The 144,179-nt window shown below is 44.7% G+C and overlaps 1 protein-coding gene across 1 annotated transcript; it reads left to right on the top strand.

Annotated features, from left to right (window-relative positions):
* The first annotated feature begins 117,282 nt into the window (after positions 1-117,282).
* Positions 117,283-118,730, top strand: LOC123440052 (transcription factor WRKY19-like). Its single transcript, XM_045116645.1, has 3 exons — positions 117,283-117,715; positions 117,799-117,924; positions 118,031-118,730. The coding sequence occupies exons 1-3, from the start codon at positions 117,405-117,407 to the stop codon at positions 118,518-118,520; spliced, it is 927 nt and encodes a 308-aa protein (XP_044972580.1). The 5' UTR covers positions 117,283-117,404; the 3' UTR covers positions 118,521-118,730.
* Positions 118,731-144,179: the final 25,449 nt, after the last annotated feature.

Genomic DNA, 144,179 nt, shown 5'->3' with positions numbered 1-144,179 from the left:
CTACTCTTTGAAGAATTTGCTGAAGACGTTCTCTGAAATTCCTCAACCCCAAATTCTTCACGCTAGTTAATCCTCATCTGTTTTCTGCGTGCCTGCTCACTGTGCAATCTGTTTTCACATTCCTCACTCTGAAAAACTACTGTTGTGAAACTTTGCACTTCTGATCCTTTACTGTTTCCGCTGTAAGTTAGTCATCAGTGAGGAATTTCCTCAAAAGGAATTTCCTCAGTGATGAAATTCTAAAAATCTCCTATTCACCCCCCCTCTAGTCGATATAACGCACTTTCAAACTCTTTCACCCTGAAGTTGATAAGACTAAAAGTTACCTTGTAGAACGTAAACCCTCTTGCTTCACTCTTGCTAATGATGGCGCCTTGTACTTCAAGGGTCGTATTTATGTACCAAGTAAGAGGGAAAACATGAGAATGACTTGAAGGGTGATGAAATAAGCTCATGATACACCACTGTCTATTCATCCGAGTAGTACCAAGATGTACCAAGACATCCGTCAAAGATTTCGGTGGCCAAACATCAAAGAACACATTGCACGCTATGTTGGAGAATGTGATATTTGCCGGTGAATCAAAGCAGAATATTGAAGGCCTCCTGAGACTCTGCAACCTATCTCTATTCCTGAATGGAAATGGGACCATGTTGCAAATAACTTTGTCACTGGTTTTCCCACGTCACAGAAAGGTAATGATGCTATTTTTTAACTTCACCGACTGTCCAAAGTTGTACATTTTCTGGTCGTCAAAGAAACAATCACTACTTGTCAGCTAGCAGATATTTATGTGTCCAAAATTGTTTCACTTCACGGTATTCCATTGGTAATAAGCTCGGACCATGGCAACTTGTTCACTTCAAAATTTTGGGAAGGTTTTCAGAAGGCTATGGGAACTCATTTGTCCTTCAGCACCGCATGTCACCCTCAATCCCACGGACAAGTTGAACGAGTCAACCCAATTCTCGAAGACATGGTTTGACCTTGTATCATTTCTTTCGGTAAGAAATGGGAGGAATCTCTCCCATATGCCGATTTCTCCTACAATAATAGCTATCAAGCTAGTGTGAAGATGGCCCCCTTTGAACTGTTATATGGACAAAGGTGTTGAACTCATATGAATAGGTCAGAAACTGGGGAATGATCACTCTTCGGTCTGGATATTATCCAACATGCCGAAGATCAAGTCCGCATTATTCATGAGAATCCGAAGGCTGCCCAGTCTCGTTAGAAAAGTCACTTTGACCGTCATCTTCAAGATATGGTCTATCAACCTGGGGAAAAGGCTTATCTTCGAGTCACACCAATGAGAGGTGCACACCGTTTTGGGATCAAGGGCAAGCTAGCTCCTCGCTATATTGGTCTGTTCATCGTTCTCGAAAGACATGGAAAAGTGGCTTATCAATTGGAACTACCGTCAAACATATCTCACGTTCACGATGTCTTCCATGTGTCTCAGTTTCGCTGCTACTTCAACGATCACATCCGAGCAGTGGACCATGGCATGCTTGAGGTGCAACAAGACCTCTCTTATAAAGATCATCCGATTCGCATTCTCGATTACACTAAATGTCAGACTCGTCGCAAGGTCAAGTTCAGTGGGCCAATCATTCTCAAGATGTAGCCACTTGGGAACGCGAGGATCATCTTCGTGATGAATACCCCGAGCTCTTTCCTTCTACCTCTTAATTCTCGGGACTATAATTTTTTTGTAGCAGGTGAGAGTTGTGACACCCTGGATTAAGTGCTACAGTAATCCTCATAATCAGGCTACAATAACAACATGATTAAGATAATCCATTTTGCTAATCCAAGTACGATCACTATTGGAATCAAACCCTAATTCAATTTCTTTTGCAATTCAAATTCAATTGAAAAGTGGAATTAAAAGTTTTGTAAACCTATAAATAAAAATCATGCTTGGGTTACAAATATTCCCTAGGCAATTATAAAATTATAACCAATATTTTGCAAAGTGTTTTGGTGCCTCAAAATTAAATAAAACAGAAATAAATAAAAAGAAAAGAATAAAAAAGGTAAAATAAAGTAAATGAAAGACCCCCTCGTGGGCCTCGTCCTAAGTGGCCGATCCAGCAAAACCAACCGATTGGCCCACCTGCACTCGGGGGGTATATAAACCCCCAAACCCTAAATCCCGCAACCACCTAATTTCCCCCTCACCCCGGGCCTAACCCCCACCCGACGGCTCCCTCTTTCTCCCCGCGCCCACCCGGATCCAAGCTGCTCCGACGCCTCACCGACCCCCGTCATCAATCGCCGGTGTCGCCCCGCCGCGCCTCCTCATCACCAATGCCTACTCGGCCTCCTCCCCACCATCGGCTCCCCCTCGCCCACCCCCCGAGCGCACTATCACTCCCCTCCATCGGAATGTGAGGAACCCCCTTCCCTTCCCCCTCGGTCTGGTGGCCATCGCACCATCCCCTTGCTCTGGTGAGCCCCTCCGGCCCCGTCCGACGAGCCACGACGCCCCACATTGCCTCGCCCGTGCCGCTGTTGCCGTTTTACCGGCATCGCTACTACCGCTCCATGCGCCATGCCCGCACCGCCCCTCCCCCCATGCGTTGCCCCGCAGCTGCCGCCCCCATGCCTCATGCGCACCTCGCCGGCCAACGTCGCCGGCCACTAGCCGAGTGGCCTACTACCCTCCCCCGTTGGCCACCGGGCTCGTGGCCTCGGCCATGGCCGCGCGTGCCCCGATGGGTTAGTGGAGGCTAACCACCCCACTAACCCCTCCTCCCTTAAGCCCCACTGACACTGGGTCGCAGCCCTTTGAACATTTGAAAAAACAAAGGAAAAAGAAAATGAATACAAATAATAATTATAAACATTATAATAATTAATTAATTAACCTATTAATTATTTAATTAATAAGTAATTAGTCAACTAAATTAACTGTTGATGAACGTGCCTAATTAATTTAACAATTAATTAAGGTAATTAATTAGATTAATTAAACCTAATTTGTTAATTAATTATGTTAATTATTTAGGAGTGAATGACATGTAGGACCCACTAGTGAGTTGTCTAGTCAACATGACTCTTGATTGGTGATGTCAACATGACATCATGCTGATGTCATTATTACTTTTCTTAATTAACTAAATCTTTTTAATTTTAGAATAATAATAAAACTTCGAAAATGAATACAAAATAATCTATAAACCGAAAGAAAATAATTTGTATATGAAAGTTGCTCACAAAAACAAGATGAACCCGGATACGGTGTCTCTTCGAGTGCCACATGCCCGTGGCATGGCAAACATTGGAATTTTTTATCGATTTCACCTCTTCGGTAGTAGCCACAAACCAAGGAGATATCGTTAGATATTTTCCCGCTCCGTCTGTGACGTGTAATACTATGTTAGCTCATGCTTAGCACTACATGTTGCCGTGTCATGCATTGTGATGCACCCGCTTGCTGTTATTTATTGTTTCTTCCTCCTCTTTTCTCTGGTAGATGCTGACGCTAACGCTGATGCACACGCTGCTGCTGGGTACGACTACCGTCCTGACGACCAGCCTTTTCCAGCAGAGCAACAAGGCAAGCAACCCCCCCACTTGATCATTCGTATATCGCCCATTCCTTCTCCCTCATGCTTGCATTAGTTTTGCTACTGTTGTAGATAGCTCATATTCTGATGCATAGCATGTTTTTGATACACTGTTATTATACTCTACTACACATTAAATACTTAGTGTAGGTGTCTCAGAGATCCCTATTGACCCCTTAGTCCCAGTTGCCCCGCTTTATCATCAAAGTCTCGATCAACTGATCAATGAGCCAAGACCTGTCACATCACTCACACCCCCTTGTTGTACGACGCTGCAGAGCTACTATCAAGTGCCGTGGGTGGCACCTCGTTATGTACTCCTCATGTTAGCACTGTAGTGTAGTTAACCGGCGGTGTCGTACAACTCTGATGGTGATTCCTCCTTCACCACTTCCGATAACGACTCTGTCGTACAACCCATCAAGGGTGGACCATCGAGGGTGATTCCTCCCTGGTTGCCTCGATGCTTACATCATTCATAATCCATCGAGGGTGATACCTCGGATCCCTCTGATGTTACACCCACATAGTTACTTGGCCTTACTACTGGGAACATGATGAGATGTGTTGGGGGTGGATTCCCGCGTAGATGTGACGAGGCGTGGTCGGGCATTCTTGGTCCTTGCCACACATCCTCGAGACGGGGCGACGGGTCCACATATCGTGGATTGTTCATCGTCGGTGTAGTGTTAATTAAAATGCTAGTGGGATTAGGGTATTTGATCTGAGTTGGTCGTTGACCTTTTCGCACTAACCTTCAACATGTTATGGGCACTAACCTTCAACATGAGAGAAGTTATGGGTACTCGACGTGATAATATCAGCCAAAGTTGTTCAGACGTCAGCACTGGAGTGGCGCGCGCCCAAGTGGTCCACGTAAGCATTGTTCTTGTATAAAAGGCACCAGGACTAACCTCGGCCGCCCACGCATCATGCATGAGTGCAAAGGGTGATGGGCCCATGACCACAATGCGCTTTGGATTTAGACCAGCGGGTTGGCCTCTTTGTCGAGCCTAGGTAGGGCTGCGACATGTTGATGTTCCAAGGATGGGCATGACCCAGGAAAGTGTGTCCAGCCAGAGTTTATCAAGCATGTTGGGTAATTTTGTGCACCCCTGCAAGGATTAAAATTAACTATTCGAATTGTCGTGTGCATGGTTAGAGGACGACTTGGAATTGTATCCCGATCTAATACAACTAGAACTGTGATTTAACTGGAATGTTTGGCTCCAAGATTGATTTCTCACACGGAGTCGAGGAAGAATCTCTCTATGTGACTTAATTAATTTTGCTGAAAAACTATGACTATATAATTGTGTTATTGCTCTACTCTCTTCTAATGATGCAAGACACTCAAGATACTAGTCTTTGATAGGACTAGTCCCTTCTCTCTATTCTCACATTGCTGCAGTCAGTTCAGATATAACCTCATTCCTTTTATACTTGTCGGGGGAATGATCCTGACAATAATACCAAGGGTACGAATGAGTGGCGGAGTCTAGCTCGGGCGTAGTGGATACACTCAGAAGTATGAGTTCGGGCCCCACTTGCGAGTGGTAATGACCCTACATCTCTAGCCTTGGTGGCTGATGTTTGCTTATAGAATATGTGATAGTACAGAATGTTGAACCCTTGGTGAGGAGCCTGGGGGTGGCTTATATAGAGTGCTCCACAATCGGATGAATCTCATTACAAGGGCGAGTAAATGCTAATAACTACGTGAGTTACTAGTAATGGCAGCCCTAACTTCGGCGTTACTAGTAACACGTGTTTTCACTGCACTTCATGTAATAGTTTAAGTCTGTAGCCATTGTAGTCCCTTCGTTGTCCACGCCTTGATGTAGCACGAGTGTAGAGGTACATCCAACTGGTACGATACGGTCCGAGTGAGCTCATGTGGCCGAGTGATGGTACATTTGTCCAAATGAAGACATGACCACTCTAGTAGCTTTTGGGATGCTGATGTCCATGTAGGGTCTCGGGAAGGCCTAGGGATGCAGGTCCGTAGGACTACCCCTAATGCACAACCCTGTCAGTAGCCCCCGAATCAGCTCAGGTTTGAATGGTCGAGTGGAAGGCCCTCGCTTGTGCCCTCGGTGTCTCAGGGACGCCGAGCTTGTTGCTCGGGGTTAAATCACTCGAGCTCTCAGTAAACCGCTCCAGATTCAAGAGTGAAAGATTCTGAGTGTTGGGTTATGTCAGAACGCTTCCATTCGGTAATAGTTGAGTACCTTTTAGAAAAGTGAATTGAACGACTCGGACGATCGCGAGTTCGGGGCTCCGATTGTCGAGTTGGCGAGGTAGCACGAGTCCCACTCACGCTACGGTGCGAGCGATCTGATTGCTTTCTTGCGTTGTCTGAATGCTTGTGGTCCCATGAGCAACAGGGTATTTGGCTCACCCCATTATGCGTCATGGATACGAAATCCATTCGTGTCATGAGGGGGAGCAGATTCTCCACGATATTTTGAATCAATGGAGCGCGTTGGGGAAGAGGAATCAGCGGTGACTTGGGTAGTGGAAGTAGTGTGCCACCTTGATTTCCACACCTGAGATGTCATTGTCGTGCTACAGGAACGCTTTCATTGGGATCCTATAGATCTTCCACGTGCAGGTGGAGCACTCGATGGGGCATCTTCTTGTAGCATATAAAAAGGGTGAGGTAGTGAGGGAAACAAATCCCGCCACCAGATCTGAGCTGCCCTCCTTCCTTCTCTTGAATCATGCGGTCACCACCTCTGTTGTTCCTCCAACGCACCCGTTCCGCCGTACAGCATGGTGAAAGGTGTGACTGCAAAAGCCGAGCGGGCCAAGAAGGGTTCGCGCGGTTCATCTTCGAGTGCTGGGACGCTCCCTCCAGGCTTGATCCAGGGCGACTGGATGCCATCCCGAATCTCCAAGGAACGCATGTTGGACTTGGAGAGCAAAGGCCTCGTGGTAACGGGCAGCTGACGGTTGCGGGACAAAGGCGAGGTGGAGTCTACGCCGAGGGGTGACCAGCGGATGCTCCTGGTCACCCATGTGGAAAAAGGTTTCTCCTTGCCCCCGCATCCGTTCTTCCGTGCTTTCCTCGACTTTTTCAGTGTTTAGCTTCACCATCTTCCCCCAATGCTATCTCGTACTTAGCTGCTTTCGTATCTCTATGCGACAATTTCCTCGGGTGCTATCCGCACTGGGGATCATTCAAGCAATTGTTCACGTGCCGAGTGATGACTGTGAAAAAATCTTCTCAGCCATGGGGAAAGAGGCATGTATTGCAACTCTGCGGGGGTTTAGGAATTCAGCTCAGGGGCAAGAGTAGGTTTCCTCAGATGTCCTTCCCTAATTCGGTGAAGGGTTGGCAAGACTCCTGGTTCTATTGCCAGGATGTCCCAATTAGTGAGGGTTAGTCGGGCCTTCCATCTTATTCGCTTGAGCGAGTTCAGTCGACTACCTCATTGACCGTGTTGAAGGAAGAAAGGACAGACGTAGATATCTTGGTGATTGCATTGGTTGCTTTGTTGTGGAAGAACATCAACAGGATGGAACTTCTGGAAGTATTTTTCCAGCGGAGGATCCAACCCATGTAGGCCTGGGTTCATCCCATGTGGATGTATAGATGTCCGGATGACCCAACCCATGTTCATCCGGAGGAGATCGGGACAGATCGGCTGGAGGAAAAGCTCAAGTCCATAACGCGTGTGCGAGACAATCCCACGGGCACCCGGTTGGTGACCCCTTCTCCGCAAAGTAGCCGCCGAATCAGGTAAAGCTTCATGCTACTGCGACAACAGACCTTCCCTGGCAACGGCGCCAGGAATCCTGCTGCTACGGGCTACGCCTATCGGGACTTCCTTGTCAAATATGCAAAGGATTTCCCTACGGCCTTGGAGCCTTGCGTTGGTGTTCCCTTGAAGAGGAAAGGGTGATGTAGCACAGCGGCGGTAAGTATTTCCCTCAGTTTGAGAACCAAGGTATTGAACCAGTGGGAGGATCGCGTCAAATCACAAGTACCTGCACAAACACAAAGAGCTTGCACCCAACACTATGAAGGGGTTGTGAATGCATTATAGATTGTTTGCAAAGTGAGAACTAAAAGCAAAAAGTAAACAAAGAAAATTAAAAGTGAAAGTGGAGACGGTAGTTGTGAATAGACCAGGGGGCCGTAGTGTTCACTAGTGGCTTCTCTCATGAAAGCAAGAGGACAGTGGGTGAACGAATTACTGTCGAGCAATTAATAGAACCGCGCAAAGTCATGACGTTATCTATGGCAATGATTATATCTATAGGCATCACGTCCAAAACAAGTAGACCGATACTTTCTGCATCTACTACTATTACTCCACATGTCGACCGCTATCCAGCATGCATCTAGTGTATTAAGTCCAAAAGAACAGAGAACACCTTAAGAAAGATGACATGATGTAGATGAACAATCTCAAATTTATGATGAAAGCCCATCTTGTTACCCTTGATGGCAACAACATGATGCGTGCCTTGCTGCCCCTTCTATCACTGGGAAAGGTCACCACACGGTCTGAACCCAAAACCAAGCACTTCTCCCATTGCAAGAATCATAGATCTAGTTGGCCAAACAAAACCCAAGACTCGGAGAGACTTACAAGGATATCAAATCATGCATATAAGAAATCAGCAAAGACTCAAATATAATTCATAGATAATCTGATCACAAATCCACAATTCATTGGATCTCGACAAACACACCGCCAAAGAGGATTACATCGAACAGATCTCCATGAAGATCATGGAGAACTTTGTATTGAAGATCCTAGAGAGAGAAGAAGCTATCTAGCTACTAACTACAGACCGGTAGGTCTGAAGTGGACAACTCACGAGTCATTGGAGAGGCGATGATGTTGATGTAGAAGCCCTCCAACTCCAAAGTCCCCTCCGACAGGGCACCGGGAAGGGTCTCCAGATGAGATCTCGCAGAAACGGAAGCTTGCGGCAGCGGAAAAGTGTTTTCGTGGATGCCCTGATTTTTTCTGGGATTTTAGGGAATTTATAGGCCAAAGAGCTAGGACAGGGGAGCGCCAGAGAGGCCACAAGCCTGGTTGTTGCGGGCCCCCCTGGCCGCGGCAACAGGGCTCGTGGGCTCCCTGTGGGCCCCCTGCCTTGGCCCTCAAGTCCCCTAGCCTTCTTCTGATCTGGAAAATTTTATTTCGAGGATTTTATTCTGTTTGGACTCCGTTCCAAAATCAGATCTGAAAAGAGTCAAAAACACAGAAAAAACAGGAACTCGCACTTGGCACTGAATTAATAAGTTAGTCCCAAAAAAGATATAAAAGGAATATAAAACATCCAAAGTTGACAAGATAACAGCATGAAACCATCAAAAATTATAGATACGTTTGAGACGTATCAAGCATCCCCATGCTTAACTCCTCCTCGTCCTTGAGTAGGGAAGTGATAAAGAATGAATTTTGATGCTTTCATGCTACCTAGCATAGATGTCCTTTGTAACTCCTCTTATGTGACGTGAATGTTCAAATCCATTAGATTCAAAACAATAGTTTTCTATTGACGTGGAGACAATAATACTTCAAGCAAACTAGCAAGGTAATCATGAACTTTCAAAATAACTAGGCCAAAAGAAAGTTATCCCTACAAAATCATATATCTGGCTATGCTCTATCATCCTTGCACAACGAATTTAAGTCATGCACAACCTCGGTATTGGCCAAGTAATTGTTTTCACACTTTTACTTTCTCAAACCTTTTCAACTCTCACACAATACATGAGCGTGAGCCATGGTTTTAGCACTATAAGTGGAATGGAGTGTGGTGGAGGTTGCAAGGTAAACAAGGAGAAGATGGTCACATTGACTAGGCATATCAACGAGCTATGGATATGCTCATCAATAGATATCAACGTGAATGAGTAGGGATTTCCATACAAATGATGCACTAGAGATAAGAGTGTGTGAAAGCTCTTAAAGAAAACTAGTGGGTGTGCATCCAACTAGCTTGCTCACGAAGACCTAAGGCAATTTTGAGGAAGCCTATCATTGGAATATACAAGCCAAGTTACATAATGAAAATTTCCCACTAGCTATATGGTGGTGCAAAACGAGAGACTCTCAATCATGAAGATCATGGTGCTTAATATGCACAAGTGTGGAAAGGTAGTACCATTGTCCCTTCTCTCTTTTTCTCTCATTTTTTGGTGGGCTCTTTGGCCTCTTTTTTATATATTATTATTATCATCTTTGTCCTCTTTTATTTCCTCACATGGGACAATGCTCCATCAATGATGATCATCACACTTACAACTCAAAACTTAGAGCAATCATGACTCTATATGGAATGACTTCGGTAGTGTACCGTGACAATGATCTAGCATGGCATAGACATCAATGGAAACATCATGCTAGCTATCTTATGATCATGCAATGTCAATGTAGAAATGGTGGCACATATCATGGTGGTAGTTGCATGGCAATATATCTTGGAATAGCTTTGAAAAATCCATAGTAGGTAGGTATGGTGGCTGTTTTGAGGGAGGCTAATGGTGGTTTTATGCACCGGCGAAAGTTGCACGGCACTAAAGAAGATAGTGATGGAGGAAGGTGAAAGTGCATCTAAACCATGGACTCAACATTAGTCATGAAGAACTCATATACTTGTTGCAAAAGTTTTAGTAGTAATCGAAACAAAGCATTCAACGCATACTCCTAGGGGAAGGGTTGGTAGGTATAAACCATCGCGCGATCCCGACCACCACACAAAGGATGACAATCAATAGACTAATCATGCTCAGACTTCATCACATAGCGGTCCACCATACGTGCATGCTACGGGAATCACTAACTTCAACACAAGTATTTCTAGATCCACGACATCTTACTAATATAACTTCAATATTACCATAACCACAACTCAAAACTAATTGAGATGAATCAAACTTCTCCAACTACTCAATGCACAGGAAGGTGGAAGTTTTCATATCCCTTTGGATAACTACCCATTTTGAGATTACTTTCATAGCATAAGCCAACTACCACGCCACGCGCCGCTGTGCTCTAAAAGATATAAGTGAAGCACATAGAGAAAAATCAACTAGCTCAAAAGATATAAGAGAAGCACATGTGAGCTGAATTGTCTAACCAAAGGATATAAGTGAAGCTCGACAAAATCATGGTGAGTGCATGTATCTCTCTCTAGGTGTGCAGAAAGGAAGATTGTGACTCAACAAAAATAAAAGACTCCTACGACACAAGACGCTCCAAGCAAAACACATAACATGTGGTGAATAAAAATATAGCCCCAAGTAACGTTACCGATGGATTGAAGACGAAAGAGGGGATGCCTTCCCGGGGCATTCCCAAGCTTAGGCTTTTACGGCATCCTTGAATCAACTTGGGGTGCCTTGGGCATCCCCAAGCTTGAGCTCTTGCCACTCTTTATCTCTTTGTCCATAAGAACTTAACCCAAAACTTGAAAACTTCACAACACGAAACTTAAACAGAAACTCATGCTAACATTAGTATAAGAAAGCAAACCACCACTTCCTTAGGTACTGTAGCAAACTTAAATTCTACTTATGTTGATGTTGGGTTACTGTATTTTCAAACTTCCATGGCTAATACCCCCCGATACTATCCATAGTTTCATCAAAATAAGCAACCAACTCAACAAAAACAGAATCTGTTAACAGCAGACCATTCTGTAGCAATCTGTATACTTCGTATACTTATAGTACTTCAAAAATTCTGAACACTTACGACAGTGTGGAGAATTTGCATAGCAATCAGAAGTAAAAAGAATCAACTCAAAAGCTCTTACAGAAAAAAATTGAAAATTCTTTTCGTGAGCAGAAAGTTTCTATCTTTTCCAGCATGACCAAACGATCATCCCCAAGACTAATCATAACGGTTTTGCTTGGCACAAACGCAAAAATAAACACAAAGAACACAATCATAACAGAATTATGAAAGTGTGGAAAACACAAAACAGAAAGAAAAAGGATAGATTCGTTGGGTTGCCTCCCAACAAGCGCTATTGTTTAACGCCCTTAGCTAGGCAAAAGGTGATGGAATCACGTATAGTCATCTTTGGTGCTCAAACCATAAGTAGCCCTCATCACAGATTCATAAGGCAATCTTATTTTATTTTTAGGAAAATGCTCCATGCCCTTCTTTAGGGGAAATTGAAATCTAATATTCCCTTCCTTCATATCGGTGATAGCACCAATAGTCCTTAGGAAAGGTCTACCAAGAATAATGGGACATGAAGGATTGCAATCTATGCCAAGTACAATGAAATCCATGGGTACATAGTTCTTATTTGCAACAATAAGAACATCAGCGATCCTTCCCATGGGTTTCTTGACAGTAGAATCCGCAAGATGCAAATAAAGAGAACACTCTTCAATCTCATGAAAACCAAGAATATCACATAAAGACTTTGGAATCCCGGAAACACTAGCACCCAAATCACACAAAACATTGCATTCATAGTTTTTGATCTTGATTTTGATAGTAGGTTCCCACTCATCATGAAGTTTTCTAGGTATAGAGACTTCTAATTCGAGCTTCTCTTCAAGAGATTTCATCATAGCATCTACGATATGTGCGGTAAAGGCTTTGCTTTGGCTATAAGCATGTGGAGAGTTTGCAATGGATTGCATAAAGGAAATGCATTCAAACAAGGAGAAACTATCATAATTGAATTCCTTGAAATCCAAAGTGGGAGTTTCATTACTACCCAATATTTTGATTTCTTCTACTCCACTCTCCACACTTTTATCATCAAGATAGGTGGGCTCCGAATCATTGGGGCGTTTTCAACCAAAGTGGATTCATATCCAGCCCCTTCATCAATAGGTTTGACATGCGAAAACAAAGATTCAAAGGAGTCACACCAAGCACTTTAAGATCTTTGTGATTTGCATCACTAGAACGCACCCTTTTAAACCATTCATGCCTAGCGCGAATTTGGGCGGTTATTTCTTTGCTCTCACTCATGGAGACATGCATAGCTTTTAAAGTTTCATCCAAGTTGACCTTGGGAGGAGCACATCTAACTTTCAAAGCATCAATATCACAAGACATCCTATCAATGCTCTTAGCCAAATCATCTATTTTGAGTAGTTTTTCCTCTATGGACGCATTGAAAATCTTTTGAGAGTTGATGAACTCTTTGATATTACTCTCTAAATCAGAGGGTAATTTGTTGTGATTTTTATAAGTGTTGTTGTAGGACTTGCCATAATTGTTAGAGGACTTACTAGGATAAGGCCTAGGAACATAGTTTCCTCTAAAAGCATTGTTGTTGCCAAAGTTGTTCCTACCAACAAAAGTAACGTCCAAACTAGCGTTGCTACTCTCAATCAAGGAATATAGTGGCATGTCATTAGGATCTAAAGGAGCATTTCTATTAGCAACCAAATTCATCAACTCGTCCATCTTAGCACTAAGTGAGTTAATTTCTTCTATAGCGTGTACCTTATTGCTAGCAGGTGACCTTTCAGTGTGCCACTGAGAGTAGTTGGTCATGATATTGTCTAGGAGTTTTATAGCGTCTCCTAACGTGATTTCCATGAACGTTCCACCTGAGGCGGAGTCCAAGATGTTGCGAGAAGCAAAGTTCAAACCAGCGTAAAAGATTTGTATAATCATCCACAAACTCAAGCCATGAGCAGGACAATTTCTAATCATTAACTTCATCCTCTCCCAAGATTGTGCAATGTGTTCATGAGCAAGTTGCTTGAAATTCATGATATGGTTACGTAGAGAGATAATCTTAGCCGGCGGAAAATACTTGGATATGTAAGCATCTTTGCACTTATCCCAAGAATCGATACTATTTTTAGGCAAAGAAGAAAACCAAGTTTTTGCGCGATCTCGCAACGAGAAAGGAAAAAGCTTCAACTTAATCACGTCATTATCCACATCTCTTTTCTTTTGCATATCGCAAAGCTCAATGAAGGTATTGAGATGGGATGCGGCATCTTCACTAGGAAGACCAGAGAATTAATCTTTCATAACAAGATTCAGCAAGGCAGCATTGATTTCATACGATTCCGCACTAGTGGCGGGAGCAATCGGAGTACTAATAAAATCATTATTATTGGTACTCGAGAAGTCGCAAAGTTTGGTGTTTTCAGCCATGATGACTTCAACAAACCAACAAGAACACAAGCAAGCAAGAAAACTGGCAAAGGAAAACGGCAAAAGGCAAAAGAAAATGGCAAAGGAGAAAGGCAAAAGGCAAAAGAAAACGGCAAAGGAGAAAGGCAAATGAAAACAAAAAATGTGAAGTGGGGGAGAGGAAAACGAGAGGCAACTGACAAAAAAGGTAAATGCAAGAGATGAGTTTGTGACACCTACTTGGATAGATGTTGACTTGATCTCTCCTCCCTGACAACGGCGCCAGAAATCCTTCTACTACTGCGACAACAGACCTTCCCTGGCAACGGCGCCAGGAATCCTGCTGCTACGGGCTACGCCTATAGGGACTTCCGCGCGGCCTTGGAGCCTTCCGTTGGTGTTCCCTTGAAGAGGAAAGGGTGATGTAGCACAGCGGCGGTAAGTATTTCCCTCAGTTTGAGAACCAAGGTATCGATCCAGTGGGAGGATCGCGTCAAGTCACAAGTACCTGCACAAACACAAAGAGCTTGCACCCAGCGCTATGAAGGGGTTGTCAACCCCTTATAGATTGTTTGCAAAGTGAGAACTGAAAGCAAAAAGTAAACAAAGCAAAGTAAAAGTGAAAGTGGAGACGATAGTTGTGAATAGACCCGGGGGCTGTAGTGTTCACTAGTGGCTTCTCTCATGAAAGCAAGTAGACGGTGGGTGAACGAATTACTGTGGAGCAATTGATAGAACCGCGCAAAGTCGTGACGTTATCTATGGCAATGATTATATCTATAGGCATCACGTCCAAAACAAGTAGACCGATACTTTCTGCATCTACTACTATTACTCCACACGTCGACCGCTATCCAGCATGCATCTAGTGTATTAAGTCCAAAAGAACAGAGTAATGCCTTAAGCAAGATGACATGATGTAGATGAACAATCTCAAATTTATGATGAAAGCCCATATTGTTACCCTTGATGGAAACAACACGATGCGTGCCTTGCTGCCCCTTCTGTCATTGGGAAAGGTCACCACACGGTATGAACCCAAAACCAAGCACTTCTCCCATTGCAAGAATCATAGATCTAGTTGGCCAAACAAAACCCAAGACTCGGAGAGACTTACAAGGATATCAAATCATGCATATAAGAAATCAGCAAAGACTCAAATATAATTCATAGATAATCTGATCACAAATCCACAATTCATCGGATCTCGACAAACACACCGCCAAAGAGGATTACATCGGATAGATCTCCATGAAGATCATGGAGAACTTTGTATTGAAGATCCAAGAGAGAGAGGAAGCCATCTAGCTACTAACTACGGACCCGTAGGTCTGAAGTGGACTACTCACAAGTCATTGGAGAGGCGATGATGTTGATGTAGAAGCCCTCCAACTCCAAAGTCCCCTCTGGCAGGGCACCGGGAAGGGTCTCCACATGAGATCTCGCGGAAACGGAAGCTTGGGGCGGCGGAAAAGTGTTTTCGTGGATGCCCTGATTTTTTTCTGGGATTTTAGGGAATTTATAGGCCAAAGAGCTAGGACAGGGGAGCGCCAGGGAGGCCATAAGCCTGGTTTCCGCTGGCCCCCCTAGACACGACAACAGGGCTTGTGGACTCCCTGTGGGCCCCCTGCCTTGGCCCTCAAGTCCCCTGACCTTCTTCTGATCTCGAAAAATTTATTTCGGGGATTTTATTCCATTTGGACTCCGTTCCAAAACCAGATCTGAAAAGAGTCAAAAACACAGAAAAACAGGAACTGGCACTTGGGACTGAATTAATAAGTTAGTCCCAAAAAATATATAAAAGGTATATAAAACATTCAAAGTTTACAAGATAATAGCATGAAACCATCAAAAATTATAGATACGTTTGAGACGTATCACTTCACGCGCTTGAACCAACTGAACTTCTTTGTTGCTTGTCATTTTTGTTTGTAATTCTGACTCTGCCACTCTGCAGGCTTTTACACGGCTGGACAGTTCCATCCCAGCGGTTAACCATGCACCCATCAATGTGGCGAGTGATACCGAGCATCATGGGGACTCGGAAGGTGAAGAGGATGAATATGACGATGAGGAGATGGAGGAGAGTCGTGACGAACATGGCGATGAGGCGGAGTCTTCTCCGTCTGATGAAGTCCCTCCTGAGACTCGCTCGAAAGTGCACCAGGACCCCGGGGTCCATATCAGGAGCGCTAGGACATCGAAGGTGGTGAAGCCGATTGTATCGGCTATGCCTACCCGCAGTTCCAAACGAGGCCCCGGAGGTATCACCGGAGAAAGATGCCCAAAATCCCAAAACCATGACCTCCAAACCTCGGAAGGCTGCTCTGCCACGCATCAAGGGTGACGTGCTAGTGGCTTTGACTTAAGTACTTTTCCGAGTGATTCTTTCTTTGTTTATCAAGGTATTCCGAGTGATGGATGGTTTTCTTGTTGTCTTTGTTGCATGCCTGATATGTCGACTGCTTCTCTGGAGCCGAAGACCTGTGACATAGGGCAGGCGGATACCAATGTTGCCTCTTCCTAAGGTAACTCTTGAGCTTATCTATGTGCCATTCGGGACTTGCGACCCAACCAAGAAATATCCTTTTGAATGTTGGTGGTTTTGTGCAGAGCCACGAAATGTGGTCGAACTCGACCCCGTCAGTCCTGCAGTGGTTGGCAAAGAATCCAAGCATGCAGCAACCCTAGCCCAATGACTGAGTCCTCGGCTGCCCAGGTTCAGGTTTGTGAGGTTCGGGAGGCTGCTTTGGATGGAATGTCATTTGGACCCGGTCCGCCTGTCACATCATCGCTTCCTCTTATCGACCGCAACCCCTTTCAGCTGCACCATGTCCCAGGGGATCAAGCGGGGGCATGCAAGGAGGCTCTGGCTCAATTGAAAGGTAATGGTTGGGCGACCGGAGGAAGCGTATGATGGTAGTGAAGTTATGGCGAAGAAGATTCGGGTGAGTCCTTTTCGTGCACACATGTTTTTATTTCTGAATCTGATCTTGACTGAGTTTGCTCTCAGGCATGCCCACTGGGTGTCCTTTTTTAGTGGGGGCGCGCTGAGCGCACCCACTGGGTGTAGTCCCTAAGGCTACCGTCGGCTGGAGCAGTAGACGGTAGTCTTAGTTCCTATTTTTATTCGAGAAAGGTAGATAGGGTACGGTGCCCTTTCTCATCCTCTTATTTTTCTAGTGGGGGCGCGATGGGCGCACCCACTGGGTGTAGTCCCCGAGGCTACCATTGACTGGATCAGTCGGCGGTAGGCTTAGAGTTACTATTTTTGTATTCTCCTTGACTTGTGTTTGTTGATGTCAGGCTACCTGCGGGCCTGGGGGCCGTGATGACGCTGTGGAGAAGGAGTTGCAGGACCTTCGACTCAGCCTTGATGCTGACGTCTACAACAAGAGAAACGCATCTTTGAAGGTAAGCCTTTGTTGTCCGACTAGCTCTTGATTCGATTATCCTTCGCATCAGACTGGGTCTATCTAGTTAGATCGCCTTTCTGAGAGGCTGAGGAATTCCATTTATTTAGTTACTATAAAGGAGGCCCTTGATTAGAGGGATCAAGATCTCGCATTATCCTGGAGAGAGGCCAAGCAGAAAATCCAGGTGGTCGAAACCAAACTTGAAGAAGAGAACCAACTTCTAAAGGCTGGCTCGGAAGAATCTGCCGCAGACTTGCTGAGATGAAAAAGCACTACATTGAGTGGGAGACCAAATTCGGGGAGGTCGGCGCCAAGAAAGCTGAACTGGAGCAGTTTATTGAAGACTTCAGCAAGGAACACTGCGAGAAACTTAATGGTATGTTATAAATCTGAATGGTCTCTTGTTGTCGCCTTGGAATTTCTGAGTGATATTTTCTCATATCTTTGTTTCCCGACAGAATTCAGCCTTCTCCATTGGTGCTGAGGAAGAGATGGCGCGAATAGAGAAAGAACTAGACCCAAAGGCAGGGCTCCTAAAGAGTAGTGCTGCCATAGCTCTTCTCAAGCTGGAAGCTCGCGTCGACTATGTGTTGGGTTGCTTCAAGTGGCTTCAATCGGCCATCGGGGAGATAGATCAAGAGACCACCCCTGACGATGCACTTCCAAAGGATACCCAGGCCATCGTGAACCGAGTGAAGGCCATCCCCAAATAAGTCCAATCTTGGAAGAAGTCGACGGTGAGGGCCGGAGCCGACATCACCCTCTCACTCATCCTCATACACTTTAAAGGAGTGGATGAAGAGAAACTGATAAATCTCTGGGTCGTCAACAAGAAAAGCGCCAAGGTCGAGTACTTCATGGAGATGTTCAAGGCAGATGCCACCCGGATTGCAGAAGGGATCGACCTAGACACCTTCGTGGAAGCGGTGGAGTCTTCATCTTCCAAGTGATGCTTGATACGTGTCCAACGTATCTATAATTTTTGATGGTTCCATGCTATTATCATGTCAACTTTTGATGTTTTATATGCATAAATATGCTATTTTTGGCACTAACCTATTAACTCAGTGCGAGTTTCTGTTTTTTTTCATGTTTTTGACCTTTTTCAAAGAACAATATTAAGCGGAGTCCAAATGGAATAAAACCCGCGGGGTGATTTTTTCCATAACAGAAGATACGCACGGGACTTGAGAACCAAGGCAGGAGACCTTATGGGAGGTCACAAGCCCCCTAGCCACAGCCTGGGGGTTGGCCACGCCTGGCAGGCTTGTGGGCCCCACGTGGCTCCTTTGCCCTGCCTATTTCGCCTATAAATTCTCTAAAATCCCGAAACCAAAGAAGAGAGCCACGAAAATACTTTTCCGCCGCCGCAAGCTTCTATCTCCGCAAGATCCCATCTGGGGACCATTCTGGTGCCCTGCGGGAGGGGGATTCGGACACGGAGGGCTTCTTCATCAACACCATTGCCTCTTCGATGATGCGTGAGTGGTTCACCATAGACTTTCGGGTCCATAGCTAGTAGCTAGATGGCTTCTTCTCTCTCTTGGATCTTCAATACAAAGTTCTCCATGATCTTCATGGAGATCTATCCGATGTAACTTTCTTTTGCGGTGTGTTTGTCGAGATCCCCTGAATTGTGGATTTATGATCAGATTATTTATGAATATTATTTGAGTATCCTCTGATCTCTGATATGCATGATTTCATATCCTTGTAATTCTCTTCGAGTTATTGGTTTCGTTTGGCCAACTTGATCTATAATTCTTGCAATGGGAGAAGTGCTTGGTTTTGGGTTCATACCGTGCGGTGTCCTTATCCAGTGACAGAAAGAGTAGTGAGGCACGCATCATGTTGCTTCCATCAAGGGTAAAAATATGGGGTTTATATCATATTGCATGAATCTATCCCTCTACATCATGTCATCTTGCTTAAGGCGTTACTCCGTTTGTTATGAACTCAATACACTAGATGCATGCTGGATAGCGGTCGATGTGTGGAGTAATAGTTGTAGATGCAGAAAGTATCGGTCTACTTGTCTCGGACGTGATGCCTATATGTATGATCATTGCCTTAGATATCGTCATGACTTTGCGCGATTCTATCAATTGCTCTACAGTAATTCGTTCACCCACCGCAATGTTTGCTATTATGAGAGAAGCCTCTAGTGAACATTATGGCCCCCAGGTCTACTTCACATCCTATATTCAGATCTACAAAATTACTTTTTTGCACTTTTCACCTTTAGATCTCACCTTGCAAATAATCGTGAAGGGATTGACAACCCCTTTTTTGCGTTGGGTGCAAGTTTGTTTGTTTTTCCGCAGGTACATTGGTGCATCATCGTGATACTCCTACTGGATTGATATCTTGGTTCTCAAACTGAGGGAAATACTTATCGCTACTTTGCTGCATCACCCTTTCCTCTTCAAGGGAAAAACCAACGCAAGCTCAAGAGGTAGCAAGAAGGATTTATGGCGCCGTTGCCGGGGAGTATTCAAGTGAAGCATACCAAGTAACTATCACAAACTCATCTCTTGCATTTACATTATTTGCCTTTTGCCTCTTGTTTTCCTCTCCCCCACTTCTAAAATGATTTCCTGAAAATACCAAAAAGATTTTCCTTATTATTCGCTCTTCTTCCGTTCACCTTTTTGTTGCTATGTTTGCTTGTGTTGCCATGTGCCTTCTATTTGCTTGCATCTTCACTTGCTAAAAATCTATTAATATGGATCCTCACCCACTTGCTAATCTCTTTAAAAGATCCAATTATGTTGAACCAATTGCTAGTGAGTTTCGTGCATTAGATTATGTTTATGAAGTTTTGCTTGAGATGCGTGAATCTGAAAATTGTGATAAAGAAATTTATGAAGTGATTCACGAGGGCTCCTTGAATGAAAAGCATGATTTCAATGGTTTCACTATAAATTTTATTAATGACAATCATGCTAAAAAGATGCAAAACTCTAAGCTTGGGGATGCTAGTTTTGCTATGTGTAAGTGCATCTAGTGCCCCTTAGTGATTTTGGTGGTTTTAAGACTTATAGGTTAAGTATCTAATGTGTTCATGAGTGTACATATGATCTATAAGTCGTTGAGGAGTTTGAAATATTCGATGAATATCGACCCCTAAAAATGTATATCTTCGGCTGAAGATATTGGTCTGAAGCTGAAGAATTGAATCGCGAAGAAATTGCGATGAAATTGATATTCCTCATGAAGAAATTGAAGATGAGGAATTCGGTGTGTCATGAAGAAAAACAAGCTGAAGATTATGAAGCATGAAGATTTATTCTGTCTGTTTTATTTTCTTCACTTTTGAGTCATAGGAACACCGTACTGTTAAAGGGGGTCAAAGTAACACGTCAGAATGAATTTCCTCATGATGCTCAACCCAAGCCTAATCCTACCAAAAGCCTCAAGTGAGGAATATGAGAGACATGAGGACTCTCACAGTTGAGGGTCCCGACCGTTACCGTAAGTCACGCCACATCATTGGTCGTATCCACACCAACGGTCATATTATTTAAGGGCATTAATGTCAAATCATGTCAGGATGCTCCCAGGCTATAAATAGCCGCCCCCCACAACCATTAGCTGGTTGGCTGCTCCGTTAGAAACTGACACTTGTCATAAGAGCAACCCAAATTCCTCAGAGTCTTCAAGAGAAATTCATCAGTGAGGAAATACCCCAAACACCAAACCACAAACCGAAAACCAAGTGATTGAGCATCACTGAAGAAGTTGTTCCTGTGTGGGACTGAAGCCTTTTACCTTTGAGGACTATGCATCCTCCAGACGGTTAGGCGTCATGGTCTAGAGCAATCCAGCAGTCAATTGTGGATCTCCAGGTGACCAAGTTGGTGAGGGTTTGGAAGTCTGCCCTGAAGACTTACCACGAGTGTTGGGCGAGGACTATGTGTTCTTAGCCCAAGGAGAATACGGTAGGGACTGTGTGTCCCGGGACTGTTTGTCTTTTGATTTCAATACCAAGCCGCTCCAAACCAGATGTACAACTGTCACAGCAGTTAGAACTGGGTCATAAACCACTGTCTTCACTGTGAAACGGGTTCTATTTCTTCAACTCTTTACATTCCTCAGATTGTGTGTTGATGTTTTTTTTCACTGTCACTGTTTGAAGAATTTGCTGAAGACTTTCTGTGAAATTCCTCAACCCCAAATTCTTCACGCAAGTTAATTCTCATCTGTTTTCTCCGTGCCTACATACTGTGCAAACTATTTTTCATATTCTTCATCCTGAAAAACTATTCTAGTCATACTTTGCACTCATGATCCTTTGTTGTTCCGCTGCAAGTTAGTCATCAGTGAGGAATTTCCTCAAAAGGAATTTCCTCAGTGATGAAATTCTAAAAATCTCCTATTCACCCCCGTCTAGTCGATATAACGCACTTTCAATTGGTATCAGAGCAAGGTACTCCCTTGTTCTGTGTAATTTTGGTTTAACGACCTAGAGCTTTAGTTATGTGAACTGTAGGCATAATCAAGGTTACTGCAGCATGTCCTACTTTCGAAGGAAAGGACTTTCCTTTCTGGAAGACCAAGATGCAGACGCAACTACAAGTTATTGACAATGATCTCTGGTATATTGTGGAACATGGCGTCCCTATCGTCACTGCTACTGTCTCTACCGCTGATGTGAAGAAATTCAAGCAACTTGATTCTCAAGCAAAGAATATCATCTGTGGCCATCTGAGAAAGGGCCAGTATGGCAGAGTAAGTGCTTTGGGCTCAGCAAAACTTATCTGGGAAAGGCTGTCCAAAGTTAATGAAGGAGTATCAACCCAGCGTGATTCTCGTGTTGATGTTCTTCACAATCTCTTCAATCGCTTCAAGAGGCTTGACAATGAAAGCTGCCAAGATACCTTTGATCGCCTCACTAACATATCAAATGAACTACAAGCACTGGGAGCTCGAGACATTACTGATCATGAAGTTGTGAAGAAACTGCTAAGATCTTTGGATTCTTCATTTGATACTTTAGTTCTGACAATTCAAGAAAAACCAGACTACAAGATGCTTGGTCCAGCTGATATACTCGAAACACTCAATACTCATGAATTCCAACAAGAAGAAAATAGAGATCTTTATGGACCAAGCTATTCTAGACCACGTGCACTGAAGGCTAAAGCAATTTCCTAATCTGAAGAAGAAGACTCGGATGGTAGCATTGGTGATCTTGAAGAATTTGGACAGGAGCTTGCAATGCCCGTGAGGAAATTCCAGAAGTTTACACGACGTGGCCAGTTTGGTAAATCTTCAAGAAGAGATATGAGGAAATTAGAATCTTCATCTAAGGACTACAAGAAAAGAACCTGCCACAAATGCAAGAAATCAGGTCACTACATTGCTGATTGTCCTCTATTGGGGAAAGGAATCAAAGAAGAATAAATACAAGGCTGAAAGTTCTAATGACTCGAAGAAAAAGAAGAAATCTTCAAAATCCTCATCTTCAAAGTCCTCATCGCACAAGAAGACTAGTTTGAGAAAGGCTCGAGCACTTATTGGCAAGGAAATGGATTCCGAGGCACAATCCGAGGAATGTGATGAATAGGACGGTTTTGATGAAGACTCAGAATCTGGACAGGCTAGCCTTGCACTTGCAACCACATTCGTCAGCAAGTCAATCTTCAGCCTTGAAGAAAATGATAACAGCATCCACACTGATGACTATGCTGATGACTTCGCACCAACCTATTGCTTCATGGTAAAAGGTTCAAAGGTACCGAATGATGCTTCCTCCTCGGATTCAAGTTACTATGAACCTGATGATTATAAAAAACCCAGTTACAGTAAACTTGCTATCATTGCCACTAAACAACAAACAGCCCTGGAAAAGCTTCAGAAACTGCTAGATAGAAGTGATGATCTGTTGAATGATGAAATGAATCTTACTCAAATCCTCACTGAAGATATGAAAAGTCTTCAGTCCAGATTTGATAATCTTCAAGATCGTCATGTTACACTCCTTGCCGATCATGAGAAACTTTCTTATGAATTTCTTGAAAGGAAGCTTGATCTTGAGAAGCTGAGGATTTCTCATGATGATCATTGTATGGAAAATGATTCATTACTAGCTCAACAGATCAGTGCTACTCAAGCTGAATTCATTCATCCATGTCTTAAATGCACCGAACGTGAAACTGCTAAGTCTTCACCAGAATCATCAAATGCTTCAATTGCTACAAATTCTTCAACTGCTCATGTAGTGTCAAATTCCTCACTTGAGGAAACCACAAATCTCACTGATGAAAATGCAGGGCTGAAGGAATTGTATGTGACAGGCATATACAAAAGTCTCAAAGGACACCAAACCCTTTGTGATGTGCTCAAAAAGCAGAACTTGAACAGGAACCCAAGGAAAGAAGGAATTGCCTTTGAGAGGAAATTGAATGCCGATGGATCTTATTGGAAACCTGAGCAGTATCCCAAAACCTCATGGGTTCCTGCTACTGGGCCTCCTTTTGATCCATCCAATCTAACATGCTTTTAATGTCAATTATCCTATTCCTCAGATGAGTCATTTGACTCCAACTACAAACTGTTCAAAAATCAATCTGGTGAAGTATTTGCTCGATATGTTGGAACTAATTGCAGGAATGGGCCTCCCCTGAGGAAAATCTGGGTTCCCAAAAGTTGCCTTGGAAATCTTCACGTGAATGTCCTCATGACACCACCTATGAAGAATTTGAACCCCATATCAAGTTCCTCAGGTGGACCAAAGTCTTCAAGAGGATCAAAATCCTCAACTCGTCAAAACTATGCTCGTACCCGTGCTAATGCTTCTAACATGCAGGGAAATTACAAGGAATATGAATATGAGCGTTATTCTTCAAATCATTATGTTCAAAAATCCACAAATAAGTTCTCTGCATATTCATTTGAGTACTTTAACCCCCCTACTGTTAAGAGAAGTGCATTAGCTTCAATGCCCTCTTTCTCATATGGTGCTCGCAGGATGATGAATGCTTTACCACGCCTTCAGATGTGGGTGGTGAAAAATTTAACTTATCACTTCTGCAGGTCAGGTCTCTAGATGAAAATCATCATTTGAAGAATTTGCTAGAGACCTGAGGAAAATGTTTGATGGGACGCAAGCCAATATTAATGAAATAGAAATATTTCACACGTCCTTATAATTCTGTTTATGATGAAATTCCTATCTGATGAAATTGATATCATATTCTTCAAGTCTGAAGCATATGAGATGGTAAGTTGTACTAATTCATCTGCAGGATGACAAACCCAAGAGTACTGAGTGGTTTCTTGATAGTGGCTGCACACACCACATGACTGGTGACAAAATCTAGCTGATGAATATGCCACTAACTCCATCACCCCTGAAGCAAATCACATATGCTGACAAAGTTAAAAGCAAGGTATTGGGACTCGGCAAAGTGGCTATTTCCAAGGATGGGCTCATGGACAAAGTAATGCTTGTTGAATCCCTTGGATTTAACCTCATGTCAGCCTCAATGCTTTGTGATCTTGATATGATTGTTATCTTTGGAAGATATAGATGTGTTGTCATCATGGAATCTGACAGATCCAAAGTCTTCGAAGGTGTTAGAAGAGGGGATTTGTACATTGTTGATTTCTCTACAGGTCCTAAACCAGCCACTTCCATACTAGCAAAAACCTCAGAAGGTTGGCTGTGGCATCGAAGACTCGGTCATGCAGGCATGAGGAATTTGCACACGCTAGCGAAGAAGAAGCATGTCATTGGCATCGAATCAGTCAAATTCCTCAAGGATCACCTCTGTGGTGCTTGTGAGTCTGGGAAAATGACCAGATCCAAGCACCCCTCGAGGACTATCATGATAACTACTCGTCCATTTGAATTGCTTCACATGGATCTATTTGGACCTACTCATTATGCCACTCTAACAAATGCAGCATCTTTATATGGCTTTGTCATAGTTGATGATTATTCCAGATATACATGAGTGCATATCATCTTATATAAAACTGAAGTGCAGGAAGTCTTCAAACGATTTTCTTCAAGGGACTCGACAAACTTTGGCATCAAGATCAAACACATCAGGAGTGATAATGGAACAGAGTTAAAAACACTGGTCTTGATAATTATCTTGATGAACTTGGTATTACTCACGAATTGTCTCCTCCTTATACTCCTCAACAGAATGGTGTCCTTGAAAGGAAGAACAGGACTCTGGTTGAGATGGCAAGAACCATGCTTGAAGAATATCAAACTCCTCGTCGCTTTTGGCCTGAAGCAATCAACACTGCATGCCATATCATCAACAGGGTATATCTTCACAAATTCCTCAAGAAAACCTCATATGAACTCCTCACAGTTAAGAAATCCAATGTAAGTTATTTCAAAGTCTTCGGTGCAAAATGCTGGATTAGAGATCCTCACCATAGCTCAAAGTTTGCACCTAAGGCACATGAGGGTTCTATGCTCGGTTATGGAAAGGACTCAACAACTATCACAACAAGGTTGTTGAGGCTGTAGATGTGTGGTTCGATGAAACTAATGGATCGCAAAGAGAGCAATTGCCTCCTGATCCAGATAAGTTGTCTCCTGAAGAAGCAATAAAGCTCAAAGCTACTGAAGACATTGTTCCCACTGAGGAAATTGATGAAATAATCATTCCCAGCACTGATGAAAATCAAGAAGATGCTCCTGAGGAAATTGCTCCAGAACCAATTCCTCAGCCCAGACGAAATCCTCAACCAGCTCATCCGAGGATTGCAAATGAAGTGGAACTTGACAAAATCCTCAATGACATCAACGCGTCAGGTCCTCTCACTCGCTCAAAATCTTCACACTTAGTTAACTTTTGTGGGCATTTCTCCTTTGTGTCTATCACAGAACCTTCAAAAGTTGTTGAGGCTTTCATGGAACCGGAGTGGATCCAAGCCATGCAAGACGAACTTCTTCAATTCAAGCTGAATGACGTATGGGAGCTCGTCAAACGACCAGATCCTCGCAAACACAATATCATCGGAACCAAGTGGATTTTCCGAAACAAGCTAGATGAGGATGGTCAGGTGGTGAGGAATAAGGCATGACTTGTAGCCCAAGGCTACACACAGGTTCAAGGAATAGATTTCGATGAAACTTTTGCACCTGTTGCTAGACTTGAAGCTATTCGAATACTACTTGCTTATTCTAATCATCATAACACCATCTTATAGCAAATGGATGTGAAAAGTGCATTCCTCAATGGTAAGCTTGAGGAAGAAGTATATGTTGCTCAACCCCCAGGTTTTGAGGATCCAAAGAATCCAGACAAAGTCTTCAGACTCAAAAAGGCGCTCTATGGTCTCAAGCAAGCCCCTCGGGCATGGTATGATACATTGAAGGAATTCCTCATGAGGAAAGGCTTCAAACCTGGTTCACTCGATCCAACTCTTTTCACTAAATCCTATGATAATGAACTATTTGTGTGCCAGATATATGTCGATGATATCATATTTGGCTGTACTGATAAACGTTACAGTGATGAATTTGCTTACATGATGAGTGAAGAATATCAGATGTCTATGATGGGGGAGATGAAATTCTTCTTTGGTCTTCAAATTCGTCAACAACGCAATGGAATCTTCATATCACAGGAGAAATACCTCAAGGATGTTCTGAGGAAATTCGACATGCATGAATTCAAAGGTGCCAAGAGTCCAATGCCTACCAACGGCCACCTCTACAGTGACGAAAATGGTAAAGAATTCGATCAGCAGGTATATCGCTCCATGATTGGCTCTTTACTGTATTTGTGTGCATCTAGGCCAGATAAAATGATTAGTGTTTGCATGTGCGCACGTTTTCAAGAAAAACTGAAGGAATCACTCCATAAGGATGTGAAGCATATTCTTTGATACTTAGCTCACACACCAACACTAGGATTATGGTACCCCAAGGGCTCAACTCTTCATCTTGTGGGATATTCTGATTCTGACTATGCTGGTGACCTTGTGGATCACAAGTCAACCTGTGGCACATGTCATTTCCTCGGAAGATCATTAGTCTGCTGGTCCTCAAAGAAGCAGAACCGCGTCTCACTCTCCACTGCCGAAGCTGAGTACATTGCTGCTGGTTCATACTCTGCTCAATTGCTATGGATGAAACAAACCCTCAAGGACTACATCATCAACATGAAGAATGTGCCTCTCTACTGCGACAATGAGAGTGCAATCAAGATTGCATACAACCCAGTACAACACTCGAAGACCAAGCACATCCAGATTTGTCATCATTTTCTTCGAGACCATGTCCTCAAGGGCAATATCCTCATCGACCATGTGAAGACTGACGATCAACTGGCAGATATCTTCACTAAGCCCTTGGATGAGAAAAGGTTTTGCAAGTTGCGGTGTGAGCTAAATATCTTAGAATCTTAAAATGTTTTGTAAAAACATGCACACATCCTAACACTTATGCAAAATTGATGACTTAGATGTGCAACACACGATGAATCGATTTTCTTCAACGAATGAAGAATATCATTCTTAGTGTGAGGAAATCAACGAAGAAATTGATTCTCAGGGTCCTACGACAATTGTACACGGCGTCTGAAATCAACATTCTTATATGGTGGGTCGCGCCACCAACCAACTTGAATTTCTTCAAAAGTTGATTTTCTTCAAAACAGTTGTTCTTCAAACTTTTTTTTTCTTCAAAACTGAAATTCATCATCATGACACTTTGTCACAAAATCCTCAAGTTAATCAAAATCTTCAAAACGCTTGATGATTTTCGTTTACCTAGATAGACTGTGATTTCAAAGTCCTCAACAACATTCACTTATAGCTATTTCTTCAATTTGTATTTCATCTAAGTGAATGTGATCGGACCCTACTTTCCCTTTATGCTACTCTCACCCAGTCTATTCAATTCTTCATATGCGTTCTACTTGAAACTTTGTTCAAAATCCTCATTGCGTCCTTGTCAGCTGATGATTTTGTAACAAAATCCTCAAATCTTCAAAAATAATTTTTTTTGTAACTGAACCCCACTTTCCCCGTTCGGATAACCACGATCTCCATCGCTTAGGTCATGGGCTACACGTGTCTTGCAGAGACGTAGAGACACGGGCTATTTTGTCCGATACTTTCGCGCCAACAGTTACCACCTGGCTATAAATATGTCCACATCTCCCTTTGGTAAATTCTTCTTCGTCCTATCGCCCTCCTGCTACAGCAAAGCTCAAAAGCCCTAGCGCCACCGCTAGAAGTCTCGACGCCGGCGAGGAAAAGCTTGACTGCCTCGACCTGTCCGTCGCCGAAACCACGCCCGAACCGGACCATCTTCGTCCGCCGCCGCCGTAGCTGTCCTCTGTTGCCAAGTTAGGGCGTAGTGGACTCACACAGAAGAGCATCTACTGCTACTTCCTTCTCTGTTCTTCGTGCGCGCTATCTAGGGTAAATAAAAACCCTATTTTTACAGCTCTTTCGATCTACTATTTTACCTTAGATGTGTGAAATCTATTTTTCCTCAAGTATCCATCAGCCTCTTTTCCTCAAACACTGCTTATTCCTCAACTATTGATGAATTTCACTAAGCATCTAAAATCTCCACGAGATTCCTCAATTGTGCAAATTTTCGAATTTGTACAACTCTAGAACCCAAGAACAGTGTGCTTAGACGAATTCCTCATTCACTGGTCAAATTCCTCAACTTTCAAATTTTTCATTTCATCAAATCTGAGAACACATATGACCTCTCCAAATTCCTCGCAACTATACTCTGTTCACAGCTACAAAAATGTCAGATGATGAATCTCTAGGTTCTCATCAACTTAACTCATTTGCAACGTTTCTTGAAGAAAATCTGCAAGTTTCATCAGAATCCTCAAGAGTTCAATTTCCTCAGCAAAAGCCTCAGCTGAAGAAAAATGGAAGATGAAAGAAAGCAAAAGGGTGGCAAGAAGCTCGAGCAGAACACTGCCATTGATATCCGTGAGGATATATACTTGGAATATTGCACGCCTGATGAACAAGAGACTATGCCCAAGAGGAAGATAAGGCTTCAAAAGATAGAACGCCAGTGGGCTAAGGAGTGGAAAGAATACAGATTCGTCACTCCCAAGTACGCAAAGAAATTCGCTGTGAAGCCTCCTGGCAAACGGCCCCCTCTTGAACATTATCAGGATGCACACCCCCTCAAGCCTCAAGACAATTGATGACTATCCTGAAGAAAAGTGAAAACATTTGTCAAAGCTTCTGAAGCAAGCACAAGCCACCGTGAGGAAATTCAATGAAGAATCTGCTGCTGCTGCAACTGCCGCCACCTCCTCTACAGCTGAAACTTCGGGTACGGCCATTCCTCAAATGAAGTTTGTGCCACCTAAACCAAAGGCTTCAAAGCCTCAGGAGAAAATGCCTCAGAAAGCTGCACCAGCATTCACACCAAAACCCTCAGCGCCACCAAAGGCTTCAAAGCCGGAACGAAAGTAGATTGTGAAGCAACTGCCTACTGTCTACAGCTGCTCTGTTCCATCTGCAACAAGCTCCGAGACAAAGTCTTCACCTACTCCAATGAAGACTAAGGTGACTGCTGGGAGAGGAACCAGACCAAGCCCTAGCAAAATCATCAAAGTCCCTTCTACATCAGAAGGTAGTGATGAATATGATGATAAGACTCTGCAAGCTATCATCAGAAACAAGTAGGAGAGGGTAGCACAAGCTTCAGGCAGCTCCATTCCTCTGGCCATGCACCTAAAAGTCCTCTTGGATTACATCAACATCTGGTATGAGGACCCCCACACTCCTATCGATGATTTGAAGCTTCCCCCAGGCATCAGCCACATGGTGGCCACATTCATCAAGGAGGCCAAGTGGAAAGATTAGCAAGCCAAACAAGCTAAGGTTGCAAAGCTCAAAAAGGAGAAATTCCTCACACAAAATCTCCTCAACCTGACGCCTGATGAACTTGTGTCCACACAGGCAGAATTGAAGACTTTGACTGACAAGTACACTAAGCTCTCTAACCGTCAAAGTCTCAAGAATACTTTCATCATATTTGCTAGTGACGCAGTTGATGATTACAACAAGAAGGCTGCCCCTCCAGCAACAACACCTCAGCCTCTGATTGAGGAACAAGCTGATGAAACTTCTCATGCTGAGGAAATCCCTCAAGAAAGTCGTGCTGATGAACCGGCTATTGAGGAAATTACCAAGGAAAATCCAGCTGATGACTCTGTTACAGCTGGTGAAACTGCTCCAGCTGATGCTTCTAAGCCAGCTGATGACTCTGCTCCAGCTGAAGAAACTGCTTCAGCCGAGGAAACTGTCAGGACGGATCTGTCTCCGCCTCCTGAAGAGAAAACGTATTCACCAAAAGCTTCAAAGGTGAAGAAAATAACTCCGTCTGCATTAGACGTGAAGAAGACCAGAGCTACTGAAAAGGAATCCAAGATGAGAAAAGTTTCCTCAGCAGAAGAATCAACTGAGGCCCAACGTCTCAAATCACTTGATAAAAATGCACCTCTGGATCCTGTGCCTATCAATGTTGCTCCGTCTTATGAGATGACTATCTTCGAAAGCGAAGACAAGGAGCTCTTGTCTGATGAGGAAATAAAGAATGATGCATCTGAGCAACACACTGATGTGGAAATTCGGATTGATGACAGTCCTCAGACCTTCATTCCTCCTGAAGAAACTGCTCAAGGATCAGCTGAACCAACTGATGAATCTGGCTCCTCCACCAAGCAAACTCCTCAAGCTGAGGAAAAACAAAGCAAAAAACCCTCAGCCTGATGAATTTCAAAATCCTGAGAAAAATCCTCAACCTGAGGCTCAGGATGAAGCAATTCCTCCTCCTGAGCAAAATCCTCCACCTGAGGCTCAGGATGAACCAATTCCTCCTCCTAAGAAAAATCCTCAACCAGAAGCTCCCGTTGATGACATTCCTCAACCAGAGAAAGCTCCTCAGCCTGAAGCACAAGCAGATGAAATTCTCATCCTAAGGAACATGCTGAGGAAAATGCACCAAATCCAGAGAATGCGCTTGTCGTCATCAATCCAGAAACTGCGATGATTGTCTCTCCTCAAGGGAAGAAGCAAAATCTTCAGCCGATGCAGCATGAGCCGTTCTCCAAGCAGCCAAAGTTTCAAAAGGAATATTTCTTTGAAGAACGCATGTACTCCATCGGAGAAAATCCCTATGACAAGCCTCGCATCAGGCATCTGAAGTTTTGGACCAAGACACAGCTCAACTACTATGCATCTGTGCTGTGTGGAAGAAACAAGATTTTCCAGCACAGGCATATTCCTCATGTTGAGCTTGAAGAAATTCCATGCTTTGCTCCAGTCCTCAATGTTCTTCATGAAGCAGGACTGCTCCCCATGTGCTCTGATATTTGCGATTGGAACAGCGACATTGTTCTTCAATTCTATGCAACTCTGCACATCTCTGGATATCCAACAGTCATCAACACTTGGGTGCTGGAGTGGACGGCACAACACACAGACTTCAAGTCTCGTGCCAATGAGCTGCTGCGAGAATTTCCTGTGTCAATTCCCTTAGAGAAGGCGGTAAAGTTGTATGATGAACGAGAGCTGCCAAACAAGCTGATGGAAGTCCTCATGAAGCCTTTGGCCAAGGGGCAACCACCAAGAACAACCTTCCTGATCCATGAGCTAAAGTATAAACCCAGGACGGTTTACATAATTCTCTGCAGTGTTCTTGCGCCTATCAAGGGTCATGATGATGAAGAAGACGTCGTAGGCATTATGACAATATCCTCTTCAACATCATCCATGGCATTCCCATCAACATCCATGATTTCTTCTTGAGGACTCTGGCGGAAAATGCTATGTACCCTTTTGACCTGAAGATTTACGCTCCATGGATCGTGAGATTCATCAGACGCAGGTCAGGTATCAACTATCACGCTGATTTCAACAATCATGAAGGTTATATGCCTCCCCTAAGGGTCAACAAGAAGACTTTCGAGCCTGTTGAAGGAAAAGGCAAGTCTATTATTGATGAAGGCAGTTGGCCCCTTGATGGCCAGTTCCGAGAGCCAGATGCATATTCCTCATGGGATGACACTGAAACCCATCCTCCAAGTCCTATTGCTCCAAGGGTGATGAACACCAGAGAGCTTCTTCTAAGTCTTCACCAAAAGGTTGATCGGAATCACAAGTGGGTCAAACGCCAGTTCGGCGCCATTGTGAAAACCCTTAATGAAACACAGAATGATGTGAAGCTTAAGCATCATTATCTTCAGGAGGTTTTTGATCGCACCTGGGACACACTGGCTCACTTGAAGACTCCAGTAGAACTTGAAGAATTGGAGTTTGCACAGGACTTTGACTGGTCGTGGCCACCAAAGAAGAAACTCTGGCCAATTCCAGTTCCAAACCTTGAGGACAGTTCATTTTCTTCATTCCGCACTACTGAATCAGATGAAGACCAACAAGATACTGCCACAGGTCCAAGGAGGAAGTCGGCTCCCAAGAATCCTCACGTGTCTTCCTCAACTGCCAAGAAGAGAAAGTATTCACGGACGTCAGTCCTCAGGTGTTCCCTTTTTGTCACTTCATCACAAAGGGGGAGAAATCTGAGAGTTAGTCTTCACGCGGGATATATTTTGGGGGCTTATAAACTTTATGTAAGTTACAAACTCTTGGCTGTTCTGAAGTGTTTTATGTAATGAGTTGTAACTTAAGCTCGATGGTACTCTGACGCTTTTGAACGTTTCTCTTCGCATGCTTATTCCTCAAAATATTAATGCACGCATGCTGGAATTCGTCAGATACCATTTCTCATCATGCATTCTCAACTTCTTCATACTATATGTCATATGTATGCATGATTTACAAGACTCAGGGGGAGATATCCATGATATAAATCATCAATGTGCATTTCCTATGAAAAGCAAAATCCTCAAGATATGCACATCTTCAGGGGGTGTCTCTCTGAATCTTGATTTCAAATTCCTCAAATGAGTATTTACACTTCATATTTGTATCCATGTTGAAGACTTAACCTAATTGTCATCAACCACCAAAAAGGGGGAGATTGTAAGTGCATCTAGTGCCCCTTAGTGATTTTGGTGGTTTGAAGACTTATAGGTTAAGTATCTAATGTGCTCATGAGTGTACACAGGATCTATAAGTTGCTGAGGAGTTTGAAATATTCGATGAATATCGACACCTAAAAATGTATATCTTCGGCTGAAGAAATTGGTCTGAAGCTGAAGAACTGAATCGCGAAGAAATTGCGATGAAATTGATATTCCTCGTGAGGAAATTGAAGATGAGGAATTCGGTGTGTCCTGAAGAAAAACAAGCTGAAGATTATGAAGCATGAAGATTTATTCTGTCTGTTTTATTTTCTTCACTTCTAAGTCATAGGAACTCCGTACGGTTAAAGGGGGTCAAAGTAACACGTCAGAATGAATTTCCTCATGATTCTCAACCCAAGCCTAATCCTACCAAAAGCCTCAAGTGAGGAATATGAGAGACATGAGGACTCTCACAGTTGAGGGTCCCGACCGTTACCAAAAGTCGCGCCACATCATTGGTCTTATCCACACCAAAGTCATATTATTTAAGGGCATTAATGTCAAATCATGTCGGGATGCTCCCACGCTATAAATAGCCCCCCCCCCACAACCATTAGCTGGTTGGCTGATCCATTAGAAACTAACACTTGTCATAAGAGCAACCCAAATTCCTCAGAGTCTTCGAGAGAAATTCATGAGTGAGGAAATACCCCAAACACCAAACCACAAACCGAAAACCAAGTGATTGAGCATCACTGAAGAAGTTGTTCCTGTGTGGGACTGAAGCATTTTACCTTTGAGGACTATGCATCCTCCAGACGGTTAGGCGTCATGGTCTAGAGCAATCCAGCAGTCAATTGTGGATCGCCAGGTGACCAAGTTTGTGAGGGTTTGGAAGTCTGCCCTGAAGACTTACCACGAGTGTTGGGCGAGGATTGTGTGTTCTTAGCCCAAGGAGAATACGGTAGGGACTATGTGTCCCGGGGCTGTGTGTCTTTTCGTTTCAATACCAAGCTGCTCCAAACCAGATGTACAACTGTCACAGCAGTTGTAACTGGGTCATCAACCACTGTCTTCACTGTGAAACGGGTTCTATTTCTTCAACTCTTTACATTCCTCAAATTGTGTGTTGATGTTTTTTTCACTGTCACTGTTTGAAGAATTTGCTGAAGACTTTCTCTGAAATTCCTCAACCCCAAATTCTTCACACAAGTTAAGCCTCATCTGTTTTCTTCGTGCCTACACACTATGCAAACTGTTTTTCATATTCTTCATCCTGAAAAACTGCTGTAGTGATACTTTGCACTCCTAATCCTTTGTTGTTTCCGCTGCAAGTTAGTCATGAGTGAGGAATTTCCTCAAAAGGAATTTCCTCAGTGATGAAATTCTAAAAATCTCCTATTCACCCCCCTCTAGTCGATATAACGCACTTTCACTATGTCCACTACTTGTTGCAATGATCATGATTGAGGTGATGATTTTTCTTACGATCTTGAAAATTTGTTTAAGCCTCACGATGAATATGATATTGATAATAACGTTTGCAATAAGATTGAAAGTGGGTTTGGAGAAGTCATGACTTTAGTTGATGATAATCTCACTATTTTTGAAGAGCGTCAACTTTGCATGCATGTGGATCATGAAAAGAATATCCTATGTGATAGTTATATTGTTCAATTTGAATATGATCCCACATGTAATTATTATGAGAGAGGAAAATATTGTGGTAGAAACTTTCATGTTACTAAATTACCTCTCGTTTTGTTGAGATTGATATTGTCTCTTTCTTCTTCCTTGCATATGGTAGTTATTGCTTGTCTTGATAATTTGTTTCCCTATATATGCCTATGCATAGGAAGTATGTTAGACTTAGATGTGATTTTCACAGGCTTTATGATGCTCTCGTTGTGCTTCAATTCTTGTCTTTTGTGTGTGCATCATTGAATTATGAATGCCTAGCTAAAAGGCTTTAAAGAAAAGCACTTGTTGGGAGGCAACCCAATAAATATTTTTTTTTGCTTTTTACTTTCTGTTTTGTTGAGTCCACACCATAATGATTCTGTTATGATTGTGTTTTTTATGTTTTAATTAGTGTTTGTGCCAAGTAGAACTTTATGATTAATTTCGGTGATAGTTGTTTAATCATGCTGAAAAAAGACAGAAACTTTGTGCTCACGAAATTATTTTTCATTCTTATCCAGAAAGATCTTTTGAGTTGATTATTTTTGCTGCTGTTTGATATGAAAATTACCCTAATTTTCATAATTTGTCAGAATTGTTGGGATACCAGAGGTATACAAAGTATAAGATTGCTACAGACTGGTCTGTTTTGACAGATTCTGTTTTTGTTGTGTTGATTGCTTATTTTGATGAAACTATGGTTAGTATCGGGGGGTACTGGCCATGGAAAAGTGAAAATACAGTAATATAACATCAATATAAATGGAAATCAAGTTTACTACACTACCTAAAGAGTTGGTGGTTTGTTTTCTTATGCTAATGACATCACGAGTTTCTGTTTAAGTTTCGTGTTGTGAAGTTTTCAAGTTTTGGGTGATGTTCTCATGGACAATAGAATAAAGAGTGGAAAGAGCTTAAGCGTGGGGATGCCCATGTCATCCCAAGCCAAATTCAAGGACACCAAAAGGCCTAAGCTTGGGGATGCCCCGAGAAGGCATCCCCTCTTTCGTCTTCAATCCATCGGTAACGTTACTCGGAGCTATATTTTTATTCACCACATGATATGTGTTTTGCTTGGAGCGTCGTGTACTATAGGAGTCTTTGATTTTTTGTTTTGTCACAATCATCCTTGCTGCACACCTTTTTGAGAAGGACATGCACTCATCGTGAATTTGTTAGAATACTCAATGAGCTTCACATATATCTTTTGAGTTAGGCAATTTAGCTCGCATGTGCTTCACTTATATCTTTTGAGCTAGATAATTTTTCTCTAGTGCTTCATTTAAATCTTTTTAGAGCACGGCGGTGTCATATTTTGTAGAAATAAAAACTATCGATCTTCACTTATATCTTTTTGAGAGTGCTCTCTCTAAGTAACTTGGTAATTGGCGTGTGCTATGAAATTAGTCCTAAATATGATAGGCATCCAAAGAGGATATAATAAAAACTTTCATATTCAAGTGCATTGATTGATAAGAAAAGTTTGATTCCTCACAATTAGTTTTGAGATATGGATATGGTAATATTAGAGTTATGTTAGTAGGGTGTTGTGAATCTAGAAATACTTGTGTTGAAGTTAGTGATTCCCGTAGCATGCACGTATGGTGAACCACTATGTTAGGAAGTCGGAGCATAATTGATTTATTGATTGTCATCCTTTGTGTGGCGGTCGGGATCGCGCGATGGTGAACACCTACCGACCCTTCCCCTAGGAGTATGCGTTTAGCACTTTGTTTTGATTTCTAATAAAACTATCGCAATAAGTATATGAGTTCTTCATGACTAATGTGAGTCCATGGATTATACGCACTCTCACCCTTCCACCATTGCTAGCCTCTTTAGTGCCGCGCAACTTTCGCCGGTGCACAAACCCACCATATACCTTCCTCAAAACAGCCACCATACCTACCTATTATGGCATTTTCATAGCCATTCTGAGATATATTGCCATGCAACTTCCACCGTTCCGTCTCATGACATGTGTCGTCACTTTCATATTGCCATTGCATGATCGTAAGATAGCTAGCGAGATGTTTCAACGTCATACGCTAAGCTAGATCGTTGCACATCCCGGTACACTGCCGGAGGCATTTCATATAGAGTCATCATTGTTCTAAGTATTGAGTTGTAAGTAAATAAAGTGTGATGATCATCATTCTTAGAGCATTGTCCCATGTGAGGAAATAAAAAAAGACGCCAAAGATGCCCACCAAAAAAAATGAAAAAAGAGAGGCCAAAGAGCCCAAACTAAAAAAATGAGAGAAAGAGAGAGAAGGGACAATGCTACTATCTTTTTCCACACTTGTGCTTCAAAATAGCACCAAGTTCTTCATGATAGAGAGTCTCTTGTTTTGTCACTTCCATATACTAGTGGGAATTTTCATTATATAACTTGGCTTGTATATTCCAATGATGGGCTTCCTCAAATTTGCCCTAGGTCTTCGTGAGCAAGCACGTTGGGTGCACACCCACTAGTTTTATTTTTGAGCTTTCACACACTTATAGCTCTAGTGCATCCGTTGCATGGCAATCCCTACTCATTCACATTGATATCTATTGATGGGCATCTCCATAGCCCATTTATACGCCAATTCGATGTGACCATCTTCTCCTTTTTGCCTCACAACCTCCACCACACTCTATTCCACCTATAGTGCTATATCCGTGGCTCACGCTCATGTATTGTGTGAGAGTTGAAAAGGTTTGAGAAAGTAAGAGTGCGAAAACAATTACTTGGCCAGTACCGGGGTTGTCCATGATTTAAATTCATTGTGTGGGGATGATGGAGCACAGCCAGACTATATGATATTGTAGGGATAACTTTCTTTGGCCTTGTTATTTCAAAAGTTCATGATTACTTTGCTAGTATGCTTGAAGTATTATTGTTTTCATGTCAATAGTATGCTATTTTTGGGACTAACCTATTAACTCAGTGCCAAGTGCGAGTTTCTGTTTTTTTCGTGTTTTTGACCTTTTTCAGAGAAGAATATTAAACGAAGTCCAAACGGAATAAAACATGCGGGATGATTTTTTCCATGAAAGAAGATACGCACGGGACTTGAGAACCAAGACACGAGACCTTGTGGGAGGTCACAAGCCCCCTAGCCGCGACCTGGGGGGTGGCCACGTCTGGCAGGCTTGTGGGCCCCACGTGGCTCCTTTGCCCTGCCTCTTTCGCCTATAAATTCTCTAAAATCCCAAAACCAAAGAAGAGGGCCACGAAAATACTTTTCCGCCGCCGCAAGCTTCTGTCTCCGCAAGATCCCATCTGGGGACCGTTCTGGTGCCCTGTCGGAGGAGGATTAGGACACGGAGGGCTTCTTCATCAACACGATTGCCTCTCCGATGATGTGTGAGTAGTTCACCACAGACCTTCGGGTCCATAGCTAGTAGCTAGATGGCTTCTTATCTCTCTTGGATTTTCAATACAAAGTTCTCCATGATCGTCATGGATATCTATCCGATGTAACTTTCTTTTGCGGTGTGTTTGTCGAGATCCAATGGATTTTGGATTTATGATCAGATTATCTAAGAATATTATTTGAGTCTCCTCTGATCTCTTATATGCATGATTTCGTATCCTTGTAATTCTCTTCGAGTTATGGGTTTCGTTTGGCCAACTTGATCTATAATTCTTGCAATGTGAGAAGTGCTTGGTTTTGGGTTCATACCGTGCGGTGTCCTCACCCAGTGATAGAAAGGGTAGCGAGGCACGCATCATGTTGTTGCCATCAAGGGTAGAAAGATGGGGATTATATCATATTTCATGAATCTATCCCTCTACATGATGTCATCTTGCTTAAGTCGTTACTCTGTTTGTTATGAACTCGATACACTAGATGCATGTTGGATAGCGGTCGATGTGTGGAGTAATAGTAGTAGATGCAGAAAGTATCGGTCTACTTGTCTCGGACGTGATGCCTATATGTATGATCATTGCCTTAGATAACGTCATGGCTTTGCGCGATTCTATCAATTGCTCGACAGTAATTCGTTCACCCACCGCAATACTTGCTATTATGAGAGAAGCCTCTAGTGAACACTATGGCCCCCGGGTCTACTTCAAATCCTATATTCAGATCTACAAAATTACTTTGTTGCACTTTTCACCTTTAGATCTCACCTTTTCACCTTTAGATCTCACCTTTAGATCTACAAAACAGATTGACAATCCCTTTTTCGTGTTGGGTGCAAGTTTGTTTGTTTTTGCGCAGGTTCATTGGTGCCTCATCTTGATACTCCTACTGGATTGATACCTTGGTTCTCAAACTGAGGGAAATACTTATCGCTACTTTGGTGCACCACCCTTTCCTCTTCAAGGAAAAACCAACGCAAGCTCAAGAGGTAGCCATGCTCAAGAAAAAACATTAAGTTTCAATTTGCCTCAGGATGCCGAGTGGTTTATGTAACCCCAAACTTTGAGTGAGCCTTGAGCTCCCTCTTTTTTGCACCTTTTGTTGGAACTTTGTTTTGTTCATCTTCATTTGAATTTGGATCTTATTGGCTTGATTATCGTTATTCGGGGTCACTTTTACTCGTGCGTGAAGGTTGTCCTCACTCGAGGCCGGTTTTTGTTCCTTAGGTGAAAATAGGTTCACTACCAAGAAATTATTTTTCTATTCACCTTGGCGACTGAATGAAGAACTTGTTCCATTCGGAACCATTTTAACTTAGGCGTAAGCTGGTTCGCGGCTAAGTCCCCGAGCATGGAGGTTATCCTCACTCGGGTCTGGTTTTTTCTCATAGGTGAAATAGGTTCACTACCAAGAAATGATTGTTCTGTTCACCTTAGCGACCGAATGAAGAACTTGCTTCCATTCAGAACTTTTTTAACTTAGGTGAAAGCTGGTTCGCAGCTAAGTCCTCGAGCATGGAGGTTGTCCTCACTCGGGGCCAGTTTTTCCCCTTAGGCGAAACATGTTCGCTACTTAGAAATGATTTACACCCACTTGGGTTGTGTTTCACCAAAGTGAGAGGTTTAACCATAGTTGAAGAAATAAAATATTTTATTCTTCTAACCATTCGAATTCATTACATGAATGAAATAACATGTTCTAGGTATAGAACTTGCGGAGCAGGTCTGCATTCCAGGTTCTGGGCTCTTCCACTCCATTCTCGAGGTTGTATAACCGATAAGCTCCGTTGTGTAGGACTTTGGAGATGGCGTATGGCCCTTGCCATGGAGGTGCTAGCTAATGGTGTTTTTGTTGGTCCAACTGGAGGTCCAAGTGCCCTTCTTGAAACGCTCGGCCCCCGACTTGCTTGTCATGGTAGCGTCTCAGGTCTTGCTGGTACAGTGTAGACCGAATGAGGGCGAGCTCTCCCTCTTCTTCCAATAGATGCAAACTATCTTGTCGTGTTGCTTCGGCTTCAGCTTCGTTGTACTGCTCCACTCGGGGGGAGTGGTGACATATGTCTTTCAGCAGGTCAGCTTCCGACCCATACACCATGAAGAAAGGAGTACGCTTGGTTAAACGATTCAGAGTAGTTCACATACCCCACAAGACGGATGGTAACTCTTCTACCCATGCGCCTACGGCGTATTTGAGATCTCTCATGAGTCGGGGTTTCAATCCCTACAATATCATACCATTCGCCCATTCTACGTGTCGATTCGACTGTGGGTGAGCCATGGAGGCGCAATTGAACCGAGTGTCCTCGGAGTGCCAAAACTCGCAGAACTCGTCCGAATCGAAGTTAGTTCCGATGTCGTTGATGATGTCGTGAGGAACTCTGAATCTCAAGATAATCTACCGAATGAAGCTGATGGCAGTCGCTGAATCTAGGCTTTTGAAGGGTTTCGCTTCGACCGTGAACTTATCCTCCGCAACTAGCAGGTGGGTGAATCCACTCGTCCTGGCTCGCAAAGGGTCGACCATGTCAAGACCCCATATGGAGAATGTCCAGGTGAGGGAATCGTTTTCAGCACGGATGTCGGCTTGTGTGACTGATTTTTGTAAAACTAGCATCTAACACATAGCTCGACCAGGTCACTTGCCGCCTCATTGGCTCGGGGCCAATAAAAACCCGGTCGGAAGGCCTTGGCCACCAGGGTCCGAGAGGACACGTGATGTCCACAGGTTCCCGAGTGAATCTCGTGCATAATGTGTAGACCTTCCTATGGGGAAATGCACTTTTGACTGACTCATGTAACACTTCTCTTGTATAGTTTGTCTCTAAGGACTTCGAAAGCTTTAGAGCACCGAACGATTTGGCAGGCTTCCTCTTTGTCTTCGGTGAGTTCTTGTTGGAGCAAATAAGCGAGACAAGGCTGAGTCCATTCGGGTATGATGACCAGCATCTCGTGGATGAGGTCGACCATGGCTGGGACATCAATTTTCAGTCGGTTTTGATGGGCCGGCTGCTTGCAGAGGCTTTTCCGTAAAAGGATCCTCTTTGATTGAGGGGTGCATAGGTGTTAGAGGAACACACCTTTGGCATGACTTTCTGAGTGGGTTCGATGTTCGCCAAGTCATCAGCCGCTTGATTCTTAGCTTGGCGCACGTGGTGCAATTCCAACCCTTTCGAAGTTCTTCTCTATTTATCTAACTGCACTACAGTACACTCTCATGACTGGGCTTCGAAAGTCCCATTCCTTCATCACCTGATTGACGACGAGGTCTGAGTTGCCGTAGACCATCAATCGTCCCACACTGAGTGAGATGGCCATGCGAAGTCCGTACAAGAGGGCTTCGTATTCGGCCTCATTGTTAGAAGAGTCAAAGTGGATTTTTAGCACATAGTTCAGTCGGTCTCCCCTGGCAGTAACGAGAACCACTCCAGAACCTGAACCATGAAGCATCTTGGATCCATCGAAGAACATGGTACAATGTTCGGGAACGCAAGGTGTTGGCTGCTCTTGTTCTATCCATTCGGCAAGGAAGCCAACCAATGTCTCAGACTTGATCGCCTTTTTGGCTTCAAACTTGATCTCCAGCGGGAGGAGTTCAATCGCCCATTCAGCCACTCTGCGAGTAGCATCTCTATTGTGTTGGTTTTCCACCAATGGAGCGTCACTAATGATGGTGACTGAATGATCTTGGAAGTAATGGACTACCTTATTCAGAATCAGATAAATATCATAAACTAGCTTCCGATAATGCGTATGCCTCTGCTTTGAGGGAGTCAGTACCTCTGAGATGTAATAAATGGGTGTTTGTACCTTGTACGCCTTACCCGCTTCTTCTCACTCCATGGTGAGAATGGTGCTAACCACTTGGCTAGTGACGAGAATGTACAGGAGTAAGGCTTCCTGGCTGCTCGGAGGATCTAACACCGGCTAGGTGGATAGAAAAGTTTGAGCTGGCCGAAAGCAACTTGCTCTTTGTTTGTCCACTCGAATGTGTAAGACTTCTTCATCAATCAGTAAAGAGGCAGTGCCTTTTTGCAGAGTCTTTAGATGAAGCGGCTCAGGGCTGCGAGGCAACCTGTAAGCCTCTCCGCTTCATGAATGTGCTCTGGGCGTCTCATTTTTACTATGGCACCGATTTTATCAGGGTTTGCGTCAATACCTCGTTCGGAAACGAGGAAACCAAGTAACTTACCAGTCCGCACCATAAAAGTGCACTTGGCCGGATTAAGCTTGATCCCGAAGCGCCAGATGTTCATGAAGGTTTCGGCAAGGTCGGTCAGGAGGTCGGAACCTTTCCTGGACTTGACCATGATGTCGTCCATGTACGCTTCAATGCTCCGAGTGATCTGTTCCGACAAACACTTCTGGATCATACGCTAAGAAGTAGCCCAAGCATTTTTAAGGCTGAATGGCATGGTGATGTAGCAAAAACACCCGAATGGGTTGATAAAGGCTGTTTTTATTTCATCAGGTCCATACATTCTGATATGGTGGTACCCAGAGTACGCATCCAAGAACGACATGTGTTCACATCCAGAAGTTGAATCTACGATCTGATCTATTTGAGGTAAAGGGAAATGGCTTTCGGGCAGGGCCGATTAAGGTGTTTGAAGTTAATACACATTCAGAGTGAATTGTTCTTCTTGGGCACCATTACCATGTTCGCCAACCACTTGGAGTGGTACACCTCGCGGATGAACTTGACACCTAGGAGCCAAGCAATCTCCTCACTGATTGCCTTGCGTTTCTCCAAAAAGGAGCGGCACAAGTGCTCCTTGATGGGCTTGACTTTGGAGTGCACTTGGAGTCGGTGCTCAGCCAGTTCCCTGGGAACACCCCGCATGTCAGAAGACTTCCATGCGAAGATGTCCTAGTTCTCATGGAGGAACTAGATGAGCTCGGCTTCCTATTTGTCGCCGAGTGAAGTGGAGATGTTTGTCCCGGAGGCACTTGGGTCGATGGGGTGGATATGAACCTGTTTGGTCTCACCGGCCGATTGAATGCCAGACTCAGTACGGGCTGTTTCGACGTGAGCAAGTAAGTAGTGTCCATCGCCTTCTTGTCTCCTTCGAGCTCGGCAGCCAATACTTGCTCGTTGGCGATCCGAGAGCCTTCCTGTAGGCATTCTTCGGCGATCTTCCGATTGCCTATCACTGTAATCACGCCTTTCGGCCCTCGCATCTTCAGTTTAAGATACACGTAGCATGGTAGGGCCATGAAATGCGTGTAGGCAGGCCTACCCATGATGGCATCATATGCGCTTTTGAAGTCAACGACCTCAAAGGTCAGTCTTTCTTTCCTATAATTCTTCTCACTCTAGAATATGACATTTAGGGTGATCTGACCGAGTGATTTGGCCCTCTTCCCGGGGATGACCGTGTGAAACTGCATGTTGCTCTTGCTCAGCTGAGACGAGGGAATGTCCATTGCTGTGAGCGTGGTGACATAGATGATATTGAGGCCTCTACCACCGTCCATGAGGACCCTTCATAGTTGGACCCCATCAACAGCCAGATCAACGACCAACGCCTGCCTCTTGGGGGTGGCGATGTTGGCCGGGTGGTCCGACTGGTCGAATGTGACGGGCGTCTTTACCCAATCAGGGTACTTTGTGGTGGCCGGAGCCGCCATGTTTACCTCCCGATTGATGACGTCGGTGAAGATCATGAGAACTTTCTCTATGTTCGGATACCCGGGGGTATCCTCTTGATCATCCTCATCACTTTTATCCCCGGAGGGTTCTCCGCCTATCTCCTATCGGAGCAAGCGACAGTCTCGAGCCCTGTGTTTGGCAGGTATGATCACCCCTCCACGTGCTTCCTAGCATGGAACAGACATGGCTGGTTGATTGCAATCTCTGGCGATGGCTAGACGAATGCTGATGACAACAAACCTGCCCCTGCAACGGCACCAGAAGAATGCTGCTAGCACTCCCCCGCAACGGAACTAGAAGAATGTTGTTGACGGCCCACTAGCGCGTGGGTTCGCAGCAGTTTTCGAGAGTAGAGTATTCAACCCAAATTTGTTGGTACGCCACACAGGAGGTGAGAGAATACTCTCGAGTATTAGCAGCTGAATTTGTCAGATTCAACAGCACCTGAAAGATTAGTATCTGCAAGCACAGTAGTAACAGCTAAGTAATATGATAACAACGGTGTCAGAAACGATCTGTTGACGGCAGACTATTCCTAACGATTGTATCAATGACGCCAAGTTGCCGCATTGACGGAAGTTGTGAGTTCCCGTCAACGTCCAGTGAACCAAAAGTGTAGCAGGTAGCAGCAGTGTAACGAGTAACAGCAGTGGCAAGGAACTTCAGTAGTGACAACAGTAGCAAGTAGCAACAGTAGCAAGCGACAGTAGTAGCAACAGTAGTAGTAGCAGCAGAGCAAAACAAGTAACAACAGTAGCAACAGTAGTAGCAGCAGCAGCAGAGCAAGACAAGTAATAGCAGTAGGACAAACTCGTAGGCAATGGGTCGGTGATTTGTTTGGATGATATTCATCATGCAACAGCCATAACACGGAGAGATATGTGGCTAGCTCCCGTTCGTCAATGTGATGTAGGCATGCATTCCGTGTGTCGTCATACGTTCTTAGGGAAAAGAACTTGCATGACATCTATTGTCCATCCCTCCCGTGGCAGCGGGGTCCAAAAGGAAACTACGGGATATTAAGGTTCTCCTTTTAATAAAGAACCGGACCAACGCATTAGCGCTTGGTGAACACATGAACTCCTCAAACTATGGTCATCACCGGGAGTAGTTCCGGTTATTGTCACTCCGGGGTTGCCGGATCATAACACATAGTAGGTAACTACAACTTGCAAGATCGGATCTAAAACACACATATATTGGTGACAACATAATAATTTCAGATCTGAAATCATGGCACTCGGGCCCTAGTGACAAGCATTAAGCATGGCAAAGTAGTAGCAACATCAATCTCAGAACATAGTAGATACTAGGGATCAATCCCCATCAAAACTAACTCGATTACATGATAGATCTCATCCTACTCATCACCGTTGTCACGCTCAAGATCCGGCCATATCCTCAATTTGGCACGAAGGGCTCGTTAGGGTTAGAAGCGCATCTCGTTGTGTCGCAAGAATGGATATCGTTACAAGTACATGTACTGAAAAGAAGAGATATATATATATAGAATTGGCTTACACTCGCCACAAGCTACATCAGAGTCACAACAGTACAATACATAATCATCATGAAGAAGAGCAGGGTCCGACTACGGACGAAAACAAACGAGAAAAGAAGAACGACGTCCATCCTTGCTATCCCAGGCTGTCGGCCTGGAACCCATCCTAGATCGATGAAGAAGAAGAAGAACAAGCAACTCCAAATGAACAATCAACGCGCTCGTGTCAAGTAACCTATACATGTACCTGCAACTGGTGTTGTAGTAATCTGTGAGCCACAGGGGACTCAGCAACCTCATTTCCAAAGGTATCAAGACTAGCAAAGCTTAATGGGTGAGGCATGGTTAAGTGGTGAGGTTGCCGCAGCGGCTAAGCATATATTTGGTGGCTAACTTACGAGTACAAGAAATAAGAGGGGGAAGATCTACGCATAACAGACGTGACTACTGATGATCAAATGAATGATCCTGAACACCTACCTACGTCAGACATAACCCCACCATGTCCTCGATCGTAGAAAGAACTCACGAAAGAGACAGTCACGGTTACGCACACACTTGGCAGGTTTTAATTAAGTTAACTTCAAGTTATCTAGAACCATTGTTAAACAAAGTTTCCACGTTGCCACATAACGACGGGCACGGCTTTCCAAAAGATCTAACCCTGCAGGGGTGCTCCAACTAGTCCATCACAAATTACCACAAGCCGCACAGAAATCCTCGATCACGACACTCGCGATCTCGTCGGATTCCTTAGTGGAAAACCTCAACTCTGAGATTACCCAAAGCATCACCGGAATCCCGATGCACAAGAAATCTCGTCAAAGGTAAAACTAACCCAGCAAGGTCGCCCGACGTGTCGATGATCCCGGTAGGAGCCGCGTATCTCGTTCTCACGACACGACGGATAAGCACAGCGTACAGTGGCCTGATAGAAATCTCCCGAGGTTCCCCGGGTTGGCCCCGCAAACGGCTCTAGTTTTGGACCAGCACAATCAGCACTGGCCCCCCTGTATTATGTAGAATTACTCCTCGGGTAGCGCTAACTCCCTATGCATTTCAGTATCATCAAAATTATTATGTTGGGCAAATGTAGTACCAATGTTGGACCTTGCCAGACTAGCTTTAGTCTAAAACGAATTATCAAGGGGGTCCCCATAACAACCCCGATCGTGTTAGGAGCGCTCAAATATGGAACATAACACCGGTAGCCGAAACTAAGGGGGCAAAGATGGAACAAAACACCAGGCTAGAAAGGCCGAGCCTTCCACCTTTTACCAAGTATATAGGTGCATTAAATTAAATAGCATTAATAGGGTGATATGACAAGGAACCCATGATTTTCACATGGAAGCAACTGCACCTGCAACTAGCAACGCTAACACAGGGTTAAGCAAGCGGTAACATAGCCAATCAGTGGTTCGCTAGGTTGAACAGGTTGAAGGTTTTCATGGCATTGTTGTGAGGCTGATATTTAACATGTGGTAGGCAACGAGACATAATCGATAGAAGCGATAAAACTTGCATGGCAATGATAGTAATGGTATCTGGGGAAATGGTCATCTTGCCTGAGATCCCGCTTGGAAGAAGAATGACTCCGTGAAGCAGACGAACCGTTGTAGTCGAACAGGTCCTCACTTTCTGACACGCTTGCGAAACTCTATCTAGACGGAGGAAACCGGAAACAAACATCAACACAGTTATTCACCACACGATGCACAACACAAATGATGCATGAGCAACTGAACAGAAGCAAGACACGGCATGACAATTCACACAATCAAACACTACACATTAAGTGAAGTTCAATATGCAACGAGTTGCATATTGACGAAACTCCACATATGAATTATTTAGTTGTTAAACATGCAAGAGGTGAAGCGGAAATTAAACTACCTATCTAGGCATTTTAAATAAGGTCAGAAATGACATATAGCATCTCCGATATGACCCCATGCGTTAAAATCTAATTCTGTCCACATTTGTCTAATCACTTTTTATGTTTGTTAAACCGCAAAGTAAAGTGGTTCACCTGAAACTACACGTCATACTAGTCCATTTACATATATGGACCAATTCCAATGGAGTTACGAACTAAAAGATACGAGCAACACAAGATTTTATGCCATGGATGCATCACGCATGCAATGACAGTCACAACACGTTCCGATACCGATAGCTCGATGAGATACCGGTGCAACGAATTGGAGGTGTGTGCATATCATTTCAAACAAAAATGATGGGGTGATCCCGATTACCGGGTTCCCCATGTGCCGGAGGCAGATTATGGGGTATCTGCAACTAGCAAAATACTACAAGTAGAAAAGGAAAAGAAAAAAAAACAGAAACATAATAATTAGGCCTCCATGGGATTTGACCCGAGGACCTCCTGCATGTGGATTGACAGGGGAACCAGGATGACATATAGATGCTAGTGATTACAAAGGGTCAAGGCTGAACATAAAACAGATGCACTACTTAAAACTCTGAAAACGAAAATAAATGCAGAAGCTAAAAGAATGCAGTCATGGGGATTTGATCCATGGACCTCCAAGAGGTAGCACTGTTGCGCTAACCAACTTGGCTAGCACCCCGTTTTTATATTTCACAGGATACTCGCCAGAAGAAGTAGCACCTCTGCAGGCACATCAACAGAAATAGGGCAAAAATAAATTGCCACACCTAGGATTCGAACCCCAAATCTCTTGGAAGCAGATTACCACTCTAACCAGTTGGACTATGAAGGAACTATGCACAAATATGGGTGGTTTGCTACAAGACCATACCATGTCGCGAACCTGACGAAACTGAACATGAACAGCTTTTTAGCAGGTCGGGATGCAGGGGATGCCATGGCGGAATTGTCCTGGGGATGAGGTTCGGCGGCACAAAAAATGGTGGGGTTCAATAGCTCCGGTGCCGGGGGTTCCATTCCCAGCGACGATGTGGCTTGGGGCGGCGCGGACGCGGAGATCGGGCAACCGACTCCATGGTTGTTCGTGAGGACAAGAAGAAGAGGAGGTGTGCTGAGCGGCAGGAGAAAGGGGAAGAGCAACATCGAGGGGAAGGAAGCAGGGCGCACGGGATATTGGCCTGAGCAGGCAGCAGCTTGGACGAGGGGAGCCACCTGGGTGCATCAGGGAGAGCTCCATCTGCTTCCTTGGCGCTGCTGTTGGCTGAAGAACAAAAGGGGTACAGAGAAGTTCAGAAAAGAAACATAGGAAGAAAGAAGAAATAGGGAGAGAGGGATTCGAGAGGGAGAGGAGAGAAAGGGGGGAGGAAGAAGGGGTTTCCTCGTCCTGCAGGCCACCGGTGAGTGGTGCTCCGACGGGGCTCCGGCGAGCTCGCCATGGTGGTGAAGCGCGGGGGCGAGCAAGCATGGGTTGCTGCCGGAGGCGGCTCCCGCTCGGGTGCTGGGCTACGGGGCTAGATGGATGGGACGATGTACTCGGGGGGGTTGGCTGCTGGCTGAAAACGAGGGAGGTGGTCGGGCTGGATCCAAAGGGAATGGCGGCACGGACGGGACAAATGTCCTAATTTTTAGGGTTTGACTGATTTGCTAGGGTTGCCTACCTTTATATATAGTAGGGTCCAATGGAGGGAGTTGGGATTATTTAGAGGCATCGGATCATGATCGGACGTGTGCAGATAATTGGGAAGGATAGATGGGCTATGAAAGGGATGAGAGGGAAATGGTGCAGCCCTTGACAGAGTTTTAACGATGTCGCGAGCGCGTTCGTGTGTGGTCGGGCTCAGAACGGACAACGACGAGAACCGGAAACTAACAACGGATGCAACTTTTGAAAACTGGCGGCAACGGGATGCCGATGCAATGCAGATGATGCGCATGATGCGACAAAAGAAAATAGACACACGACGAAAATGAAATAGAAGGGGAATCTTCTGGAACGTCGGCCTGGGGCTGTCACAACTCGCCTACACTACAAGAGGATCTCGCCCCGAGATCCAAGAATGAAAGGGGGGAGGATGAGAAAGAACTAGAGGTAAAACTTAGTCGCTTCTTTGACAAACGAGTGAAACCAACGATCCTTGAAGGTTGCAAAGCGATGAGGAATGATATGAGAAACAAGCAAGAATTCACGGGAAATTTTGGCAGCACTTCGGTAGGAAAATGGGACAAAAAATTCGATAAGTAGAGAGAATTAGACAAGATTCACAACAAACAAGTAAATAGAACAAGGGAACACAATGATCTTGATAGAACAAGATGATAGACCCAAAAGAGAAACATCGAAATGCCTCCGGAACAATAGAATAGGAACTAGCTCATACGGAAGAAGAGAATGAAGAAAAGAATGACAACTACTAACTCCAATGAACTTTGGCAAGCATCCTTGCAAGAGGAATTGGACGGAGTTGTTGGAAAAACAACAACGAAAAGAACAAGATAGTAGTGGGCTTATGGAAACCTTTTCAAACTAATGAAGTGACAACCAGCCACTAACAGAAACAAGGGTTGATTAGGAGAAACAAGCATGAACAATTTATTACACCAAGAGGATACATTGAGAACTTGGATTAATGACAAGCACCATGATAGCAACAATCCATAGGAAAAGGTTTAGTTGAAATCTAAACCATGATAGCTCAATGAAGAAATCGTGGGTTGTAAATATCTCATGAACATAGAATTGGTGGGTTTAATTATCTCATACTTGAAAGGAATTCTCTTCGAGGCTCCTACACTAACAAGAATGCTATAATACCACCTCAAAGGGTAAAGGAGGAAGAATTGCACTTAGAAATGCAAGAGAAAGGATACTTGAGGTACTCCAACAAGAATCTTGAGGAACACTTGAGAATGGATTGAAACCTTGATGAACCACCATGAAGGACCTCCGTAAACAAATGAATGATGCAACGATATGAAGGTAGAAGGAATAGGATTATGACCTTGCCAAGATTTAGATGAAGCAACACGAAGAGATACTTGAGAAAACTTGGAACTCCAGAAAAGAAAGATAAGAACACTAGAGAAAAGGAATTGTTATCGTGAGCCACTCCGGAAGAAGAATTGAAATCATTTGATGAAACAAGAATAAGAGTTATGTTATGCTTATCCTTCATCAAGTTTAATTGATGAAAAACAACGGATTTAGCATACCACTTATTCTTTTTGAAGGAAACTTGAAGAGAGAGATAGATAAGCACCACTTGAAGCACAATTGAAGGAAGCACCGGTAAGAATTCACAATTGAATGGGGATACCAAGAACTAATGGAGATACATGAGAATGAAGAGATCATGATCCACCTGAAATAAAACAAGAACAAGGCACCAGATAACCGAGAGACGAACGAAGAGACAGCAATGGAGAAGAATTGAGGATGAAAGCTGAAGCTGAGAACGAAGAATCTTCTGAAATGATGGCCTTCGGAGGAACGAGAAATGAACACAACATTGAAATGCACCGAATAGCAAGAAAGGGATTACTCATGATTGGAATAATTCAAGATAATGCCACAAAGTTCAAATGACGAATATCCAAGAGAATAGACCAAGATTTGAGAGAAACACTCATTCGAATTACAAGCTGAGAATGATGACGAGGAACAACACCAAGAATTAATGAGACACTCTGGAATACGGAATAAAGAAGAATGAAATGTTGAGACAAATATGAGAATTAATTCTAATAGGTCTTGGAGAAGGGATATGACTGATGAAATACATACTTACGTCACAGTTGAAAAGAATTAGAGATCTCCGGAAAAGATCACAAGAGCCATATAAGATCCTGGGAAAAACATGTGGGTTATGGGCCCACTCGAAGAAACCACCGTTGAAAAGATTTCTTAGAAGGATAGATATTGGAACGGTACAAATAAAAACTTGATGGGGTTGAGCACCTCAAAATAATTGAAAAGATTGGAAACAAGAACTACTGAGATAACTTCAACGCTCCGGATAGAATAGAGAGGAATGAATAACAAGAAGACTGATAAGAATTTCCAACATAGGAAAGAATTACAAGGATGAATAGGATATCATGAACACAGATAGCTGAATTGAATTGACCAGAAAAGATAACACGATTGAATAAAGATGAACAAGAAGCTCGTGAGAATCTTCACAACGAATCACCGGCTACGAAAGGAAGACGAGATAGCGGAAGCATCACTGGAATGAAATACACTTGGATGAAATCCAATCACTGAAGAAAAAGGGCGGGAGGGCGGGGAAAAACAAGGACAACTTGGGACAGATGAGATGAACTACGGAATAAAAAAGAGAATGATCTTGCAAAATTGGAGAGGATTGAATCTACTTGGAGAGAAACACACCGGTGGGAAAAGAATTAACATGACGACTCCAGTTGACAAGAATTGACAAGACCACTGATTGGGCAAAAGAATTTGCACTCTCATATGAATATGAGAACACTGCTTAGAAAAGATCTAAAATCACCACTTGACATCGAAGCAACACGAATTACCATATTCCAACAAAAACAAAGGGTGCGGATTGCAATTAGCCAGTACAAACTCATGAGAAAGATTTCGTCCGATATTTTCCTGGACAGGATCGCACGGGCTCGATCCTTACAGTAGCCATCAAGTGCAAGGCAGTGCACCCGACATACGAAGCGTCCCCGAGTCGTAGGAAGCTACAAGGACTCTTTAAAACACAACGAGAACCGTTGTAAGTCGGCCGTCAACAAACGAATCCACTAGATGTCGAACCCCAACCTAACATCATGCATTTGTTGGAAGATTGTCCTATAAGCAACTACTTGAATTGCCACCTAAGAATTCCCGAAATATCTGGTCGTGCAATCTGGTACACGGATACAAGGAGTAATAATCACACAACTCCTATACTAACTCGTCACCTGTATCACATCCATCAACACACGACCAGAATCTCGGACCTTCATCTACTACAGACCCTCATGATCACAATGACACAAAGTATGGCAGTACTCCCGAACAATCTGCACCAGTACTGGGGACATCGGGGTTATCTCGCCACTACTAGTATTTAAGCAATTACGAACATCCTTCGTTCTGAGATACTAAGAAATCTGAATGATAACGATGTGCTCAAGAATCCCCTGGAGCTCAACTCCCCGGAAGAAAATCAAGTCACACAGGAGGCACCAAGATAGAACACCATCACATCGGCATCATATAAATCCCAAAAATAACCGCGTGATCCTAAAAAAAATTTGAGTGGGAAGAGAAGTAGAATTAAATTATTATGTCAACATTGCTCACAAGAGCATAGGAGAGGAGAAAAAAGAATCCTACTCTCCGATATATAACTAGACTCAAAGTAGTTTTTCACTAGACTCGACTCGGCCAAGTTCGATCAATCAAGGGGGCTCCTAGGTCGGTACGGCTCTGATACCAACTTCTCACGCCCAAGATGCGACCCTATCCTCAATTTGGCGCGAAGGCCTCGTCAGGGATAGAGGCGCATCTCGTCGTGTCGCAAGAATGGATATCGTTACAAGTGCATGTACTGAAAAGAAGAGATATATATATAGAATTGGCTTACACTCGCCACAAGCTACATCAGAGTCACAACAGTACAATACATAATCATCATGAAGAAGAGCAGGGTCCGACTACGGACGAAAACAAACGAGAAAAGAAGAACGACGTCCATCCTTGCTATCCTAGGCTGCCGGCCTGGAACCCATCCTAGATCGATGAAGAAGAAGAAGAAGAAGCAACTCCAAATGAACAATCAACGCGCTCGCGTCAAGTAACCTTTACCTGTACCTGCAACTGGTGTTGTAGTAATTTGTGAGCCACAGGGGACTCAGCAATCTCATTTCCAAAGGTATCAAGACTAGCAAAGCTTAATGGGTGAGGCATGGTTAAGTCGTGAGGTTGCAGCAGCGGCTAAGCATATATTTGGAGGCTAACTTACGAGTACAAGAAATAAGAGGGGGAAGATCTACGCATAACAGACGTGACTACTGATGATCAAATGAATGATCCTGAACACCTACCTATGTCAGACATAACCCCACCATGTCCTCGATCGGAGAAAGAACTCACAAAAGAGACAGTCACGGTTACGCACACAGTTGGCATGTTTTAATTAAGTGAACTTCATGTTATCTAGAACCAGTGTTAAACAAAGTTTCCACGTTGCCACATAACCGCGGGCACGGCTTTCCGAAGGATTTAACCCTGCAGGGGTGCTCCAACTAGTCCATCACAAATTACCACAAGCCGCACAGAAATCCTCGATCATGACACTCGCGATCTTGTCGGATTCCCTAGTGGAAAACCACAACTCTAAGATTACCCAAAGCATCACCAGAATCCCGATGCACAAGATATGTCGTCAAAGGTAAAAATAACCCAGCAAGGCCGCCCGACGTGTCAACGATCCCGATAGGAGCCGTGTATCTCGTTCTTAGGACACGACGGATAAGCACAGCGTACGGTGGCCTGATAGAAATCTCCCGAGTTGCCCCGGATTGGCCCCGCAAACGGCTCTAGTTTTGGACCAACACCATCAGCACTGGCCCCCCTGTATTATGTAGAATTACTCCTCGGGTAGCGCTAACTCCCTATGCATTTCAGTATTATCAAAATGATTATGTTGGGCAAATGTAGAACCAATGTTGGGCCTTGCCAGACCAGCTTTAATCTAAAACGAATTATCAAGGGGGTCCCCATAACAACCCCGATCGTGTTAGGAGCGCTCAAATATGGAACATAACAACGGTAGCCGAAACTAAGAGGGCAAAGGTGGAACAAAACACGAGGCTAGAAAGTCCGAGGCTTCCACCTTTTACCAAGTATATAGGTGCATTAAATTAAATAACATTAATAGGGTGATATGACAAGGAACCCAAGTTTTGCACATGGAAGCAACTGCACCTGCAACTAGCAACCCTAACACAGGGTTAAGCAAGCGGTAACATAGCCAATCAGTGGTTTGCTAGGTTGAATAGGTTGAAGGTTTTCATGGCATTGTTGAGAGGCTGATATTTAACATGTGGTAGGCAACGAAACATAATCGATAGAAGCGATAAAACTAGCATGGCAATGATACTAATGGTATCTGGGGAAATGGTCATCTTGCGTGAGATCCCGCTTGGAAGAAGAATGACTCCGTGAAGCAGACGAACCGTTGTAGTCGAACGGGTCCTCACTTTCCGACACACTTGCGGAACTCTATCGAGATGGAGGAAACCGGAAACAAACATCAACACAGATATTCACCACATGATGCACAACACAAATGATGCATGAGAAACTGGACACAACCAAGACACGACATGACAATTCACACAATCAAACACTACACATTAAGTGAAGTTTAATATGCAACGAGTTACATATTGACGAAACTCCACAGATGAATTATTTAGTTCACTCCCGGTTATTTACACGGCAATATTAATGTTGTTAAACATGCAAGAGGTGAGGCGGAAATTATACTACCTATCTAGGCATTTTAAATAAGGTCGGAAATGACATATAGCATCTCCGATATGACCCCATGCATTAAAATCTAATTCTGTCCAGATTTGTCCTAATCACTTTTTATGTTTGTTAAACCGCAAAGTAAAGTGGTTCACGTGAAACTACACATCATACTAGTCCATTTACATATATGGACCAATTCCAACGGAGTTACGAACTAAAAGATACGAGCTACACAGGATTGTATGCCATGGATGCATCACGCATGCAATGACAGTCACAACACGTTCCCGTACCGATAGCTCGACGAGATACTGGTGCAACGAATTGGAGGTGTGTGCATATCATTTCAAACAAAAATGATGGGGTGATCCCGATTACCGGGTTCCCCATGTGCCGGAGGCAGATTATGGGGTATCTGCAACTAGCAAAATACTACAAGAAGAAAAGGAAAAAAACAGAAACATAATAATTCGGCCTCTATGGGATTTGACCCCACGACCTCCTGCATCTGGATTGACAGCGGAACCATGATGACATCCAAATGCTAGTGATTACAAAGGGTCAAGGCTGAACATAAAACAGATGCACTACTTAAAACTCTGAAAACGAAAATAAAAGCAAAAGCTAAAATAATGCAGTCATGGGGATATTATCCCTGGACCTCCAAGAGGTAGCACTGCTGCGCTAACCAACTGGGCTAGCACCCCGTTTTGATATTTCACAGGATACTCGCCAGAAGAAGTAGCACCTCTGCAGGCACATCAACAGAAATAGGGAAAAAATAAATTGCCACACGTGGGTTTCGAACCCCAGATCTCTGGGAGGCAGATTACCACTCTAACCAGTTGGACTGTGACGGAACTATGCACAAATACGGGTGGTTTGCTACAAGACCATACCATGTCGCGAACCTGACGAAACTGAACATGAACTGCTTTGTAGCAGGTCGGGGTGCAGGGGATGCCATGGCGGAATCGGCCTGGGGATGAGGTCCAGCGGCACGAAAAATGGCGGGGTTCACTAGCTCCGGTACCGGGGATTCCATTCCCGGCGATGAGGTGGCTTGGGGCGGCGCGGACGCGGAGATCGGGCGACCGACTCCATGGCTCTACCTGCAGACAAGAAGAGGAGGTGTGCTGAGCGGCAGGAGAAAGGCGAAGAGCAACAGCGAGGGGAAGGAAGCAGGGCGCACGAGGTATTGGCCTGAGCGGGCGGCGGCTTGGACGAGGGGAGCCACCTGGGTGCATCAGGGCGAGCTCCATCTTCTTCCTTGGCGCTGCTGTTGGCTGAAGAACAAAAGGGGTACAGAGAAGTTCCGAAAAGAAACATAGGAAGAAAGAAGAAATAGGGAGAGAGGGATTCGAGAGGGAGAGGAGAGAAAGGGGGGAGGAAGAAGGGGTTGCCTCGTCCTGCAGGCCACCGGCGAGTGGTGCTCCGACGGGGCTCCGGCGAGCTCGCCATGGTGGTGAAGCGCGGGGGCGAGCAAGCATGGGTTGCTGCCGGAGGCGGCTCCAGCTCGGGTGCTGGGCTGCGGGGCTAGATGGATGGGACGATGTAGTCACGGGGGTTGGCTGCTGGCTGAAAACGAGGGAGGTGGTCGGACTGGATCCAAAGGGAATGGCGGCGCGGACGGGACAAATGTCCTAATTTTTAGGGTTTGACTGATTTGCTAGGGTTGCCTACCTTTATATATAGTAGGGTCCAATGGAGGGAGTTGGGATTATTTAGAGGCATCGGATCGCGATCGGACGTGTGCAGATAATTGGGAAGGATAGATGGGCTATGAAAGGGATGAGAGGGAAATGGTGCAGCCCTTGACAGAGTTTTAACGATGTCGCGGGCGCGTGCGTGTGTGGTCGGGCTCAGAACGGACAACGACGAGAACCGGCAACTAACAACGGATGCAACTTTTGAAAACTGGCTGCAATGGGATGTCGATGCAATGCAGATGATGCGCATGATGCGATGATGATGCGACAAAATAAAATAGACACACGACGAAAACGAAATAGAAGGGGAATCTTCTGGAACGTCGATCTCGGGCTGTCACAACCGCCCAGCGAGCCTACGAATGGATTACTCACGAACGACGAAGAGCTTCATGGAATTAGAGAGCGAAGAAGGTTGATGATGATGATGGCGACGATTTCCCCTCTCCGGAGCCCAAGACAGACTCCAGATCTGCCCTCCAGATGAAGAACAAGTGGTGGCGGCGCCTCCGTATCGAAAATGCGACGAAAACTTCTCTTTTTTTCTGGGACGAAAGTGGACTTATAGACCTGAGATTGGGGGCGGCAGAGCCGTGTTGGCCCCACAAGCCTGCCCACCACCACCAGGGGGTGGTGGCGGAGCCAGGGCTTGTGGCCCACTGGCCCACCCCCTGAGGTGGAACTTGGCGCAAATATTTTTCTTATTTTCCAAAATTGCTCCCCGTAAATTTTCAGGACGTTTGGAGAACTTTGATTTCTGCACAAAAATAACACCAAGGCAATTCTTCTGAAAACAACATCAGTCCAGGTTAGTTCCATTCAAATCATGCAAATTAGAGTCCAAAACAAGGGCAAAAGAGTTTGGAAATGTAGATACGATGGAGACGTATCACTGGTCCATAAGGTGGCTTTTGGACTAGGCCTTCTTCTTGCCTGCCCAATCTTTCTTCTTCTTGGGCTTGCTTTGGCTCTACCCCGAGACAACAACTACTTCATCTTTGGCTGATGGGTCGCCCTTTCACTTCTGGTTTTTCCCGGCATTGCCCAGCTGAGGGGCTTTGCTAGCTCGACCTTTGCCGCTGCGGAGGTAGTCTTCTTCTTTGCCATACGTGTACAGATTGGTGATTTCCATTGCCCGACTGAGGGACAAATCCCATGATCGTCCAAACTTGAGGATGCCCAGTCCCGAGTGCCCGCTTTAAAGTGCACACGACCTGATGCTCGGTGACGTTTTGCACCGTGTTGTGCAACGTGGTCCACCGTTGGATGTACTCCCGAAGTGTCTCGCTGCTCTTCTGAACATAATGTTGTAGCTCAGTTAACCCACCTGGGTGTTTGTAAGTGCCCTCGAATGTTTTGACAAACACTCGGGCCAAATCCCCCCAGCTATGGATCCTGCTGGAGGGGAGTTGGTTGAGCCATGCTCTCGCTGATCCCTCTAGCACAAGGGGCAAATGCTTCATTGTGACGAAGTCGTGGCCACCGCCTATCTGGAAGGCCACTCCGTAATCCTCGAGTGAGGTCACCGTCTTGGACTCACTGTTGAACTTGCCGATCCCCGTGGTCAATCGGTAATTGGAGGGGATCTCCGCTTCGCGGATGTGCCGGCAGAAGAACTCGAGGCCAGATACTCCATGGACTGCGTGTGACTGGTCAACCACGTTCTGCATGATTATGGACCTCGTGTTGAATTGAGGGGTGCAGTAGACATCGTCCCCATAACTCGTGTGCTGATTGGAGCTTGACCTGCGGTCATGGGTCCGGTGTCCGAGTGAACCACTCCTTGGAGGAGGTGTTCTGCTACAAACCCGATGATCATGTCACCGATCTTCGTGCAGGCCTCTCGGAGGAGGATGAGATCTTTGACGTCTTCCAAGTGCATGCGGGCTGTGAGCCAACTGCACAGTGTCCACCTGGACGGATCTGCTATGGATATGATGACGGGACTGTGACACCATGGAATTTTCTTGCATGGTGGTCTTCAGCAGAGCCTGGATCTTCTGAATGCCTTCTCCGGCCACACGCTCACTCGGCTGAATGGAATCAGCAATCCAAGTGGCGGTGGCCAAATTCAACACATGTGTTCGCATCACCTCAATATGGCGAGGGTAGGTTTTCAAAAATAGCTCACAGCGATTGCGACTTGAGCCGAGCTGATCCCTTGTGACCCGAGCGTCGAGTGATTGTTGGAGTTGCTCGAGACACCCGCGCTCGGCCAAAGTGGCCTGACGCGTGTTCTCCTACACTATTTCTTCCAGGGCATTCCTAGTGATGGGGGTACGAAGATATTGCTCCCTCCTGTGCCGAAGTTCCTCCCGCTGCTGCTTTGTGAGCGGCTGTGTAACATGGTGACTGTCGTTGCCATGGCGATGCTCTCCATCATCGTGCCAACAAGAGTTCTCCACGGCGAATCTAGGGCCGCCTCCCCTGGCCATGTCGAACATCAAGACCTCAGCGCCGTCTCCACTGCTTTCCCAGTCAGAGTCACCGAGTGATTCGTCGCTTGATGATGGGAAGAGTTTGATGGTGGGATCATCGGAACTGAGCATAGCCACCTGTCCCAAACTGGCCTGATGGGCCATTGCGTGCTGGATCAACCGATGCAACTGCGAGCACCCGGAGCGCTTGCGACATATTGAAGTGGGGCGCGGGGTTGTCGAGTGGTACGACACCGATGGTTTCCGGATCAGGACCCCGTGCGCAACTGTACTGAAATGCAATGCACCTTGAGCGGGGAGGGCATCGGCATCCACCGGCGAATCCTGCAGCCATGCTTAGTCGTCGATGACAAAGTTGAGGGAGTTGAAGAGGATCTCTCCGCCGGGTGTCATCATGATGACGAAAAAAGGTAAAACTTCTACAGCACCGGATGCTCGCCAACTATCGTGGGCATGATCTTGACAATAATACAAGGGGTATGAATGAGGGGTGGAGCCTATCTAGGGCGCAGTAGATACACTCGGATGTACGAGTTTGAGCCCCACTCGGGAGTGGTAACGACCCTACGTCTCAAGCCTTAATGGTTGGTGTTTGCTTATAGAATATGTGATAGTGCAGAATGTTGAACCCTTGGTCAGGAGCCCAGGGGTGGCTTATATAGAGTGCCCCACGACCGGCTGGATCTCATTACAAGGGAGAGTAAATGCTAATAACTATGGGAGTTACTAGTAACGACATGCCTACCTTCGACGTTACTGGTAATGCGTGTTTTCACTACACTTCATGTAACCGTTTAAGTCTGTAGTCGTTGCAGTCCCTTCGTTGCCCACGCCTTGATGTAGTCCAAGTGTAGAGGTACATCCGACTGATACGAGACAGTCCGAGTGAGCTCATGCGGGCCGAGTGATGGTACATTTGTCCGAATGAAGATTTGACCGCTCTAGTGGATTATGGGACGCCGATGTCCATGTAGGGTCTGGGGCAGGCCTAGGGATGCAGGTCCGTAGGACTACCCCTAATGTACAACCCCATCAATACTGATGCATATTGAGCATAGTTCTGATGTCAGTATTGCGAGTACTTTGGATGATTACTAACTGTTGCTTTCCTCCCCCTTTTCCCCTTGATACGATTGCCGCGATCAGATGATGGAGTTGAGTAGATGGCGTATCCCGCTGACGATGACTACTACCCGGCGATTCCTACTACTATGTGGAGGCCGCTCACGACCAGGAGTGGATCACGCAGTTCCCAGGCAGGAGGCCTCGCCTCGTTCGACTTATGTATCTTTTTTGCTAGCCTTGTCCAAGGCATAACTTGTTTTATGTCTGTACTTAGATATTATTGCTTTCGCTGACTCGTGTGTTTCCGAGCTTGTGTATTCAAGCCCTCGCGGCCCCTCGCTTGTAATATGAAGCTTGTATGACTTCTATTTGTGTCTAGAGTTCTGTTGCGATATCTTCCCGTGAGTCCCTAATCTTGGTCGTACGCATTGCATGTATGATTAGTGTACGATCAAAATCGCGAGCGTCACAGAGGCTTTAGTAAGTTATAAGCGATATGCATGATTTCATCAAAATGACGATTCGACAAAAGTTCTCAGTACCTCGCCACGGGATTGGTTTGAATTGCGGTCCTTTGAGGCTCTGGTAAACACCTCGAATGAATTAAAGGCTATATATAGAGTTTCTGGAAGTTTTTTAACTTGTCTATCGAGTCGAAGACTCCATTATTCGAAGTCACATGTCCGAAGACTACTCAAATGAAGATTTCTATGTTTGGCGTCGAATACTAGTTCAAGGGCTATGACGTTTCTCGCAGGTGCGTTGGTTTCCCTCCAAGCTTAAAGGGTGATGTAGCTCAACATCGTCAAGTACTTCCCTGAGTTAAGAAACCAAGGTATCAATCCAGTAGGAAGATCCACAAGACTATGTAAGCAACACTTGCACACAAATAGCAAATCCTCGCAACCCAACGTGTGGAGGAGTTGTCAATCCCTCGTCGGTAAAGTAAGGATAGATTGATAGATGCAAATAATAGTGATAGCATGTAGAACGCAACAAGGTATTTTTGGTATTTTTATAATATAGATCTGAAAACAAAAGAGAAAATAAAGTAGAAACGCAAATAGCAAAGTAGAGATTGCAAATAGATGATGTGAAGTAGAATCAGGGGGCGTAGGTTTCACTAGTGGCTTCTCTCGAGAAAATAACAAGCGGTGGGTAGACAAATTATTGTTGGACAATTGATAGAAGAGCAAATAATTATGACGATATTCAAGACAATGATCATGCATACAAGCATCATGTCCAAGATAAGTAGACCAACTTCTGCATGCATCTACTTCTATTACTCCACACATCACCCGCTATCCAGCATGCATCTAGTGTATTAAGTACATGGAGAAATGGAGTAATGCATTAAGAACGATGACATGATGTAGACAAGATCTATTCATGTAGTAATAGACCCATCGTATTATCCTTGATAGCAACGATACATGTGTGTCATGTCTCTTTCTGTTACTGAGATTGCGCACCTCAAGATCAAACCCATCACAAAGCACTTCTTCCCATTGCAAGATAAAAGATCAAGTTGGCCACACAAAAACGAAATATCGGAGAAAAATACAAGGCTATAATAATCAAGCATGAATTTTTTTTTCATAGATCTGATCATAAACTCACAATTCATCGGATCCCAATAAAAATTATATGGATCTCCAAGAGACCATTGTATTGAGAAATAAAACGAGACAGAAAACCATCTAGTTATTTCATACGGACTGTTGGAAATATGCCCTAGAGGCAATGATAAAATAGTTATTATTATATTTCCTGTTTCAAGATAATCGTTTATTATCCATGCTATAATTGTATTGAATGAAAGCATAGATACATGTGTGGATATATAGACAAAACAAAGTCCCTAGTAAGCCTCTAGTTGGCGAGCCAGTTGATCAAGGATGGTTAAGGTTTTCTGACCATATGCAAGTGTTGTCACTTGATAGCTGGATCTAATCATTAGGAGAATCATGTGATGGACTAGACCCAAACTATAAACGTAGCATGTGATCGTGTCATTTTGTTGCTATTATTTTCTGCGTGTCAAGTGTTCATTCCTATGACCATGAGATCATGTAACTCACTAACACCGGAGGAATACCTTGTGTGTATCAAATGTCACAACATTACTAGGTGACTATAAAGGTGCCCTACAGGTATCTCCGAAGGTGTCCGTTGAATTAGCATGGATCAAGACTGGGATTTGTCACTCCGTGTGACAGAGAGGTATCTCGGGGCCCACTCAGTAATACAACATCACATATAAGCCTTGCAAGCAATTTGACTCAAGTCTAAGTCACGGGATATTGTATTACGGAACGAGTAAAGATACTTGCCGGTAACGATATTGAAATAGGTATAGGGATACCGACGATCAAATCTCGGGCAAGTAACATACCAAAGGACAAAGGGAATGTTACACGAGATTATATGAATCCTTGGCACACAGGTTCAACCGATAAGATCTTCGTAGAATATGTAGGATCCAATATGGACATCCAGGTCCCGCTATTGGATATTGACCGAGGAGTGTCTCGGGTCATGTCTACATATTTCTCGAACCCGAAGGGTCTGCACACTTAAGGTTTGGTGATGTTTTAGTGTAGTTGAGTTATATGTGTTGGTGACCGAAGATTGTTCGGAGTCCTGGATCAGATCACGGACGTCACGAGGGTTTCTGGAATGGTCCAGAAACAAAGATTGATATATAGGATGGTTTCATTTGGTCACCAGGAAGATTTCGGACATTACCGGTAGTGTACCCGGAGTGACGAATGGGTTCCGGGTATTCACCGGGAGGGGCCCACCCACCCGGGAGTGAGCCCAGTAGCGCTAGGGTGGCGCACCAGCCCTTAGTGGGCTGGTGAGGCCAGCCCAAGTGGGCTATGGCGTCAGACGGAGGAAAAGCAAAGGGAAAGAAAAAACAAGTAAAGAGGGAGGTGGGAAGGAAGGAGTGGACTCCTTCCCCCAAACCGAATTGGGGGTGGGAGTCCACCTCCTCCCATCGGCCAGCTCCCTTGGGGCTCCCTTGAGTCCCAAGGCTAGCCCCTCCCCTCCTCCTATATATATTGGTGGTTTTAGGGCTTTTGGGACATAACTTTGCCACATGTAACTCAAACCTATACCACGTAGTTCTTCCTCTAGATCGGATTTCTGCACAGCTCGGGCGGAGCCCTACAGGAGTAGATCATCACCACCACTGGCGCGCCGTCACGCTGCCGGAGAACTCATCTACTTCTCCGTCTCTCTTGCTGGATCAAGAACACCGAGATCGTCATCGAGCTGTACGTGTGCTGAACGCGGAGGTGTCGTCTATTCGGCGCTAGATTGGATAGGATCGTGGGACGGATCGTGGGACGACGGTGATTTGAATCACGAAGCTACACCACTACATAAATTGTGTTTTTAACGCTTCCCGCTTAGCGATCTACAAGGGTATGTGGATCCAATCTCCCTCTCGTAGATGAACATCACCATGATAGGTCTTCGTGTGCGTAGGAAAAATTTTGTTGCCCATGCAACGTTCCCCAACAGTGGCATCATGAGCTAGGTTCATGCATAGATGTAATCTCGAGTAAAACACAAAAGTTTTTGTGGGCATTGATGTTTAATTTGCTGCTCTCCTTAGTATTTTCTCGATTCGGCGGTATTGTTGGATTGAAGTGGCCCGGACCGACATTACTCGTACGCTTACGAGAGACTGGTTTCATCGACCAATATGCAACTCGTTGCATAAAGATGACTGGCGGGTGATGGTTTCTTCAACTTTAATTGAATTGGATTTGACTGAGGCGGTCCTTGGAGAGACGTTAAATAGAAATTTGCACATCTCCGTTTTGGTTTTTGCGTAAGTAAGATGCGATCATCTTAGATACACATAGCAGCCACGTAAAACATGCAACAACAAATTAGAGGACATCTAACTTGTTTTTGCAGGGCATGCTTGTGATGTGATATGGCCAAAGACATGATGTGATATATTCGATGTATGAGATGATCATGTTGTAATAATTAATATCGACTTGCACGTCGATGCTACAGCAACCGGCAAGAGCCATAGGGTTGTCTTTAAACTAACGTTTGTGTTTGTAGATGCGTTTACTATATTGCTAGGTAGTAGCTTTAGTAGTAATAGCATAGATAGCACGACAACCTCGATGGCGGCATGATGATGGAGATCATGACGATGGGGATCATGGTGTGGCACCGGTGACAAGAAGATCATGTCGGTGCTTTGGTGATGGAGATCAAGAAGCACAAGATCATGGCCATATCATGTCACTTATGAATTGCATGTGATGTTAATCCTTTTATGCACCTTATCTTGCTTAGAACGACGGTAGCATTATAAGGTGATCCCTCACCATAATTTCAAGATGAAATTGTGTTCTCCCCGACTCTGCACCGTTGCGACAGTTCGTCGTTTCGAGACACCACGTGATAATCGGGTGTGATAGACTCAACGTTCACATACAACGGGTGCAAAACAGTTGCACACGCGGAACACTCGGGTTAAACTTGACGAGCCAAGCATGTGCAGACATGGACTCGCAACACAAGAGTCTGAAAGGTCGAGTATGAATCATATAGTTGATATGATTAGCATAGAGATGTTTACCAGTGAAACTATACTCAACTCACGTGATGATCGGACTTGAGTTAGTGGATTTGGATCATGCAGCACTCAAATAACTAGAGTAATGTATTTTGTGAGTGGAAATTTATTCCTAATTTGATTAGTTAAACTCTAATTGTCTTGAACATAGTCTAAGTCCACTTTGTAATATTTTATGTTGTACATCAATGGCTCACGCAGTAGCAACCCTGAATTTCAATACGTTCCTAGAAAAAGCTAAGTTGAAAGATGATGGAAGCAACTTTGTAGACTGGGCACATAATCTTAGGCTCATCCTACAAGCTGGGAAAAAGAATTATGTCCGTGATGCTGCGCTAGGAGATGAACCACCCGCTACGTCTGACCAAGATGTTTTGAATGCTTGGCAATCGCGTAAGGAGGACTATTCAGTAGTTCAATGTACAGTCTTGTATAGCTTAGAACCGGGACTTCAATGACGTTTTGAGCATCATGGAGCATATTAGATGTTCCAGGAGTTGAAGTTTATATTTCAGAAGAGCGCCTGGATCGAGAGGTATGAGACCTCCGACAAATTCTATGATTGCAAGATGGAGGAGAATTCGTCTCTCAGTGAACATGTGCTCAAAATGTCTGGGCACTCAAACCGTCTAGTTGAGCTGGGGATTGAACTCCCGTAAGAGGCTATCACTGATAGAATTCTTCAATCACTGCTACCTAGCTATAAGAGCTTTGTGCTGAACTATAACATGCAAGGTATGAACAAGTCACCCGGCGAGTTATTCGCGATGCTGAAAGTCGCAGAGTCAGAACTACAGAAAGAGCTTCAAGTGTTGATGGTCAATAAGACCACTGGTTTCAAGAGAAACGACAAAGGCAAGAAGGGTAACTCCAGGAAGAGCGGCAAAACTGTCGCCAATCTGACAAAGAAACCCAAGGCTGGACCTAAGCCAAAAACAGAGTGTTATTATTGCAAGGGGATCGGTCACTGGAAGCGCAACTGCCCCAAGTATTTGGCTGATAAGAAGGCAGCCAAAGAAAAATCAGGTATATGTGATATACATGTTATTGATGTGTACTTAACCAACTCTCGTAGTAGTGCCTGGGTATTTGATACTGGTTTTGTTGCTCATATTTGCAACTCGAAGCAGGAACTGCGGAATAAACGAAGGCTGGCGAAGGATGAAGTGATGACGCGCGTGGGAAATGGTTCCAAGGTTGATGCAATCGTCATCGGCACAGTCCCACTTTAGTTACCATCAGGATTAGTTATGAACTTAAATAATTGTTATTTAGTGCATGTGTTAAGCATGAACATTATATCAGGATCTTGTTTATTGCGAGGCGGTTACTCATTTAAGTCAAATAATAATGGTTGTTCTATTTCTATGAGTAATATCTTTTATGGTCATGCACCCAATGTGAGAGGATTGTTCACATTGAATCTTGATTGTGATGACTCACATATACATAACATGGAGACCAAAAGATGTAGAGTTAACAATGATAGCGCCACGTTTTTGTGGCACTGCCGCATAGGTCATATTGGAGTAAAGCGCATGAAGAAACTCCATTCTGATGGGCTTTTGGAGTCACTTGATTTTGAATCACTTGACACGTGCGAACCATGCCTCATGGGCAAGATGACTAAGACTCCGTTCTCTGGAACAATGGAGCGTGCAAGTGACTTATTGGAGATCATACATACCGATGTGTGTGGTCCGATGAGTGTGGAGGCGCGCGGTGAATATCATTATTTTCTCACCTTGACTTACAATTTGAGTAGGTATGGATATATCTACTTGATGAAACACAAGTCTGAAACGTTTGAGAAGTTCAAGCAATTTCAGAGTGAAGTCGAAAATCATCGTAACAAGAAGATCAAGTTCCTGCGTTCTGATCGAGGGGGCGAATATCTGAGTTTCGAGTTTGGTGCTCACTTAAGATAGTGTGGAATTGTTTCACAGTTGACACCACCTGGAACACCACAGCGTAATGGTGTGTCCGAGCGTCGTTATCGTACTTTGTTAGATATGGTGCGATCTATGATGTCTCTTACAGATTTGTCATAATTGTTTTGGGGTCATGCATTAGAGACAATTGCATTCACTTTAAATAGGGCACCATCAAAATCCGTTGAGACGACACCATACGATCTGTGGTATGGCAAGAGGCCAAAGTTGTCGTTTCTTAAAGTTTGGGGATGCGATGCTTATGTCAAAAAGCTTCGGCCTAAAAAGGTGGAATCCAAAGCGGAAAAGTGTGTCTTCATAGGTTATCCAAAGGAGACAGTTGGGTACACCTTCTATCTCAGATCCAAGGGCAAAGTGTTTGTTTCCAAGAACGGAGCTTTTCTTGGGAAGGTGTTTCTATCGAAAGAATTGAGTGGGAGGAAGATAGAACTTGATGAGGTTGTAGAACCTCTACTCCCTCTAGATGGTGGCGCATGGCAAGTGGAAACCTCTGTTGAAGCGACGCCGGTTGAGGATGAAGCTAATGATGATGATCATGAAGCTTCGGATCAAGTTGCTATCGGACCTCGCAGGTCGACAAGATCACGGACTGGTCCTGAGTGGTACGATAATCCTGTCTTATCAATCATGTTGTTAGACAACAATGAACCTGTGAATTATGAAGAAGCAATGGTGGGCCTGGATTCCAACAAATGGCTGGAGGCCATGAAGTCCGAGATAGGATCTATATATGAAAACAAAGTGTGGACTTCGGAAGTATTACCTGAAGGTCGCAAGGCTATTCAGACCAAATGCATCTTTAAGAAGAAGACACACGCGGACGGTAATATAACCGTTTATAAAGCTCGACTTGTGGAAAAGGGTTTTTCACAAGTTCAACGAGTTGACTACGATGAGACGTCCTCACCAGTAGCGATGCTTAAGTCCGTCCGAATCATGTTAGCAATAGCTGCATTTTTCGATTATGAAATCTGGCAGATGGATGTCAAAACGGCGTTCCTTAACAATTTTCTTAAGGAAGAGTTGTATATGATGCAACCTGAAGGTTTTGTCGATCCAAAGAATGCTAACAAAGTATGCAAGCTCCAGCGATCCATTTATGGACTGGTGCAAGCATCTCGGAGTTGGAATAAGCGCTTTGATGAGGTGATCAAAGCATTTGGGTTTATACAAGTTGTTGGAGAATCTTGTATTTACAAGAAAGTGAGTGGGAGCTCCATGGCATTTCTAATATTATATGTGGATGACATATTGCTGATTGGTAACAATGTGGAGCTTTTAGAGAGCGTAAAAGATTACTTGAACAAGTATTTTTCTATGAAGGACCTAGGAGAAGCTACTTACATATTAGGCATTAATATCTATAGGGATAGATCAAGGCGCCTGATAGGACTTTCACAAAGCACATACCTTGATAAAGTTTTGAAGAAGTTCAAAATGGAGCAGTGCAAGAAAGGATTCTTGCCAGTATTACAAGGTATAAAGTTGAGTAAGACTCAGTGCCCAGTAACCGCGGAAGAGAGAGAAAAGACTAGTATCGTCCCCTATGCTTCAGCCATAGGGTCTATCATGTATGCAATGTTGTGCACTAGACCGGACGTCAGCCTGGCCATAAGTATCGAAGGCAGGTTTCAAAGTAATCCAGGAGTGGATAACTAGACGGCGGTCAAGAATATTCTGAAGTACCTGAAAATGACTAAGGAAATGGTTCTCATTTATGGAGGTGACGAAGAGCTCGTCGTAAAGGGTTACGTCGATGCAAGCTTTGACACTGATCCGGATGACTCTAAGTCTCAAACCGGATACATATTTATTCTTAATGGGGGTGCGATAAGTTGGTGCAGTTCCAAGCAAAGTGTCGTGGCAGATTCCACATGTGAGGCGGAGTACATGGCTGCCTGGAAGACAACTAAGGAGGGTGTGTGGATGAAGCAATTCATGACGGGTGTTGGAGTTGTGCCGAGCGCACTAAATCCAATAACTTTGTTCGGTGACAACACCGGTGCCACTGCTTTAGCAAAGGAACCAAGGTTTCACAAGAAGACCAGACACATCAAACGACACTTCAACCTCATATGCGACTATGTTGAAGGAGATGACGTAAATATTTGCAAAGTGCACACGGATCTAAATGTAGCAGATCCGCTGACTAAACCTCTTCCATGAGCGAAGCATGATCAACACTAAACTTTATGGGTGTTAGATTCATTCCAATGTAAATCGCATGGCGATGTGAGACTAGATTATTGACTCTAGTGCAAGTGGGAGACTGTTGGAAATATGCCCTAGAGGCAATGATAAAATAGTTATTATTATATTTCCTGTTTCAAGATAATCGTTTATTATCCATGCTATAATTGTATTGAATGAAAGCATAGATACATGTGAGGATATATAGACAAAACAATGTCCCTAGCAAGCCTCTAGTTGGCTAGCCAGTTGATGAAGGATGGTTAAGGTTTTCTGAACATATGCAAGTGTTGTCTCTTGATAACTGGATCACATCATTGGGAGAATGATGTGATGGACAAGACCCAAATTATAAACGTAGCATGTGATCGTGTTATTTTGTTGCTATTGTTTTCTGCGTGTCAAGTATTCATTCCTATGACCATGAAATAATGTAACTCATTGACATCGGAGGAACGCCTTGTGTGTATCAAACGTCACAACGTTACTGGGTGACTATAAAGGTGCTCTACAGGTATCTCCGAAGGTGTCCATTGAGTTAGCATGGATCAAGACTCGGATTTGTCACTCCGTGTGACGGAGAGGTATCTCGGGGCCCCCTCGGTAATACAACATCATACATAATCCTTGCAAGCAATGTGACTCAAGTGTAAGTCACGGGATCTTGTATTACGGAATGAGTGAAGAGCCTTGCCAGTAACGAGATTGAAATAGGTATAGGGATACCGATGATAAAATCTCGGGCAAGTAACATACCAAAGGACAAAGGGAATGTTATACGGGATTATATGAATCCTTGGCACAGAGGTTCAACCAATAAGATCTTCATAGAATATGTAGGATCCAATATGGATATCCAGGTCTCGGATCATGTCTCCATAGTTCTCGAACCCGCGGGGTCTGCACACTTAAGGGTTGGTGACATTTTAGTATAGTTGAGTTATATGTGTTAGTGACCGAAGGTTGTTCGGAGTCCTAGATGAGATGACGGACGTCAAGAGGGTTTCCGGAATGGTCCGGAAATGAAGTTCGTTATATAGGATGGTTTCATTTGGTCACCTAAAACATTTCGGGCATTACCGGTAGTGTACCGGGAGTGACGAATGGGTTCCGAGTATTCACCGGGAGGGGACCACCCACCCGGGAGTTAGCCCAGTAGCACTAGGGTGGCGCACCAGCCCTTAGTGGGCCGGTTAAGCCATCCCAAGTGGGCTATGGCGCCACAAGGAGAAATAACCAAAGGAAAATAAAAACAAGGAAAGAGGGAGGTGGGAAGGAAGGAGTGGACTCCTACCGCCAAACCGAATTGGGGTGAGAGTCCACCTCCTCCCATCGGCCGGCGCCCTTGGGGCTCCCTTGAGCCCCAAGGCTAGCCCCTCCCCTCCTCCTATATATATTGGTAGTTTTAGGGCTTTTGAGACATAACTTTGACACCTGCAACTCAAACCTATACCACGTAGTTCTAACTCATCACCATCATCGGCGCGTCGTCACGCTGCCGGAGAACTCATCTACTTTTCCGTCTCTCTTGCTGGATCAAGAAGGCCGAGATCGTCATCGAGTTGTACGTGTGCTGAACGTAGAGGTGCCGTCAGTTCGGTGCTAGATCGGATCGGATCGTGGGACGGATCGTGGGACGATAGTGATTTGAATCACGAAGCTGTACCAATACATCAGTCATGTTTCTTAACGCTTCTCGCTTAGTGATCTAGAAGTGTATGTGGATCCAATCTCCCTCTCATAGATGAACATCACGATGATAGGTCGTTGTGTGTGTAGGATTTTTTTGTTTCCCATGCAACGTTCCCCAACACTCCGTTGTGGTTTTGGCGTAAGTAAGATGCAATCATACTAGATACCCATAGCAGCCACGTAAAACATGCAGCAACAAATTAGAGGATGTCTAACTTGTTTCTGCAGGGTATGATTGTGATGTGATATGACCAAAGACATGATGTGATATATAGGATGTATGATATGATCATGTTGTAATAGTTAATATCTACTTGCACGTTGATGCTACGGCAACCGACATCAGCCATAGGGTTGTCTTTAAACTAACGTTTGTGTTTGCAGATGCGTTTACTATATTGCTAGGTCGTAGCTTTAGTACTAATAGCATAGATAGCACGACAACCTTGATGGAGGCACGATGATGGAGATTGATAACCCACAAGTATAGGGGATCAATTGTAGCCTTTCTCGATAAGTAAGAGTGTCGAACCCAACGAGGAGCTAAAGGTAGGACAAATATTCCCTCAAGTTCTATCGACCACCGATACAACTCTACGCACACTTTACGTTCGCTTTACCTAGAACAACTATAAAACTAGAAGTACTTTGTAGGTGTGATAGGATAGGCTTGCAAGAAAAGAAAGAACACGTAAATAAAAACTAGGGGCTGGTTAGATAAATAAACAATTACGTTAGTTTAAGGAGTGTGCAAAAGTGGTGGTAGGAGTTACGGAATTGTCCCAAAGCAATTGACTATGTTACTAGACGGATATCAAGTTTTATTTTGGAGAGGCCACTGCTATCATGTCATCCCTTACATGGAATTCTATGCACTTATGATTGGAACTATTAGCAAGCATACGCAACTACTAACGTTCATTAAGGTAAAACCCAAGCATAGCAATAAGATATATTGGTCCCACTTCAATCCCGTATGCATCAATTTCTATGTTAGACTGAAGCTTCTATCACCCTTGCCCTCCAATACATAGTCCAATCAACATACTACTAACCCTATGGTGTGATCCACGCACGCGCTCATATGATGGGCACCAAAGGACAACAACATAACCACAAGCAAATTAAACCAATCATAGCAATTCATCAATCACCGATAGGACAACGAAAATCTACTCAGACATCATAGGATGGCAACACATCATTGGATAATAATATGAACATAAAGCACCTTGTTCAAGTAGAGGGTACAGCGGGTTGCAGGAGAGTGGACTGCTGAATATAGATGGGGGAAGGTGATGGAGGTGTGATACGTCTCCATCGTATCTACTTTTCTGAACTCTTTTGCCCTTGTTTTGGACTCTAATTTGCATGATTTGAATGGAACTAACCCGGACTCACGCTGTTTTCAGCAGAATTGCCATGGTGTTGTTTTTGTGCAGAAATGAAAGTTCTCGGAATGTCCTGAAAATTTACGTAGATTTTTTCTGGAATAAAAGAAAAATACCTACGCAAAGATCCACCTGAGGGGGCGTCCCAATGGGCCACAAGCCCACAGGACGCGGCCACCCCCCCTGGCCGCGTCGTGCAGGCTTGTGGGGCCCACGTGGCACCACCGCCCCCAATCTTAGCTCTATATCTTCCGTTTCCCCTGGAAAAAAAATCAAACAGAAGGTTTCATCGCGTTTTACGATACGGAGGCGCCGCCACATCCTGTTCTTCATCTGGAGGGCAGATCTGGAGTCCGTTTCGGGCTCCGGAGAGGGGAAATCATCGCCATCATCATCATCATCAACCTTTCTCCATCGACAATTCCATGATGCTCTTAATCGTTCTTGAGTAATCTCATTGTAGGCTTGCTGGATGGTGATGAGTTGGATGAGATCTATCATGTAATCGAGTTAGTTCTTGACGGGGATTGATCCCTAGTATCCACTATGTTCTAGATTGATGTTGCTACTACTTGGCTATGCTTAATGCTTGTCACTAGGGCCCGAGTGCCATGATTTCAGATCTGAACCTATTATGTTGTCGCCAATATATGTGTGTCTTAGATCCTATCTTGCATGTTGTAGTCACCTACTATGTGTTATGACCCGGCAACCCCGGAGTGACAATAGCCGGAACCACTCCCGGAGATGACCATAGTATGAGGAGTTGAAGTATTCACCGCGTGTTAATGCGTTGGTCCGGTTCTTTATTAAAAGGAGAACCTTAATATCCCGTAGTTTCCATTAGGACCCCGCTGCCATGGGGGGATGGACAATAGATGTCATGCAAGTTCTTTTCCCTAAGCACGTATGACTACATACGGAATACATGCCTACATTAGATTGATGAACGGGAGCTAGTCACATATATCTCCGTGTTATAGCTGTTACATGATGAATCACATCCGTCACACTCATCCATCACCGATCCACTCCCTACGAGACTTTTACTACTGGTTCTCGCTATGTTACTTTGCCTAGGCTTGTCCCTTGCTACCAAAGGGATTGGGCCACTTTGCTGCTGCTGTCACTACTGTTGTTACTTGTTAATTTGCTGCTGCTGCTACTACTGTTCCTTACTACTCTGATGTTACTTGTTGCAAGACTTTGTTGGCGCTGTTGCCGGGCTAGGTAAGCGGCACTTACATCCTGTCAGCAAGGCTCTTCCTGGCACCGTTGCTATCATACTACCTTGCTACTGATACTTTGCTTGCATACACTAATCTTTCAAGTGTGGTTGAATCTGACACATTCAGCTGCTAATACTTGAGAATATTCTTTCGCTTCCCGTCGTGCGAACCAACAAATTTGGGTTGAATACTCTACCCTCGAAAACTGTTGTGATCCCATACACTTGTGGGACATCAAGGCTTTTTCTGGCGCCGTTGCCGGGGAAGCACAGCTATATTCTTTGAGTCACTTGGGATTGACGTCTGCTGATCACTATGAGGAATCCGAAAGATCCAAGAACTAAAATCTTGCCTTCCACTACGAGGAGAGGTATGGAATTGCCATCTAGCTCTGCACTTGATTCACCTTCAGTTTTGAGTAAGTTTGCGACTTCGCCTCCTGCTAGAAACCTTGATGTGTCGCATGTGCTTGATGATGCTACTTCTGCTGCCCATGATGCTTATGATGATGCTATGCTAGATACTATGCCTGATGATGCTATGCTTGATACTATGCCTGATGATGCTATGCTAGATACTATGCCTGATGATGCCATGCCTGATACTGCTTTGCCACTTGGTGCCCTTGATGCACATATTGCTAGAGTTGCTGCTAGATGTGATGATACTTCTGAGACTGCTGATACTATTGAAGTAGAACCTGCTACTATGCCTGAATTGCTTGTTATGCCTGATACGCGCTATGTTATGGAGGGAGAGATAGCTGAGGATTTTCTTACATGTAAGGATAGCTATGATGTTGAGAAACTTCTGCGCAAGTGGAAAGAAAAATCTATGAACGCTAGGATGAAATACGACCCGAAGTTTGCCACTTCACCTATCTTTGTGACCGATAAGGATTATGAATTCTTTGTCGACCCTGAGTTAGTCACTCTAGTCGAATCTGATCCCTTTCACGGTTACGAGTGTAAAACGGTTGTAGCCCATCTTACCAAACTGCATGATATAGCCACCCTATTCACTAGTGATGAAAAGATCTGCCACTACTACATGCTCAAGCTATTTCCTTTCTCGCTAAAGGATGATGCTAAGACCTGGTTCACTTCTCTTGCTCCTGGTTGTGTGCGTAGCCCCCAGGATATGGTCTACTACTTCTTTGAAAAATATTTCCCTGCCCATAAGAAGCAAGTTGCCTTGCAGGAAATATACAACTTTGCTCAAGATGAAAAAGAGAGTCTCCCACAAGATTGGGAGAGGCTTATCCAGCTACTGAATGTTTTGCCCGATCACCCTCTGGAGAAGAATGAAATACTTGATATCTTTTATAATGGACTTACCGATGCTTCCAAAGACTACTTAGATAGTTGTGTTGGTAGTCTTTTTGGGGAACAAACTGTGGAACAAGGTGAGGTTCTGTTGAACAACATCTTGTGCAATGAGAATGCTTGGACTATTCCCGAACCACCTCCTAAGCCAACTCCGAAGAAAAGAGGTATTCTATTCCTCAGTCCCGAAGATATGCAAGAAGCCAAGAAATCTATGCGAGAGAAAGGCATTAAATCTGAAGATGTAAAAAATCTACCACCTATCGAAGAGATCCATGGTCTCGATAACCCAATACAGGTAGTAGAAGTAAATTCTCTGCGTAGGTTTGATGAGAGTGATATTCCTTTTGATAAACCTGCTAGCTTATGCATGGATGAATTTGATAACTTCGTTGCGAAACAACAGAGTTTCAATGATTATGTTAGCAGACAATTGGAACAGAATGCTCGTATGCTTAGTCATTTAAGTGCTTGTGTGGAAAGAAACGTCAATGATCTTAAGCTTCTGAGTAAACATGCCTCTATGGTTACTACTCAGGTAGAACAAGTACTTAAAGCTCAGAATGACTTCCTCATAGAGTTGAATGACAATTCCGTCAGAGTCGTCACTAGAGGCGGTAGAATGACCCAGGAACCTTTGTATCCTGAGGGTCATCCGAAGAGAATTGAACAAGATTATCAAGGAGGTATCACTGATGCACCTAGTCATCCTAGAAAGAAGAACAGAGATGATAGGAACCTGCACGCTAGCAACCCTGTTGCTGCTACACCTGAGAGTCCAAACAATGTCTCTGTCTCTGATGCTGAAACACAATCTGGTGATGAACCTGAGCCTAATGATAATATCAATAGTGATATTCATGAAGATGCTCAACCTAGCAATGAAAAGGATGTGGAGATTGAACCTAGTATTGATCTTGATAACCCATAGCCTAAGACTAAGAGATACGATAAGAATGACTTTGCTGCTAGGAAGCATGGTAAAGAAAGGGAGCCATGGGTTCAGAAACCTATGCCATTTCCTCCCAAACCATCCAAGAAAAAGGATGATGAGGATTTTGAGCGCTTCATTGAAATGATCAGACTTGTCTTTCTGCAGATGCGTTTGACAGATAAGCTCAAGATGTCTCCGTATGCTAAGTACATGAAAGATATTGTGACTAATAAGAGGAGGATACCTGATCTTGAGATCTTCGTCATGCTTGCCAATTACACTTTCAAGGGTGGAACTCCGAAGAAACTAGGTGATCCCGGTGTGCCCACTATACCTTGCTCCATTAAAGGCAACTATGTTAGAACTGCATTGTGCGACCTTGGAGCCGGTGTTAGTGTTATGCCTCTGTCTCTCTTTATCGTACACTTGAACTGGATAAGTTGACACCCACTAAAATCTCTGTGCAAATGGCCAACAAATCAAATGCTTTCCCCATCGGCATTTGTGAGGATGTGCCTCTTGTGGTTGCTAACACCACTATCTTAACAGACTTTGTTATCTTGGATATTCCCGAGGACGATGCCATGGTTGTCATCCTCAGAAGACCCTTTTTAAACACTGCAGGGGCTGTTATAGATTGCAACAAAGGCAATGTCACTTTCCATGTCAACGGTAATGAGCATACGGTGCACTTTCCGAACAAACAATATCGAGTACATTGCATCAATGTTATCGAAAAAACTTCATCGATTCTTATTGGGAGCTTTGAATGCCCTATTCCTTGTGTCAAGATGAAGTATGACTTGCTTGTTGGGGAGATACACATCCCCATTGAGGTGACCTAGTGACTATTTGGAAATTCTCCGTCTTCTTTTGCGATTTGAAAAGGTTTGTCGAGGGGATTTGATCAACCCCATAGACATATTTCTTTCGATGACCATGAGAAGGATGAATCGAGGAGTCACAAACCTCTGTTCCAAGCTTTCACCTTCGTTGCTCAGAAGAAAAATGATAGATTTAGTTTAGTTTTCCCTGTTTTTTGTTTTAGCGTCCGGTAGAAAAGTACCCAGAAAATCAAAGTTCTCTGAACGATGTGAAAATCAAGTATGATTTTTTCTGGATTTTTTGAAAAATTCTAGAACAAAGAGTCTGTCTGGGGGCCACACCAGTGGGCCACAAGCCCTAGGGGCGCGGGCACCCCCCTAGCCGCGCCACCCAGGCTTGTGGGGCCCACAGGTACCCCCTCCACTCATTCTTGCTCCCATCCAGTTCTCCTACCTCCAGAAAAAATCGTTTCGCAACTCAAACCCGTGTTCTTGCTCCTCTTGCTGGGATCTTCGATCTCTTTGCTCAAATCACCATTCTCCGAAATGTTTTGGGGAAATCACTCCTTAGTAAGTGACTCCTCCATTGGTCCAATTAGTTTTTGTTCTAGTGCCTTATACTCCGCGTATTTTTTGCTGCCTTAGTGACCGTGTTCTTGAGCTTTGTATGCTGATTCTAGCTGGTCCCAACTAGCTTTGATGCGTAATATGGTCTCTAGGCACTTGTTGGGGTAGTTGCTACAAGTTCAGTTGAGCCTTGTTCACATTTCCTTTGGGTCACTAAAAATTTCAGAAAAGGAAGATGTTCAGGAGAAAATTTCATGGTGGTTCCTCAAGCAAGAGAGGTCCCCGTCTTGCGATTCGGGAGCATGATCCTTACCAACCTAGAGACGCGCAGGTACAACCATTGAATGGCCTTCTGATGAATTTATGATTGAGGCAGGCTTCAAAGATGAGTTTGATGCACTTGTTCACAACGTCGGACTCGAAGAATTCATCTCCGATAAATGTGAACAGTATGTTGCTCTCACTGCCTCTTTTGTTCGCAGATTCAAATTTTCAGCTCGCCATGAGCCATCGGTACTGTTTGATCTCTATGATAAATCGTATACCATCGATTTAGAGGATTTTAGTAGAATTTGCAAAATACCTATTTGGGGTAACCTCAATGATCCTCCTAAATCTTCGGTTAGAGATTTTTGCACTGGTACTACAGTTGGAGAAACTAGAGACATTACGCAAGCTACCATGGGGAGTATTCATTTTCCTGCCTTGCATTACTTTGCCCCCTTCATAGGAAGATGCATTAATGGCAAGATTAAGCATTGTCACCTCTGCGCACCTGACCTTAGTATCCTTAAGAGCGCAGTGACGGGTGTCAAAAGCTTCAACATGGGAGCTATTATAGCAAGGAGGCTGAATAAGAATGCTATTGAAGGGGATTTCTTTGGTGCCATCTATGCCACTCGCATAGCAAATTTTCTAGGAGTGCCCATCCGCAAAAGAGATCCCCCGCTCCATACAGCTTTCCTTGACCGCGTCGCTTTGACAAGCTACCAGTTCCTTGAGAGGGATGATGAATCCCTCCTATACCATTTGATATTTAACCAGCAACGTGTTTTCCATATTACCCTTCCTGCTCCTGCTTTCTTTGACTTTCAGGTAAAACAGAGATATTACATAACCAGAGGAGAGGCAGAAGAGTATGAGAGGGAGGCAAAGGCTGCTCGTCTCCGTGTGGCAGCTATCCAAGCAGTGGCTGCAACACTCCCTTATAACCCCCATTATGATTTTGGGTTTCGCCAGGACCATCCTTGGGAGTAGACCAAGTTAGGCCAAAAGCCTAAGCTTGGGGGAGTACGTGTTCTCACCGACTTTACATTCTTTCTTATGCTTTCACTTTGTTAGCCGGTGTTCACACTTTGCCACTTTATCATCCATGCTAGTATATTTTCTTTTTCTTGTTTTCTTTTTGTGTGTCTGTCTAGTTTGAGAAAAAATATATTTTATTTTTCTTCTTTTGCTTGTTGGGAGCTTTCCCGTGTAGATAGTTTTCTTTTTCTTTGGGTCAAGGTAGAAGATATTGGTTACACTGTTTAGTGGCCCTTGCATGCATACCTATTTAGCTTCCAAAGAGCCATATTACTTTGTCTTCTCCTTTGTGTTTTCCTACAGATTCCATCTTTAGTCCAATGCATGAGCACGCTTATTATTGTTCACATCATTCAGTTGTGCAAGTGAAAGGCAATGATGATGATATATGATGAATTGACTGATCCTGGAAAAGCTGGTATGAACTCGATCTATTTTTTTTGTAAACATGACTAGCTCACTGTTCCTAGTACAGCTTTGTTGTGAGAGAAACATGTTTGCAATGACAACTTAGAGATCATAGTTGCTTATGCCATGCTTATTTAACTAGGAGCTTATAATGGTTTGTCTTGGTTGCCAACACGAATGCTGAGATGACTATGATGTAGTATGATAGGATGGTATCCTCCTTTGAATGTTTCGAGTGGCTTGACTTGGCGCATGTTCACGCATGTAGTTGAAGTAAAATCAACATAGCCTCTATGATATTCATGTTCATGGTGATTTATGTCCTACTCATGCTTGCACTCAATGTTAGTTACTCTCAATGCATTTTGATGATTGTTGTCGCTCTCTGGTTGGTCGCTTCTCAGTCTTTTGCTAGCCTTAACTTGTACTAAGCCGGAATACTACTTGTGCATCCACCTCCATAAACCCAAAGTTGTGCCATATGAGTCCACCATACCTACCTATGTGCGGTATCTACCTGTCGTTCCAAGTAAATTTGCATGTGCCACTCTCTAAATCTTCAAGAAATAATCTGTTTTGCATGCCTGTACTGCTCATGTGGTGACAGGGGGCTATTGGTATCTTCCATGCTAGGCGTGTTATCCTTGATATGTGTTTATTCACTATCATTCATGACAAAAGGGGCCGGTAATTGGAATTCCTAGTTCCATACTCAAATCGAAAAGATAATTGCAAACAAAACTCCCCCAGGGCTGTTGTTGGTATGGACGGTACCCGAGGATTCGGCTAGCCATGGAGTGTGATTGATTGGTGGTGCACGAGTCAAAACTTTACTTTTCTGTTTGGGAACCGCCTATAGCATGTGTAGCGTGGAAGATGTTGAGAACTCTTAGTCATTGCGTTGACAATGAAAGCATGCCACCCAAAATTATTATCTCTGTTTTCAAAGCTTGAGCTCTGGCACCTCTGCGAATCAATGCTTCCTTCTGCGAAGGGCCTGTCTATTTATGTTCCTGTTGAGTCATCCTCCTCTTACAAAAGCACCAATTAGAGAGCACCTATGTCATTTTTACGCTTTGCTTTTAACTGTGTTGAGTATGACTATGACTGGATCTTCTTTGCCGTGAATTACAATGTTTAGTCAGCCCTTGGTCTTTGAAGGTGCTCTGCATTTATGTTTTGCGGTCTCAGAAAGAGCTAGCGAGATACCATCTATTCGTACTACTTCAGGTTGTTTTGATTGAAGTGTTGACTATGCCATTGATATGAGTTTACCGTGAGACCTAGATGTCATTTGCTTATGTGGTGTGCTTGTGATGTTGCTGAAACTCTGGTTATGAGTTAGGCACAGTTGCAACAACAAGATCAAACAGAGTTCGTCAAAGTTTTTCTTTTGTCTCTCTCAGTTTGTCAACTAAGTTGCTTGAGGACAAGCAAGGCTTTAAGCTTGGGGGAGTTGATACGTCTCCGTCGTATCTACTTTTCCGAACTCTTTTGCCCTTGTTTTGGACTCTAATTTGCATGATTTGAATGGAACTATCCCGGACTGACGCTGTTTTCAACAGAATTGCCATGGTGTTGTTTTTGTGCAGAAATAAAAATTCTCGGAATGTCCTGAAAATTTACGGAGATTTTTTCTGGAATAAAAGAAAAATACCTGCACAAAGATCCACCTGAGGGGGCGTGCCAGTGGGCCACAAGCCCACAGGACGCGGCCACCCCCCTGGCCGCGCCGTGCAGGCTTGTGGGGCCCACGTGGCACCACCGCCCCCAATCTCAGCTCTATTTCTTCCGTTTCGCCTGGAAAGAAATCAGAGAGAAGGTTTCATCGCATTTTATGATACGGAGGCGCCGCCACATCCTGTTCTTCATCTGGAGGGCAGATCTGGAGTCCGTTTAGGGCTCTGGAGAGGGGAAATCATCGCCATCGTCATCATCAACCTTTCTCCATCGACAATTCCATGATATCTTCATCGTTCATGAGTAATCTCATCGTAGGCTTGCTGGACGGTGATGAGTTGGATGAGATCTATCATGTAATCGAGTTAGTTCTTGACGGGGATTGATCCCTAGTATCCACTATGTTCTAGATTGATGTTGCTACTACTTGGCTATGCTTAATGCTTGTCACTTGGGCCCGAGTGCCATGATTTCAGTTCTGAACCTATTATGTTGTCGCCAATATATGTGTGTTTTAGATCCTATCTTGCAAGTTGTAGTCACCTACTATGTGTTATGACCCGGCAACCCCGGAGTGACAATAGCCGGAACCACTCCCGGAGATGACCATAATATGAGGAGTTCATGTATTCACCGCGTGTTAATGCGTTCGTCTGGTTCTTTATTAAAAGGAGAACCTTAGTATCCCGTAGTTTTCATTAGGACCCCGCTGCCACGGGAGGGATGGACAATAGATGTCATGCAAGTTCTTTTCCCTAAGCACGTATGACTACATACGAAATACATGCGTACATTAGATTGATGAACGGGAGCTAGTCACATATCTCTCCGTGTTATAGCTATTACATGATGAACCACATCCGTCACACTCATCCATCACTGAACCACTGCCTACGACTCTTTTACTACTGGTCTTTTCTCATACTACCTTGCTAATGATACTTTGCTTGTAGACACTAATCTTTCAGGTGTGGTTGAATCTGACACATTCAACTGATAATACTTGAGAATATTCTTTCGCTTCCCGTCATGCGAACCAACAAATTTGGGTTGAATACTCTACCCTCGAAAACTGCTGTGATCCCATACGCTTGTGGGACATCAAGGTGTTGGTGAATATGACGGAGGTGTTGGTGTAGATCGTCTTCACACGATGATGTCCCGGGAGGCGTTCCAGCGCCGCCGGGAGAGAGGGGGAGAGAGCCCCCTTCTTCTTCTTTTTCCTTGACCTCCTCCCTAGATGGGAGAAGGGTTTCCCCTCTGGTCCATGGTCTCCATGGCGGCGGAGGAGCGAGAACCCCTCCGAGATTGGATCTCTCTCTCTGTGTCCTTCTGTTTCGGCGCTCCCAAATTCGGGCTTTCACCGTTTCTTAAATTCCCGGAGATCCGCAACTCCGATTGGGCTGAAATTTTAACACGATTTTCTTCCCGATATTATCCTTATTGCGGCGAAAAAGGGCGCCAACCGCCTTAGGGATTGGTGATACGTCCATTTTGCATCATGCTTTCATGTTGATATTTATCACTTGTTTGGCTGTTATTTCACTTCACGGTACAATTCTTATGCCTTTTATCTCTTATTTTGCAAGGTTTACATGAAGAGGGAGAATGCCGGCAACTGGAATTCTGGCCTGAAAGTGGAGCAAAGTTGAGATACCTATTCTGCGCAACTCCAAACGCCATGAAAATCAACGGGTATTTTTTTCCCAATTTATCAAAAATACTGGGCCGAAGAAGCGCCAGAGGGGCGCCAGGGGGTGACCACAAGCCTGCACGGTGCGGACACCCCCCAGGTCGCGCCATGGGGGCTTGTGGCCACCCTGCTGGCCCACTTGCCCCCCTCTTTTTCTATATGAAGGGTTTCATCCAGGAAAAATCAAGGAGGAGCTTTTTCGTGGTTTCGCCGCCGCCACGAGGCGGAACTTGAGCAGAACCAATGTAGAGCTCCGGCAGGACGATCCTGCCGAGGGAACTTCCCTCCTGTAAGGGGAAATCATCGCCATCGTCATCACCAACACTCCTCTCATCGGAGGGGACTCGTCACCATCAACATATTCATCAGCACCATCTCATCTCCAAACCCTAGTTAATCACTTGTAACCAATCTTCGTCTCGCGACTCCGATTGGTACTTGTAAGGTTGCTAGTAGTGTTGATTACTCTTTGTAGTTGATTCTAGTTGGATTACTATGTGGAAGAGTTTATGTTCAGATCCTTGATGCTACTCATTACATCTCTGATCATGAGTATGAGTATGCTTTGTGAGTAGTTACTTTTGTTCCTGAGGACATGGGATAAGTCATGCTAATAATAGTCATGTGAATTTGGTATTTGTTCGGTATTTTGATATGTTGTATGTTGTTTTTCCTCTAGTGGTGTTATGTGAACGTCGACTACATAACACTTCACCATTATTTGGGCCTAGAGGAAGACATTGGGAAGTAGTAAGTAGATGATGGGTGGTACGTCTCAAATGTATCTACAATTTTTGATGGTTTCACGATGTTATCTTGCCTTCTTTGTATGTTTTATGTACCTTTTTATATCTTTTTGGGACTAACTTATTAATTCAGTGCCAAGTGCCAGTTCATGTTTTTTCCGTGTTTTTGACTCTTTTCAGATCTGATTTTGGAACGGAGTCCAAACGGAATAAAAACCCCGAAATGATTTTTCCCGAACGAAGGATGACCAGGGAGGCTTTGGGCCAAGCCAGGTGGGCCCCAGGGAGCCCACAAGCTCCCACCACGCCACCAGGGGTGGTGGCGGTGGGCAAGCTTGTGGCCACCCTGGCCGCCCCCTGACCTAGTTCTTGCGCCAATATATTCCCAAATATTCCGCAAAAAATCAAAGAATCCTCGAAAATACTTTTCCGCCGCCGCAAGCTTCCGTTTCTGCGAGATCTCATCTGGAGACCCTTCCCGACACCCTGTCGGAGGGGACTTTGGAGCTGGAGGGCTTCTTCATCATCATCATCGCCCCTCCAATGACTCGTGAGTAGTTCACTTCAGACCTACGGGTCCGTAGTTAGTAGCTAGATGGCTTCTTCTCTCTCTTGGATATTCAATACAAAGTTCTCCATGATCTTCATGGAGATCTATCCGATGTAATCTTCTTTGGCGGTGTGTTTGTCGAGATCCGATGAATTATGGACTTGTGATCAGATTATCTATGATATATATTTGAGTCTTTGTTGGTTTCTTATATGCATGATTTTATATCCTTGTAAGTCTCTCCGAGTCCTGGGTTTTGTTTGGCCAACTAGATCTATGATTCTTGAAATGGGAGAAGTGCTTGGTTTTTGGGTTCTGCCATGTGGTGACTTTTCCCAGTGACAGTAGGGGCAGCAAGGCACACATCAAGCAGTTGCCATCTAGGGTAAAAAGATGGGGTTTTTATCATTGGTTTGAGAGTATCCCTCTACATCATGTCATCTTGCTTAAGGCGTTACTCTGTTCTTATTGACTTAATACACTAGATGCATGCTGGAGGTCGACGTGTGGAGTAATAGTAGTAGATGCAGAAAGTATCGGTCTACTTATTTCGGACATGATGCCTATAGAAATAATCATTGCATAGATATCGTCACGACTCTGCACAGTTCTATCAATTGCTCGACAGTAATTTGTTCACCCACCGTCTACTTGCTTTCATGAGAGAAGCCACTAGTAAACACTATTGCCCCCGGGTCTATTCACATCCATCATTTACATCTCCGCTTTTACTTTGCTTTGTTACTTTGTTGCTTTCAGTTCTCACTTGGCAGACAATCTATAAGGGATTGACAACCCCTTCATAGCGTTGGGTGCAAGCTTTTTTGTTTGTGCAGGATCTTGAGATACTCTTCCGCCGGATTGATACCTTGGTTCTCAAACTGAGGGAAATACTTACCGTCGCTATGCTACATCACCCTTTCCGCTTTGAGGGAACACCAACGCAAGGCTCCAAGGCCACGGGGGAAATCCTTTGCATACTTGCCTAGGAAGTCCCTTAAGGTGTAGCCGTAGCTGAAGGATTCCTGGTGCCGTCGACACAACTACTTCCTGGCGCCGTTGCAAGGGATACAAAGCAGAACAATTAGAAGTATTTTTGGCCCGCTGCCGGGGATCTTTTTGAGGTAGCAGAAGTATTTCTAGTGCCGTTGCTGGGTAGGAGAAATCAAGATCTATCCAAGTAGGTCTCACAAACTCTTCTCTTGCATTTACTTTTGTTGCCAGTTGCCTCTCGTTTTCCTCTCCCCCACTTCACATTTGTCGTTTTCATTTGCCTTTCTCCTTCGCCGTTTTCTTTTGCCTTTTGCCTTTTTTGTTCGCCCTTTTCTCTCGCTTGCTTTCTGTTCGCTTGTGTGCCATGTGCCCTCAATATGCTTGCATCTTCGCTTGCTGAAAATCTAGTGATATGGATCCTCATCCACTTGCTAGCCTCTTTAAGAGACCCACTCGTGTGGAACAAATTGCTAGTGAGTTGAGGGCAATTGACAATTTCTTTGGAGTTTTGCGTAAGATGCGTGAGTCTGAAAATTGTGAGGAAGAAATTCATGAAGTGATTCACGAGGGTTCCTTGGATGAAAAGCATGATTGCAATGGTTTCACTATAAATTCTATTAGTGACAATCATGCTAAGAATATGCAAAACCCTAAGCTTGGGGATGCTAGTTTTGCTTTGACCACTACTTATTGCAATAATCATGATTGAGGTGATGATCTTTCTTATGATCTTGAAAATTTGTTCAAACCTCATGATAAATATGATATTTGCAACAATACTGAAAGTGGGATTGGAGAAGTCATGACTTTATTTGATGATAATCCCACTATTTTTGAAGAGCGTCAAGTTTAATGCATGTGGATCATGAAAAGAATATCCTTTGTGATAGTTACATTGTTGAATTCGAATATGATCCCACATGTAATTGCTATGAGAGAGGAAAATATTGTGGTAGAAACTTTCATGTTACCAAATTACCTCTCGTTATGTGGAGATTGCTATTGTCTCTTTCTTCTTCCTTGCATATGGCAACTATTGGTTGTCTTGACAATCTGTTTTCCTATAAAATGCCTATGCATAGGAAGTATGTTAGACTTAGATGTGGTTTTCACATGCTTTAGGATGCTATCGTTGCTTTAATTCTTGTCTTTTGTGAGAGCATCATTGAATGCCTAGCTAAGGGCGTTAAACAAAAGCGCTTGTTGGGAGGCAACCCAACGAATCTATCCTTTTTCTTTCTGTTTTGTGTTTTCCACACTTTCATAATTCTGTTATGATTGTGTTCTTTTGTGTTTCTTTTTGCGTTTGTGCCAAGCAAAACCGTTATGATTAGTCTTGAGGATGATCGTTTGGTGATGCTGGGAAAGACAGAAACTTTCTGCTCATGAAAAGAATTTTCAGTTTTTTTATGTAAGAGCTTTTGAGTTGATTCGTTTTGCTGCTGATTGCTACGCAAATTCTTCAGACTGTCGTAAGTTTTCAGAATTTTTGAAGTACCTGAGGTATACGAAACATACAGATTGCTACAGACTGGTTTGCTGTTGACAGGTTCTGTTTTTTTGTGTTGGTTGCTTATTTTGATGAAACTATGGATAGTATCAGGGGGTATTAGCCATGGAAGATTGAAAGTACAGTAACCCAACATCAGCACAAGTAGAATTTGAGTTTGATACAGTACCTAAGGAAGTGGTGATTTGCTTTCTTGTACTAATGTTATCACGAGTTTCTGTTTAAGTTTCGTGTTGTGAAGTTTTCAAGTTTTGGGTGAAGTTCTTATGGACAAAAGGAAAAAGAGTGGCAAGAGCTCAAGCTTGGGGATGCCCAAGGCACCCAAAGAGATTCAAGGATGCCGTAAAAGCCTAGGCTTGGGGATGCCCCGGGAAGGCATCCCCTCTCTCGTCTTCAATCCATCGGTAACGTTACTTGGGGCTATATTTTTATTCACCACATGTTATGTGTTTTTGCTTGGAGCGTCTTGTATCGTAGGAGTCTTTTTTTGTTGTTGTGTCACAATCATCCTCGCTGCACACCTATAGACAGAGACATGCACACACCATGATTTTGTCGATCTTCACTTATATCTTTTGGTAGACAATTCAGCTCACATGTCCTTCACTTATATCTTTTGAGCTAGATACTTTTGCTCTATGTGCTTCACTTATATCTTTTAGAGTGCAGTGGTGCGTGGCTTGGTAGTTGATCTATGCTTTGAAAGTAGTCTCAAAGGGGTAGTTATCCAAAGGGATACGAAAACTTCCACCTTCATGTGCATTGAATAGTTAGAGAAGTTTGATTCATCTCAATAAGTTTTGAGTTGTGGTTATGGTAATATTGAAGTCATGCTAGTAAAGTGTTGTGGATCTAGAAATACTTGTGTTGAAGTTAGTGATGCCCGTAGCATGCACGTATGGTGAACCGCTTTGTGATGAAATCTGAGCATGATTAGTATATTGATTGTCATCCTTTGCGTGGCGGTCGGGATCGCGCGATGGTTTATACCTACCAACCCTTCCCCTAGGAGTATGCGTTGAATGCTTTGTTTCGATTACTAATAAAACTTTTGCAACAAGTATATGAGTTATTCATGACTAATGTTGAGTCCATGGTTTAGATGCACTTTCACCTTCCACCATCACTATCTTCTTAGTGTCGTACAACTTTCATCGGTACACAAAACCCACCATTAGCCTCCCTCAAAACAGCCACCATACCTACCTACTATGGCTTTTTCAAAGTCATTCCGAGATATATTGCCATGGAACTACCACCATGATATGTGCCACCACATATACATTGCCTTTGCATGATCATAAGATAGCTAGCATGATGTTTCCATTGATGTCTATGCCATGCTAGATCATTGCCACGGTACACTACCGAAGGCATTCCATATAGAGTCATAATTGCTCTAAGTTTTGAGTTGAAAGTGTGATGATCATCATTATTGGAGCATTGTCCCATGTGAGGAAATAAAAGAGGCAAAATAATCCCATAAAAACAAGAGGCCAAAGATCCCACCAAAATAATAATAATAAAATGAGTGAAAAAGAGAGAAGGGACAATGCTACCACTTTTTCCACACTTGTGCATATTGAGCACCATGATCTTCATGATTGAGAGTCTCTCGTTTTGTCACCACCATATAGCTAGTGGGAAATTCTCATTATATAACTTGGCTTGTATATTCCAATGATAGGCTTCCTAAAATTGCCTTAGGTCTTCGTGAGCAAGCAAGTTGGATGCACACCCACTAGTTTTCTTTAAGAGCTTTCACATACTTGTAGCTCTAGTGCATCATTTGTATGGCAATCCCTACTCATTCACATTGATATCTATTGATGATCATCTCCACAGCTCATTGATATGCCTAGTTAATGTGACAATCTTCTCCTTTTTGTCTTCAACCTCCACCACATTCCACACCATCTATAGTGCTATAACCATGGCTCACGCTCATGTATTGCATGAGAGTTGAAAATGTTTGAGAAAGTAAAGGTGTGAAACAATTACTTGGCCAATACCGGGGTTGTGCATGATTTAAATTCGTTGTGCAATGATGATAGAGCATAGCCAGACTATATGCTTTTGTAGGGATAACTTTCTTTTGGCCTTGTTATTTTGAAAGTTCATGATTACCTTGCTAGTTTGCTTGAATTATTATTGTTTCCACGTCAATTGCAAACTATTGTTTTGAATCTAATGGATCTCAACATTCACGTCACATAAGAGGAATTACAAAGGACACCTATGCTAGGTAGCATGAAAGCATCAAAAATTCATTTTTATCACTTCCCTACTCGAGGACGAGAAGGAGTTAAGCTTGGGGATGCTTGATACTTCTCAAACGTATCTATAATTTTTGATGGTTTCACGCTGTTATCTTGCCATCTTTGTATGTTTTATGTACCTTTTTATATCTTTTTGGAACTAACTTATTAATTCAGTGCCAAGTGACAGTTCCCGTTTTTCCGTGTTTTTGACTCTTTTCAGATCTGATTTTGGAATGGAGTTCAAATGGAATAAAAAACCCGAAATGATTTTTTCCCGAACGAAGGAAGACCAGGGAGGCTTTGGGCCAAGCCAGGTGGGCCCCAGGGAGCCCACAAGCTCCCACCACGCCACCAGGGGGTGGCGGCGGTGGGCAAGCTTGTGGCCACCCTGGCCGCCCCCTGACCTAGATCTTGCGCCTATATATTCCCAAATATTCCGCAAAAAATCAGGGGAGCCTCGAAAATACTTTTCCGCCGCTGCAAGCTTCCGTTTCCGCGAGATCTCATCTGGAGACCCTTCCCGGCACCCTGCCGGAGGGGACTTTGGAGCTGGATGGCTTCTTCATCATCATCATCGCCCCTCCAATGACTCGTGAGTAGTTCACTTCAGACCTACGGGTCCGTAGTTAGTAGCTAGATGGCTTCTTCTCTCTCTTGGATCTTCAATACAAAGTTCTCCATGGTCTTCATGGAGATCTATCCGATGTAATCTTCTTTGGCGGTGTGTTTGTCGAGATCCGATGAATTGTGGACTTGTGATTACATTATCTATGATATATATTTGAGTCTTTGTTGATTTCTTATATGCATGATTTGATATCCTTGTAAGTCTCTCCGAGTCTTGGGTTTTGTTTGGCCAACTAAATCTATAATTCTTGCAATGGGAGAAGTGCTTGGTTTTGGGTTCTGCCATGTGGTGACCTTTCCCAGTGACACTAGGGGCAGCAAGGCACACATCAAGCAGTTGCCATCAAGGGTAAAAAGATGGGGTTTTTATCATTGGTTTGAGATTATCCCTCTACATCATGTCATCTTGCTTAAGGCATTACTCTGTTCTTATGGACTTAATACACTAGATGCATGCTGGATAGCGGTCGACATGTGGAGTAATAGTAGTAGATGCAGAAAGTATCGGTCTACTTGTTTCGGACGTGATTCCTATAGAAATAATCATTGCATAAATATCGTCACGACTCTGCACAGTTCTATCAATTGCTCGACAGTAATTTGTTCACCCACCGTCTACTTGCTTTCATGAGAGAAGCCACTAGTAAACACCACGGCCCCCGGGTCTATTCACATCCATCGTTTACATCTCCGCTTTTACTTTGCTTTGTTACTTTGTTGCTTTCAGTTCTCACTTGGCAAACAATCTATAAGGGATTGACAACCCCTTCATAGCTTAAACCCTAGTTTATGCGTTGCTTCGTAAGGGGCTGATTTGGATCCACTAGTTTAATGCTATGGTTAGACTTTGTCTTAATTCTTCTTTCGTAGTTGCGGATGCTTGCGAGAGGGGTTAATCATAAGTAGGATGCTTGTCTAAGTAAGGGTAGTACCCAAGCATCGGTCAACCCACATATCAAACTATCAAAGTAACGAACGCGAATCATATGAACATGATGAAACTAGCATGACAGAAATTCCCGTGTGTCCTCGGGAACGTTTTTCCTCCTATAAGACTTTGTCCAGGCTTGTCCCTTGCTACAAAAGGGATTGGGCCACTTTGCTGCACCGTTGCTACTTTTGTTACTTGTTGCTTGCTACGAATTATCTCACTACACAATCACTTGTTACCGACAATTTCAGTGCCTGCAGATTTTACCTTGCTGAAAACCACTTGTGAGATCCTTCTGCTCCTCGTTGGGTTCGACACTCTTACTTATCGAAAGGACTACGATTGATCACCTATACTTGTGGGTCATCAATTGGTCACAAGCCTACCAGCCGCGCCCTAGGGGTGGCGCCGCGCTTCCTGGGCTTGTGACCTCCTCACGCATCGTTTTGTGTAGATTCTTCTTCCCAAAAATCATAAATATTCCAAAAAAAATCCCCCTAGGTTTTTTTTGCGTTTGGACTTCGTTTGGTATGGATAATGTGTGAAACAAAAAACATGAAACAAACAGGAACTGGCACTGGGCACTGGATCAATATGTTAGTCCCAAAAATAGTATAATAAGTTGCCAAAAGTAAATGAAAGTTGTGGAATATTGGCAAGAAACAATCAAAAATTATAGATATGATGGAGACGTATCAGCATCCCCAGGCTTAATTCCTGCTCGTCCTCGAGTAGGTAAATGATAAAAAAGATAATTTTTGATGTGGAAGGCTACCTAGCATAATCTTGATCATATAATCTAATCATGGCATGAATACTAAAACATGAGTGACTCGAAGCAATAGTCTATCATTTCACATAAAGATAATAATATTTCAAGCACACTAACAAAGCAATCATGTCTTCTCAAAATATCATGGCCAAAGAAAGTTATCCCTACAAAATCATATAGTTTGGCTATGCTCCATCTTCCCCACACAACGTATTTCAATCATGCACAACCCCTGTTTTAGCCAAGCAATTGTTTCATACTGTAGTGTTCTCAAACTTTTTCAACTTTCACGCAATACATGAGCGTAAGCCATGGACATAGCACTATAGGTGGAATCGAATATGGTGGTTGTGGAGAAGACAAAAAGGAGGAGATAGTCTCACATCAACTAGGCGTATCAACGGGATATGGAGATGCCCATCAATAGATATCAATGTGAGTGAGTAGGGATTGCCATGCAAGAGATGCACAAGAGCTATAATTGTATGGAAGTTCAAAAAGAAAATAGTGGGTGTGCATCCAACTCGCTTGCTCACGAAGACCTAGGGCAATTTGAGGAAGCCCATCATTGGAATATACAAGCCAAGTTCTATAATGAAAATTTCCCACTAGTATATGAAAGTGACAGCATAGGAGACTCTCTATCATGAAGATCATGGTGCTACTTTGAAGCACAAGTGTGGTAAAGGATAGTAGCATTGTCCCTTCTCTCTTTTCTCTCATTTTTTATTATTATTTCTTCTTTTTTCCCTTTTTTGGTGGGCTTCTTTGGCCTCTTTTTTTATTTGGGCTTCATTGGCCTCTTTTATTACTTCCTCACACGGGACAATGCTCTAATAATGATGATCATCACACTTTTATTTACTTACAACTCGATATTTAGAACAAAATATGACTCTATATGAATGCCTCCGGCGGTGTATCGGGATGTGCAATGATCTAGCGTAGCAATGACATCAAAAAATGGACAAGCCATGAAAACAACATGCTAGCTATCTTACGATCATGCAAAGCAATATGACAATGATGGTGCGTGTCATAATAAACGAAACGATGGAAGTTGCATGGCCATATATCTTGGAATGGCTATGGAAATGCCATAATAGGTAGGTATGGTGGCTGTTTTGAGGAAGGATATATGGTGGGTGTAATGCACTGGCGAAAGTTGCGTTGTACTAGAGAGGCTAGCAATGGTGGAAGGGTGAGAGTGCGTATTATCCATGGACTCAACATTAGTCATACATAACTCACATACTTATTGCAGAAGTCTATTAGTCATCGAAACAAGGTACTACACACATGCTCCTAAGGGAAGGGTTGGTAGGAGTTAACCATCTCGCGATCCCGACCTCCACACAAAGGATGACAATAAATAAATAAATCATGCTCCGACTTCGTCACATAACAGTTCACCATACGTGCATGCTACGGGAATCACAAACCTTAACACAAGTATTTCTACGAATACACAATTAGTCACTAGCATGTCTCTAATATCACATATTCATGTCGCAAAACTATTGCAAGGAATCAAACATATCATATTCAGTGATCTACAAGTTTTATATAGGATTTTATGACTAACCATGTGAATGACCAACTCCTATTAACTCTCTAAATAGGTATAAGTGAAGCATGAGAGTATAATTCTTTCTACAAAAGATATGCCCCGCTCTAACAAATATAAGTGAAGCAAAAGAGAATTCTACAAATGGTGGGTTTCTATGTGAAGGGAAACAGGCAATCCAAACTTCAAATGATATAAGTGAAGCACATGAAGCATTCTATAAAGCCGTACTCAAAAGATATAAGTGAAGTGCAAAGATCATTCTATAAATAAACCAAGGAATATCTCATACCATCATGGTGCATAAAACAAAAAGTAAAAATAAACACAAAATACGCTCCAAGCATTTGCACATATCATGTGACGAATAAAAATATAGCTCTGAGTAAAATTACCGATAGATTGTAGACGAAACTGGGATGCCTTCCGGGGCATCCCCAAGCTTAGACGCTTGAGTATTCCTTGAATATTACCTTGGGGTGCCTTGGGCATCCCCATGCTTAGGCTCTTTCCTCTCGTTATTCCTTCATCCATCGTGGTCTCACCCAAAACTTGAAAACTTCAATCACACAAAACTCAACAAAACCTTCGTGAGATCCGTTAGTATAATAAAGTAAATAACCACTTTAAGTATTGTTGTGAACTCATTACAAATTCAAATTATCATTATATCTATTGTAATCCAAGTTTACCACGGTTCATACCCCCCGATACTACCCATAGATTCATCAAAATAAGAGAACAATGCAAAGAAAACAGAATCTGTCAAAAACAGAACAGTCTGTAGTAATCTGAACTTATACCATACTTCTGATACTCCAAAAATTCTGAAACAATTATGATAATTAAGGAAATTTTCATATAAATCAACAGCAAAAATAATAAACTCAAAATATCTTTCTGGTTAGGAATTAAAAATTATTTCGTGAGCACAAAGTTTCTGACTTTTTCAGCTGATCAAACAACTATCACCCAAACTAATCATAAAGGCTTTACTTGGCACATTATTTTTATAATACAATGTAATTTTACAAGGGGATAATTAGTTTTGCAAGAAACTTCCATGAAAAATTCTACATTGTTTCCATGAGCATGAACACAAGTGTTCAAGGTTGACCCTTACTTCCGCAATGCATCACCTTTCAATCGCTTCTCTTTTTGAAAAAGTTTTAAGTTCCCCTCTACATTTTTTTGTTTTTAAACTAAATAAAATCACTCAACAGAAATAAATGACTCTCTAAAACTTCCGGGTTGTCTCCCAGGCAGCGCTTTCTTTAAAGCCATTAAGCTAGGCATAAAGTGCTCAAGTAATGGATCCACCCGGATCCCAAGGTATATCAAAGCCAATTTTACTTAACAATGATTTGTAATTTAGTGGTGAGCACAAGGTAACATATATCATGCAATGACGAAGTCTAACTCTCTTCCTATGCATTGGCATGTCATAAAAGAACAATTCATGCACATCAAGTATAGGCCAATACATAGCATAAGCAGTTTCTTGCAATATTATCGTATTGGAAACATAGAGAGGTGGAGATGTAGTTCCTCTCTCATAATAATTGCAAGTAGAAGAAGCAAGCACATGCATATTATATTCATCAAAATCATCATGTGTAATAGTAGAAGGCAACCCATCTATGTAATCCCTAATAAGAGCAAACTTCTCCGATATAGTGTAGTTGGGAGAGTTCAAAAACATAATAGGACTATCATAAGTGGGTGCGATAGCAACAATTTCATGTTTAACATAAGGAACTATAGCAAGTTCATCTTCATAATCATCATTCATATTGGCATCATGGCCACAAGCATAGCAAGCATCAAGTTCATCAAAAAGGGATATTTCAAACGAATCCAAGGGATCATAGCAATCAACATAGCATTCATCCTTCGGTAAGAACGAAGGGAAATTAAACAATGTATGAGTTGAAGAGTTACTCTCATTAGAAGGTGGGCACGGGTACCTAGTCCGCTCTTCCTCCGTTTGTTCTTCGCTCTCCTCGTAATCTTTTTCATCTGATGAGCTCACAGTTTCAGCATTTTCTTCTTCCATAGTTTCCTGCGAAATATTAATCTCTTCTTGGGCAGCGTAGAATTTCTCCATAAATCTATCAATATGGGCATTATATTCATAATTAGTATAACAATAACGAAGCATAACCAAATTTTCAGATCGGTAAGCAGCATCCTCATTATCATCACACCTTTTAAACAGAGCTTCAATTTCATAAGCACCCATAAAAGCAACAAACTCTTCTATTTGTTCCACATCATAGTAATCATATATACCATTAGCATAAGAAGCCAAGGTTTCATTAGCATTAAGTTTACAAGAAAAGGGAAGGTGTTTAGCCTTCATCCTAGAGCAACAAGTAATATCATATCTCGAGCATAGCTCCCAAGCATACCATTTCAACATATGAATTTGATCCCATAATAGTTTCCCTTTTTGAGTCAAGCGATAATCCCTAATGTATTCACGTTGATCGAACGTGTATCCCATTTTATAATTTAATGGGGTTTTCTGAGGATTATTAAAGAAGTGCATATATTTTCCACATAATGAGCATCGAGGGTTTTAGGAGGTTCCTCATCTCCATGAGTAACAAGTACACCTAATTTTTTTGGTATTTCATGTTCCATATCCATAACTAAACATAGAGAACAACTTAGAACAACAAATAAATCTACTTAGTGATAAAGCAAACAAGCACACCCGAGAATATTCACGCCACGCTATTGCTCCCCGGCAACGGCGCCAGAAAAAGGTCTTGATAACCCACAAGTATAGGGGATCAATTGTAGCCTTTCTCGATAAGTAAGATTGTCGAAACCAACGAGGAGCTAAAGGTAGGACAAATATTCCCTCAAGTTCTACCGACCACCAATACAACTCTACGCACACTTTACGTTCGCTTTACCTATAACAAGTATGAAACTAGAAGTACTTTGTAGGTGTGATAGGATAGTCTTGCAAGAAAAGAAAGAACACATAAATAAAAACTAGGGGCTGGTTAGATAAAGAAACAATTACGTTAGTTTAACGAGTGTGGAAAAGTGGTGGTAGGAGTTACAGAATTTTTCCTAAGAAATTGACTATGTTACTAGACCGATAGCAAGTTTTATGTGGGAGAGGCCACTGCTAGCATGTCATCCCTTACTTGGAATTCTATGCACTTATGATTGGAACTACTAGCAAGCATCCGCTACTACTAACGTTCATTAAGGTAAAACCCAACCATAGCAATAAGATATATTGGTCCCCCTTCAATCATGTACGCATCAATTTCTATGCTAGGCTGAAGCTTCTGTCACCCTTGCCCTCCAATACATAGTCCTATCAACATACTACTAACCCTATGGTGTGATCCACGCGCGCGCTCATATTATGGGCACCAAAGGACAGCAACATAACCAAAAACAAATTAAACCAATCATAGCAATTCATCAATCACCAATAGGACAACGAAAATCTACTCAGATCATAGGATGGCAACACATCATTGGATAATAATATGAAGCATAAAGCACCATGTTCAAGTAGAGGGTACAGCGGGTTGCAGGAGAGTCGACCGCTGAATATAGATGGGGGAAGGTGATGGAGGTGTTTGTGAAGATGACGGAGGTGTTGGTGTAGATCGCCGTCACACGATGATGTCCTGGGCGGCGTTCCGGCGATGCCGGGAGAGAGTGGGAGAGAGCCCCCCTTCTTTTTCTTCTTACTTGACCTCCTCCCTAGATGGGAGAAGGGTTTCCCCTCTGGTCCATGGTCTCCATGGCGGCGGAGGGGCGAGAGCCCCTCCGAGATTGGATCTTTCTCTCTCTGTGTCCTTCTGTTTCTCCGCTCCTAGATTCTGGCTTTCATCGTTTCTTAAATTCCCGGAGATCTGTAACTCCGATTGGGATGAAACTTTAACATGATTTTCTTCCGGATATTATCTTTCTTGCGGCGAAAGAAGGGCCCCAACCGCCTTACGGATTGGTCACAAGCCGGCCAGCCGCGCCCTAGGGGTGGGGTCACGCCTCCTCGGCTTGTGACCTCCTCGGGCATCGTTTCGCGTAGATTCTTCTTCCCAAAAATCATAAATATTCCAAACAAATCCCCGTAGGTTTTTTTATTTTGTTTGGACCTCGTTTGGTATGGATAATCCGCGAAACAAAAAACATGTAACAAACAGGAACTCACACTCGGCACTGGATCAATATGTTAGTCCCAAAAATAGTATTAAAAGTTGTCAAAAGTATATGAAAGTTGTAGAATATTGGCGAGAAACAATCAAAAATTATAGATACGATGGAGACGTATCAGAGATCATGATGATGGAGATCATGGTGTGGCGCCGATGACAAGAAGATCATGCCCGTGATTTGGTGATGGAGATCAAGAAGCACAAGATCATGGACATATCATGTCACTTATGAATTGCATGTGATGTTAATCCTTTTATGCACCTTATCTTGCTTAGAACGACGGTAGCATTATAAGGTGATCCCTCACTAAAAATTCAAGATAAAATTGTGTTCTCCCCAACTGTGCACCGTTGCGACAGTTCGTCGTTTCGAGACACCACGTGATGATCGGGTGTGACAGACTCAACGTTCACATATAACGGGTGCAAAACAGTTGCACACGCGGAACACTCGGGTTAAACTTGACGAGCCTAGCATGTGCAGACATGGCCTCGGAACACAAGAGACCGAAAGGTCGAGCATGAATCGTATAGTTGACATGATTAGCATAGAGATGTTTACCAGTGAAACTATACTCAACTCACGTGATGATCGGACTTGAGTTGGTGAATTTGGATCATGCCACACTCAAGTAACTAGAGGGATGTCTATTTGAGTGGGAGTTTATTAAGTAATCAGATTAGTTAAACTCTAATTGTCTTGAACATAGTCTAAGTCCACTTTGCAATACTTTATGTTGTAGATCAATGGATCATGCAGTAGCAACCCTGAATTTCAATACGTTCCTAGAGAAAGCTAAGTTGAAATATGATGGAAGCAACTTTATAGACTGGGCTCGTAATCTTAGGCTCATCCTACAAGCTGGGAAAAGAATTATGTCCTTGATGCTGTGCTAGGAGATGAACAACTCGCTACATATGACCAAGATGTTTTGAACACTTGCCAATCGCGTAAGGAGGACTATTCAGTAGTTCAATGTGCATTCTTGTATGGCTTAGAACCGGGACTTCAACGACGCTTTGAGCGTCATGGGACATATGAGATGTTCCAGGAGTTGAAGTTTATCTTTCAGAAGAACGCCCGGATCGAGAGGTATGAGACCTCCGATAAATTCTATGCTTGCAAAATGGTGGAGAATACGTTTGTCAGTGAACATGTGCTCAAAATGTCCGTGTACTCAAACCGTCTAGCTGAGCTGGGGATTGAACTCCCGCAAGAGGCTATCACTGACAGAATTCTTCAATCGCTGCCACCTAGCTATAAGAGCTTTGTGTTTAACTATAACATGCAAGGGATGAACAAGTCACCCAGCGAGTTATTGGCAATGCTGAAAGTCGTAGAGTCAGAACTCCGGAAAGAGCATCAAGTGTTCATGGTCAATTGGTTTCAAGAGAAACGACAAAGGCAAGAAGGGTAACTCCAAAAAGAGTGGCAAAACTGTTGCCAATCCGACAAAGAAACCCAAGGCTGGACCTAAGCCAGAAACAAAGTGCTATTATTGCAAGGGGATGGGTCACTCGAAGCACAACTGCCCCAAGTATTTGGCTGATAAGAAGGCGGCCAAAGAAAAATCAGGTATATGTGATATACATGTTATTGATGTGTACTTAACCAACTCTCGTAGTAGTGCATGGGTATTTGATACCGGTTTTGTTGCTCATATTTGCAATTCAAAGCAGGAACTGCGAAATAAACGTGGGAAATGGTTCCAAGGTTGATGCAATCGCCGTTGGTACAGTCTCACTTCAGTTACCATCAATATTAGTTATGAACTTAAATAATTGTTATTTAGTGCCTGCGTTAAGCATGATCATTATATCAGGATCTTGTTTATTGCGAGACGGTTACTCATTTAAGTCAGAGAATAATGGTTGTTCTATATTTATGAGTAATATCTTTTATGGTCATGCATCCAATGTGAGAGGTTTATTCATATTGAATCTTGATTGTGATGACACACATATACAAAACATTGAGACCAAAAGATGTAGAGTTAACAATGATAGCGCCACATTTTTGTGGCACTGCTGCTTAGGTCATATTGGAGTAAAGCGCATGAAGAAACTCCATACTGATGGGCTTTTGGAGTCACTTGATTTGGAATCACTTGACACGTGCGAACCATGCCTCATGGGCAAGATGACTAAGACTCCGTTCTTCGGAACAATGGAGCGTGCAAGTGACTTGTTGGAGATCATACATACTGATGTGTGCGATCCAATGAGTGTGGAGGCGCGCAGCGGATATTGTTAATTTCTCACCTTCACTGATGATTTGAGTAGGTATCGATATATCTACTTGATGAAGCACAAGTATGAAACATTTGAAAAGTTCAAGCAATTTCAGAGTGAAGTTGAAAATCATCGTAACAAGATGATCAAGTTCCTACGTTCTGATCGAGGGGGCGAATATCTGAGTTTCAAGTTTGGTGCTCACTTAAGACAATGTGGAATCGTTTCACAGTTGACACCGCGTGGAACACCACAGCGTAATGGTGTGTCCGAACGTCGTAATCGTACTTTGTTAGATATGGTGCGATCTATGATGTCTCTTACCGATTTGCCGTTATCATTTTGGGGTTATGCATTAGAGACAGCAGCATTCACTTTAAATAGGGCACCATCAAAATCCGATGAGATGACGCCATATGAGCTATGGTTTGGCAAGAGGCCAAAATTGTCGTTTCTTAAAGTTTGGGGATGCGATGCTTATGTCAAAAAGCTTCAGCCTAAAAAGCTGGAACCCAAAGCGGAAAGTGCGTCTTCATAGGTTACCCAAAGGAGACAGTTGCGTACACCTTCTATCTCAGATCTAGGGCAAAGTGTTTGTTGCTAAGAACGAAGCTTTTCTTGAGAAGGTGTTTCTCTCGAAAGAATTGAGTGGGAGGAAGATAGAACTTGATGAGGTTGTAGAACCTCTACTCCCTCTAGATGGTGGTGCAGGGAAGGGGAAACCTCTGTCGAGGCAATGTCGGTTGAGGAGGAAGCTAATGATGATGATCATGAAGCTTCGGATCAAGTTACTATCGGACCTCGTAGGTCGACAAGATCACGTACTTCTCCTGAGTGGTACGGTAATCCTGTCTTATCTATCATGTTGTTAGACCACAATGAACTTGTGAATTATGAAGAAGCAATGGTGGGCCCGGATTCCAACGAATGGCTGGAGGCCATGAAGTCCGAGATAGTATCTATGTATGAAAACTAAGTGTGGACTTTGGAAGTATTAACTGAAGGTCGCAAGGCTATTCAGAACAAATGGATCTTTAAGAAGAAGACAGACGCGGACGGTAATGTGACTGTTTATAAAGCTTGACTTGTGGCAAAGGGTTTTTCACAAGTTCAAGGAGTTGACTAGGATGAGACGTTCTCACCGGTAGCGATGCTTAAGTCCGTCTGAATCATGTTAGCAGTAGCTACATTTTCGATTATGAAATTTGGCAGATGGATGTCAAAACGACATTCCTTAACGGTTTTCTTAAGGAAGAGTTGTATATGATGCAACCCGAAGGTTTTGTCGATCCGAAGAATGCTAACAAAGTGTGCAAGCTCCAGCGATCCATTTATGGACTGGTGCAAGCATCTCGGAGTTGGAATAAGTGCTTTGATGAGGTGAACAAGGCATTTGGGTTTATACAAGTTGTTGGAGAATCTTGTATTTACAAGAAAGTGAGTGGGAGCTCTGTGGCGTTTCTAATATTATACGTGGATGACATATTGCTGATTGGAAACAATGTGGAGTTTTTAGAGAGCGTAAAAGATTACTTGAACAAATGTTTTTCAATGAAGGGCCTAGGAGAAGCTGTTTACATATTAGGCAGTAAGATCTATAGGGATATATCGAGGCGCCTAATAGGACTTTCACAAAGCACATACCTTGATAAAGTTTTGAAGAAGGTCAAAATGGAGCAGTCCAAGAAGGGGTTCTTGCCAGTATTACAAGGTATAAAGTAGAGTAAGACTCGGTGTCCAGTAACTGCGGAAGATAGAGAAAAGATGAGTATCGTCCCCTATGCTTCAACCATACGGTCTATCATGTATGCAATGTTGTGCATGAGACTGGACGTCAGCCTGGCCATACGTATGGCAGGCAGGTTTCAAAGTAAACCAGGAGTGGATCACTGGACGGCGGTCAAGAATATTCTGAAGTACCTGAAAAGGACTAAGTAAATGTTTCTCGTTTATGGAGGTGACGAAGAGCTCGTCGTAAAGGGTTACGTCGTTGCAAGCTTTGACACTGATCCGGATGACTCTAAGTCTCAAACCGGATACATATTTATTCTTAATGGGGGTGCGGTAAGCTGGTGCAGTTCCAAGCAAAGCGTCGTAGCAGATTCTACATGTGAAGCGGAGTACATGGCTGCCTCGGAGGCAGCTAAGGAGGGTGTCTGGATGAAGCAATTCATGACTGATCTTGGAGTGGTGTCGAGCGCACTAAATCCAATAACTCTGGTCTGTGATAACACTGGTGCCATTGCTTTAGCAAAGGAACCAAGATTTCACAAGAATACCACACACATCAAACGATGCTTCAACCTCATCCGTGACTACGTCGAAGGAGAGGACGTGAATATTTGCAAAGTGCACACGGATCTGAATGTAGCAGATTCGTTGACTAAACCTCTTCCACGAGCGAAGCATGATCAACACCAGAACTGTATGGGTGTTAGATTCATTCCAATGTAAATCGCATAGCGATGTGAGACTAGATTATTGACTCTAGTGCAAGTGGGAGACTGTTGGAAATATGCCCTAGAGACAATGATAAAATAGTTATTATTATATTTCCCTTTTCAAGATAACCGTTTATTATCCATGCTATAATTGTCTTGAATGAAAGCATAGATACATGTGTCGATATATAGACAAAACAATGTCTCTAGTAAGCCTCTAGTTGGCTAGCCAGTTGATCAAGGATGGTTAAGGTTTTCTGACCATATGCAAGTGTTGTCACTTGATAGCTTGATCAAATCATTAGGAGAATGATGTGATGGACAAGACCCAAATTATAAACGTAGCATATGATCGTGTTATTTTGTTGCTATTGTTTTCTGCGTGTCAAGTATTCATTCCTATGACCATGAAATCATGTAACTCATTGACATCGGAGGAATGCCTTGTGTGTATCAAACTCACAACGTTACTGGGTGACTATAAAGGTGCTCTACAGGTATCTCCGAAGGTGTCCGTTGAGTTAGCATGGATCAAGACTGGGATTTGTCACTCCTGAAAGGATCGATATGGTTGACTAGAGGGGGTGAATAGGCAACGACCACTTTTTAATTAATCTTAGCAAGTTAGGGTAAGCAACATATGGGGCACAAATATAACAACAATGGGGTGAACCGTAATGAATATAACAACGAGAGCTACTAAGACAAGTAAGAGATAGACAACAACATAAGCATTCACAAAGTAAAGGTTAGAGATAACCACAAGTGGAACCAATGAAGACGAGGCTGTATTACCGAAGTTCCTTCCCTTTGACAGGAAGTACGTCTCCGTTGGAGCGGTGCGGAGGCACAATGCTCCCCAATAAGCCACTAAGGCCACCGTATTCTCCTCACGCCCTCACACGATGCAAGGTACCATGATTCCACTATAGGTGTCCTTGAAGGCGGCGACCGAACCTTTACAAACGAGGTTGGGGCAAACTCCACACAAAGCTTGGAGGCTCCCAACAAGACCACGAAGCTTCACCACAATGGAATGTGGCTTCGAGGTGACCTCAACCGTCTAGGATGCTCAAACACCCAAGAGTAACAAGATCCGCAAGGGATTGGTGGGGGAATCAACTTTTCTCTTGGTGGAAGTGTGGATCTAGGCCTTCTCAACCAATCCCTAAAGAATCAACAAGTTTGATTGGCTAGGGAGAGAGATCGGGCACTTTTGAGCTTAGGGAGCAACAATGGAGCTTGGGAGGCTAAGAGATAAGGTTCCACAGCTAGAAGAACCCTTTATATAGTGGGCGGGGGAAATCCAACCGTTTTCCCACTCACAGCCCGTGCCTAGCGGTACTACCGCTGGCTGCAGCGGTACTACCGTTGGCACTCCAGCGGTACTACCGCTGGGCCCATGGTAGTACATAAGCACTACCACCGCCAAGAAAGTCTTCGCAAAAAGGTCTGTCCAAGTACAACCGCTAGGAAGGCGGTACTAAGCACCTGGAGCGGTACTACCGCTGACCAGGGGAAGTACTACCGCCAGCTAGCGGTACTACCGCTGGCTGCAGCGTTATTACCGCTAGCACTCCAGCGGTACTACCGATAGGGCTTGCAGTACTACCGCTAGGCCCAGCGGTACTACCGCTGAGGGACCATTTGCAAAGAAGAGGGAAACACAAAGGAGGAAGCCACTCCAAAGTTGCCGACAAGGGGGAAAAGAGGTGTAGTGTGCGCGTGCAAGATTGATTCCACCCAAACCTTTCCACTACGGTTCCCCTCTTAATAGTATGGCTTTCCTATTACTCAAATAAAGAGAATCGTAGAGAACACCGTGCTTCTGTTCCATGAAAGAGGGGGTGAGTCGTCTTGTGCCGTTGACGTGTGTTATCTGAAATCTTAACACACACGGTTAGTCCTTTGCGGTACTGTCATCAATAACCAAAATTACTTAGGCATAAACTATGCCCTAACAATCTCCCCCTTTTTGGTGGATTGATGACAATACCGGATTTGCACAGTGAATAACATGTGAACAAAAAGATAGAGATATATGAAAATAAGGAGCATATGACTCACAGCATATGATGGAAATAAATCTCACACTAGTTCATGTCTCACGTCACACAAAGCAAAGATAGCAAAATAGAAGCAAACCAAGTTCCAAGCAAACACGAAAGATAAGCAAAGCTAAGCAAAGTTCAACTCTCAAATCAAATCCAGCTCCTAGACTCTCTCCCCCTTTGGCACAAGACACCAAAAAGGGGCACACCTAACGCCACAGGTGGTCACTCCTCATCCTCATCATCCCCAGACTCATTTGTAGCATCCGGATCGTACTGCTCCTCTTCATTGTCCTCCTCCTCCTCTGCGTCAGACCACTGGTAACCTTGAGCCCGCATCCAAGCAGACTCTGGAGTGATGTCGTCCTCTGATCCGCTGGAGATGTCAACATCAAGTGTCCTCAGGACACGCTTGTGCCGCTGACGGTTCTCCTTCTAGGCCACGTGCGTCTGATATTGTCCCTTAGCCTGCATAGAGAAGAGAGTCTTCATCTTATCCCGTAGTTTGACGGCCCAAGATGGCATGGCAGAAGAGCGGGACTGAGAAGCGGTTCCTCTGTCAGCAGCAGTCTCTGTGTCAGTGTCCATGTGCTGAGATGAAGTTGATGGGTTGGCCCATTTATCCTTGATGCGAAGCTTGATAGGATCGTGCAAAAAGTAATCAGCCTGAAGGTGGAACTCCTCAAGCGGATAGGTGTCTTGCCACTTCTGACGGATATAGGCAAACAAGTAGGGCCCGTAGATGGGAACCTTGCGCATCATGATGTAGTTCCAGAGCTCCGTGAACATCACATCAGAAATATCAAGAGGGGCAGACTCCTTAGTCATAGCCTCCTCACAGAGCAGAAGCATCTCAGCCAGAGAGCCGTGTACCTCGTCGAAGTTGCCAATGCGAGGAAAGAGGGTGTTGCGGAAGATCCTATGCATGATATCCAGATGCCTGGGGAGCACACCTTTCTTCACATAGAGTTGTTGCAACCTGTCCTTGGCGGGGGCCCTATCAGTGGGAGCTGCAGCATGAGGACGCGACCCAAGTGGAGTGTCAGCTCCCTGAAAATCAATCTTGAGAAATGCCATGAATTCACGCCAGGAACCTGTCATCTTCTGATTCCCAGACATCCAAACCAGGGAGCGGTCGTCATCAGGCGAGAAGTGAACCGTGACATAGAACTGGGCAACAACATCTGGATCAAAGTCTTTCTTGAAGGAGATGATCTCCTTAATGCCCAGCTTGTCAATCAAAGAGAGAGCGTCACCAAAGTAATCCAGGTTCCGCTGAAGGTGAGCCAAGTCAATCCACTGAACGGGAACAAAACTCTTCTTGAAATGCTTGATGATGTCATGATAGATCCTGCAGTGATCTGTTGCCCAAACATGCTCGACATTCCTGATCACAGCCCTCTCTTGGAGATAGTGATTTTGGTTGCGGAACCGCAGAAAATCCTTAGGAGGCATAGTGCGAACATTGACCCCCTTGTCCTTGTGAGCGGCCTTCTTGAAGGCCTTCTTTTTGGGTTGCAGACCTGAAGTGGCGGAGCCCTCTGGAGCCTCTGGATTGCGATATGCTTTGACTATGTGTCCCGTGGGGGGTTTGAGCGGCGAGCACCACCTATGACACAAAACACACACCGAAAAAGAGCGACAGAAGGAGTCAAGGCAATGAACAAGAAGAGGCATAAAAGTAAACACTCATTGTCAAGCAAATGAAAAGAAGAAACAGAGAATCGTCCTGGCGGTAGTGCCGCTACCCCTGGCGGTAGTACCGCTGGGGTCCGGGCGGTAGTACCGCTACCCCTGGCGGTAGTACCATTGGGGTCCTGGCGGTAGTACCGCTACCCCTGGCGGTAGTACCGCTGGGGTCCTCGCGGTAGTACCGCTACCCCTCGCGGTAGTACCGTTGGGGTTTGATTTTCAGATCTGAATATGAAAAGAACCCATAGAGATGGCTACATGGAATTTACGAGGGCCATGGGTTGTGTATAATCACTAAGAACTCCACCACAGCCCTAACCACATGAGGATCACAAGCACTATCTAAATAAGGACATGCCTAGTGAAGAGAATCCAAGTTTTAGATCTAATTCAAAAATAGAAGAAGTGCTTGATCTAAAACATGAAAATCCTAGGGCATGGCAATATAAAAGCAAAGATTCATAGGACCTACACTCCGCTCGAATATCTCCTTCATGCCATCCAAGAACAAAGCACAATATCAAAGACATGGATCCAAACCACCAATGCTCCTAACCCTAGAACACGAAAACATCAACCAAGAGAAGAAACGGAGGAGCTTTACCGGGGTCCATGGCACTTGGAGGAGGAAGGAGAAGTGGAGCAAACCCTCCAACACAACGGAGAGAAGGGGCTCCACGGATAGAGATCCAAATAGGGGGAGTTCAATGTTGGGGAGGGAGGAGCCACGAGGAAGAAGAAAGAGGCAGGAAAAAATGGGCTCCCCCTCCTTTATATAGTCCAAGGGGTACGGGCCAGCTGTAGTACCGTTGTGGTCCTGGCAGTAGTACCGCTACCTGGCGGTAGTACCGCTGGTTGCAGCGGTAGTACCGCTGGGGTCCTGGCGATAGTAGCGCTCCCCCTGGCGGTAGTACCGCTCCCCCTTGAGACAACCCTAAAAATGTCCTAGTTAGGTCGTGGTAGATTGGGTCCTGGCGGTAGTACCGCTATCCCTAGCGGTAGTACCGCTACCCCTGGCAGTAGTACTGCTGGGGTCCTGGCGGTAGTACCGCTACCCCTGGCGGTAGTACCGCTGCAAATGTCACAACGGGACCTAGGAGATGAGAAGAACATGGGCAAATGACAAGTTAGTGAAAAATAAGAAGATAGCACCAGCAAGATATACTGACTTGTCATTTTGTATCCTTTCTTCCATATGAGAGAAAGGTGGGGGCGGTGGCCGAGGCCACCTATGTTTGAGATAAAGGTATGACACCACGAAGAATTATCCTTGGGTTCTTGACCAGCGCTCGTCTTTGAAGCACAAGTGCCATTTGGCAATGGCTAAAGTAAAAGACTAGATCGATTTATGCACAATGGGGGGAGGAAGAGTTCATTGAGAGAACAACACTCCCCCTATGTCCATGCCTACATCTAGAACAAGATAGAATGCATAGTAAGGTGCAACGTGCCTAGCTTCAATCCACATTACTTGAATCAATGATATTTAGCTCATGCCTTAACTCCTGGAACCTTGCTTCATCTAGGGGCTTAGTGAAAATATCTGCAAGTTGCTCTTCAGTGTGGATGAAATGAACCTCAATATCACCTAGCTTGATATGTTCACGAATGAAGTGATGGCGAATATCAATATGCTTGGTTTTGCTATGTTGCACTGGGTTGAGGGAAATCTTGATAGCACCTTGATTGTCACATAGAAGAGGCACTTTGTCACAAGTGACACCGTAATCCTTTAAAGTTTGCCTCATCCATAGCAATTGTGCACAACAACTTGCAGCTGCCACATACTCAGCTTCGGTGGATGATAGAGAGACACAATTCTGCTTCTTTGACGACCAACTTACCAGTGAGCGACCAAGGAATTGGCATCCTCCAGAAGTTGACTTCCTCTCCACACAATCTCCTGCCCAATCTGAGGCAGAATAGCCTACTAGGTTGAAGTTTGCTCCTTTGGGATACCATAGGCCAAAGTTTGGGGTATGAGCCAAATATCGAAAGATTCGCTTAATAACCATATAATGACTTTCTTTTGGTGCGGATTGAAACCGTGCACATATCCGTACACTAAACATAATATCTGGTCTAGATGCACAAAGGTAAAGGAGGGATCCAATCATGGAGAGATATACCTTTTGATCCACTGCTTTACCATTGGGATCACTGTCAAGCTTGCATCTTGTTGGCATGGGGAACTTGACCGGGTTGACATCTTCAAGCTCGAACCGTTTGAGCATGTCTTGAGTGTACTTGGCTTGTTTGATGAAGGTCCCTTCTAGGCCTTGTTTAATATCGAACCCGAGGAAGAACTTCAACTCTCCCATCATGGACATCTCAAATTTCTCAGTCATTAGTGCAGCAAATTCTTCATTGAAGGAAATGTTAGGAGAGCCAAAGATAATATCATCAACATATAGTTGGCATATTAACAAATCCCCTTTAACCCTCTTAGTAAAAAGAGTGGGATCTATCTTCCCAATTTCAAACCCACGATCTTGTAACAACTCAGTAAGATACTCATACCACGCACGTGGGGCTTGTTTAAGGCCATAGAGTGCCTTATTAAGTTTGTACACATGATTGGGGAGCTTGGGATGTTCGAATCCTGGGGGTTGTTTGACATAGACCAACTCATTTAAAGGACCATTAAGAAAGGCACTTTTCACATCCATTTGCTGTAATTTGAAGTTATGATGAGAAGCAAATGCAAGCAACATGCGAATAGATTCTAGACGAGCAACAGGGGCAAAGGTTTCACCGTAGTCGATACCCTCGACTTGGGAGTAGCCTTGAGCCACCAATCTTGCCTTGTTTCGAATCACAATCCCATTGACATCTTGCTTGTTCTTGAATATCCATTTGGTCCCGATGACATTATGTTCCTCCGTTGGCCTTGGCACTAAATCCCAGACTTGGTTACGCTCGAAGTTGTTAAGTTCTTCGTGCATGGCCATAAGCCAATCCTCATCATCGAGCGCTTCCTGTACCTGTTGAGGTTCACAATACGAAACAAACGCGTGATGCTCACAATCATTCCAAATCTGTTGACGGGTGGATACTCCCCTTTTTAAACTGCCAAGTACATTCTTCATAAGATGTGACTTGACTCCCAGCTTGTTCGCAATCTTGGCTGCTCGACGCTCCAAGAGTTCTTCATTGGATAACTAGGGAGCATCAACTTGTTTACTTTGCTTGCCCTTGCATTTTGAGCCTCCCTTGCCACCGGCTGTTGGTGCTGCAGAAGGGAATTGTGAGACAGTATCCTGATCATCTTGACTTTCAACTTGAGCAAGTTCACTTGTTTGTTCTTGTATTTGTGGTTGCTCTTGATCTTGATCTTGTGCTTCTACTTGGTCTCGATCTCGTGGTTGCAGTTGATCTTGATCATGAGCAGGTTCGGAGCCTTGGGTGAGTGCTTGAATATCATGCGACACATCATCATTGTTGGGCTTGTTCATTTTGTTGAGAGTCTTCTCTTTGTTCATCGGAAGCGTGTGGGGCTTGTGGAGGTGATGGCTCCATTTGAGTAGAGCATTGTCCTTCTCCTTCGGCCACAAGGGGTTCCTCAATGGGGAGTATTTGACCAATCCCCATTCTTCTTATGGCTTGGGGAGGAATTTCATCACCTACATCACAAAGACCACTTTGCTCCACTTGAGAGCCATTATTTTTCATCAAACTCCACGTTACACGTCTCCTCAATGAGTCCGGTGGACTTGTTGAGGACACGGTAAGCATGAGAGTTTGTAGCATAACCAACAAAGATGCCCTCATGTGCTCTAGAATCAAATTTAGCTAAACGTGCACCTTTCTTGAGAATGAAACACTTACAACCGAATACCCGGAAGTACTTGAGATTGGGTTTGTTTCCAATTAGAATCTCATATGGAGTCTTGTTCAAGCCTTTGCGGATATAGAGCCGATTGGACGCATGACATGCTGTGTTGATGGCCTCTGCCCAAAATTTATATGGAGATTTGAATTCCTCCATCATTGTTCTTGCAGCGTCTATCAAGGTCCGGTTCTTCCTTTCTGCCACGCCGTTTTGTTGAGGGGTATATGGTGCTGAATATTGATGTTTTATTCCCTCATCACCTAGAAACTCATCCAAGGTGTAGTTCTTGAACTCGGTGTCGTTGTCACTTCTAATCATCAAGATTTTTGCTTCATGTTGACGTTGAGCTTCATTAGCAAAGTTGATGACAGTTTGTTGAGTTTCACTCTTCCTTTTGAAGAAATATACCCAGGTGTATCTTGAGTAGTCGTCAGCAATCACCAAGCAGTACTTCCTGCCTCCAAGACTATCAAATGATGGAGGGCCGAAAAGATCCATATGGAGGAGCTCCAATGGCCTCTTAGTGTAGATGAGAGTCGTTGGACGATGAGCAGTTTCATGAATCTTTCCTTCAATGCAGGCACTGCAAGCACGATCTTTAGCAAAACTCACATTTGTTAGTCCACGAATATGGTCCCCTGTTAGAAGACTTTGCAAAGATCTCATATTGACATGAGCTAATCGGCAATGCCAAAGCCAGCCCACATCAACTTTAGCCATTAAACACGTCGCGGTCTTAGTGGGTCGCTTTGAGAAGTTCACCACATAAAGACCATTTTCGACATATCCAACATAGGCTACTTTAAGAGTCTTGCTCCACAGGAGGACCACAGTATCAAGATTAAAGAATGTGGAAAAATCCATAATTGCAAGTTGACGAACCGAAAGTAAATTGTAGGCAAGTGACTCAACAAGAATGACCTTCTCAATAGATAACTCTTGAGAGACGACCACCTTACTAAATCCCAATACCTTTGACGAGGATGCATCGGCGAATTGGACATGGGTGGGCATAGATGGAGAAGGATGCACATCCACCACTAAGTCCTTGCTTCCGGTCATATGATTTGTTGCTCCACTATCGAGCAACCATGACACCCCACCGGAAGCAAACTCCTGCAATAGATCAAGGATTGGTTTTAGGTACCCATTTTTAATGGGTCCTTTCATGTTAGATACAAGGGTCTTAGGAACCCAGATAGCCCATTCAATGTACTCAGAGTAGGAACCAACAAATCTGGCATAAACATGCCCATCACTAGCACGACATAAGACATAAGAAGAATTGAGTTTGTCGGTTGTGTTAGTAGGAATGGTATTGCCCTTCTTGACGTTTCCATCATCCACCTTATTCCTGTTCACCTCCTAAGTCCCCTCACCCTCTTTGACAAAGATGTCCATGAGGGTAGGAGGTCGCTTGTTCCTGTCCCTCCTTTTACCTTTTGACTTGGAGGTAAGTCCAAGTCCCTCCTTTCCTACAACACCCTTTTGAGTGCTCAAGAGGTCGTTCAGGCTCTTCTCACCTTGTATGCATGTCACAAGGCCCTTCTCAAGTTTCTCCTTTAACTTGGCATTTTCCTCCACAAGATGTACATGCTCACAACAGGGATTAGTTGCACAAGCATTATCAATTAACACAAAGGGAGGACAAGTAGAGATCTCCTTGGTAAGCTTTGCTTGGAGTTGATCATGAGACTCTTTCAGAGAGAAATGAGCACCTTTGAAGACCTTGTGGACCTTGTCAAGTATGTCAAACTCCACTTTGAATCTGTCATGGCCAACCCCAAGAGCATACTTCTCAGACTTAAGCATACGAGTAAGAACAATATCATGATCTAGTTTCTTTTGCATTTTAGCGCAGTCATCGTTATATGACTCCTCAAGAGCCAAACGAAGAGTGCGCTCCTTTTCTAGAGAAATAGATAATTCAGCAATTTTATCGGCATAGTCACGACTGTGTCCCTGAAGCTCGGAGATGGTCTCCTCATGAGACTCAATGAGGTCATTGGCCTCACCCAGTTGTTCCAAGAGAGCAACAAAGTGCTTCTTGGATTCTCCCTTAATAGTGCACAGAAACTTGTCAAGATCATGCTCATTAAGTTCCCCAACATCACTATCATCAACACAATTTAACAATGAAGGAGCAGTAGCGATGTTGGTCTTAATGATGGGGGTTACCTGATTGATACCTTTTGCCATGAGGCACTTGGTGATGTGGTTCTCGTTGGGGGCGTTGAAGAGAGACACCTTCTGGGGAGAGGTAGTGGCAATAGCAACAGTTGCCATTGCCACTGTATCATCATCATCATCATCGGAAGGGTACTCTTCAAGGGCCACCATCCCTTTTGGGTGGGGTTTCTTCACAAAGTTGTTCTTGATTGGAAATGATTTGGTTTTGTCTTTGCGAATGAGCTTGCCCCCGTTGTCTTCCCTTTTCTCATAGGGACATTCGGCCACGAAGTGGCTCACGTTACCACAGTTATAACATGTCCTCACTCGTTTCTTGGGTTTGAACCCACTCGAGTTGTTCTTGGTGAAGGTGGGTCTTGAGTTCCTCTTGTTGCCCCAGAATTGCCTTGACGCAAGAGCCATGTGCTCATGATAGGCATACTTTGTGTCTTCAGGGCAGCTCTCCTCTTCCTCATCCTCTTCTTCTTCTTCAAACATTGCTTTTGCTTTTAACGCAAGGTTGGGTGAAGTTGTCTTTGAGCGAACACGAGCAAGTGCATTGTCAGCTTTTTTGTTCATGATTGACATTGCAATAAATTCATCCAACACCTCACTGGAAGACAAGGAGTGGAAGTCTGGTCGCTGACGAATGACAGATGACATGGCTTTGTTGAAAGGCATGATGGCTTTGAGAAACTTGCGCTTGACCCATGTATCATCCACATCCTTGCTCCCATGATCCTTGAGTGCCACAGCAATAGCAGTCACCCTCCGATAGAGATCACGAGGGTCCTCGTCTTCCTTCATCACAAACTCATCGGCCTTATCAAGTATCACTTCATAGTTGGATCGTTGAATGCTTGAGCTTCCCTTGTACAACACCATAATATGCTCCAACAATCCTTGACCAAAGTGAAGGGACGCAAGTGAGGAAGATCTTCAGGTGGCACTGCGGGCTGGAGAAAAAACAAAGCAGAGTGATTGTATTGATTGTCTGCATCTTCTCTTGGAGTGAGGTTGCTTGGATCATGGGGATAATATCCTTGCTCGATGATTCTCCACAAATTTGTTGAGCTGTGATTCAAATGAGACTTAATAGAAAATACCCAGTTAGCAAAGTCACCTTTCACAAGCTTAGGAGGAGGACCAACAGGGTTAAGACGCGGTGTGGGAACGGATCCTCCATAGACCATGCGGGGTGGAACTGGGGCATAGGTTCCAGTCCCATCCTTTTCGTGAGATGAGGAAGGTCGCATACCTTTAGCCGCTTCCTTAGAGGAATTGGCCTCTGAATCGGTGATGGTGGGTTTAACCACTAACGCCGGTTCGGGTGGACTTTTAAATCCCCCAATTAACTCTTTAAACATGGTCTTGACTTCGTTCGTCAAGGACGTCTTGAGGGCGGCCATAGCCGTATTCAAGTCGTCCCTTGTGACCGAAGTCAAGTCCATGGCCTCGGGTTGCCCATGAGTAATTCCCTCTTCGCCTTCCATACTCTTCGGGTGGTGAAACCCTTAATAAAGAGACGTGGCTCTAATACCAATTGAAAGGATCGATATGGTTGACTAGAGGGGGGTGAATAGGCAACGACCACTTTTTAATTAATCTTAGCAAGTTAGGGTAAGCAATATATGGGTTCACTAATATAACAACAATGGGGTGAACCGTAATGAGGCTAACAACGAGAGCTACTAAGACAAGTAAGAGATAGACAACAACATAAGCATTCATAAAGTAAAGGTTAGAGATAACCACAAGTGGAACCAATGAAGACGAGGATGTGTTACCCAAGTTCCTTCCCTTTGACAGGAAGTACGTCTCCGTTGGAGCGGTGTGGAGGCACAATGCTCCCCAATAAGCCACTAAGGCCACCGTATTCTCCTCACGCCCTCGCACGATGCAAGGTACCGTGAGTCCACTATAGGTGCCCTTGAAGGCGGCGACCGAACCTTTACAAACGAGGTTGGGGCAAACTCCACATAAAGCTTGGAGGCTCCCAACAAGACCACGAAGCTTCACCACAATGGAATGTGGCTTCGAGGTGACCTCAACCGTCTAGGATGCTCAAACACCCAAGAGTAACAAGATCCGCAAGGGATTGGTGGGGGAATCAACTTTTTCTCTTGGTGGAAGTGTAGATCTAGGCCTTCTCAACCAATCCCTAAAGAATCAACAAGTTTGATTGGCTAGGGAGAGAGATCGGGCACTTTTGAGCTTAGGGAGCAACAATGGAGCTTGGGAGGGTAAGAGATAAGGTTCCACAGCTAGAAGAACCCTTTATATAGTGGGGGGAATCCAACCGTTTTCCCACTCACAGCCCGTGCCTAGCGGTACTATCGCTGGATGCAGCGGTACTACCGCTTGCACTCCAGCGGTACTACCGCTGGCTGCAGCGGTACTACCGCTGGGCCCATGGTAGTGCATAAGCACTACCACCGCCAAGAAAGTCTTCGCAAAAAGGTCCGTCCAAGTACAACCGCTAGGAAGGCGGTACTAAGCACCTAGAGCGGTACTACCGCTGACCAGGGGCGGTACTACCGCTGGCTGCAGCGGTACTACCGCTAGGGCTAGCGGTACTACCGCTAGGCCCAGCGGTACTACCGCTGAGGGACCATTTGCAAAGAAGAGAGGAACACAAAGGCGGGAGCCACTCCAAAGTTGTCGGCAAGGGGGAAAAGAGGTGTAGTGTGCGCGTGCAAGATTGATTCCATCCAAACCTTTCCACTACGGTTCCCCTCTTAATAGTACGGCTTTCCTATGACTCAAATAAAGAGAATCGTAGAGAACACCGTGCTTCTGTTCCATGAAAGAGGGGGCGAGTCGTCTTGTGCCGTTGACGTGTGTTATCTGAAATCTTAACACACACGGTTAGTCCTTTGCGGTACTGTCATCGATCACCAAAATTACATAGGCATAAACTATGCCCTAACAACTCCGTGTGACGGAGAGGTATCTCGGGGCCCACTCGGTAATACAACATCACATTGAAGCCTTGCAAGCAACGTGACTCAAGTGTAAGTTACGGGATCTTGTATTACAGAACGGGTAAAGAGACTTGCCGGTAACGAGATTGAAATAGGCATAGAGATACCGACGATCAAATCTCGGGCAAGTAATATACCGAAGGAAAAAGGGAATGTTATACGGGATTATATGAATCCTTGGCACAAAGGTTCAACCGATATGATCTTCGTAGAATATGTAGGATCCAATATGGACATCCAGGTCCCGCTATCGAATATTGACCGGGGAGTGTCTCGGGTCATGTCTGCATAGTTCTCGAACCCGTAGGGTCTGCACACTTAAGGTTCAGTGACGTTTTAGTATAGTTGAGTTATAGGTGTTGGTGACCGAAGGTTGTTCGGAGTCCGGGATGAGATCACGGATGTCACGAGGGATTCCGGAATGGTCCAGAAATGAAGATTGATATATAGGATGGTTTCATTTTGTCACCGGAAAGATATCGGGCATTACCGGCAGTGTACCGCGAGTGACGAATGGGTTCCGGGTTTTCACCGGGAGGGGCCCACCCACCCGGGAGTGAGCCCGATAGTCCTAGGATGGCGCACCACCCCTTAGTGGGCTGGTGAGGCCAGCCCAAGTGGTCTATGGCGCCACAAGGATAAAACCAAAGAAAAGGAAAAAAGAAGAGGGAGGTGGGAAGGAAGGAGTGGACTCCTCCTCCAAACCGAATTGGAGTAGGAGTCCATCTCCTCCTTCAGCCGGCGCCCTTGGGGCTCTCTTGAGCCCCAAGGCTAGCCCCTCCCCTCCTCCTATATATACTGGTGGTTTTAGGCTTTTTGAGAGACAACTTTGCCATGTGCAACTCAAACATATACCTCGTAGTTCTTCCTCTAGATCGGATTTCTGCGGAGCTCGGGTGGAGCCCTACAGGGATAGATCATCACCATCACCGGCACGCCGTCACGCTGCCGGAGAACTCATCTACTTCCCCGTCTCTCTTGCTGGATCAAGAAGGCGGGGATCATCATTGAGTTGTACGTGTGCTGAACGCGGAGGTGATGTCCCTTCGGCGCTAGATCGGAACGGATCGTGGGACGGATCGCGAGACGGTTCGTGGGACGGATCGCGAGACGGTTCGTGGGACGGATCGTGAAGATGTACCACTACATCAACGGCGTTTCTTTACGCTTCCCGCTTAGCGATCTACAAGGGTATGTGGATCTGATCTCCCTCTCGTAGATGAACATCACCATGATAGTTCTTCATGTGCGTAGGAATTTTTTTTGTTTCCCATGCAACGTTCCCCAACACGGACCCATAGGTATGATATGAACTACTCACGCATCATGGGAGGAGCACCAATGAGGATGGTGAACCCCTCCATGATCATGTTCCTCACCGAAACGGGCTCTAGATTCGATTTCGTGGCTCTGGAACTTGCGGTGGCTGAAACGATTTTTCGTCGACTCCTCTAGGATTTTCTGAATATTGGGGTATTTATAGAGCTCATAGGGGGTGGAGAAGCTTCCCGAGGGCCCCACTAGACACCAGGTCGCGCTAGGCGCCTCTGGAGCGCCCTGATGTCTAGTGGGACCCCCTGGGCCTTGTCTGCTGCTCATTCTTAGTTTCCTTGTGGTCCAAAATAGACATTTGTAAAGTTTCATGGCAATTGGACCTCATCTAATATGGATTTTTTGCAAAGGAAAAAACAACAAAAAATAGCAAGTGGCACTAGGCACTATGTCAATAGGTTAGTCCCAAAAAAGATATAAAGTTCCTATAAAATGATCATAAAACATCCAAAAATGATAACATAACAACATGGAACAATTAAAAATATATAGATACGCTGGAGACGTATCAGGCTACTAAGGGAGTCCTGGACTAGAGGGTGTTTGTCGAGCTGGGTTAGTCTGTGGGCCAGGCTGGGGGCCTACCCTGAAGGAAGGGCTTCAGAGGCTTTGCAACGAGGCGTGAGCATCCAGGATTCTGTCGAAGACATGGTGTGCGCTCCAAGGGAGAAGGACTTCGTTCAGTGTATAATGCATAGGTGATAACCGACATTGATGTAACCCTATATACCGTCGGTGCCTATATAAACCGTGGGGTTTAGTCCGTAGAGGATACTCATACATAACTTCATAACCCCTAGGGTTTATCCCACAAATCCACGATCTCTAGGTAGATCAGTTGTGTAATATTTACAACATCAATATATCAAGACCAAGACGTAGGGTTTTACCACCATCGGGAGGTCCTGGGCCTGGGTAAAAGCCTCATGTTCTTTGTCTCCTGTTACCATCTATCCGATCTCACAACTCGGGACCTCCTACATGAGGCATGCTGCTTTTGACACCGACACTTGTGGAAACAAAAAAGAACTGTATAAGCACTAGTAGAACAAGACCACAGCTACTAAGTCAGGATGAACACCAGAACATCAGTCCAAGAGGAAATCCACCGAGTGCCCTAGAAATAGAATTAAAATTACCTCATAGACAACTAAGTCAACCACAAATGAACACACCACTTTGTCCCATCCACATAAATCTCAATTTGGCACACCAACAACATGTGTTTACCCTCCTCTTCGTTCGAATCAATCTACCTTGACAACAGATCATCCTAAAAATTGCTTATAGTTTGGATAACTTCGACCACATCTCACATCTTCCCATGTTATATTCAGCACAACGACACTACTACGCCTCCCCTTTTGCTCAAAAACTGAGCACGAGCCATGCCTCAACTACAACACCACACAACCCCAACACACACCCATCCCAGTCTGTCCCAGAAGAACTGCGTGCAATGCCTGATTCGTGGGGAAGACAACATCGTCAATGACTAATGAAAAGAGACAAAGACATGCGGGTGCGACGAACAACATGAGCAAGAGAGATAATAATTAGGGGCGGCTAGCAAGAAAGATGAGGATTTTGAGCAAGGGAGATCGAGAAGTAGGTCCACGCCAACCTAGATGTCAACGTAACCTTCGGAACAGGGAGAGATAGGCCGGCGGCCCCACCGTGGCATGTGCACAACGATCAACATAGGAGATCATGTCGCGCAGAAAGTCCTAGAGCGAATATTCGCTTAATAAAGTTTACGTTAAAATTAACCTTTCCCTCATTGCACAGGTTCACCGAAATCACTAATTAAGGATACCGTTTGCACTTTTCCCTAGCGGTGGCTAGAGTTTACAACTTTCCTCCAAGCTCCACTAGTGAGGCTATGGATTCATCTTCCCTCTATGTGCTGCTCTGGCGTCCATTGGTGGAGAGGACAATCCTAGTGCCTCTGCTTTGGTTAGTAGTTTAAATTTGGTTTTTAGTCCTCGGAGGGAAGTGTTTGGATAGAGGGTCATGCTTCTTCGTCGAATTGGTCTTTCGGAGTCCGATCCTCCTTCATATTGATTCAAGGGTTCAACGACGACGAATGCGGCTCTGGGACGCCGGTCCTTAATGCCATGTGCGTGAATACTTTCGGATTATTATCAACAAGGTTCCAGTAGGAGAGAGATGACAACGGCGCGTCGACGGCATATTCTGACGGTAGTATTAGTCGTTTAGTGGTCTAACTATTTCGATGTAATTTGTATTATGTTTGAGATGCTTTGTATTTCTGATGAACTTTTACAAGAGTTTCCCATGCTTTTAAAAAAAAAAACCTTTCTCTCATTGGTAAGCAGTCAAAGTGTACGCTCCATGGACCAACCAGCACGGCATATAACTGACCGAGCACTAACACCAAAGGAGAAATATTTCCAGCCGATCTGCAGATGATCGATAAAAGAAGCGGTCAAAGGATGTTCTAGATGAAACAAGTAAGCATCACTCAGCATCGCTAGTGCCCAACCCCAGGACCAAAGACCGGTCTAAGCATTTGAATAGTACACACACAAGTCCTTTTACTCATTTCCTTCCGCAGCAGAATCTGGTAGCCCAGTCAAACTTCTTACTCTTCCAACCGGGACAACGAGCGCGAGCTAGTGATGCCGCAGTGCGATCTTTGCCTCCCAGATCGGCCACCAGCTCTATAAAAGGGTCCCCCATTCGCCCGCACTGGCACACACTGAGCCATCACGACACCCCACACACGCCGGCTGTGTCGTATGAACGCCGGCACACTGACCGCTGACGGCTGAGCGAGTGGGAGGAACGAGGTGTGCAACTGATGGAGCAGAGGTGCGCCCTGGCCACGGAGCTCGCGCAGGTGCTCGACACGGTGAGGCAGCTGGAGGCGCACATGGGCGTGAAGGGCGGCGCCGACGGAGGGGAGACGTGCCGGGCGCTGGTGTCAAGCATGCGCTCCTCCGTCGACAGGTCCATCCACATCGCCATGTCTTCGTGCTGCGTGGAGGGGCGCGTCCTCGGAGCGCCCGAGTCGCCGCCATCTGCCGACGGCAGCCCCCGCAGCGGCGGCTCTGATCAGGCTGCCGACTCCCCTTGCCGCGGCGCTCATGCAGCCGGGCAGTCCAAGAAGAGGTAATTAAGAGCAGAGGAAAGCCGATATCCACTCTTGTTGATTATCCCGTTTCTTGGTATTGAAATGGTGGCTACGAGTGCAGGAAAACACTGCCCAAGTGGAGCACGCAGGTGAGGGTGAACTCCGTGGAGGACGTCGGCCCCCTCGACGACGGCTTCAGCTGGAGGAAGTACGGTCAGAAGGACATCCTCGGCGCCATGTACCCAAGGTCTGCGACGAGTGACGCTCGAGCGCGACTCAACCACCTCAAAGCAAGCGAGCATGGCGAGCCATCATTTGAATATCACTCACTAAATTGAACCTCTCACGCGCAGGGCCTACTTCCGGTGTACCCACCGGCACACGCAGGGCTGCTACGCCAGCAAGCAGGTGCAGCGTGCTCACGGCGACCCGCTGCTCTTCGACGTCGTGTACCACGGGAACCACACGTGCGCGCAGGGCAAGCACTGCAACAGCCAGAGGCCGCAGCCCGCAGCAAGCGGAGAGCACTGGCAGCCGCAGCCTGCAGGCGGACAGGAGCAGATCTCCGTGGGACAGAAGACTGGGGGCGGCGCGCCGGGCGTGGCGGCCCCGTTCTCGTTCCCCTCCAAACAAGCAGGCGCCGACACGGGCAGCGACTTCCCAGCTGGCTGTGCCATCACTGCATCCCCCTTCATGTCACCGGCGACGCCAGAGTGCAAGGTTAGCTGCAGGAACGTGCCCGACGTGGAGCTCTCCTCCACGACGGAATCCCCGATGGGAGAGATGGACTTCATGCTCCAGCTGGCGGACGCCGATTTCTTGGATAACTCGCGCTATCTCTAAGGCTCCGCAGGACAAACACGCAATGAATTATGAGTTCAGGATGCTAGCTTCGAGCTTACTGTTTTGACACTGATGGACCTGTTTCCCCTGATTAACTCACATGCCATTGTTCTGCTTAATTCGTGTGCTTATAATATCTTAACGTCAGAACAAGGCAATGGAGTATAAGATATTAAGCAGACGAATGCACATGCCATTGTTCGAGCTTTACACTCCATGCAGTTTGCTAATACTGTTTTGACATTCTGATGGACCTGTTTCCCCTGACTAACGCTACGTCAAAACCATCATTTGTTCTGATGTCTGCTTGCTAAAACCTTAAGAAATACTCCCTCCGTCTTAAAATAAATGATTCAATGTTATACTAACTTTATAATAAAGTTAATATAAAATTAAAGAGCTGTTTGATTCACAGCCTAAGGTTGCCACGCCTAATCTTAGTCATGCCACAATACCTTAGGCATGTGTTTAGTTCATTGTCATACTTGTGGCTTGTCACACTTTTCTAGTTATATGGTCCACATGTCATACATTTAATTTTTTGCCAAATCTTGCCACACTTGTTGTGTTCATTTTATTAGCCACACTTTCTGTGACAGCCACACTTTGCTTAAGGTTAGTTGTGGCAAAGTTAGTCATGAACCAAACAGGCCCTAAGTCATTTATTTCGTTGGCCAAAACTTACGATATCTTTATTCATGGATAAATAAGATATTTTCTTAAGATTGCAATAGTATAAAAAAGGTTTTACATTTAAAAACGGAGAGGATAAGTAATAAAAAACTTTGCCTTGAATTAATTAGGTGACGAGCAGATGAGTCCTCGTGGATCTGAATTCTGAAAGCTACGTTCGTGGACCAAGGTCGTACCATATGCCTAGGATTATCATGAAAAATATCACTTGCTGTCACCAGCAAGTTACTGACTAGCCCCGACAAAACGAAACAGCAAAACAACGATAACGACTGAATCATGCCGCGAGAGGCAGTCAAGTCTGACAACGACAGACAGAGATAATTTTAAGGTTGTGTTTGGAACAAATCTAAGGTTCCTCATACTTCCGCCGGCGCCGACGCCTGTCCGGCTTGTCTTCGATTGTCCTTACACAGTTCGTTTTTGGTCCGTTTAGGTCACCCGCTCGTCCGGCGTCCGCTCTGTTTTAGATTTGAATCAACGCTGCATCCAACGCGTCGACCCATATGTGTCGATGTGGCCGGCTAGCCGCCCTATTTTAATAAATAGCTCATTTTTACATTCAAACATATAGTCAAATAATATAGTTTTAACCAAATAAAATAACATAGTTTTACAAACCGAATAAAAGTAAAAATATCTCACATAGTTTTGCAAGCCGAATAAAGAAGATACATCTATTGGTTGCCAACATGAGCCCACATATGCTCAATCAAATCATTTTGCAGTTGCACGTGAGTTTTCCAATCACACATGTCATGATGAAATTGGATGAACTGTTCAAACGTTGCCGTTCCTCCATGCTCAGGCACAACATTCTCACCCTGAAACTGAAACGCTTGATCGTACATACGTTCCGGGCGCTCATCGTCTACGATCATATTGTGCATTATCACACAAGCAGTCACCTCCCACAGTTTTTGCGTGCTCCACGTATTAGCAGGATTCCGAACGATGCCCCATCGAGATTGCAAAACACCAAAGGCACGCTCGACATCCTTCCTAGCACTCTCTTGCTCTTGGGCAAATATTTTCCTCTTCTCTCTGACAGGGTTGGTGATTGTCTTGACAATAGTGGTCCATTGAGGAAAGATACCGTCACCCACGTAGTATCCTTTATCGTAGTTGTGGCCGTTGATAGTAAAGTTCACCGGTGGGTTGTTGCCTTCGGCAAGCCTAGCAAACACGGGCGAGCGCTGAAGCACGTTGATATCATTGTGTGATCCGGTCATGCCAAAGAAAGAGTGCCAGATCCAGAGATCTTGAGACGCCATGGCCTCTAGTATGACAGTGCAAGCCCTGACATGGCCCTTATAGTGCCCTTTTCAAGCAGAAGAGTAGTTCTTCCATTTCCACTGCATGACGTCTATGCTGTCAAGCATCCCTGGAAAGCCCCTGCTGGCATTCATCGCCACCAAACAGGTTGTATCTTCAGGAGTCGGCTCTCTGAAGTACTCAGGGCCAAACACAGCAATAGCAACCTTGCAGAACTTATACAGGGACTCTAGGCATGTACACTCCCTCATACGGACGTACTCGTCAATAAGATCACCGGGCACTCCGTATGCAAGCATTCGGATGGCGGCAATGCATTTCTGATAAGAGGAGAAACTAATCTTTCCAACGGCATCCTCTTTGCACTCAAAATAGTCATCGTAGCCGACCACCCCCTCTCTAATACGGTTAAAGAGATGCCTACTCATACGAAAACGGCGACGGAATTTCTGCTGTTTGAACAACGGATTTGTTGTATCAAAGTAGTCCTTCCAAAGAAGGAGATGCCCGCTCTCTCGGTTGTGATTCAACGTTGGAAGGTGGCCCGGAATGGAGCCACCGAACAACAACTGCTGGCTATTGAGGTGGTGATGGACCAACACGGTAGCCAATATCTCCTCCTCGTCATCGGACGACGAATCGTTGGAGTCGCAAAGGAAATTGTGAAAAAAGAACTCGTCGGCGTGATCCATTTTATACATTGGCAAACTGTCGAACAAATTGCGGGCATCGACAAAGGAGACGACCGACGAAGGGAGTCGTCCGAGGAGCTGGCCGGCGGCAAGACGACGGTGGCGGGCGACGTGGGAGGTGGCGGCGTTGATGAGCGGATGTTGTGGCACCGACAGCCGACAGAGTCATCGGAAAAATGGGCGGCGGCAGCGACGACGAAGGGGGCGAGGGTTGTTGTTGGATGGGGATGTTGGAAATATGCCCTAGAGGCAATAATAAATTAGTTATTATTATATTTCTTTGTTCATGATAATCGTTTATTATCCATGCTATAATTGTATTGATTGGAAACACAATACTTGTGTGGATACATAGACAAAACATTGTCCCTAGTAAGCCTCTAGTTGACTAGCTCGTTGATCAAAGATGGCCAAGATTTCCTGGCCATAGGCAAGTGTTGTTACTTGATAATGGGATCACATCATTAGGAGAATCATGTGATGGACTAGACCCAAACTAATAGACGTAGCATGTTGATCGTGTCATTTTGTTGCTACTGTTTTCTGCGTGTCAAGTATTTGTTCCTATGACCATGAGATCATATAACTCACTAACACCGGAGGAATACTTTGTGTGTATCAAACGTCGCGACGTAACTGGGTGACTATAAAGATGCTCTACAGGTATCTCCGAAGGTGTTCGTTGAGTTAGTATGGATCAAGACTGGGATTTGTCACTCCGTGTGACGGAGAGGTATCTCGGGGCCCACTCGGTAATACAACATCACACACAAGCCTTGCAAGCAATGTGACTTAGTGTAAGTTGCGGGATCTTGTATTACGGAACGAGTAAAGAGACTTGCCGGTAAACGAGATTGAAATAGGTATGCGGATACTAACGATCGAATCTCGGACAAGTAACATACCGAAGGACAAAGGGAATGACATACGGAATTATATGAATCCTTGGCACTGAGGTTCAAACGTTAAGATCTTCGTAGAATATGTGGGATCCAATATGGGCATCCAGGTCCCGCTATTGGATATTGACCGAGGAGTCTCTCGGGTCATGTCTACATAGTTCTCGAACCCGCAGGGTCTGCACACTTAAGGTTCGACGTTGTTTTATGCGTATTTGAGTTATATGGTTGGTTACCGAATGTCGTTCGGAGTGCCAGATGAGATCACGGACGTCACGAGGCTTTCCGGAATGGTCCGGAAACAAAGATTGATATATAGGATGACCTCATTTGATTACCGGAAGGTTTTCGGAGTTACCGGGAATGTACCGGGAATGACGAATGGGTTCCGGGAGTTCACCGGGGGGGCAACCCACCCCGGGGAAGCCCATAGGCCTTGGGGGTGGCACAACAGCCCTTAGTGGGCTGGTGGGACAGCCCAAGAAGGCCCTATGCGCCATAGGAAGAAAATCAAAGAGAAAAAAAGGAGGAGGTGGGAAAGGGAAGAAGTACTCCACCCACCAAACCAAGTTGGACTCGGTTTGGGGGGGGAGACCTTCCCCCCTTGGCTCGGCCGACCCCCTTGGGGCTCCTTGAGCCCCAAGGCAAGGCCCCCCTCTCCCACCTATATATACGGAGGTTTTAGGGCTGATTTGAGACGACTTTTCCACGGCAGCCCGACCACATACCTTCACGGATTTTCCTCTAGATCGCGTTTCTGCCGAGCTCGGGCGGAGCCCTGCTGAGATAAGATCACCACCAACCTCCAGAACGCCGTCATGCTGCCAGAGAACTCTTCTACCTCTCCGTCTCTCTTGCTGGATCAAGAAGGCCGAGATCATCGTCGAGCTGTACGTGTGCTGAACACGGAGGTGACGTCCGTTCGGCACTAGATCGTGGGACTGATCGCGGGACGGTTCGCGGGGCGGATCGAGGGACGTGAGGACGTTCACTAACGCTTCTGCGGTGCGGTCTACAAGGGTACGTAGATCACACATCCCCTCTCGTAGATGGACATCACCATGATAGGTCTTCGTGCGCGTAGGAAATTTTTTGTTTCCCATGCGACGTTCCCCAACAGTGGCATCATGAGCTAGGTTCATGCGTAGATGTCTTCTCGAGTAGAACACAATAGTTTTTGTGGGCGGTGATGTGCGTTTTGCTGCCCTCCTTAGTCTTTTCTTGATTCCGCGGTATTGTTGGATTGAAGCGGCTTGGACCGACATTACTCGTACGCTTACGAGAGACTGGTTTCATCGCTACGAGTAACCCCGTTGCTCAAAGATGACTGGCAGGTGTCAGTTTCTCCAACTTTAGTTGAATCGGATTTGACCGAGGAGGTCCTTGTATAAGGTTAAATAGCAATTCATATATCTCCGTTGTGGTGTTTACGTAAGTAAGATGCGATCCTACTAGATACCCATGGTCACCACGTAAAACATGCAACAACAAAATTAGAGGACATCTAACTTGTTTTTGCAGGGTATGCTTGTGATGTGATATGGCCAACGATGTGATGTGATATATTGGATGTATGAGATGATCATGTTGTAATAGATAATATCGACTTGCACGTCGATGGTACGGCAACCGGCAGGTGCCATAGGGTTGTCTTTATACTAACGTTTGTGCTTGCAGATGCGTTTACTATTTTGCTAGGAAGTAGCTTTAGTAGTAATAGCATGAGTAGCACGACAACCCCGATGGCGACACGTTGATGGAGATCATGATGATGGAGATCATGGTGTGACGCCGGTGACAAGAAGATCGTGCCGGTGCTTTGGTGATGGAGATCAAGAAGCACATGATGATGGCCATATCATGTCACTTATGAATTGCATGTGATGTTAATCCTTTATGCACCTTATCTTGCTTAGAACGACGGTAGCATTATGAGGTGATCTCTCACTAAAATTTCAAGATGAAATTGTGTTCTCCCCGACTGTGCACCGTTGCGATAGTTCTTCGTTTCGAGACACCACGTGATGATCGGGTGTGATAGACTCAACGTTCACATACAACGGGTGCAGAACAGTTGCACACGCGGAACACTCGGGTTAAGCTTGACGAGCCTAGCATGTGCAGACATGGCCTCAGAACACATGAGACCGAAAGGTCGAGCATGAATCGTATAGTTGATATGGTTAGCATAGAGATGCTTACCACTGAAACTATTCTCGACTCACGTGATGATCGGACTTGAGATAGTGGATTTGGATCGTGTACCACTCAAATGACTAGAGAGATGTACTTTTTGAGTGGGAGTTCTTAAGTAATATGATTAATTGAACTAATTGTCATGAACATAGTCTAATGGTCTTTGCGAATTACGATGTAGCTTGCGCTATAGCTCTACTGTTTTTATATGTTCCTAGAGAAATTTTAGTTGAAAGTTGATAGTAGCAAACTTTGCAGAGGATTGTCCTCGTTGCTGCGCAGAAGGCTTATGTCCTTAATGCACCACTTGGTGTGCTGCACCTCAAGCGTCGTCTGTGGATGCTGTGAACATCCGACATACACGTTTCTGATGACTACATGATAGTTCAGTGCAAAATACTTAATGGCTTAGAAGCAAGGCACCGAAGACGTTTTGAAACGTCACGGAACATAAGTGATGTTCTAAAGAGATGAAATTGTGATTTCATGCTCGTGCCCTTGTTGAGAGGTAAGAGACCTCCGACAAGATTCTTTGTCCACAAAGTAAAGGAGAAAATCTCAATCGTTGAGCGTGTGCTCAGATTGTCTGAGTACGACAATCACTTGAATCAAGTGGGAGTTAATCTTCCAGATGAGATAGTGATGGTTCTCCAAAGTCACTGCCACCAAGCTGTTAGAGCTTCGTGATGAACTATGACATATCAAGGATAGATACAATGATCCTTGAGCGATTCGCGATGTTTGACACTGCGAAAGTAGAAATCAAGAAGGAGCATCAACAGTTGATGGTTTGTAAAACCACTAAGTTTCAAGAAAGGCAAGGGTTAGAAGGGATACTTCGTGAAACGGCAAAACAGTTGCTGCACTAATGAAGAGACCCAAGATTAAACCCAAACCCGAGACTAAGTGCTTCTGTAATGAGGGGAACAGTCACTGAGGCGGAGCAACTCTAGATACTTGGTAGATAAGAAGGCTCGCAGAAGTCGAAAGAAGTATATTTGATATACATGATGTTGATGTGTACTTTACTAGTACTCCTAGTAGCATGAGGGTATTGGATACCGGTTCGGTTGCTAAGTGATTAGTAACACGAAATGAAAGCTACGACATAAATGGAGACTAGCTAAAGGCGAGGTGACGATACGTGTTGGAAGTGTTTCCAAGGTTGATATGATCAAACGTCGCACGCTCCCTCTACCATCGGGATTGCTGTTAAACCTAAATAATTGTTATTTGGTGCTTGCGTTAAGCATGAACATGATTGGATCGTGTTTATTGCAATATGATTATTCATTTAAAGAGAATAATGGTTACTCTATTTTCTTGAATAATCACTTTCAATGATTTATTGAATCTCGATCGTAGTGTTACACATGTTCATGATATTGGTGCCAAAAGACACGAGGTAAAGATGATAGTACCACTTACTTGTGGCACTGCCGCTTGAGTCATGTTGGTATAAATTGCATGAAGAGGCTCCATGCTGATGGATCTTTATACTCACTTGTTTTTTAATCACTAGTGACATGCAAATCATACCACATGAGCAAGGCCTTGTTTTCATTGAGATGAAACAAGATAGTAACTTGTTGGAAGTGATACATTTTGATGTATGCAGTCCAATGGGTGCTGAGGCACGCAGTGGATATCATTATGTTCTTACTTCACTGACGATTTGAGTAGATACAGGAGTATTTACTTAATGAATCACAAGTCTGAAATATTGAAAAGTTCAATTCCGTTTTATAGTGAAGTTCGCCGTAACAAGAGGATAAACTGTCTACGATATGATCATAGAAATGAATATCTAAGTTACGAGTTTTGGTACGCAGTTAAGACAATGTGGAAATTGTTTCGCAGTTCATGCCACCTAGAACATCATAGTGTGATGATGTGTCTGAACGTCATAGCCACACACTATTTGGTATGGTGCATGCTATGATGTCTCTTATCGAAATACCACTATCGTTTATGGGTTATGCATTAGAGACAACCGCATACACTTTAAATAGGGCACCACGTATTTCCGTTGAGATGACACAGTATAGACTGAGGTTTAGAGAAGTCTAAACTGTCGTTTCTTGAAAGTTTGGGGCTTCGACACTTATGTGAAAAAGTTTCAGTCTGATAAGCTCGAACCCAAAGAGGATAAATGCATCTTCATAGGATATCCAAAACAGTTGGGTACATCTCCTATCTCAGATCCAAAAGCAAAGTGTTTGTTTCTAGAAACGGATCCTTTCTCGAGGAAAGGTTTCTCTCGAAAGAATTGAGTGGGAGGGTAGTAAAACTTGATGAGGTTATTGAACCATCACTTCAACCAGTGTGTAGGAGGGTGCAGGAAGTTGTTCCTCTGGCGCCTATACCAATTGAAGTGGAAGCTGATGATGGTGATCATCAAGCATCTGATCAAGTTACTACAAGCCTCGTAGGTTGACAAGGTCACGTACTACTACAGAGTGGTACGGTAACCCTGTCTTGGAGGTCATGTTGTTGAGCAACAGTGAACCTACGAGTTATGGAGAAAGCGATGGTGGGCCCAGATTCCGACAAATGGCTGGAAGCCATGAAATCCGAGAGAGGATCCATGTACGAAAACAAAGTGTAGACTTTGGAAGAATTACTTGATGGTCATAGGACTATTGAGTAAAAATGGATCTTTAAAAGAAGACAGATGATGATGGTGATAAGTCACAATTAAGAAAAGCTCGACTTGTCGCAAAGATGTTTTCGACAAGATCAAACAGTTGACTATGATGAGACTTTCTCACTCGTAGCGATGCTAAAGGTCTGTTAGAATTATGTTAGTAGTTGATGCATTATTTATGAAATATTGCACATAGGATGTCAAAACATTGTTTCCTCGACGGTTTCCTTGAGCAAACATTGTATGTGATACAACGAGGAGGTTTTGTCGATCCTAAAGATACTAGCAAGTATGCAAGCTCCAGCGATCCTTCAATGGACTGGTGCAAGCATCTCGGAGTTGGAATATACACTTTGATGAGGTGATCAAAGATTTTGGGTTTGTACAAGGTTTATGAGAAACTTGTATTTCCAAAGAAGTGAGTGGGAGCACTATAGAATTTCTGATAAGTATATGTGGTTGACATATTGTGGATCAGAAGCAATGTAGAATTTCTGTAAAGCATACAAGGTTGTTTGAAAGGAGTTTTCAAAGGAATACCTGGATTGCGCTACTTGAACGTTGAGCATCAAAGATCTATGGAGATAGATCGAAAGCGCTTGATAGAAGTTTCAACAAGATGCATGCCTTGACAAGTTTTTGAAGGAGTTCAAAATAGATCAGCAAAGAAGGAGTTCTTGGTTGTGTTGTGAGGTGTGAATTTGAGTAAGACTCAAAACCCGACCCCGACAGAATAAAGAGAATAAACGAAGGTCGTCTTCAATGCCTTAGCCGTAGACTCTAAAGTATGCCATGCTGAGTACCGCACCTGATGTGTGCCTTGCGGCAAGTCAGTTAAAGAGGTACACAGAGTGATCCAGGATTGAATCACTGATCAGCGGTCAAAGTTATCCTTAGTAACTAAATAGACTAAGGAATTTTTCTCGATTATGGAGGTGGTTAAAGAGTTCGTCGTAAAGGGTTACGTTGATGCAAGCTTTGACACTAATCCGAATAACTATGAGTAGTGAAACGGATTCGTATAGTAGAGTAGATATTTGGAGCATTTCCGAATAGCACGTAGTAGCAGCATCTATAAGATGACATAAAGATTTGTAAAGAACGCACGGATCTGTAGTTTCAGAACCGTTTACTAAAACCTCTTTCACGAGCAAGACGTGATCAGACCCCAGAACTATATGGGTGTTGGATTCGTTGCAATCACATGGAGATGTGAACAAGATTATTGACTCTAGTGCAAGTGGGAGACTGTTGGAAATATGCCCTAGAGGCAATAATAAATTAGTTATTATTATATTTCTTAGTTCATGATAATCGTTTATTATCCATGCTATAATTGTATTGATTGGAAACACAATACTTGTGTGGATACATAGACAAAACACTGTCCCTAGTAAGCCTCTAGTTGACTAGCTCGTTGATCAAAGATGGCCAAGGTTTCCTGGCCATAGGCAAGTGTTGCTACTTGATAACGGGATCACATCATTAGGAGAATCATGTGATGGACTAGACCCAAACTAATAGACGTAGCATGTTGATCGTGTCATTTTGTTGCTACTGTTTTCTGCGTGTCAAGTATTTGTTCCTATGACCATGAGATCATATAACTCACTGACACCGGAAGAATGCTTTGTGTGTATCAAACGTCGCAACATAACTGGGTGACTATAAAGATGCTCTACAGGTATCTCCGAAGGTGTTAGTTGAGTTAGTATGGATCGAGACTGGGATTTGTCACTCCGTGTGACGGAGAGGTATCTCGGGGCCCACTCGGTAATACAACATCACACACAAGCCTTGCAAGCAATGTGACTTAGTGTAAGTTGCGGGATCTTGTATTACGGAACGAGTAAAGAGATTTGCCAGTAAACGAGATTGAAATAGGTATGCGGATACTGACGATCGAATCTCGGGCAAGTAACATACCGAAGGAGAAAGGGAATGACATACGGGATTATATGAATCCTTGGTACTGAGGTTCAAACGATAAGATCTTCGTAGAATATGTAGGATCCAATATGGGCATCCAGGTCCCGCTATTGGATATTGACCGAGGAGTCTCTCGGGTCATGTCTACATAGTTCTCGAACCCGCAGGGTCTGCACACTTAAGGTTCGACGTTGTTTTATGCGTATTTGAGTTATATGGTTGGTTACCGAATGTTGTTCGGAGTCCCGGATGAGATCACGGACGTCACGAGGGTTTCCGAAATGGTCCGGAAATGAAGATTGATATATAGGATGACCTCATTTGATTACCGGAAGGTTTTCGGAGTTACCGGGAATGTACCGGGAATGACGAATGGGTTTCGGGTGTTCACCGGGGGGGGGGGGGGGCAACCCACCCCGGGGAAGCCCATAGGCCTTGGGGGTGGCGCACCAGCCCTTAGTGGGCTGGTGGGACAGCCCAAGAAGGCCCTATGTGCCATAGGAAGAAAATCAAAGAGAAAAGAAAAAAAAGAGGAGGTGGGAAAGGGAAGAAGGACTCCACCTTCCAAACCAAGTTGGATTCGGTTTGGAAGGGGAGACCTTCTCCCTTTGGTTCGGCCGACCCCCTTGGGACTCCTTGAGCCCCAAGGCAAGGCCCCCCCTCTTCCACCTATATATATAGAGGTTTTAGGGCTGATTTGAGACGACTTTTCCACGGCAGCCCGACCACATACCTCCACGGTTTTTCCTCTAGATCGCGTTTCTACGGAGCTCGGGCGGAGCCCTGCTGAGATAAGATCACCACCAACCTCCGGAGCGCCATCACGCTGCCGGAGAACTCATCTACCTCTCCGTCTCTCTTGCTGGATCAAGAAGGCCGAGATCATCGTCGAGTTGTACGTGTGCTGAACGCGGAGGTGCCGTCTGTTCGGCACTAGATCGTGGGACTGATCGAGGGACGGTTCGCGGGGCGGATCGAGGGACGTGAGGACGTTCCACTACATCAACCGTGTTCACTAACGCTTCTGCTGTGCGGTCTACAAGGGTACGTAGATCGAACATCCCCTCTCGTAGATGGACATCACCATGATAGGTCTTCGTGCGCGTAGGAAATTTTTTGTTTCCCATGCGACGTTCCCCAACAGGAAGAACTACGTGATGGTCATAGGACTATTGAGTAAAGGTGGATCTTTAAAAGGAAGACAGACGATGATAGTGATAAGTCACTATTAAGAAAAGCTCGACTTGTCGCAAAGATGTTTCCGACAAGATCAAACAGTTGACTATGATGAGACTTTCTCACTCGTAGCGATGCTAAAAGTCTGTTAGAATTATGTTAGTAGTTGCTGCATTATTTATGAAATATTGCATGTAGGATGTCAAAACATTGTTTCCTCGGCGGTTTTCTTGAGCAAACATTGTATGAGATACAACCATGAGGTTTTGTCGATCCTAAAGACACTAGCAAGTATGCGAGCTCCAGCGATCCTAAAATGGACTGGTGCAAGCATCTCGGAGTTGGAATATACACTTTGATGAGATGATCAAGGATTTTGGGTTTCTACAAGGTTTATGAGAAACTTGTATTTCCAAAGAAGTGAGTGGGAGCACTATAGAATTTCTGATAAGTATATGTGGTTGACATATTGTGGATCAGAAGTAATGTAGAATTTCTGTAAAGCATACAAGGTTGTTTGAAAGGAGTTTTCAAGGGAATACCTGGATTGAGCTACTTGAACGTTGACCATCAAAGATCTATGGAGATAGATGGAAAGTGCTTAATCGAAGTTTCAACAAGATGCATGCTTTGACAAGTTTTTGAAGGAGTTCAAAATAGATCAGCAAAGAAGGAGTTCTTGGTTGCGTTGTAAGGTGTGAATTTGAGTAAGACTCAAAAACCCGACCACGGCAGAATAAAGAGAATAGACGAAGGTCGTCTTCTATGCCTTAGCCGTAGACTCTAAAGTATGCCATGCTGAGTACCGCACCTGAGGTGTGCCTTGCAGCAAGTCTGTTGAGAGGTCCAGAGAGTGATCCATGATTGAATCACTAGCAGCAGTCAAAATTTATCCTTAGTAACTGATGGACTAAGGAATTTTTCTCGATTATGGAGGTGGTTAAAGAGTTCGTCGTAAAGGGTTACGTCGATGTAAGCTTTGACACTAATCCGAATAACTATGAGTAGTGAAACGGATTCGTATAGTAGAGTAGATATTTGGAGTATTTCCGAATAGCACGTAGTAGCAACATCTATAAGATGACATAAAGATTTGTAAAGAACGCACGGATCTGAAAGTTTCAGAACCGTTGACTAAAACCTCTCTCACGAGAAAGACGTGAACAGACCCCATAACTATATGGGTGTTGGATTCGTTGGAATCACATGGAGATGTGAACTAGATTATTGACTCTAGTGCAAGTGGGAGACTGTTGGAAATATGCCCTAGAGGCAATAATAAATTATTTATTATTATATTTCTTTGTTCATGATAATCGTTTATTATCCATGCTATAATTGTATTGATTGGAAACACAATACTTGTGTGGATACATAGACAAAACACTGTCCCTAGTAAGCCTCTAGTTGACTAGCTCGTTGATCAAAGATGGCCAAGGTTTCCTGGCCATAGGCAAGTGTTGTTACTTGATAATGGGATCACATCATTAGGAGAATCATGTGATGGACTAGACCCAAACTAATAGACGTAGCATGTTGATCGTGTCATTTTGTTGCTACTGTTTTCTGCGTGTCAAGTATTTGTTCCTATGACCATCAGATCATATAACTCACTAACACCGGAGGAATACTTTGTGTGTATCAAACATCGCAACGTAACTGGGTGACTATAAAGATGCTCTACAGGTATCTTCGAAGGTGTTCGTTGAGTTAGTATGGATCAAGACTCGGATTTGTCACTCCGTGTGACGGAGAGGTATCTCGGGGCCCACTCGGTAATACAACATCACACACAAGCCTTGCAAGCAATGTGACTTAGTGTAAGTTGCGGGATCTTGTATTACGGAACGAGTAAAGAGACTTGCCGGTAAACGAGATTGAAATAGGTATGCGGATACTGACGATCGAATCTCGGGCAAGTAACATACCGAAGGACAAAGGGAATGACATACGGGATTATATGAATCCTTGGCACTGAGGTTCAAACGATAAGATCTTCGTAGAATATGTGGGATCCAATATGGGCATCTAGGTCCCGCTATTGGATATTGACCAAGGAGTCTCTCGGGTCATGTCTACATAGTTCTCGAACCCGCAGGGTCTGCACACTTAAGGTTCGACGTTGTTTTATGCGTATTTGAGTTATATGGTTGGTTACCGAATGTTGTTCGGAGTCCCGGATGAGATCACGGATGTCATGAGGGTTTCCGGAATGGTCCGGAAACGAATATTGATATATAGGAGGACCTCATTTGATTACCAGAAGGTTTTCGGAGTTACCGGGAATGTACCGGGAATGACGAATGGGTTCCAGGAGTTCACCGGGGGGGCAACCCACCCCGGGGAAGCCCATAGGCCTTGGGGGTGGCACACCAGCCCTTAGTGGGCTGGTGGGACAGCCCAAGAAGGCCCTATGCGCCATAGGAAGAAAATCAAAGAGAAAAGAAAAAAAAAGGAGGAGGTGGGAAAGGGAAGAAGGACTCCACCCACCAAACCAAGTTGGACTCGGTTTGGGGGGGGGAGACATTCCCCCCTTGGCTCGGCCGACCCCCTTGGGGCTCGTTGACCCCCAAGGCAAGGCTCTCCCTCTTCCCCCTATATATACGGAGGTTTTAGGGCTGATTTGAGACGACTTTTCCACGACAGCCCGACCACATACCTCCACGGTTTTTCCTCTAGATCGCGTTTCTGCGGAGCTCAGGTAGAGCCCTGCTGAGACAAGATCATCACCAACCTCCGGAGCGCCGTCATGCTGCCGGAGAACTCTTCTACCTCTCCGTCTCTCTTGCTGGATCAAGAAGGCCGAGATCATCGTCGAGCTGTACGTATGCTGAACGCGGAGGTGCCGTCCGTTCAGCACTAGATCATGGGACTGATCGCGGGACGGTTCGCGGGGCGGATCGAGGGACGTGAGGACATTCCACTACATCAACCGCGTTCACTAACGCTTCTGCTGTACGGTCTACAAGGGTACGTAGATCACACATCCCCTCTCGTAGATGGACATCACCATGATAGGTCTTCGTGCGCGTAGGAAATTTTTTGTTTCCCATGCGACGTTCCCCAACAGGGGGGAGGCCAATGTGCCATCGACTAGCGGGGCCGAGGGAGGAGAAGGCGAGCATGCGCCCGTCCTTCTCATGTCCGCGCCGACGCAAATCCGGCTCAAAAATGGGTCGGGAATGGGTCACCCGCGGAGGAAAAGCAGACGCGCGTCCGTTTGGGTCGGCGCGTTAGGCCGACTTTTGTGTCCGCGCCGACCCAAACGGACGCGAGCGTACGAAATGGATCGCCCCATTGGAGTTGCTCTTAGGGCCATGGCGATGCGGGGAACCTCGGTCCTTTCCGATGGGAGGACTTTATTTTTAGTTGTTTATTTAAATTTTGCTAAGGTTTGCGCTCTATTCAAGGAGATGAGATGGTGATGGCTTCCTGAAGATCAAATGATGTTCTTTCCGTTTAGTCTCCATTTCGGTGGTACGTCTAGTATCGTCGGTGGGTATGTGGAGGTGTGTCTCTGATGGATCTGCACCTGATGGATTTGCTCGAATCTGGTAGTAGTTTGTCTATGTTCGTGTATCTTCAGGTTGGATCCTACTGATCTATACTACTCTTCAATGACGGCGGTTGTTGTTTTGGTGCATTGGTCTTATGAAGCATTCGAACGTTTATTTTTCGACTGTTTACTACAATAAGTTTGGCCCGGTTCTAACGAAGGAAGGGTGATGACGGAGGTGCGACTTCGACTCTCTTTAGTGTTTGTAGTCTACTATTAGATGGTCTATAAATTTAGATGTAATTTAATTATTTTTGAATGTGCGTCATATTGACTAGAGGGGGTGAATAGGTGATTTTTATAAATTCGTCACCAAGGAATTACTTCTTGAGGAATTTGCTAAGTGACGAAATACTTGCAATGGATAAAATACTCAATTGCATGCATAACATGGTAGTAGCATAGTCATCATGATGACTTGAACATACACAGAGTACAAGTAGCGTGTAAATGGGATGAGCAGAAGAAAGACAAGGTGAGTGAAGAATTTGGGTTGAGAAAATTGAGAAAGTCTTCAGTCAAAGCCGTCAAACAATAGCGACCAAGTACTCGAGGAAATAAAAGGATTAAGGAAATAGAACCAGGGGCTCGGTTAAGATAATGATTTGATGACCCAGTTCCATCTGTTGTGACAGTTGTACGTCTGGTTTGGAGCGGCTTGGTATTTAAACCAAAGGACACACAGTCCCAGGACACACAACCCTTACTGTATTCTCCTTGAGCTAAGGTCACACAGACCTTGCCCAATCACTCGTGGTAAGTCTTCAGGGTAGACTTCCAAACCCTCACAAACTCGGTCAGCCGGCAATCCACAATTTACTCTTTGATGCTCTAGAACATGACGCCTAACAGTTTGGAAGATGCATAGTCTTCAAAGGTAACAAATGTCGGTTCCACACAAGAACAATCTCTTAAGTGGTCCTCAATCACTTTCGGTTTTAGGTGTTTGGATTTTGAGTTTTTCCTTACTCATGATTTTTTTCTCAAAGTCATAGAATGATGGGTTGCTCTCAAATGACACTTGTCAATTTCTCTCTCGGAGTAGCCAACCAACTAATGGATATGGGGGCGGCTATTCATAGCCACGGTGCAACCCGACATGATATGACATAAATGACCCTAATTATATGACTATTATGTGGATAAGCTCTTTCTGGACAGCTGGCGCTAAGCATCACAACGGTTGGAATTTTGAACTATGAAAGTCCTCAGGGCTATCATGTTCCTCATGGTAGGCAATTCGCACTAGCGAAATCCTAACACCTCAGTCATACCAATTTCCTCAAGGACTAGAAGAACTCTGTCTCTCTCACTAAAGAATTTGATTGAGCTGCAAGAGATTTCCAAAGGCTTCACTCGAAGGATTTGTTTTGTGTAGACTTTTGCGATGAGCATCACTTGGAAATTTTCCCTTAGTATTACCTCGACCCCCTTTGACGGTACGATGTTTCCTATAACTCAAAGAAAGGAAATGAAACTACGAAAACAAAAGTTCTCATGCTTCATAATCCTCGCATCAACATCTTCCAGGTCACACCATTTTGTTCATTATCAAAGTCTTAAAGAAAGCATCAAAATCTTCAGTTGAAGACATTCATTTTTTTGGTCGACATTCGTAGGATATAACATACTCCTCACAGATTTATAGAGCATGTGTACATTTGCGAACATATTTGTCCCTTAACCTATAAGTCCTCAATACACCAAAATCACTAAGGGCACTAGATGCACTTACAGTCTCCCCCTTTTGGTGATTCATGACAAATAGATTAAGTTTTCAACAAGGTCAAACATATTAAGTGGAAGTACATAATTTGAGGAATTTGATTGCAACATATAGAGGAACTCCCCGTGGAGATGTGCATATTTTAGCAATTTGCTTTGGACTACAAATGCACATGGCATGTTAGAATCTTGGAGACCCCCCTATATCTTGTACTCCATACACACATTTAACATATAACTTGAGGAGTTTGAAATGCACTATAAAAAATGGTGTCTCACAAAATTTAGCATGCGTGCATTAATGAACTTGAGGAATAAGCATGCATCAAACTGTTCAAAAGAGTCACACCGCCATCGGTCTTAAGTTTACAACTCATCCAAACAAACAATTGAGAAGAGCAAGAGTTGTAACTTAAACAAAAATAGCCCATATATAAAGACCCGCTTGAAGACTAACTCAAATTTTACCCCCTTTTCGTCAAGTGATGAAAATGGACGAAAATTGAGGACTAACGCCCGTGAAGAATTTCATTTTGAAGGTGGTGGAGGAGCACCAGCGTTGTTGTTGGGGTCATTTGTTAGTATAGTGCCTTCAGCAGTATCGTCAACATCCTCATCTTCATCTGTCTCTCGTGATGAAGAATATGAACTTGTAACAAGCTAAGGAGCTTTAACTTTCTTGAACATCTTCTTTGGTTGATATGACCAATCAAAGTTTTATTGAAACTCCAACTCATCAGGTTCTTCAGCTGCCTTGAGTTGAGATAGAATGGTCCATGTGCGGATGAAGGTTTCATGCCCATATTAGTGATTCTTCAGCACGGAGTTTTGCGTCACAGTCATGATTTTAAGAATAGCACCAAACTGATGCTTGACCCAGTTGTGACTGCGATTGACTTTCTGATGAAGACTTAGTAGAAGTTCGCGATTAGTCATCACACGAGGGGCAGAACATTTAGGCTATTGTTGTCAGGATTTTGGAGCAGAGTCTTGTGAGGCAGTGTCATCATTTGTGGAATAAGAAGTAGCACGATGAAATTGTCCATCCACATGACAAGTGCCTTCATCAACAACATCCTTGCCTGTTCCTGTGACTAAGGAAAACGACTTTTTGATGACTTCAATCACAGGCAGATAGCTGAAGTGATTCTGAAATTCTTCCTTATACTGAATTGAAGACCTTATTGTAATGAATCTCATAATCCAAGACGCATACGGATTCAAGATGGGTGGTGATGGGGTTATAGTCCTAGGGTAGGGTCATAGGCCTGCCCAATGGGTCCTACCCAAGGACTACCCTTCATAAGGGATAAGGCCCTTAGTCAGTTCCGACTGAATTAATGACTTCCCATCATCCAGTCGGTGACGATTCCTACATCATCCACTCGGAGATGAGCATTCGGAGCGTATCAAACTTACCGACTGGATTCCACTCTGTACATTGTAACCCCCCTGAAGGGCAACGGTCATACGTTTCCATGTACCTTTATTAGCATTTAAGACATACGTTACCTGTAACGTAGGCATTTATTCGCCACTACTCCACCCCTATGCACCGAACCGTTGTGAAGGGCAGCACACTCTATATAAGCCGCCCTTCCCCACTGGTGCAGGGGTTAGCAATTCACTGTAACCCATATTCCACTCGACAACAAGTTCCCAAGAGCACTGAGACGTAGGGCTTTTACCTCCACTGTAGAGGGGCCTGAACTCATACAACCTCGCCGTAGCTAAGGCTCTGCCCATCCTTTCGTACCCTACACATCTACTGTCAGACTTATACCCACGACAGTTGGCGCCCACCTTGGGGCAGGCGTCTAAGCGACTTTTCGGCGAGTTTGCGACTACATCTTTTCGTCATGTCGTCCGGTGGAGATTTGAGCATGGGTCGCGAGATCCTCTTCGGCGCTCTCTCCTTCATCGTCGACGATTCGGCATGGCTTCGGGATGCTCCTCTCCACGTCGAGGCGCTCCCCAGTCGCGGGGCTACGCACTTCTGTGCCGGCGCCCGTGGCGTCCTTCTTCTCCAGCAGTCGGCCCCGGTGTCGACTTTCGCCCCTGTCGCGCGCCGCAATAAGCGGTCTCGCTGTCCGCGGCTTCAACGATGGGTGCAACACGCCCAGGCACGCCAGAGCGCGTCTCCACAAGTGGCGGTCCTCGAGTCGGTTGTAGTAGCGCCGCCGTCCCAGCGCTCGAACTCAGTTCCGACTGAGTTTCCTTCTGAGTACATGGGTCGCGGGCTTGCAGCCGAAGTGCACATGGCCAACTCCCATGAAAGTCCCCGCCAAACCGGGCGGAACAAGCACGAGGTCGGCGAAACCTCCGGCGCTCGCCGTCAGCCTCGCCGTTCTGCCAGTCGGCGCACTCGTCAGAGCAACATGGAGGTGTTTCGCACACCCGTCCTCAACCTGGTTGCCGCCGCCAAGATAGCCGATTCCCTCTAGCCGACTGATTCAGAGGCTGGCAGAGGGATCGAGCAGATCCGTGCCTTGCTGCACACGGCGCAGCAGCAAAATTCGGCGGTCTCCCAGTCGCACAACAGGATCCACAATAGTTCTGTTTGCGCGAACACACATCGGTTAGTTCACAGCGCCGATTCTCATCAGCGACACAGGGGTGGCAACCGTTCCATGAATCCCGAAGATCGTCGCCGTTCACGCAACCCTCCGCGGGGTGGGCCCTACGGGCCCCGACATCATGATGTTCGGCGTTCGGTCGGTGACACTTATGATCCAAGACCTGACGCAAGAGGATATATCGCCCAGAGGAGGGTCGACAGGGGTCGGGCCCACCTTGATGGACACGATATAGACCGTCCGAGTGGAAGCAGGACCATCGTCTCTGGCCCCAAGTGTTTTAGTCGAGCCATCCGTTTGGCTGACATCCCTCCCAACTTCCGATTGGCGACGGGAATCAGCAAGTTTACAGGAGAATCCAAGCCAGAAACGTGGCTGGACGACTACCGAGTGGCAGTCCAGATCGGAGGAGGGGACGACCACGTCGCCATGAAACACCTCCCTGTGATGCTCCACGGCTCGGCACGAGTGTGGCTGAACCAGTTGGCTCCCTCAAGCATCTACAGCTGGGCAGATCTGGCCCGAGTCTTCATCAGGAGCTTCGAAGGGACGTGCAAACGCCCTGCTGGTCTCGTGGAGCTCCAGCACTGCGTACAGAAGCAGAATGAGCCCCTACGCGATTTCATTCAGCGTTGGACGACCCTCTACCACACGGTGGAGAACGTCACAGAGCACCAAGCAGTCTGCGCCTTCAAGGCAGGCATGCGGTACAGAGATCTGTACTTGAAGTTCGGTCGAACAGCCGACATCTCCATGAGTAAGATGATGGAGATAGCGGCACGCTATGCAAATGGCGAAGAAGAGGACCGCATTCATAGCGGCAAGCACAAAGCAGTCGCCGATGGAGATGGGAACAACACTCGGAAGCAGAAGCAGAAAGGTCCATCTAATCCACAGGCAGAGGCCGCAGCCGTTACCAATGCCAAATTCAAGGGCAAGGGGAAGGCTCAGTTCACCCCCAAGAAGAAGCAGTTCGGAAACCACATCCTAGACCAGCCATGTCCAATCCACACGAAGATGGATGAAGAGGGCAACGCCATACTCCCGAAGCATACCACTCGGCAATGTCGCCTGCTGATCCAGGGGTTCGGCGAAGGGCAGCCGAGTGAAAAGGACAATGAACAGGATGAGGAGGACAAGGAGGATCCGTTCCCCCAAGTCCATGCAACACTGATGATTTTTGCTGACGTTGAGAGCAAGAGTCGACTGAAGCTGGTGAACAGGGAGGTGAACATGGCCACGCCGACCAACCCCACGTTCCTCAAATGGTCTCATACTGCGATCACCTTTGACCAGTCGGATCATCCAGCACACGTACGCACCCCAAGGAGGCAGGCTCTGGTCGTCGACCCGGTGGTGGAAGGAGTCCGACTGCGCAAAGTCCTCATGGACAGCGGCAGTGGCTTGAACATCATGTACGCTGACACTCTCAAGGGGATGGACATTCCGATGTCCAAACTTAGCGAGAGCAGCATGCAGTTCCATGGAGTCGTCCCTGGACGAAAGGCCAAGTCACTTGGCCAGATCGCATTGGACGTCGTTTTCGGCTTCGACAAGAACTTCCGCAAGGAAAAGCTGACGTTCGAGGTGGTGGACTTCCAGAGTGCGTACCATGCAATTCTGGGCCGCCCGGCGCATGCGCGTTTCATGGACCGTCCATGTTACGTGTACCTGAAACTGAAGATGCCAGGCCCAAAAGGTGTGATCGCTGTCACCGGCAATCGGCAGCGGGCCGAGGAGTGTCTGCAGCAGGGATCGAGGATCGCCGATCAGCAGATGGCTGTCCTCGAGCTTGACGAGTACAAGAAAACAGTCGACCCCGCCGACTTGATGCGTTCGAAGAAGCCAGCTTCGGAGTCCGCATTCCAGTCGGCGGGAGAGACGAAGAAGGTTAGCATCCACCCGACGGACGACACCGCTGCCCCGACGAACATCTCCACCACCCTCAATCCTAAATAGAAAGCCAGCTCATCCAATTCCTTCGTGAGAACTGGTACATCTTCGCATGGAAGCCCGCTGACATGCCAGGTGTACCCAGGGAGTTGGCTGAGCACTGATTGCATGTGGATCCCACTGCTCGGCCTGTCCGAGAATGCCTGCGTCGGTCCGCCGCGCACAAGAGGAAGGCAATCGGAGAAGAGGTGTCTAAGCTTTTGGCAGCCAACTTCATTCGCGAGGTACACCACTCCGAGTGGCTCGCCAATGTTGTCATTGTGCCCAAGAAAGAGAAGTCGCTCCGAATGTGCATCGACTTCAAGCATCTCAATAAGGTATGCCCGAAAGACCATTTTCCGCTCCCCCGCATCGATCAAATTATCGATTTGACTACGGGTTGCGAGCGTTTGTCATTCCTTGATGCCTACTCGGGCTATCATCAGATCCGTCTGTATGGCCCCGATGAATTAAAAACAGCCTTCATCACCCCATTCGGGTGCTTCTGCTACATCACTATGCCATTTGGTTTGAAGAATGCAGGAGCAACCTTTATGCGCATGATCCAAAACTGCCTCCTCGACCAGATCGGTCGGAATGTGGAGGCGTATATGGATGATATCGTAGTCAAGTCACTCAAAGGTTCCGACCTGCTGACTGACTTGGCAGAAACATTTGCCAACCTTCGTAGGTACGATATCAAGCTCAACCCAGCCAAGTGTTCATTCGGCGTTCCCAGTGGAAAGTTACTCGGTTTCTTCGTTTCCGAATGAGGGATCGATGTCAACCCCGAAAAGAGCGGGACCATCGTCCGAATGGAGCGGCCGGTCAGAATAAATGATGTTCAAAGACTCACAGGTTGCCTAGCGGCTTTGAGCAGGTTTATCAGTCGACTCGGCGAGAAGGCACTTCCTGTGTACCGACTCATGAAGAAATCAGATACTTTCGAGTGGACAGACGAAGCCCAAATCGCATTCGACGACCTCAAAGTCCTACTTTCCACCCAGCCGGTTCTTACTGCTCCGCTCAGTAAAGAACCCCTTCTTCTTTACATCACGGCTACGAATCAAGTCGTCAGCACTGTTCTCACAGTCGAACGGGAAGAAGAAGGCAAAGCATACAAGGTTCAGCGACCAGTGTATTATGTTTCCGAAGTCCTGACTCCTTCCAAGCAGAGGTATCCCCATTATCAAAAACTTATCTACGGGATTTACATGACTGCGAAGAAGGTGGCTCATTATTTTCACGACCACTCGGTGTCCGTCGTTTCTGATGCTCCGTTGTCGGAAATCCTACACAATCGGGACGCATCGGGCCGGGTGGCGAAGTGGGCAATGGAGATGTTATACTGCGACATCAAGTTCAAGGCCAAGAAAGCTATAAAGTCTCAAGCTCTGGCTGACTTCATAGCAGAATGGGTAGAACAACAGCGACCAAACCACATCTACTCGGCTCATTGGACAATGTTCTTCGATGGGTCCAAGATGTTGAATGGCTCCGGCGCTGGCGTTGTGATCATATCACCAAAGGGTGACAAACTCAAATATGTGTTGCAGATACACTTTGATTCCTCCAACAACGAGGCAGAGTATGAAGCTCTCCTTTATGGACTGCGCATGGCCACCGCACTCGGCTTCCGTCGCGTGATGGTCTATGGCGATTCGGATTTGGTGGTTAATCAAGTGATGAAGGAGTGGGACGTCAGGAACCCCACCATGACCACATACTACAATGCAGTGAGGAAGCTCGAGAAAAAGTTCGAAGGTCTGGAACTCCACCATGTTTCGCGATTGAAAAACCAAGCAGCTGATGAGTTGGCAAAACTCGGATCCACTCGGAGACCTGTCCCGAGTGACGTCTGCCTCGAGCACCTCCACCTTCCTTCAGTTAAAGAAGATCCTTTCACAGAGGAACCAGTACAACCAAAGAGCTCGACAGATCCGACTGAAGTCGAAGTCCCTGTTGTGGTTGATTTGATCATGGAGATTTGCTATCATCCCCGATTGGACTGTGCCGTTTGTTGCATACATCCCGAGGCAAGAATTACCAGAAGACAAAGTCCAAGCCAGACAGATCATCCGCAGATCAAAGTCGTTCACTATCATTGATGGCCAGTTGTACAAAGAAAGCGTTTCAGGCGTCCTTCAACGATGCATCTCCCCTGAGGAGGGACAGTTAATCCTGGAAGAAATTCACTCGGGAACCTACGGTCATCACGCCTCCTCAAGGGTAATCGTCGCCAAAGCATTTAGAGCTGGCTTCTTGTGGCTGCAGGCGAATGAAATGGCGAAAGATATGGTCGACCGATGTGAAGGCTGTCAGTTCTACTCCAACAAGTCCCACAAACCAACATCGACGTTGAAGACAATCCCTCTTGTTTGGCCGTTTGCAGTATGGGGATTAGATACAGTCGGTCCATTCAGGACAGGCCAAGGGGGATTCACACATCTGTTGGTGGCAGTCGACAAGTTCACAAAGTGGATTGAAGCCAAGACCATCAAGAAGCTCGACGCCCTTACGGCCATCAAGTTTGTCAGGGACATCATCTCCAGATTCGGGGTACCTCCCATCATAATCACTGACAATGGAACAAACTTTGACTCGGACAGATTCAAAGGTTTCTGTACAGGCCAAGGTATCCGAGTGGATTTTGCATCTGTGGCGCATCCCCAAACAAACGGGCAAGCAGAGCGGGTGAATGGACTTATTCTCCAAGGTTTGAAGCCTCAACTCCTGCGAGAAGTGGGACATGCCGCCGGCGCATGGGTCACTGAGCTGCCTTCGGTGCTTTGGGGTCTCCGCACAACCCCAAATAGATCTACAGGGCAATCCCCGTTCTTCCTCGTTTATGGAGCAGAGGCAGTCCTTCCGAGTGACTTGCTTCACAACGCTCCATGAGTTGAACTCTTCTCCGAAGCTGAAGCAGAGCAAGCAAGACAAGACGGAGTGAATATTCTAGAGGAGGAGCGCGAGATGGCACTGACTCGCTCAACCATTTATCAACAAGACCTGCGGCGCTTTCACGCGCGACACGTCAGGAGTCATACATTCCAAGCAGGCGACCTAGTGCTCCGAGTAGATCAGCAGAGACCTCACAAGTTGGCTCCCGCCTGGGAAGGAGCCTTCATCATCTCCAAGGTGTTGAACAACGGAGCATATCGACTCTACAACCTCGACAGGGAAACGGATGAGCCGCGAGCATGGAACGGAGATCTCCTGAAGCGCTTCTACACGTGACCGTCGACTGAAGCAATGTAAAGAACAAGTATCGTTGAAGTAATACAAAGCAGACTGAGTTTTTTGCAGATTCAAAATCCTTCCGCGTTTGCAGACTCCGGTCTTAAAAAAAACTTAGTTGCGAACCAGAATCGCCTAAGTATAAACTTTCTCCGAGTGTGCACTAAACGTCGCACTCGGGGACTTAGCTGCGATCCAGAATCGCCTAAGTACTAACTTTCTCCAAGTGTGCACTAAACGTCGCACTCGGGGACTTAGCTCTGATCTAGAATCGCCTAAGTAATAACTTTCTCCGAGTGTGCACTAAACGTTGCACTCGGGGACTTAGCTGCGATCCAGAATTGCCTAAGTAATAACTTTATCCGAGTGTGCACTAAACGTCGCACTCGGGGACTTAGCTGTGATCCAGAATCACCTAAGTACAAACTTTCTCCGAGTGTGCGCTAAACGTCGCACTCGGGGACTTGGCTGCGATCAAGAATCACCTAAGTACAAACTTTCTCCGAGTGTGCGCTAAACATCGCACTCGGGGACTTAGCTGCGATCCAGAATCGCCTAAGTACAAACTTTCTCTGAGTGTGCGCTAAACGTCGCACTCGGGGACTTAGCTGCGATCAAGAATCGCCTAAGTACAAACTTTCTCCGAGTGTGCGCTAAACGTCGCACTCGGGGACTTAACTGCGATCCAGAATCGCCTAAGTAATAACTTTCTCCGAGTGTGCACTAAACGTCGCACTCGGGGACTTAGCTGCGATCAAGAATCGCCTAAGTACAAACTTTCTCCGAGTGTGCGCTAAATGTCGCACTCGGGGACTTAGCTGTGATCCAGAATCGCCTAAGTAATAAATTTCTCCGAGTGTTCACTAAACGTCGAACTCGGGGACTTAGCTGCGATCAAGAATCGCCTAAGTACAAACTTTCTCCGAGTGTGCGCTAAACGTCGCACTCGGGGACTTAGCTGCGATCCAGAATCGCCTAAGTAATAACTTTCTCCGAGTGTGCACTAAACGTCGCACTCGGGGACTTAGCTGCGATCCAGACTCGCCTAAGTACTAACTTTCTCTGAGTGTGCACTAAACGTCGCACTCGGGGACTTAGCTGCGATCCAGAATCGCCTAAGTAATAA

The sequence above is a fragment of the Hordeum vulgare genome, chromosome 3H (assembly GCF_904849725.1).
Source record: "Hordeum vulgare subsp. vulgare chromosome 3H, MorexV3_pseudomolecules_assembly, whole genome shotgun sequence".
In the NCBI taxonomy this organism is placed as follows: domain Eukaryota; kingdom Viridiplantae; phylum Streptophyta; class Magnoliopsida; order Poales; family Poaceae; genus Hordeum; species Hordeum vulgare.
The sequence above is the reverse complement of the archived record's forward strand: the minus strand, read 5'-3'. Positions and strand labels throughout refer to the sequence as shown.

Bases quoted from the DNA above. Each gene is read 5' to 3' on its own strand.
- LOC123440052 (XM_045116645.1), top strand. From the start codon at position 117,405: ATGGAGCAGAGGTGCGCCCTGGCCACGGAGCTCGCGCAGGTGCTCGAC. The intron at 117,716-117,798 runs GTAATTAAGAGC...CTACGAGTGCAG, and splicing joins GCCGGGCAGTCCAAGAAGAG to GAAAACACTGCCCAAGTGGA. The intron at 117,925-118,030 runs GTCTGCGACGAG...TCTCACGCGCAG, and splicing joins CTCGGCGCCATGTACCCAAG to GGCCTACTTCCGGTGTACCC.